The following is a 123,301-nucleotide window of genomic DNA, read 5'->3' on the forward strand; positions in this document are numbered from 1 at the left end:
CCTAAGGCCTGTAATCCATCCCACATTCACTTTCAGTAATATTTAAGGAAAACTAACTGTACAGTTCAAGTGTGCGCCTTGAATTTCTTTCGTAGGAAGGAAAGGATTCCCCTCCTTGCCCTCCAACCCATGTGAAAATTGCAATGTGCGATGAAGGCATGAGAAATGTGGAGACAGAGCCCCATCACATTCACAATCTCGGCCATTCAAATGGAGTGATGTTCAAGACACCTTTTCGATATTGGGAATATCGTGTATGTAGCCCCCATCAATGATAAAAATTAAGAGTGAACAACTTTACGAGGGTATGCTAATAGAGAATCAGTGTGTTATTTCCACACAATTTCTTTATTGTTGGGTCCAGTGTGCTTGGTAACTGCGTAATAGTTGGAAGTTAATGAAGTCTTACCCCCCCCCCCCCACACACACACACACACCTACTTCAGGTGGCATAAATATTGGGACTTTCCAATTCTTCTGACCCTCTGCAACAGTGTGAAATACATGAAATATTAAGGCGAGGATGGACAATTATGCACTAGTTGTGAATTTATTTCAATATCGTCAGATTAGGTACTGCTATTTAAAAAAGGGTTTAGTATGCAAGAGAGTATGAATTTCTCTCCACGTTGCAAGTGGAAACTGTTTTTCAAGTTGATTAGTAAGCTAGCACGATGTTTGAAAAATATGATTAATAAGTATTTACAGAATCCCATGTATTCCTTATGGGAAATCAACTTCAAGTTACGGCTAATCAAATGGGAGTTTCGACTTTTTCTACTACTAATTATGACATAGTTCAACGTGTCCTTTTTCCATCTACGTACTTTTCTATGTCATTGGATGTGTGATATTCCCGAGAGAACGAATAAAAAATATGGTCCCATAAGCCTAATGCATTTCTCCTTGCCTCATACGGCCATCCTGGCAATGTTGTCAAACCTGATGTGCATAAAAGAGCTACATTTCACCATTACTAGAGCTAAAGCTGACTTTCAAGGAGCTAGGTAAACGAAGGCTGCATAAAGTGCCTCCTAGGGTAACTTTAGGTGTCAGAGAGGTGGGGGCACTGCTATTACCGTTAGCTTTAAAGTGAAGGCAATTTATTCTTAGTTTTCACAGCCTAGATTTGGTGGCAACACCCATCTCAATAATCCAATGATGTTCATATGAAATCGAAAATAAAGGATTCCCAGATAATAATTTTGTCATCTTCACCTCAGCCACAACGCTATATATAAAAATACCTGCGGAGGAAAGAGGGGGAGGATGACACAGCCTATACATTAACATCACGTCATGTGCAAAATGTACACTCATGGCAAAGGTTGGTCTTTATGGGCCGGAGCCAGTGGTGGCATCATGGTGGAGCAGAGGGCAGGTGCCAGTTTACAGTCAAACAAGTGCACAAAAGAGCCAGATCTGGCTCCAAAAGAGCAAAGTTGACAACAGTGATTGGCAGTTGCCCTAGCAAGAAAGACCTAGGGTAAATTGTCCCTCCTCGCCTTAACACTGTCTCTCCAGTACCTTCTTAAAATTTGTCTAACATTCTGCATAATTATAATGTAAATAAAATCACTAGATAACTGTATAAAATCAGTTACTTCTCTCAAACAACACAAACAGAAAAATCACTGCCACTTATGACCGTATGTAAACCTGTGAGAATATTAAAAAAAGAAGAAAAAAGGAATTTTTTTCTCTTTATGAAGACTGCCACAATAAAAAAAATATTTTCCCCTGGAGGCATGAGCTTTTATTATGAGAATATAATAAAAACATTGAAAGCAATAGTTTCTTGATGATTAGATGAAAAATTGTTATTTTTAATTATTTTATTTTACGTGCATCGGTCATATGCAACTCATGTGACACTAGAATAATTTATTACACTGCATGCGACATGAGTTATATATGGCTCACAGCATATTTTTCTTTTCTTTCAAGCACTGATATCAGTTATTGTTCTTTCTGAGTATTGTTTCTGAGGATTGAGTATTTTGTAACATGACTCTGCCGTATACCATTGTATCGATATAATTCGAGGAGCAGGTCTGCAATAATTCAAGGCCAAATGCACAATTGGAAAAACTTGAAGACTTATTAATTCTGACATCTCTATCTCTATCTCTCTCACTCTCTCATTTTTAATATTTTTTCCCTACAAATTGCAGAGTTCATGATTGAAAATGCTTTTAGGTTTACTTGTCACATTTAAGTTAAATTTAAAGGCAAAAATAAATATAAAAGAAGTAAATGTATTCATTTGATCCATGCTTATTTGTATTAAATGTAACAATAAGATTTTCACGAACCATCTGCACACTTTCCTCCATGGAACCACTCTTGATGTAACATGTATGTTATAGCATGGTACTAACAGTTGCCTGTACACTACGAGGCTTCCAAGATAAGAAGAGACGTGGAAGTTAAATACACTTCACAGGCCCCAGGTGTAAAACTAGACAAACCGAAAGAGTCGGGACCTGAAAAATTCAGTTCTGATCCAGACTTCGAAAAATCTAAATAATAAGAGTTTAAAGTAATTTATTCCCTACATAATTTTTTTCTACTATTTTTCCGAAATTTATTGAAATTAGCAGTTTTTATTCCAGAAATGCAAAATGAATCTTCACCCAAGGGTGAAATTGCATCTAATTATTTTTTTTTTAGTATTGGGTAATTTTGAATATTATCCGCCCCTATAATGTCCCCATTTAGTCGGGAAATTACTTATTTTTCCAGTTTTGAACGTCAGTACTTTAAAAATACCCTGTCCTGATTGTCCTGGTGTGGGAGAAATCGGGACAAATGGATCAAATTTCAGAGGTGTCGGGCTCCGGTGCGTACACCTTCATTATGTAGTATGTGTGGTTTGGGATCAAGAAGGAACCATCGATAACTGACGGAGCCCGACACCTCTGAAATTTGATCCATTTGTCCCGATTTCTCCCACACCACTTGAGAGATCTGATTAATAGGGTCATTCAACAAAACGCATTCTTCGCCCATCCTGAAAATCTCCTGCTGGCTTTAATAACCGACCAAAACCCAGAAATAAGAAGTCTTGGTTAGCAAAGAATTAAGAAAGCAAGAGGATTGGAAAAAGGCAAAAGAATTCGCACTTTTGTTTTACCAACCATCAATTTTAATGCAGACCAATACTATGACATGGTTGATTGGGCTAATGCTCCCTCCATGAGCCTCCGTTGACCAATAATATTACAAATGAAGAAGTCGATGACTACATTAAAAACAAAAAATAGCGGAAATTCAAGACTTCCCCTGCCACACACAAGGAGTGGAGTGACTTGTGAAAATTATCACAGAGGCTGCTTCTTCCGTTTTCCGCGCCAGCGCACGTGATGGCTGCATCAAATCGAAATTGGAATCTAGAGAACATATGCCGACATTTCGAACAAAAAGTGACTATAAAGTTCAAGGAGAAAACTAGAAGAAAATCCTGGCCTGCCTCTTAGTAAAATTATGTTTGCCAACACAATTTGGGTGGGTGGAGCTCGCAGTCCAGCCACCTCCTCGTGGTGAGCTCTGGATTATTTTCAAAGCATAATAAGCTATGAAAATAAGCGAAGCGCTGGACAGTAATTGAAGAACTGTTAGCAATTAGAAAGCCAAAATATTTTATTTAGTCTTTTATATCAAAAAAACTTTCGAATAAAACAAAGTCGAAACCAAGATCAATAGAAAAAAATTGAATTTTTAGCCTCAAATTGACAATTTTTTACCAAAAGCATACGTAAACAGCATAGGAAACTACCCCTAAGGACCGAATGTAACATATTTGCCATAAACAAAACAATAAATGACCATAATGCAGAAAAAAAGGACATGAAATAGCCAAATAATGACATTTTTGTGAAATTGTTGTGCATGTTGCATAACCAAATCACTATAAAAACTTCAAGGTCAATGCACGCCACCTAAACGATCTCCAAAAAATTTGAAAAAAATCAGACGTGTTTTTGGTCACAAATGGCCACTTTTCCGCACTAGCCACCTTAACATTTTGAAAAAAAGTTTTTCGATACACCCTATTGTGGGTACATGTATTACCAAAAATAATATGCATGAATGTGAGCTGACAAAAAATATACAAAATTAGAAAATGTTGTAGGCATTATTTGTTCAATTTTACACAGTAATTCCATGTCATATACAGATAATGTACGGCACAAATCTTGGTGTGTACAGTGAACGCACAGTCCTGGACAAATTTTAGATAAATGAGTAGAAATAGCAACTGTCATATGAAAGTTGAAATTCTGTAATGTTGCAATTGCATCATATAGTAATTATCGCTAACTTAAAACTTCAAAACGTGTCAACAATGAAAGTCATAACAAAAGCAATCACATTAACACTTGTTTCAAGAAAGAGGCATTCCCCGAACTGCAATACAATTGGAGGTTTGACCGTATCAAGAGTAAATACAAACATCGACAATCGACAGAATAAGAGTGCATCAAAAGTGCTCAATGCGTGAACTTTAAACCAACGAAGGAAATGCTTAGGTCAATGTGAAAGACTGTAACGGTTCCGATTGTTTTAGGATTTCTCCTAGCACAAAGACTAATTATCGTAGAATTTTGGAAATCATTGTCACACAAAATTTGAACCTTCCTTAAAATAATGAGCACTGTTTGGACTCGAAAAAAAAAATTATGTTGAAAAAAAAACAACTTGAAAATTACCTTACGCACTTCTCATGGACAACATATTCCCTATGAACAAGAGACAGTAAATATCGTAGAAGCGTGGGAATGAACGTAGGAGTAAATCGGAACCTTAGTAGACTTAGGGACTTTATTTTAATGCTAATAGAACCAAACCTAACCTGCCTAACCTAACCACGAAAGCATATATTGAACAAAACCTTAAGTAATCGCTAAAAATTCCGCAGTAGGTGTTATCAAGACGTACATCGAAATCGAACCATGTAAAAATTGCATTCGTAGCATGATGAAATCGCAATAAAATAAAAGGAACTTGGGCCCTAAAATGTATAATCAACCTTGGAAAACAGTTGCGTGTGCGTATGGGTCTCTCTGATTTAGTTTATTTCCCTTTTCTGCCACACTTGGCTAATCAAAAAAATGAGGATAATTGGCGAAAGATTAGATGGATGAAGGGACAATCACAAATATACAGGGACAACACAACACTGGTCCCACAGATAGGGCGACCATACATCCTATTTCAGAGGTGTGTCCCAGTCGTCCCGTCAATAATATTAAAAAAAAAACACTACTTGTCGCACTTTATAAAACTCTAGGAGTTGGCTTGAAAACCAATTCTAAATTTGAAAAAAAAAATATATTAATGAAATTTTTTAACTAATTTTTAAACTAGTCATAGTAAACACTGTGGCAAAACAGCTCAACAGATTTTCAATCACTTCATAACAACCAAAAATTGTCATCGAGAACGTTCGAGTAGTCGGCAGTTTACAGTATAAGTTAGATTGTGTCATGGGTTGTATTGTTTTGTGAGTGTTCAGTCATTTTTAGAGCAGTGAAGAAACTCAAATCCCTCTCCTACCTCCCACCCACTCACCCCTCTGCCTAGCAGTGCCTCAGGCATTATGCCAGACGTGAGCCAGCCCTGTGGTAAGGAGGGTACAAACGTTGAACGTCTTGCTTTTGTATGTTATGTTGTGCAATGTACGCTAATTTTACTTAGCTCTAGTAAAACGAGAAAAATCTTTCACGTAATTAGTAAATTAGATTTTGAAAAACCAAAGTTTAGAAGCATGCACTATTTCTTGTAAGACTTTATCATTACATTCATTCCTTATTTACAGTATCATAAATATTATTATTGTTTGTATTTCATTGTTTGAACTTTTCGCCTTCATTCTTAATGTACATACAAGCTTGTCAATCAAGACATTCTCTTAAAATATTCTATGTTTAATAAGACCATGTTTACACAATTTTAAATGAAGAATACAACCCCAATATAAAGAAAATAGACAAAATAATGTTAAAAAAGAATAGTTATTTTGCTTTCATGATGTAGAGATTCTGTTGAAAATAAATTCCTTCATGTACATAAAATTTACGTAGCGCTAGTTACAATGAAATAAGGACACACGCTTTGACAATGGGAGATTATATCTCATTTATTGTTTGGGAGCGATTTTACAATACCGGACACTTCCCCAATTTCTTTCATATTTCGCATACTCAATAATTTAGGCCTCCTAATCACGAATGTGCCGTTAAAATTTTGCGGTCACGTGAAGAAATTGCAAAATAAGGGAGTCCGTGATCAAAACAGACACCCTCGATTTTGAGTTTCAAATACCTAAATAACGAAATATATATTCCTGATATTACTACGACCCCAAATTTTAACTGTTAGCCTAACCTAACCTTACCATACATGGTTCGTGGAGCTATCGAAATATATAATCCAGGAAGGTTAGGTTAGGCAAAAAAATTTTGGGGTTGTAGAACCATACACACACAGGTCACGCACCATTCACAGGAAGGTTAGGGGTATGACTTGAGATGACCGGACCCCTCTCCGATTTTCTTCATATTTGACATACTCACTAATTGAGGCCTCCTAATCACGAATCTGAAGTTAAAATTTGTCAGTCACGTCTAGAAATTGCGAACCATTGGCGCTTGGTTAGGTTAGTTCGGTTAGGTTAGGCAAACATAGTTATCGCTTATTTTGCAATTTCTAGACGTTTCCGACAAATTTTAACTTCAGATTCGTGATTAGGAGGCCTCAATTAGTGAGTATGTCAAATATGAAGAAAATCGGAGAGGGGTCCGGTCATCTCAAGTCGTTCCAGGTTAGGTTAGGCAAACATAGTTAAAATTTGGGGTTGTATAACCATGCATGCATAGGTCACACACCATTGGCAAATAGCCCCACACACCATTCACAGTAAGGTTAGGTTAGTTGCAGTTGGGTTAGGCAAACATACTTAACATTTGTGGTTGCAGTATATCAGGAGTATGTATATTTCGTTGTGAAACGAGAGATCTTGCGATAAATAAATAATGAGCAATTCTACATTGTTGGTTGAGATCATGGACCCCTTATTTTCCGATTTTTAGACGTCACCCCCCCCCAAAAATAAGTTCAGATCCGTGGTTGTGAGGCCTAAATTAGCGAGTATGCGAAATATTAATAAAATTGGAGTCCGCTGTACTACCTGTAACAGGAAGGGAGGATGGCATTTGGGTGTCTTTTGCCATTCGAGAAAGGGTCACCCCGATCTGTCTCTCTCTCTATACATGTAAAATTGGTGTGGGTTTGGTGTTTTTTTAAGTCCACTTTATGCACAGTAAGGCTAATCGGGACTGAACCTACAGTTTAAAGTGGGGTCCGAACCACTATGTGCCTCCACCGGGTATCGAACCCGGGACCCCTTGGTAACAAGGCGACGACGATACCACTGCGCCATCCATCGGGGAGGCCCAAAATTGGTGTGGGGGAACTAAGTTTTAAATGTACGCAATTGTACTTATCCAAACCAACATTAGAAAGACAAAGAATATCTGATAACGCAAACAAAAGACAGAATACCCTAAATAAGGTCAAATGATATTAATCTTCACTATTAGCCAAGAAACTGGCAGAAAAGCGAAGTAAACTAAACTAAATCAATCATAAAGGAAACAAAGTAGTTGCGTACAGTTCATACATGCATGAAATAGTAAAGAATTACAGTTAGTAAAAGCTTTACAGTTATATTACCTTCTGCGATTCACTACGCGGTCCAAATGCATCAAGCAAGGGATGGAAATGACAAGCCAAGCAAAACGAACGGATGGGGAGGGGATGACAATTGAAACGTCCAACCATTTGCGTCCAACAGCTGCACCCGCAATGTTGCCAATTCCAGTTCTTAATGACCAATAAAGAACGCAAGCCCAAAATTTCCCTCGCCAGATGGTTGGATCCGAACCACCAGGTCCGCCGTTAGGAAAGGCGTAGAAGCCCCGTGCGTGCGACCTACGTATACTCGCGAGGCCCTAGTATTTTGAAAATTAAAAATAAGTACACGTTCCTCGTGAAATTCTACTCTACAACATAATTATTACCTTCCGCCTTTCGTGGCTTCCGATGGCGCAGTGGTAACGTCGTTGTCTTGTAATCAAAGGATCCAGTTCGATACCAGAAGGAGGCAAATAATGGTTCTATTACGCTACCAAACTATGGCGAGAGAGTAAGGTTCAGGGAAAGTTTCAGTCCACTGCTCCTGAAGCATTTGGATATTTACATAAATTGCCTGTGTACTCCCGAGCCAAAAATTATCAGCCAGAAAGAGAATGCAGAAACCAGAGGGGGCATTTCGCTTCAGCCCTCGTTTTAAAACAACTCGGGAGGGAGCATTTTACTTTTTAAAAAATACGTTAGTTCTCAAATACTTCTTGATTCATTTCGAACGAGAGATGCACATTTCGGCACTCGGCTATTACGTATTAATAGCTGAGACAGAGACGGCGACTCTCAAATTTGGTGTATCTCGTTCCCCACACAAAGGGTCACGGCGGTGCTGTACCCTCTCGAACAATAAAGTTTATGATAGGAAATCTGTAGAAATTTCGGGTGGATCACAAGCAAGAAATTGAAGTGTGTTACGGCCGGTGGAAATTTTCCTTTCGCAATGTCCACCATATGTGCGGTTCCCGTTTGAAATTTCAGTTTCCTTTTTCTATTGTACGTAAGCTGATTACAAACAGAATTGTATCATTCATGTACGCGCCTTTTCTTTTCTTTCTTTAGTTCAAATGTGATTGTATTTGCACAAAAAATGAATGTGAATAAAAGATTCAATAATATTATGTAAACATTTCGGAATCGCGATGTCCCTTCAAAGCGCGAGACCCTGTGCGGTGGCATTCGTCGCACACCCCTAACGGAGGCCCTGAAAACTACAGGGTAATGAAACCGGGACCCCTTGGTTACAAGGAGACGGAGTTACCACTACGCCATCGGGGAGACTCGTGTGTGTGTGTGTGTGTGTGTGTGTGTGTGTGTGTGTGTGTGTGTGCATATAATAATAATAATTCGCCGGACCCTGTGGGCGAGTGGTTAGCACATCGCGTGCGACGCCAAGAGTCCCCGGTTCGAATCCCGCTCGGGCTTGGTTGTTTGTGAATGTCCATACATCAATTTCATCACTCATCACCATCTTCGCAAATTAGCCAAGGGCACAAAACGCGAAGTAAAATAAACTAAATAAATCAATCAATCAAGTCGGGATTTGAACCTGGGACCAACATTATTATTATTAGTAGTAGTAGTATTAATATGTCAAATTCATAAATTAATTTGTTTAATATGGAATAAAGAAGAAATCCCCCAAGAGTGGAAAGAATCCATAATTGTTCCTGTGTTTAAAAAAGGTGATAAAATGAACTGCAATAATTACCGTGGAATTTCTCTACTCTCAACAACATATAAAATATTATCTAACATTCTTTTAACAAGACTAACACCATATGCTAATGAAATTATAGGTGATTATCAATGTGGATTTAAACGTAACAGATCAACTACAGATCAAATTTTTCACATCAGACAGAAACTTGAAAAAAAGTGGGAATATAATCAAAATGTCCATCAGCTATTCATTGATTTCAAAAAAGCACATGATTCGGTCAAAAGAGATAAATTATATAATATATTAGTAGAGTTTGGAATACCTAAGAAGCTTGTTAGTATGATAAAAATATGCACCAGTGAAACGGAAAGTAAAATTCGTGTGGTATTAATATGTCTGACAAATTTACAATTCATGATGGGTTAAAACAAGGAGATGCATTATCTCCATTGCTCTTTAATTTTGCCTTAGAATGTGCTGTTAGGAAGGTAAAAGAAACTAAAGAAGGACTAAAATTAAATGTTGTGACTCAGTTGTTAGCATATGCAGATGATGTAGACTTACTGGGGGATGATGTGAATACAATTAAGAATAATGCTAAAATATTTTTCAAAACTGCTAAAGAGATAGGTTTGGAAGTTAACAAAAAGAAAACTAAATATATGCTTACAGGCCGAAACCAAGTGTTAGGTAATAATCAAAATCTAATTATTGATAATAACTCGTTTGAACCAGTTTCCAAATTCAAATACTTGGAGTAATATTAACAAATGAAAATTATATTAAAGAGGAAATAAATAAAAAGTAGGCTTAATTCAGGAAATGCATGTTACTTCTCTCTTCATAAACTTTTGTCTTCTCGTTTAATATCTAAGAAACTAAAAGTTAAAATATACAAAACAGTAATTTTGCCTGTAGTATTATATGGATGTGAAACTTGGTCCCTTACATTGAAAGAGGAACATAAATTGAGAGTATTTGAAAATAAGATCCTTAGGAAAATCTTTGGACCTAAAAGGGATGAGGAGACAGGTGAGTGGAGAAGGTTACATAATTTAGAACTACATAATTTGTATTCATGTCCAGATATTATTAGAATAATTAAATCAAGAAGACTTAGGTGGGCAGGCCATGTGGCACGAATGGGAGAGGAAAGAGGAGTTTACAGGATTCTTGTTGGGAAACCTGATGGTAAGAGACCTGTAGGAAGACCAAGACGAAGATGGAGGGATAACGTTGAGATGGACCTAAAGGAAATCGGTAGGGATGGAAAAGAGTATATAGAACTTGCTCAAGATAGGGACAGATGGAAGGCCTGTGTTGCTGCAGCCATGAACCTTCGGGTTTAAGAAGGCTAGGGAGTTAGTTAGTTATTTAGTTAGTAGTAGTATTAGCTAAATACGTTATTACCCTCGTAAATTATGCAAAAGGGGGTAGATGTTCGTGCTAAAACATTTGTGTTCGAACAAACGGATTTGAATATTTTTTTCGACACTTTCAATTCCATATTAATAATGGAAAAGAAGCACACAAGCTTTTGAAAGACAGAAAATGCTTGATAAATGCATTCCAATATAATTCTTTTTTACATTAACATGTATAACGTTCATGCACGATATTATGTTCACATTATGCAACATGGAGTGAAATGGACACTAAATTGTGTACGTATTCAAAGTTTCTTTAATACATGTATATACAACATATATTATTTAAATACATTACACAGCCAATTCATCCATCTCACAATAAACGAACAGCAAAAATTACATAAATTGTCTGTGAAATGTGCACATTCCCTTTCCTCAAAACAATTGTTCATGCATTTAAAACAAAATGAGTTAAGACAAGTGTTATTTCTCTGTCTGGTAATTTAGAATGCATTACAGAAAGCAATGAATGATAGATTGCGAGCGAAGCAAGCAAGAAAATTTTTGGATCCAATTTATTTGCAGGCTGATATTAATATTGATTTAATAGGGCGCAAATAATTTCAAGGGACACCAATGCATTCTCTCTTTTACAACTTTTGTGCCTCCCACATGGTGGTAACATCGTCGCCTTGTGAACAATGGGTCCCTGGTTCGATGCACATGGCACAGTGGTTCGGATTCCACTTTATACTGTAGGTCCAGTCACGATTAGCCTTTCTGTGCGTAAATCAATCAATCAATTTTACAACTTATTTTCATTTAGATCGTTCGGCACCTTGGGCCGACTCCCGCTACCCCCTATCTAAAGTTCTGAACTTCATAAGACCAAGAAAAGCCGGTATTACGAGCGAAGCGAGAAAGAAAATTTTACGAAAAGTGTCTTTATTTGCATAAAATTTGAAGTGGTGGGAGGTAATTACCCCCTTGCAGGCACACTTAGTCATCCATGTTTTCCCCCCTTGCCCCAATCCTAGAACTCATTTCCGTCCAAGGTTGGGGGGGGGGCAATGCCCCTCCTCCCATGGTTGCGCCACTGTATATGTCCATAAGTAAACATACAGTTCACTTTATTTCGTATGCGGAACAAGTTGCAACTAAAACCAGTCCAAAGGATGTTTTCTAATCTCTTCTCATTATGAATAGATGATTTTTTGTCAGATTTCTCACATCGGAATATACTGAAGGGGCAAATAAGCAACAGTAAAGTGGATAAAATGATTATTATTCCGAAGTGGGATTTTTTAAGGGATTTTTTCCCACTCAGGTCAGATGCGGTATACAAGATTGGCAGCACTGGTGGGGAACACGCAATAGCCAATGAGGGCTAAGGAGTAAGGACGCTCCTTACTGACGCCAAAACTGACGCCAAATGAAGGTAAGCAGGGTTGCTCATGAACTACATAAAAAAATGAACTACATAAAAAAATCTTACAATTCTAACTTGAATTTTGACAACGCTGATATTTATTTCCACAAATTATGCAAGGCGAATGAAATGAAATGGAACGAAGATGTATTCTGAGAAAACAAAAAAGATAAAACTGTGACGGTGGCAGAGTAATCGTCGCAACGTGCTACAAATGCAGCTGGTATAGCAGCCATTGGCGTGCGCACAGGGGTGCAAGAGGGACACTTAGAAATTTAGTATAGAGGAATCTTATCGCCGTTATTTAAAAATATTATACTCTATAAAAAAGTAAGTAGCTATTTCCAAGCCGACGAAAGTTCCAAGCAGCTACGGAGGGAAGCAGAGGCGCAACCACGATTTTTTGTCTCGGCGGGGCAAGTTAGAGGATAAAAGTACCAATAATAATAATAATGATGATAATGTTAATATACCTAATAATAATGTCATTATTATAACATTATTATTATTATTATTATTGATTTGCTTTATTTTACTTCGCTTCTTGTGCCACTTTTGGCTAATTTGTGAAGATGGGGATGAGTGTTACGTGATGAAATTGATATTATCTATCATGTTCTGACATAATTTCCGAGGTTAAGATGACATTAAACTTGCAATTTAATGTAATAGCAGTATGTTTCGCATCAAATTTCCTATGTATTTAAATGGGAGAACAATTGCCCATCAAAAGCGTGGGGACACAACAGGAGTCCTGCCACCTACAATAGTTTGCTTTGACCAGGCCAGTGTGTGAAATCCTTTGAGGACGGGGGGATTTCCCCCCCCCCCACCAACAATCTTGGTCTCAAAAATCCTCCCCAGGAAAAATTTCCGGCGGGGAGAGTTTTTGTTACAACAAAAAATCAGGAATTACTTTTAATTTCAAATATACTTTACTAAGAATAATTTCGAAAACACACACAAAATAGTAAGGTTGTGAGTGTCCAATCCTTCTCTCTCTCAAGAGATCTAATCAATATCTATATCAATATACACAATATAAGTAAAACAAGAATGCAAGACAGTAATAATTATGAAATCTAATTGATTTGCATTAACGTAAAGCAAAAACTAGTTAAAAACTTACATATAATAAAACCACTTCAACTATTTCATAATTTATTAACATCTTCAACCAGGTAGTAAAGGAATTAGTTTGTCAGTTTATAATATCTGATATATATAAAGGTAACAAATTGCTTTCTTTATTTAAAATTAATAATAATAACAAAATATATTTAATTTAGTATTTTTTTTATTTTTAATAAAATTATAAATATGTATATCGTATAATTTATACATATGTTTGTGTAGAGAGGGGGTTGTAGATTAAGTTCTTTCTCCCCCCACCAGTCTTCAATGATTTCCCACCCTGGACCAGGCCCATTTAGAGACGGTTTCTAATCCTGTCGAGAACTCAATAAGAAAAGGCTCTCACACGATCGTTAAGTAACGAAGCTAGAAGTCGATGGCCAAGTGAGAACGTACCTAACTGCTTTCACTTTAAAAATCAGGGGAACGAGAGTGTATGAAGTCAAAATGGAGACAACACTAGTCGCAAGCAAATCGTAACAGTAGCGACCAACCTAGCTACTATGTCATTACAACCCCCTATCTCTCTCATCGACCGTGTAACGGTATACTTTGTGCTTTTAAGCTGATTCTCAGCAACATACACAATATACACAACCATACATTTTTGAATCCTTGTCCCGAGGTTCAAAACTTGCAGTACCTGAAGTTCTGTGGATGCTAGTTTAGGCAATAGACACGTACCTCTTCAAATTACAACTTAACGCCCATTTCCTTTATATAGGTTTGTTCATATTATATTTACAGAAGTTAATTCTTGGCCGTTATTCGCAAAATTACATTCCGGTGTACCCTGTACCCCCTTCCCGAAGAGAGTGTGTAGACTCGCGTAGCCACTGGCTCCACGAGTAAAAAAAAAATATATATAACCCTCAGTACCAAAAAAGGTGGCTGAAGGTATGTGTGTTGTGTACCCGGTTTCCCACATGAAATAAACTATTGGAATAATATGAAAAGAGCAAGTGTGTGTATTAAAAGAAAGAAAGAAAGTTAAAGTATCCGCCTATTCATATTATCAAGAAAGATTCTTCGTTTCGCCCCATAGAGAAACGACACCTCTTTACCTCGCCGAATTGCACCGAAACATCTGAGGCCGACTGCTCCCTTCCCTTCCTTTTATAGGCCCCGCTAATCACCTAAACCGTTACTGGAAACTTACCGCTCCCCAACGGCCAAGAACTCAAACGTACAGGACATAGAGATAGACATACACAATTAATAACATAAAAAAGGATCCAGTAATGATCGCATCATTACAACCGATATCATACTAAACACACCTCCCTCCCCCTCTTTTCCTTTACTGCACGAAACGAGATGAAACGCCTCGTATACGAAACACCTGTCGTGTCGGCCGAGGACGATAACAGACACCGCGGGGTTGTTTGCTCGCACTAGACAATCGTTGATTCGGCGTTGTCATCTCTGCGTGGAAGTTAATGGCAGACACTTTGACCATCGTCTGTGATGTGGTTCCCTCGGCACCTCCACTCTGCCCAGTGAACATGTCGACACATATGCAACCTAGCGCAGCACCACCACCATCTTTGTTTTTCTACGTAATGGTGATGTCCACTACGGATATTCGCTTTCTTCTTAGTTGTCAGTCTCCACATATCAATTTCCGTGTATAACACATCTCGCTAAACCCTTCCCTACCCCCATGACTTCAACAGACCCATTCGCTTCCTTTGGGGAATCCCTTGCGCATCAACTTCACACATCTGCCATGTGCTTTTTTTTTAATAGAGCATGCCGCATTTCTTTGTGGAACGCCCTTCGCCGCGGTCTTACACTTTTTCCCACTTCAATAACTCTGAATGAGTGCCGTTTTCGGCATTTCGTCACATGAACTTTTGTGTTTATTTTCACTTGTAGAATCGCCTCCTAAACGTTGGAAACGAACTTTAGTAACACCCTGTATATATTAAATATTTACAGGGCACCTGTACTTCAGACTATGGAACCAAAATCTCCTATTTTACAGACCTCTCAAAACTTTGATTACATGTGCCCCAGCACCTGTACCCACACAGGGCCGACTTTATTTCATTTCATTTCATTCATTTCATCGTCGCGAATAGCGACTAACCCACAGAGGTAGAAAAGTAACGTAAAATGATCAAAAGATTCAATGTACAAGTACAATCACAGAAAAAAATGAATACAGATCTGAAATTTGCGAATCGCGCTTATAATAAATACGCAAAGCATCTCCCCATCTGTGCCGTTGCCCCATGACAAAACAGAACCCTTTCCCCCTTGCTAACCCCAAGGCTCAAGGAAGGAAGCATCGCCCATTTCGAACACTGGTTACGAGGGGAGGGGGGGGGTATCACCAGAAAATTTTGTAGGGGGGATCAGGCAATTGTTAAAACTTGATTAGTAAAAATAATAATAACAATAATTATTATTACAACCGTCCAAGATTGTTATTTTACAATAATAACTGTTTTTGTTATTAAATTTACATACATCGTTCAAGGAAAGGTTTTAAAAGTTGTTGAGAAATTTTACTCATAAAGTTTATGTTGTGTCACCTCTCACCTAATATTTTCTTCTATTTTGGAAGGAAACAATAGAAATTGTATTTTTTTATTAAATTTTAGAATATGAAAATTAACATTCTTTCTGTATTGTACACTATTTTTTCGATATAATGCAGTTTTTACTTTGGTTATTTAAATCTTGTTCGAATGCTAATCAAATTAACTTTATTGTTGTTAACAAAAAAAATAGCATGCTTTCTGCTTTATTTGTAACTTGAAATGAACAAAGACAATTTCCAAGGGGATGTAGACGGACCCGTCCGACACCCCCCCCCCTCCACCCACCCAACAGCCAATGTGGAGTTTGAAGATTAGGTCGAACATGTAAAACATTAGTAACTTAGTTTTTTCCGTTTTCTATAGTTAGGGTGACCAGATATTTGTTGACCAAAAAGAGTAGCTATAGGTAGAAGGTGCGCATGCACAAAACATAAAAAGAAAACGAGAATAAGAGTGGCTATTTGTTATTGCTTCTATTATAGCCCCTATAAAATAGGCCTACACTCTAAAGATTCAAATTACTTATGGGTCTAATGTAATTAGCTAATTACAAATACTTACTCACCAATAGGCACCATCATTCATACTTCTGGGATGATTTTGCTTTCTTGACTATATTTAAGTCGTCCTTTATTGCCAGTCCAAACTCTACAAAGGTCATGTCCACATTGGATTTCACTTTCATTACTTGTTCGAGTGTTGACACCAGGAGTGTACTTTTTTCCTCTCGCCAATAAGTTTTAATAACAAAATCAAATCAAAATCAACATTTGTACCAGACAGAGTAAACAAAAATTTTATAAGAGGCACAATCACTTTTAAATTTGACCCAGCCTGTACTAAATCTCTGAACACTGACCTCCACTTACCCATCACTGATTCTTTTCTTTCTGTGGATTTTAACGCATTTTTACGCGTAAAATAATGAATGAAATTAAATAGCAAGGAGAAGAGTATATTTGGGGATTTTTGCAAATTGAAAAGAGTGTAGAGTATATGGACCTCTAAAAAAGTATGTCTGGTCACCCTACACTACCATGGTGATTGCTAAACTCCAACAGTTTACCGTTAAAATATGTGCACTGGCAACCTCGTGTGGCAGCTGAAACATGCTGGAACATGTTCTGCCGAAATGCAAGCCGATCCTGAAAACTCTCCCTTCCGACGCATGACGTCATCATCGTTGCGGGAGAGGACTACGGGGAGTCCGTTCGCTCTACAGTGAACCTTTCTTCGTGAAACAAATTTCAACTACAGACTCAATATAACTTCAAAACAGGCGCAATAACCATATATAGTGTACCGAGCGGAGGGCGTGATGGGGTTGCAGCCCCCAAATGCACCACCCAAAAAAATGAGAAAGAATTAAGGGAATAGTTAAGAATGTGGGTATCTTGCAAATATGAAATACAATGTTGTGAAAAAATGTCGTTCAGTAATAAATCTCTTTTCAGCCTTACTGGTCAGCATGACCTTAGTGCATAGCTTTCCTCTGTGTTTTCTATTAGTCTTACACACACAGGAACCTTCGTGTCCAAACATGTTGAGTGTCAGACTTGGGCACTCCTTTCAGAGTGTTCTCTCATGGATTTCATGTATCATAATTAATTCTCGTCATCATGATAGTCTTGCCTTTATTTCTTCTTCTTTGTTTTTGGAAAATGCAAATTCAAGTTTTAAGCATACACTGTCACAATTCTGACTCTCTTACATTTGAAAAGTAGTTTTAATTCTTTCATATTAGCGTATTGAATCCCATTACAGTTGTTATCTGATTTTCTAAGGGCTAGAAAAAACACAGAAAGGGGAAGAGAGAGAGAGAGGATGGGGAAATTCATTCGTACTTGATAATTTTACAAGCATTCCTACAGGTACAGATTTAGCTTCCACTAAAATATTCGGTACGCTATTGCAATCACATGAGTAGAATCGAAGGAGAAAGTACGTATTAGAAATTACAATGGAAAAGCAATATGTAAATGGAAAATTAAGCTTTTAAATTTATTTTCCTGAAGAATTTGTTATTGTTGCGTATGTTGCTTGTTCGATCAAATGAAGTGCAGGAATTTTATGGAAAATTGAGAAGCTTTTACAAATCTTTAACAGTAAAAAACAACATTAAAGTCCTCTAACATTATTTACATAGCAAGAAAATATGTACGGTATCATACAAGTTTTTTTTCAATTTCTTCATAAATTTGCACCTACTGACTTCCGTGGCGGAGTGATTAGCACAGCGCGCTGTGGCGACGAAGGTCACGGGTTCGAATTCCGGCCTGGGCATGGATGTTCTTTGTGAGTTATCCTTCATAAACTTCATCCAATTATCACTCATCCATGTCGTCGCTATTAGCCAAAAGTAAGAGATAAGCGACGCTAAATAACAACAATAAAGAATCACATTCCTATCTAAACAGAAATCAAGCACTGTAAACCTATTTTCCTGTAGTGTTACTCTATTTACAGCTGCACAGGCTGTTTGTAGACAGTAAAAGTAAACAAAGTAAAGGCGAAAAAAAATATTATAGTCTTCACTTCACAGCCAAGAAGCAGCCATAATTCGGATGGTCAAGTTGGTAGTTTCCATACGGAACGTGGGTTGGATCCTCTTGGTACAGTGATATATTCTCTGAACCTATCGTGGTGATCCGGTCACTGCACCAAGATATGAAATAGTGGAGTCCACCTCCTGAGCATTTCTACGTATGTGTATAATGTGCAGAACCAGTTTTTTCATTTGGGGTAGTGGAACTTGATGCGTATCTTCGTGTACCTGATTTTCTCCAAGGAGAACATAGAGTATACAATATATTTTAATAGTCGGGAGGGGCTCTGACAGGTACGCGGGAGACCCGGGTTCGATTCCCGGGGTGAGTGATCTAAGTTCAGAATATTTCCGGTCTTGTACCCGCATAAAGCGGTTCTAGAGCTCACCCAGCCTTAAATATATGGGTACTTGGGGGCAACCAATGGGGGGTAAAGGCGGCTGTAGCGTGGTGCTGATTACATCACCTCCAAAATGGCCGAGATCGAGAATGTGTGGGCAAGGGTGCCCATCCCCCCAAGGTCAATGGCGCACCCCCCCCCCCCCAATCATGTCATGCGTTCCCCCTCCAAATTATATTATTCGCGCACTCAAACCATATAGTAATCCCCTCAAAGTAAAACTCAGGGAGATAATATAATACGGTTCCCCTTTCAAAGAACTCACCCCACCCACCCCCGTTTTCTTGGGGTAAATATATTTATATTAGTAACCCATAACAATAATTACGTGGATTTTATCTTCAGTGCAAATTTAACTTGTTAAAGTACATTTTTCCTGTGACAAGAATTAGAAATGCGGATTCGATATATTTTTGTTCCAAATGATGCACCTGCTTTAAATTAAGCAGTATACCAACCCTAAGCATTGAGAGATGTTATTAAAGAATATCAAGAATATCTTATGTCTTGTAATGCACCTATAGTATAAAACTTTATAATCACCTCAGTAAAGCACCAAACAAACACGCGTCCTTGCAACACATCATTGCGAGCAATGCGAGCAAGAAAATTTTTACATCCATTTCTTTGCAGGCTTTCAAGAATTAATTTAATGGGGGTGTAAATACTTTCTTATGATCCCGAGATAATTAGTCTTTTCCAGCTTCTCTTTTGGCACGTTCGGGGTCTAAACGTTGCTAAATACAGTCTCCAAAATTTAATGTTCGACCTCTCTCTCACTACAGAAATCCCTTGACAACCTAAGATTTAACACATTATCAAAAGCTTCCTCTCGTCCCCTTTAAATTTAATACTCAATCCTACCACCATAATTTCCATGCCAATTTTAGACTTACTGTTGATATGAAGAGTGGATATTGCCTCCTCCAAAAAATTAATTCTCAGTCACCACACCAGAATTTCCGGAACAGTCTAAGACAATAGCAATACACAAGAATTGGATACCCCCTCAATTTAATGCTCAATCGCCCTCTAACTAAAGTACTCGCCATAATCTAAGACATAGAGTTGGATACTGTCCCCCCAACGTTTAATTCACAAACCCCCTTCCCCAGAACCCACGTGTAAAATAAGGCTTCATATTTTGGAGCTGGATATTTCTCCCACCCCCCTCCCTTCGTTAATACCCTTAAACACTTTCTTTTCTTCATCTAATAGGATTAAATATGGTGCATTTAAGGTGTAAAATTTTTACATATATTTTGGAAAAATATATAAATGTTGAATTTTATATTATTTGAAGGGAAAAAATCCCCCCCAAAAATCTCGATGGCGCAGGCTGGATGTGGGTTCCTACCCCCACATCCTCTAAAATGTGCCTGCATGGTAGGGCACTATATGGACGGAGAACTTAAAAATAAATTTGAGGCATGAAAGAACATATAACATAGGCTGCATTAATAACCCTATATTGCACACATATGTGTAATACGTATACATACATATACATAAATATACACACACATTAGACTGCATATATACATATACGTGAGTCGCTTCGGTGACTGACGGCGCCGGGTTCTTGACTCGCGATATTGCCACGGAAGTTACCGGGTTCGAATCCTGAACTGTGTAAGAGTATTTGTGTTTGTCCCTTTATCTAATTTCATATGACCATCAAGTCTTATCGCCGGACTTAGTCCAAGTAGGCAGAAAAGCAACGTAAAATGTGATACGTTAAAGCACATAATACATACATACACATATATATATATATATATATATATATATATATATATATATATATATATATATATATATATATTGTGTGTGTGTGTGTGTGTGTGTGTAGATAGATAGATAGATAAACACTACAGTTTCTGAAGTTTATTTTGTTCTTCCGCCTGCAAGCCAATACCCATTTGTGACAAAATTCTTCTTTTTTAATAGGAAATCCAAAATACTTGATATTCGTTCCTTGGTCTTTTTGTAATGATTGCTACACTCGTAAATAGCACAGTTAGGCATATTTTCTTTCGCAATGCACTTAGATTCTTCTCACTAGAAGTAAAACGAAGACAACAAAAAAAGAAAGAAACATTCAGTTCAATGGTCTACAGAAAAGAACAAAACCGTAAACTCCACTTGCCACCCTCTGAAAAGCACCCCGTCTCCTGTCTGTGGCCACTATGTTGACGTCAGAGCTCTGACGTAATGGCTGAGAGCCATGCGCGTGAATCCACTTGCCGAAGCGAGTCACGAGGAATTAGCGCCCTGCTAGAGGCTAGAAGTGCCATACGTACCAGATTAGGAATCCAACTCAACAAGTAGAAATATGCTTCAGTTATCTTTGGCAGTGGCGCCAACTTGTGTGGGCCTGTGGGGATCGAACCAACCCAATAATTTGCCCGTTATTTTATTTTAGGAATATAGTCCCCCAGGCCTAGGGGGAAAATAACATAATGGCAGCAATATCACCATTCGCAAAATTCTACGTACTATAGCTTTTGAACTTCTGAGAAGTTTCCCTCCTTGCTATTCTGACCCCTTTCCTGATTTTGAAGGGGATACAGTACCCCTTTAAATCCATATATTAAAGCTGTACCCCTTGTACCCCTCTCATGTAATTTGACAGGAGCAAGGTTCAAAGAAATTATCTTTTTATGTTTGTTCGTTATTAGGAAATTAAGGGAGGATAAGAGCTTGTTACTAGGATAAGGATTGATATCCATTAAAAATTCTCAAAACAGGGAGGCAAAAAACACCGAAAAATACAAAAATACAAAACGTGCGCTAAAATTGATAAACATCTACAGATTTCTCATTTTTCCAGCTTATGCACTCACAAAGCAGAAATCTTATGATTAAAATAGGCAAACACAGCCGACGTTTCACAATAAATTTTAATGTTTTATTCACATGGAAACAAGGCTTAACAGTGTTACAAAGAAAAAAGCATTTTAGAGATATCTTCAGCCTATACTCTATCCCGGGTATCTCTAGAGCAAGCGAACGAAAACAAGTATCTGCGCAAGTGGTGACGTGAGACGGCTCCACCAATGAACACGTGAGAGGGAACGGGATTGCGTGGAGGGGAGGAAAGCGAATGCAGTTACCAGCCTTCTCAGCAGCGTGTACTGCTCCAGAGATAAGCAGGACAGAGTATGTTTGCATCATATATTACTGCAAGCAATCCCCGCGTTCCCAAGCCACCCAATATTTTGCAACAGTGGCGGCGGCGCCACAGATCTTTGGCGCTATCACGTTTGCTCAAGGTTTCACTATGGGTAGATATCAGCTAGTCGACATCTTCCCAAATCGTGGAGAGCAAGACATCATTAACTTCACAGTTTGTAATTTTTCCATTTTTTTGCGTTCTCTCCGACACAAGATCGATTCACACGTGGGAATATTCTGAATTTATAATTAGTTTGATTCCAAATTATTTTGTTATTTGCTTTTCTGTCTCGTTAGTCTAATCGCGACGAGGATTTCAGATGAAATTGAACATATTCACAAAGAACACTCATGCTACAGGTCAGTGGCGGCAATTAGTGGTGGTATGAGGGCAGTTCCCTTACTTTTTTCCACTTTTGCCCCCGCATTATGGTAAACCTTACGTACGAAGGCAAAGTAAACTGTTCTTGCCCCCCTTCCCCCCGTTTTGGTACCTTGCCCCCTCAATTTTGGAACCCAATCGTCTCCACTGCTACGGGTCGATGAAACGTATATTTGCTTACAAGTAATGTTTCCATACATGGGTGTCCGCTGCAGGCGTCACCCACTCCGAAAATGAATGTCAGCCTAAAATTGGATATTCCGTATACATAAATTCACTTCAGTCCCAGTAATTTGCGTTAATTATTATAAATGGCTAATTTACAGGTTAAACTGGTACAGATCTTTCCAGGAACGCAGCAACTTCGCGCTGAAGCAATGCCTTGCTTATCTTCCCGCCAGTGTTCTAGCAGAAAAAATTTCAAAGCGTATACGTTTTAGTGAAATGGCCAAGCTAACAGTTGGGCTGAAAAGTTCGTAGGCTAACATAGTAAAAAATATTTTTTTGACAAAATTCGATTTTATTATTCAATATAGTTGCCTTCGAGGGCGATACAACGATTATAGCGGTCATACAATTTTTCGATGCCATTTTTATAGTACGATTTCTCTTTAGCCTCAAAATAGGCCTCAGTTTCGGCGATTACCTCTTCATCAGTGCTAAATTTCTTTCCAGCGAGCATTCTTTTAAGGTCTGCAAACAGGAAAAAGTCACTGGGGGCCAGATCTGGAGAATATGGTGGATGGGGAAGCAATTCGTAGTCTAATTCATATAATTTTGCCATCGTTTTCATTGATTTGTGACACGGTGCATTGTCTTGATGAAACAGCACTTTTTTCTTCTTCAAATGGGGCCGTTTTTTCGTGATTTCATCCTTTAAACGCTCCAACAACGCTATGTAATAATCGCTGTTGATGGTCTGGCCCTTTTTGAGGTAATCGATGAATATAATACCATGCGCATCCCAGAATACTGATGCCATAACCTTGCCAGCCGACTGTTGCGTCTTTCCACGCTTTGGATTCGGTTCATCACGTGCAGTCCACTCGGCTGACTGTCGATTGGACTCTGGAGTGTAGTTATGGAGCCATGTTTCATCCATTGTAATATATCGGCGGAAAAATTCGTGTTTATTACGGTTGAATATCGCTAAACATTGCTCCGAATCATCAAAACGTAGTTGCTTTTGATCGATTGTGAGCACGCGCGGCACCCATTTTGCACACAGCTTTCGCACGTTCAAATATTCATGCACAATATGTCCAACACGTTCCTTTGATATTTTTAAAGTCTCAGCTATCTCGATCAACTTCACTTTACGATCATTTAAAATTATTTTGTGGACTTTTTTGATGTTTTCGTCGGTAACAGCCTCTTTGGGGCGTCCACTGCGTGCATCGTCTTCGATGCTCATTTCGCCTCGTTTAAATTTAGCAAACCACTTCTCAACGGTTGATTTTCCTGGTGAAGAGTCCGAATAATGTTTATCAAGCCAAGCCTTGGCTTGAACAGTATTTTTTCGCCAAAAAGCAATGCTTTATTAACACACGAAATTCTTTTTTATCCTTTTTTTCACAATAACAAAAGCTGCTTCACTCACAATGCTATATCTCACGAACTAATTATCCGGCAGCTGTGATATTTATACACGTATCTTTTGAAGGTTACTACTAAGTAAAAATCACATGGATTTAATTCTAGTAACGCCATCTATGAGTCAGCCTACGAACTTTTCAGCCCACCCGATACACGAATAGACTCGCGCACTTGCGACTAGCCACGTCTTGTGCGCTCGCTGACGTGACTTTCGGCAATGTTTTGTGTGATTGAGTTGGTGTATTAAGTCCACTTTATGCACAGTGAGGCTAATCGGGACTGAACCTACAGTTTGAAGTAGGATCCGTGCCAATACGTGCCTCCCCCGGGTATAAAACCCGGGACCCCTTGATTACAAGGCGACTACGCTACCACTGCGCCATCGGGGAGGCCCTTCTCATGTTAAGGGATGTGGTTCCTCAATACTCTTAATGTATTTGAAAATTTCGGCTTGTAGTATTTGGAAGGATAGCAAGTGATCACGTTCGCCTATTTGAAAAGTTTAGAACGCAACGCAATGTGTGTATGTGCTCTAATATTTCATAAATACTCAAACTATTTTTGTCTGTTTCTTAATAATAAACTGGGTATGTATTGTCCGTTTTGAAAGTAGTTAGTTACCGTATTCTTCGGAGTTAAACTAACCAACTCTCTAGCCTTGTTAAACCCGAAGATTTATGGCTGCAGCAACACAAGCCTTCCATCTGTTCCTATCCTGGGCAAGATCAATCCAATCTTTTTCCATCCTTACCGATTATGCCTTCAGGCCCATCTCAACGTTAGCCCTCCATCTTCGTCTTGGCCTTCCTAGTGGTCTCTTACCACCAGGTTTCCCAACAAGAATCCTGTAAACTCTTCTTCCTCTCCCATTCGTGCCACATGACCTGGCCACCTAAGTCTTTTTGATTTAATTATTCTAATAATACCTGGACATGAATACAAATTATGCGGTTCTAGATTATGTAACCTTCTCCACTCACCTGTCTCCCTTTCCATAAGTTCCCTAGCAACGTCCGTCTCCATGATCAACAAAAAACATGGGATGTATTGTTTGTTGCATCTCTAAGCATTTCATTTGAACAGCAATGTAGCTATTTTCGTATTTTGAGTACTAAGTTGTACATTTAAATGTTTTTGTAATCTTATAATGCTGACTTATGCAAGCGTGGTCTGGCAGCATAGCGCACCTTCATACCAAAGAACACTACAAAATGTACAAAATAAAGAATAATATCTGGTGCCGATCGATTTGCTCCCAAAACGCAAATTCGCGAAATACTGGACCAAGAAACGTTGTACGACTACATCATATCAACCCAACCATCAACAACATCAGTCAAATATCCTAGAAGGCGGATTTATAAAATGCCGAGACTAGATTAACTTAAAATTAACGAATATACAAAGCAGAAAGTCACATAAGATAATACAACCGGCTAAATGTAACATAACTGTCTTAGCGTAACAGTATTCGGAGGGGTGGCCGTCCCAATATCAAGTTCAATATACAACAAATAAATTAGTAAACCATTTAGGACAAGAAGAAATACAAAAGCAAATATATGTAATAGAAAGAAATGATTAGGTATAGCTACTTATCCTAATTCTAGTATAACTCCTGTATTGTAATACAATGTTAAATACCCTGGTAAATGTTCGACACGGTCCCAACACCTCTCACTCGTTCATTTCGTCACTTTTAACATTCGTACTTACTTATTCTGCATTGCGAAATATTCTTCTAGGTGGTATTTTGCTTTTTTCATGAAAATAATTTCAATTTGTGACATGAGGAGTAATTATTGTTCTTCCTTTTTTCGCTTCCACAATAAGGCGAGACAGCTTGACTAGCGTGGTAGATCATCAGTGGCAGTGTTGCAATCTTGTCAACCGAAATATACCCATGAACCATTCACGGATAGACCCGAATTCATGAATAGCTCCAAGAACCATGCACGGATAGCCCCAATTCATGAATAGTCCCACGAAACCATGCACGGATAGCCCCACAAACCGAAAAATCCCTACGTACCATGCACGCGTAACCCCACAAACCATTCACGAATAGCCCCAATTCATGTATAGCCCCACGAACCATGCACGGCAAGGTTAGGTTAGGTTCGGTGAGGTTAGGCAAACATAGTTAAAATTGTCATCTTCTTGCGAAAAAACGGCGTGTTTGGAAACACTGACAGGGAGTTACGTCATCAAACATTTGGTTCACGTAGTGCAAGCAAATGGAAGCAACAGCAATTGTGCTTCGGAGAGATATTTCTGTTGAAAAATACATGATTTCCCGGTGAAATAGATTCCACGATGAAAGAAAATACCTGCACGAACTTCTAAATGCTACAGAAACTCATTTCCGTAAGTAGTTTCTTCTGTAAAAATGAAGAAATTCGTTGGGACCGTGTCGAATTTTTACCAATACCCTATTAGCACGACAGTATCGCGATAGGGGAAAATACCAAAAACAAAGAAACCAATATAGGGATAAAAATGCCATACATAATAAAATTAGAAAACAGGGCAACTAATGTTGCCGAAACTTCAACAAAAATGCAAACCGCCGTCATTACTCCTGTCCCGTCCTGTCTGGGCTGAATCTTCTTATGTAGATGTCACTTTAGTTGCTTTAGTTGATGCACGTTTTCTAAGTAGGAATTGAATCATCTGCGTTACTGTTAATCTCGAGGATAAAGTATGAGAAAAAAAAGGCAGACTTCACCGCTGGAAACAGGTGTTTTTTAATGGTTTTTTTAGAACAAATTTTCGGTGTTTTGAGACAATTTCATGGGGTTCAAAATGGAGCGTTTTTTGGCTCCGGGGCTTCTAATGTCAGTGCGTCAGTGAGGGGTGGGATTGGTGCTTTATAGATATTGGATATAAGCGAAACTAAAGTTGGAGGTATACGTATATTGTAGCAGAAGGCATACCTTATCGAGTAAGGTTAACCAGAGGGTATATGACCGCAGTATACCCTCGACTACAGCCATGCTCCCGGCAGGGAAATGTCCTTGCTTGCTCTCCCCTCATCCAATAGAAAAAAAAAGTTATTTGAACACCCTTGCATCTAAAACCTATGTTCATGAGAGATGGAATGATTTATTTTCCGAAAGGACCAGAGATTTGTGAGATTAGTCTTAAGCAATGCGTTCGAGGGCATCCGAGTTCGAAGCCCGGCGGTGGCACATAGTGGTACGGATCTTACTTTAAACTGTAGGACCATTCCCGAGAAGCCTTTCTGTACATAAAAGTGGACTTGAAAGAAAAACTCAAAACTACATTTTACCATCATTTTCCAGCGCTTGACGTTCTTTTTTTTTTCGGAATGACCTGTTTTTATGAAGTTTGAATATTCATAATTTAGCTCTGTAAGGAAACTTTCGGACCGAAGCGACAAGGGTCACTTGTAAGCGAATCTTCAGTAATATATGCAATCTTTCGATCATAGGCGTAACTTGGCGGGGGAAGGGGGGCAACCGCAAAGTTGAATCTCAAGTTCGATTCTGCCCCCAAAGTTAACTTCCAAGGAGGTAGATTTTGCTACACCCCCTCCTCCAATGTTACGCCCATGCTTTCGAACGTTCAGCTTGTCATGTCACTTCAGTTCGGAAGGTTGCATTTATTTGTGAGGGTTTGGTTTCCAAGAAACACGAGTCGCTTGCCTCTTCGATCTGAAAGCTCCCTAAAGGAGAATTCACACAGAAACGACAGGCGACACGTGTCGCTTGGGAGCAAGCCAACGTCACACACCGTAGAGGCATGGCAATCTGCGTTCGATTGGTGAAATCCTCAAGCAACACGTGTCGCTTGTCGCTTCGGTGTGAATTCTCCCTAAGGCATTGGCGTTGCATGGAGTAAATCGTTGGGTGTTCACAGCCAGCCTAAAATCAGAGAAAATTTACACACCCTTCCCCAGACCGAGGAGGCTACAAATACACAGAGAAATCAATTATTGATCACCATCGCAGAGAAGAGAACAGTGAGTCTACTATCGGATTAGAAATTATACATACTCGAGTATGGACTCCAATTAAAAATTAATCAGTAGACCTAAATCAAAACGAGTTACACCAAAATTTAGCTTATTCAATTCTGCGTTAATCTATTCTAGCCAATTTTTCTTTCGAGTATGACTTCTATTTTTAATCGTCGTGAGAACAGAAAAGGGCTTTTTTTTTAGTTTTGCGAACGATCACTATCTTCGAAATTCTGTAAATCAAATACAGGTTTTCCGATCCTTACCAAAATTTAGTAGGGTGCAGGCAGAAAAGTTTTAAACACAATCATTGTTTTTCATGTTTTCAAAATTTATCAAAAAACCGTTATTTTCAAATTTGGTAAACAACTTTTTCTTGGTATTGGATAGTCGTACAAATGCAATATTCGGGGTGTAAGGGGTAACATTTCACGTAGTACACCCAATTGTCAACCTCACTTCCACGTAGTACACCCTGGACTGCATTTGAAGACGAACGAGGCTCTGGCGTCTGGCCCTATGTGTGTTGTCCTGTTTTCTGTCCTTATGTGTCCTGAGTGTCACTTTACAGCCTCAGCTTTTAACCGGTCAATTTTTTTTTTTTAATATTTTAGTTACGACCCAACATTACAGTTATGTTATTTTATTTCTGGTAAGGGTGACGGCTGCAAAGTAGCCTACGTGCTGACGCACCCAAAATTTTATACAGATGTTTATTCAGAGGACCAAAGATGTGCGCGGAACGTGGCAACACTGTACACAGCGATGTCCGTTGAAAAGCGATAAGAAAACTAACGGAGGGCGCTGCGATTCAGTGTTTGCGGTGTTGCCATGTTCCGCGTACAGATTTACTCCCCTGAATAAAAATCTGTATAAAATCGGTTTCGTAATGTGGATTGACAATGATAATGCATTTTAAAAACAGGTGCAAACAGTTTCAAAACAAGACTGCTTGCCAATACTAAGAAAAGGTTGTTTGGCAAAATTAAAGACAACGGTTCTTTCACAAATTTTGAAAACCTGAAAATTAATAATTGTGTTTAAAACCTTGCTGCCTGTACCCTACTAAAATTTTATAACCATCGGACAACCCGTTTTTTTCAAAGATAGCGATCGTTTGCAAAACTAAAAAAAAAAATTTAAAAAACTGCACTTTCTTGTTCTCACGACCATTAAAAATAGAAGGCATACTCGAAAAAAGAATTGGCTAGCATAGATTAACGTAGAAATGATTAAGCTAAATTTTGATGTAACTCGTTTTAATGTAGGTCTACTGGTTAATGTTTAATTGGAGTCCAAACTCGAGTATCTATAATTTCTAATCCGATAGTAATAAGTGACATTGGTTAATCCAGCATACAAAAGGCGAAATTTTAGCCAAGAATCGAAGCTGAGATTTTTTTTCATTATTATTTATTTATTTACGTGGGTGACACTAAAAGTTTTTAGATGCGGCAACACTGATTGCAGTAATGCATTGTCTCTAGGATATGTTGAAATTAGTAGTCTGTGAAGTGTGATAATGCTGCAGAATTTATAGTTGTTAATTGTTGTGTGCCAGAAATTAGTCAATTATTGTCGTGTGTGTACAGTAAAATGGATTTAACACGGGAGCACTTCAGAGCAATGATTTTTTACGATTTTCGAGTAGGTTTAACGCAGCAGCAATGTTATGAAAGGCTCCGAAATGCATTTCAGGAGGAAGCCCCATGCCGTGCGACTGTGTTTAATTGGTTTTTAGAATTTCGACGTGGACGTCAGAAACTCAGTGATGAATTACGTGATGGTCGTCCTGTGACAGCAACTTCTCAAGAAAACGTCGACAGAGTGCGTCGCATGATAGAGGAGGATAACCGGGTGACATATGCAGTTATTAGTGCAACACTGGGTATTGGTATGAGTCAGGTTCAAACGATCCTGCATGACTGCCTTGGTGTCAGGAAGCTCTGTGCCAGATGGATCCCACACCATCTTACTCAGGAGCAAAAGCAGGCACGGGTCACATGGTGCATGAAAATGCTGGACAAATTTAACCAAGGACAATCAAATGCAGTGTATGACATCGTAACAGGTGACGAAACTTGGGTGTACTGTTATGAACCCGAGAGCAAACGACAGTCGACGCAGTGGATCTTCCCGGATGAAGACCCACCAACAAAAGTCAGGAAGGGACGAAGTGTTGGCAAACAAATGGTTGCCACTTTCTTCAGTCGGACGGGCCATATTGCAACAGTGCCGCTACAGGGACGTCGCACCGTTAATGCTGAATGGTACACTACTGTTTGTTTACCGGAGATCGTACGGAAAGTTCGTGAAAAACGCCCACGAAGTCGCATTATTGTGCATCAAGACAATGCGCGCAGCCATACAGCAGTACGAACAATTGAATTCTTCAAAGCCTCCAACATCGAAGAAATGACTCATCCTCCTTACAGTCCCGACCTTGCCCCTTGTGATTTCTTCCCGTTCCCTAAAATCAAGGATACATTACGAGGTTCTTCATTTCCTACTCCCGAGGAGGCAGTCACCGCCTTCGTTCAGTGCATTCAAGAGGTGCCTGCAGATGTGTGGTCCCAGTGCTTTCACACTTGGTTTGAGCTGATGAACAAGTGTATCAACTGTCATGGAGAATACTTTGAAAAATTATAGCATTCATACTTTTGGTCTCCAGTGTTTTACTTGCGCGTGTCTAAAAACTTTTAGTGTGACCTATCGTATTTTAGTGCCTTTGCAAATGTCGAAGAGAAAGCGACATAAAAGTACGAATATAACAGCATGTTTTATCGAGGACACGAACCTGGGACCTTGTATAGCACATTATGTTAGACACACCGCCATAATGATGAGCGAAAATACATTTACAAAATACAGGCCAATTTTCATTCCTTGCGAATTATCGTGTCCGCTTAACACCCGCCAGAAGAGGTTCCCACCGCTAGATGTGCGCCGGGTTCTCGCTGTCTAATCTGGTTAGCTTTTCCTGCCAACATTCGCAGGAAATTAGGAAATTTGAAGCATTCTGAAGACTTTATGAACGGAAACAGCTGCTTTGTAAAGTAAGTATATTGAAATGTAATGTTTTATTGTGCAGAAAAGAAAACAAATTGATAAAACGCTTCATGCCAGCCGTCATCAGTTGAAGACTAAAATTGGTAAACGCTGTAAGTGCCACAATAATTCAAACACAGTTTTCCACTTTAAACTGTGAAATGTAACATGCTTTATAATGTGGTAAACGTGAAATGTGGCTGGTAGCCCTCTAAATAGTTCAAAGGGCGTGTAAAGAGGTCACTAGTGTGCACGTTCTTACGGGCTGATGTGCGGAACGATGCGATTTCCCAACACTTTCGTTTTTGGCGCTTACAACGTTTACCACTTTTAGTTCTTTAATATACGGTAGCGCTTGGATAGTTGTAGTACGGCAACGTGTAATTAATACTACAGGCAAATTACTATTATATTATGTACATATGTAAGTGTCTAATGAAGAGATTTAAAAATCAACAGTTTTATTGAAGTGTTCATTTCGCATTTTCCTATCCAAACTCATGTAAAAACATAGTACCAATTACCGTAATCAAATAATTATTTCTTGATTGTGCAACACTGCAACTTAGTCTCACTCACTTTTTACTTGCCTCATTCCATGCCAAATCAATCAAAAGGACGTTCTCTAACACATAGGCTATTTTTTAATGGTGTTTTTTGAGATTTTCAAAAATTAAAATTTTGCAAAAAAGCTATAACTTTGTTTTCTTCTAAATATTGCTGTGTCGCATAGCTGTCATAAGTACGGCCTATTTGCATTAATGTGAACCAGGATTGTGGAAATATTTCAGTTCTTTTAATTTTCAAAAATCAATTCCAGGAAAATGTAATATCCAAAAATTCTGGAAAACTGATGTTTTCATAGTATCTATGGGTACATTTCATAAACCAAAAACCATTTAAATCTGAGACAACAAGGTAAAACCCTTGGTTGATTTGGCATGGAATAACCCACTCATCTCTTTCTTATTTTTTTGCGTTTATTTGACAACTTGGTAACAGCGCTCCGTCTGCAACGCACAAAGTCCTCGAAGTAACACAATCGCGATAGTTTTAACATTGATATCCTGCACATGCTTGTATTTCAATTGACTTTTAGATTGTGAATCATGTACTGGCAAATGTCTGTAGCTAGGAACCTGAGTTACTGGAATAATATTGTTTCATGTCGAAGCCGGAAATAATGACGTTCACTGTTACAACCAGGATCATCAAACCGAATGCAACGTTGTTCCAGGTATCCGCTCCTCTCTGTTGATCTTCCTTGTTTATGTTATACGCCGAGCCGAGAAAAGCGCATATGATAGCTTGCAAGACCTACAACGAAAAGAAAAAGAAAGAAAATAAAGAATAAAATCAAAACTTACATTATGGAGCGAGAGAAAAAAATAGTAAATGAGAGAAATTTAACGAAAATAACTCAATTATAAGGTCAAATAAAAATTAATGAAACAAAAATATAGAAGCCGAAGAACGAAAGTGAACATTAGGAACGGCACATCATAAGACATGAATGAGACATGTGTTTGTAAAATCGAGAATGCCCGAATTATCGTTTGAGAGTCCCATGTTCTTCCAGGGACTTCTTTTTTCCTGCAATAAAATTATTTGACGAAGCGACTTATTCAGACTATGTATATACGTGGATGGATCAGAAAAAAAGGTTGCAACAAATAATGAAAAGAACAACAGTATGGCCTGGTATGAATTGATGATGTACGTATTCTAAGAAGGCTACACAGACACATCACTTTCCTCGTAATTGCCAAGGGCATTGAGTCATTTATCAGACCGCTGGAGCAACTTGTTGATGTTGTCTTGGTAGAAATCATGTCCCTGCTCATTGAACCACTTCGCGGCAGCTGCCTGGACGTCACCGTCGGAAGAGAACAGTGTTTCAGACAAGTGTGCTTTCAACTGGGGAAAAAGGACAAAGTCAGTAGGGGCCAAGTCCGGGTTGTATAGGGGGTGGTTCTACTCTTCCCACATGAAACGTTGTAGCAACTGTTGAATCTGGCGGGCCGTGTGGGCTCATTCATTGTCATGGATGAAGATGACACCCTCACGTAACAGCGTTAACGTGGTACAATATCCGCTGCATTCCTCGCCCACAAGAAGCGTAGGACACTTCACACTTCCACGGCAGACCAATTCTGCAAGCGTCTCGTCATTGCACATTACCTTCTCAATCTGAAAGCCTCATGGCTTGCTCCGGTCACGTGACTAATCGTCATCAACTGGAGGCGAGATAGCCGCCATGTCTGATTTGCTTCTTCGGAATCAATGATGGACCTTTTTAGTGAATATGGAATTGTAATGCAAATTTAGGAACTGTAATCGAGTTTACATGACTTGTAAATATGCTTAAATGTGCAAGAGGTATGGTGTATAAGTGTTGTGTGCTCAATTACAGAGGCAATTATGATGAAAAAGTAACGTTCACATTTTTTCAACATGTTGCTGAAAATGAGAAATGTTTAGGGCAATTCCATGTGATTCGGTCCCTACGAAAAGATACAAGTTAAGTAAGAAAGGTTTTATACTCATAAATAAATAAGAGTTATAGTTCATGATGTAAACATTTCATGTGTACGGAATAGGCATCTAATATACTTTTAAATGTAGTCATGTCAACATTTGTTGTTATTAGAAATAGCAAATAATTTACCCTGAATTACAAACGTTTAAAATATTACGTTCGTATCTACTAAAGCAATATGTTAGTGAACATTTTATGCAAGCATTCGATAAAATTTTCACATTATTTACACAAATTTTCAGTTTCAAAATGTTTTTAATGAAAGAAAGCTATACAACGGTGTAAAGTTGATACATGTGTACATTTACATTCTTATTTTATCCCGCTTTATGGTTCTTTATGCCAATCGGAAGATATGTTGTATATTCAAATACAAGGGTGCGATGTGTAACAAGAACTTCGATGAGATATTCGTGTGAAAAACTATCCAAGAATATATTACTTATGTTTCAAATACAAATGTTTTCACACAGAAAGCATTTTGTTACCTAGCTATGTTAATATGAACTACAAATGTATTAAATTTTATAATACGGTTTCATATGAACTGCTTTTTATTTTTTGTCTTTGTGAAGCTTCAATGTTCGTAACTTTGATTATTAAATCAGTGATAATGTTTATTGTTTCATAATTTATTAACATTCTTCACGATGTTATTAACAGAATGTAAAAACAGTGTAAGGAAATATTCCAAATGTTTATATCCCAAGTGAACGCTAAGATCGAAATATTAATCTGCTTTTTTTCAATGAAACTCTTAAGTTATTGTCACAGATTTTACTAACGACAATGAAAAGATTCAATTTGTATATTATCTCTCGTTCAATAAAGTCAATAGGATCGAAATTACAATATGACAAATGATTTAGGTTTAGTTTTTACAGAAATGTAACATTGCCCTTGTACCAATTTGTTTCGCTTTTGCTGCAAGGATATAGAAATTAAGCTTTTGTATTGAGATTGTATGGCTAAGCAGAATATCTGCTTTATCTGGATGATTAATTTTGGGGAGAGTTAAAGACAATTTAATTAATTAGGTAACTTGGAAAGTTTACGGTCAACCTAACACGGCTTTTTTTATTTAATCAATTGATTTTACATACAAAAGTTCATACAAAAGCAGTTACGAGTTTTACTGTAGCTGACAAATATTCCCGATAATATTTTTCAAAGATATACAATGTTTAAATTTTTCCGCAAGGAAGTTTCTAACGGTTATCAACTCTTTCTTTGTGCTATGGTAGGAATTTTTGTGGTGGCCTGAATGAAAATTTTGGTGTAAATATTCAATATTATACATTTTTCTTCTATATTCGTCGGGAGGGTAAATGTCAAAATTTAACTTCATAAAAGAAATAAATATACCTTAATTATCTACGGTAAAATTACGACAAGGGGTTTACAGCGTTAAGACGATCGCCTCCAGATGATGACGTCTTGACTGAGCGCTGTGGCCTGAAACTCAAGATGGTCTTGCATTGCATCGGCTACTACGCCACTGGCGGTAAACGTAAAGTTGTCGAAACTCATGACGCGTATATGGCGCAATCTGTTGCACTTTCAGGTAAACCAAGTACTTACCTCCTATTACGTGCATTCACCATAGGCGCCGACTCCATGGGGCTTAGGGGGGCTCGAGCCCCCCCCACCCCCAATGTTAATGATGTGGGGCAGAGTCCCCCAAATAATTTTGCTTAAGAGGATCTAATGTATTATTTTTCTTCTCTTGTAAAGTTTACTCTGAAATGTGCCACATGAACTTAACTTTAAACACACATTAGAGATGTTCTAGACCATCAACTTTGGGGGGCTGAGACCGCTAAACCATCAACTTTGGGGGGGGGGGGCTATGACCAAAGACAGCAAAACACATGACTTATTACTATATACTAAGTATACAATTATTATTTACTATTATACATATATTAATCAGAGACATAATGAATTTAGCCAACGACTTCTTAAAGACTGTTTGGGAATCCCCTAAAAGAATGCAAATATTTTGAATATTATTGATGTGAATGAGAAGGCTGGCCACACTGGACTGTGACCACTTTGCCCTCTTCGGTGGATGTTGAGAACCTCCGGTACGCAACAGATCTTAAAGAACTATGAAAACCTTCTAAATTTTCTTGAGTAATTTTCTGAAGAAGATTCTACTGACGCAGCATCAAAATGTGCTGGATACCTGGAGACAATGCTTCACTTCAAGACTTTTTTTTTCTCTCCCTCTACTGCCATGTGATGGGTCAAATAGAAGAGGTAAACTGTAAGATTAAGTTTCCACGCATTGGTGCTACTGAAGTGGAATCAAAACTAAAATACTTGACTGACATCTTTCAAGAAAAGCGAATGGGTTTTGAGCAGTTCTGGCAGAAATGCACAGAGGTCAAACCCAGCCTCGTTGATGAGCCAGAATTGCCCCGGCAACGTCACGTCCCTAAGAGACTTGAAAAACCTAGTGCTGCCAAACCTCACAAGTTCTACACTCCAAAATAGTATTATAAATCGATATACACTGACGTGTGTAACACAGCAAAATCATGTGTTAAACAAGGACATGAATCTACAGGACTACAAAAAATAACAGCCGTAGAGAAAGAATGCATCTCAACTGTGAACAGTTGCACAACAAACTTTCAGCAAACGCGAGAATTCTTTCGCCAAGATTTGGATGTCGATAGACTCTCCTTGCACATGTCCATGGTTGGTGATATCGCCAAACAGAAGAAAGTGCTTCTAACTGCCATGCGTCACATAAGGAAGTTTCTTTTGGAAGACAGCACCCTCCAGGAGCTTCTGCCTGAAGTTGCCAAATTCATAATGGTCCTCCGCACTGTGCCAATGACGACAGCCACAGCCGAAAGTCCATTCAGTGCTATTCGCCGACTAAAGACATATTTAAGATCTACAATGAGGCAGAAGAGACTAAGCAGCTTAGCGGTACTCCACATACATCAAACTGTGCTTGAAAATTTGGACCTGAGACCGCTCGTTAATGAGTTCATAAAAAAGTAACCCACTGCGTAGAGCAACTTTTGCTTATTTTTAAATCATGTTCATATGTTTTTGTTGTGTATGTCACTTTATATCTTAGTGTACATGCTATTTTTTTTATTATTGAAAAATTAAATTTAAAAAGTTAAATATTGTAGCAAGAACAAAAAAGTAAAACTATTTTCCTGCGATTTGTGTTAACATTTATCTAAATAATTAAATAAAACTGTTAAATATTGTAAATATTCGTTATTTTATGGGTACGTCAACACTAAGGTTATTTGCAACCCATCACATGTCTGTTGCAGACATTAAAACACACCCATCCCTCGCCGGGATTCGAACCCGAGACCTCTGGATCAAAGCGAGTTGAGTCGACAACCCAACACGCTCGGCTACCGAGGCCGGCATAAAACTGTTAGGTTGGTCTCTTAATGTCAATACATACTTCTCAATAAAAATGTTAATTGTTATCTAAAAAACAAATGAACAGACACAAAAGACATAAAGAGACTTAGAAACATTTACTAAACGTTTTTCATGTTACATTTCATTTTGAGGAATATAATAGCTGCTTAAAAACTGCTATACTAAGACGTAATTTTTATTTTTAAAAAAGGGAGGGAGTGAGTCATTCATTCATTTATTTCAGTGATCAGAGCCCCCCCAATAATTTTGACAAGTCGGCGCCCCTGGCATTCACAGAATGCTTGTTGTAACCTTTCTTTCTGATCCATCCACGTATGTCTATGTGTGTATGTGCGTGTATGATAATGAATAAAATTGGTTTATTTTTATCAGTTTACGATAGTTATTATATTGTATCAAAATCATAAGCATAATAATTATTATTAATAATATTGTTATTATTTCTACTATTCAAGTTTTACCAATGACCTGACCCCCCAGCCCCTACAAACGTTTCTGGCGGCGCACATGTACACGGACACTTCTGGTTTGTAACAACTCGATTGACTTCCAATGGGATCATTACTAGGGAACGGATTTTAAGGTACAGCACCTTTCCAAAAATAGAGCTGTTTTCACACCGATCGTTTGAGACATGTATTTTAGGACATGAAATCAAATGAACACACTTTGTTGTACCTTTTCGTGAGATTAGCACATTTATCCCCTTTTTACCCCCTCTTTGATGCTTCTGCACCTTTTTACTTTCTTTTCTTTCATGTTTTGTTAAAAAAAAATGACATAAAAATGAATGATTTTCCCTCTTTTTGAGCAGCTACATAAAATCTTATAGTTTCATTTTGTAGAGCAGAATGAGAGCTATAAAATGGTGTAATATAAAGTATACCATGTTTACCATAAATTATGTTATTTTCTAGTGTTGAGTAAATAATGTTAATGTAACTGATTTGTAGAACCTTTTTTCCCCCTTTCCAGACCATAACAATACGCAATTGAAATTTGGATGCAATGTATGTAGCTATTACAATGTATGTATTGGATGCATATGTAAGCAAATATAAGAAAAGTTACAGACAGCAACATGAAAACCATGTTACAACAAACTAGTTGCACATAAATGTTAGAAAATCTTGCTACTTCAACAGTTCTTTTGTTATTGTTACTAGAATGTTCAAGGACATATTTCAGTAAAATTTGCTTCGGTAAATAAAGTTTATTTAAGTATCAAATTTTATAAACATATAGAAAGATATATTACATTACATTTACTAACTTTTACGCCATTACTGTATATAAGTTTACTACATACATTAAATGTAACGAAAAATGTACATCATTTATACAAATGCCTCTTCAGTGCTTTCTTTTATGCTTGCAATGGCCTTATACAGTTGTTCAAGTGATGACGTACTTACCTTCTAAGAAACAAGTGATTAATTTCAGTTACACTAAGAACAATTTTGTTTAATTACATTTACAAATAACTTTTGTTTCATCATTCCTTGATTGAACATCGAAAATGTTCTTTCTTGAAAGAATGATATACAAGTGTAATAACAAAAAGAGTATGTGTTCACATGTATTGGTGTTCACAATGGGATGCCCAACTTTCTCTTATGAAAGCGCCAATACATGACTAGCTACTAGAAAATGAACTCACTCTTAAAAAAATGCGGGGGTCATCACGGTGTAGTATTTTATAACCATACTCTAATACTAGAATACTATTAGTTTCCAACTGAAGGAACTGTCTTAGTGCTGAGACGTTCAGAACCTACTCTCACTGCAGAACTTGAAAAGTATGCTGCTGTAGTGTAGCCGTAATTCAACATATCCATATATTTGGTTGCGGCTTTACACTCGAATGTTTTCTATCCAGAACACATCCATCAAAATATTGAACGGGTGCGCAACCCTTCGTAGTAGAAGAAATTTGTTTGTATTCGATTGATCGCAAACGTTTCCGTTGAGTATAAATGCCATATACCCAGGATTGAATCCATACAGGCAGTGGCGACGATTGGGGTGGCAGTTCGCCCCAGTTTTTGCCACTTTTGCCCCTGCACTATGACCTTTTAAAGCTAAACCTTGTCTACCAAGAGAAAGCAAACTGTTCTTGCCCCCCCCCCCCTTTTCAGTTATGACATCCAATCGCCGCTACTGTATACTCCTGCTCATATGCTCATTTTTTTTCCTCATTATGGAAATTTTCATTTTGGAGACCCTCATAAATCAGTGCGTGCCCAAAGGGGGGGGGGGGGTATTATTATTTTCAAATTTGTGGTGCACCGAATCTAATTGATCACACGAGAATTCAGCAGCATACAAGAAATTTTACGAGTCTACCTGTATTCATTCCACCTTGGAAAATATTTTTCATATCTGCAAACCTAGAAATTATGTAATATTGATATTTTCTGTATTTAATATTGATGATTCAATATAGGTTCAATTCCCGAGCACAGATTATTTGATTCGAATCTCAATACAACTCTAGGTCCATTCTTCTAGCAATTTTATGTATAAAATGGGGACCAAAAATACCGTAGTGAAGCAACAATAAAATAAACACCATTCCATGGCACATTTAAAAGATATGTCTTAAAATTTAAAGAAATAGTACTAATTGACAATTATCAAAAGACCCATACGTTATCCTGCGTTGATTGAAGGTAACAATAAGATTTTAAACGGGACATAATTGCCGCACTTACGCATGGCGGGAAGAAGAAATCGTCACAAATCCCATAACGATTAAACTGTGCTAGTACTTAAATATATTAACACACGCTTGTTCGTTTCTTAAAAATATATTATACATGAAACTTATGTCCACTTGCTCTTCTATATTATGCAAACAAGTCTCTTCACTGCTTACACCTCATCGGGTTCATAATCTTTAGGCACAGCCGGGTCCAGTCCAAAGCTCATCTTGATGACGTCGGAGATCATAACTCCCATGATGCACCCGAGCGCTGTGTGATTCAAGATGGCGGCGTTTCTCTGTTTGCTGACAATGTTTATATTGAGGAACGGAAGAACGCTGATTATGATAGTAGACACGGCCTGTTCAGAGAACAAACACTGTAATGTTTAACATGGCACTTAGTGGCATGCATACGTGATATGGTGCACGAAAAAAAACGGTGCCGAAGGTCCAGTGTTTTTGAATGAACTTTGGTGTTGAGGAATACCAAATACAGATTGCTGCAGATATATATATGACTGACATAAACATGCACCATAAAACACAATCTTTGTAGCTAAAATATACCAAAAAGGAAGTTTGTTCAACTGTTGAAAGAACCTTTTGAATGCACATATGAATAGGAAATCGTAGGCCTCCCCGATGGCGCAGTGGTAAGGCGTCCCGGGTTCAATACCCGGTGGAGGCACATAGTGGTTCGGATCCCACTTCAAACTGTAGGTCCAGGTCCGATTAGCCTGTCTGTGCATAAAGTGGACTTAAAACAACAAATCAATAAATAGGAAATAGGAAATCGTGGGAGGAGGTCGGAAATTGGTAGAGTATTATTAATTATAAATTACAACGAAGCAATAAACTTATTATGTTGACAGTAAGTGGAACAGTGGTAACGTCGTCGCCTTATAATTAAGGGATCCTGGGACTGGGTTCAAGTCCAAATTGTTCGGAATCCACCATAACTATGGGTCCAGTCCAGCATAGCCTGTCTGTGCATAAAAAAAGTGAACTTAAACAAAATTCAGGCAAACTCAAACTCAATCATAGAAATAAAGTTTGGTTTTAAAAAAAAGCGTTCTAGTGGTGTAATTAAAACAACACAAAAAATTGAGTTAGCTCAAAGAACTGAGTACAAAATGCAGGAAACAGGTCAGAATTCCATGTTTTCGTACTCTATAACTTAATTCAAAGGATAAGTGGTTCCAAGAATTTTCAAAATTACAGAGATTTTTTTGTGAGAAGTGGCAGAATGTAAATACAGAGCATGGCATACATCCAGAGTGAATAATAATTCTCCCATAAGTAGGAAATCGAAAATAACCTTCTTGAAATGACACCCGGGGTGCCAAAAGGAAAGGGTTTGGCGCGAGTCGCGCCATCAAAATTTGGGAAGAGGGATTTTTTTCCTAAAAATAATATAAAATTAAACATGTGTATATTTTTCAAAAATAAATTAGACAGGGGAGGGGGAATCAGAATATATTTCCTTTGTAACTCATTTACTTTAGCTGGCTGGTTCCAAGTCACCTTTACTTCTAGGTGCACCATATTTAATCCATTAGATGAGAAAATGGTAGAATTTTTGGGGCAGATCAAGTAAAGTGTTCAGTAAATCTCAAAAAAGGGATTTCAGTGATAGAATAGTAGCAGACACGCTGTCATGATTAAATGCTGTATGGGATTATGACATAATATAGGGAGACACGCCATGCCCTTGGTGCTATGTACCATGACACAATAGTAAAAGGAAATGGAAAGGTCATCAACAATTCAATAAATTCTATGCGAGTATATTGCATAATCACCTCTCCTTTGTGATCCAGCAACTGAAGGTCTGCTGCGCTCAATGCAATAATGGAATTTTCCATAGGCTCGTCATGCATGATATACATATATCGTGTGTCGGTGTGGGTGTGCGTGTGTGTATTGTGCACATACGAAACCGGACACAGGATGAGAACAACCTTTCTTACTTTCATAGAAAACGTATCAGTTCTTATCAGTAGGAGCCAGGGGCGGCGCCAGGGTCGCGCGAGGGTGTGCTTGCGCACCCCTCCATTTTCTTCCTCACCCCCTTCAGCACCCCCTACGTTCAACTGAAAACACTAACCCTTAGAGTGTCATATTATGTCATGTCGTCATATTGAGCGCCGAATGTTAAATACTGAAGTAAGACCGTTATTATTGTTTGCAACAGCCTACAGCTTAATGTTAGTTTTTTTCCTTTTTCTTTTTTGCTTTATTGATAAACTGTTTATTTTCTGCCTACAACACACCGCTTACGAGAAGATCTCCAAACGAGGGGCGACGGGGAGCGGGGGTGAAGGGAAGGACCGGTCCATTTGCAGATTTTAGGGGTAGCGGAAATTATTCCGCTGCGGTCTAGTATCCTTTTCTAAGTGCGTGGGAGTTGATTTGCGTGAATTACGCAGAGCGTGTGTCCGCAGCAACAGTTTGCTGCTTTTCTTTCAGTGGCCAGAATACTTTTGTATTGCTTATCCTGTGCATTATTTATACTGTATTTCAAAGAATTTTAAAAAGAATATACGGCAACTACTTTAGGTACCAGATGACAAACTTTAAAAAAGATGGCATTTTTAGACTGCAAAAAGTTAACAACTTTCGACGAAGATGCAGCACTTCGAACACACGTTTTGTACTTACCGGTGCTTTGGTGAGCATATAGATCACACACCCCTGTAAAACAATTTCACACCGTTTCCGTATAGCTAATAATAGGCTTCATTATAGGCATATGTCTGAATATTCTAATAATTCACTGGGCCCGTAATATTATACGGTTGTGAAACTCGGTCTCTTACTTTAAAATAATAACATAAATTGACATTCTGCAAGACATTCTTCCCTGGAGTTGTTTCTTCCAGGCCTAAAGTCAGAAAACCGTTTTTGTAAGGGAAGTCGTTACGAAAATCATATTTGCGTTTCGGCATGGTTCAGATCGCTCCACAGAAGTTCACTTCTCCACTGCCATGTAACAACTAAGAGTACAGCAGTTAAAAACTATTGTATATTTCTGAATTCTGATGTCGTGAAACTAAAGCCGCGGCATATCGCATATTCTTACCTATTGTTAGAAACTTGCTGATCACCATGAGTAGTGTTGCCCACGGGACGAGACGGGACAGGCTTTTAAAAATTCGAGACGAGACGAGATTGATCATGTGTCCCGAGACAAACGAATATTTTCGAGACGAGACAGCATTTCAAAGCATTTCCACGAGACGAGACAGGCCAAAGTCTCGTCTCGTGGGCAACACTAACCATGAGCCGCGGTAGATGTCACAAATGCTTTGAAATCAAAACGAGCGGCGACAACAGAAGAGACAGAAAAGTCCAACAATTTTTCTTTGTTGGAAGAAAAATTTCTTGGCTTTGCGCTTGCAACTGACGGACAGAAATAATATTAACAATTATTATTAAATAACATTGTGTTACTAATCTTGAAGTTAAGCAGTTGTCTTTATCCCAGAAAAGAGAACATTTCCAAATTTTGATAAAAATATGCCCGGACCATTTTTAGGACCCGAAAAAGAGGATTGGTCCAGGTGAAAGAGGACGTCTGCTAACCCTAAACGACTTGTATCGCTGCACCGGTTACAGCGAGCCCACATATGTTTCTCACTCAGGGTGCACTCCCCCAACCCTAATAGTGGAGTCGCCTATCACTACGTCACTGGACTTCCGTTGGGCATCATCTCCTGAGCGATGAGCTGTACTTGTTCTTCCTCACACTGGAGCACAAATTTTAGCTGTTTTCAAGGTATCACCAAGTCGTGCTCGGGAAAATATTTATTGTGAGTTGTAACGTGAAGGGTAGTTTCTTGTTAATACGTTCTGTGTATTTGTTCCAAGTAACATTTCTAGTAAACTTTCAGGCTTTTTCAAAACCCGTTAGGAAGAGGCCCCCGATGTTCACGAAGAAATTTTACAGTTCATTGTTGGGATAGTGGGCAGAAGGGATATTAGCGAAGTTGCTGTGCACTTTGCGTTTTTGTCCTGAAGTGTCTATATATTGTTTTTTATACCTCCATGATGGGTTACTTTCAAAAGTTTCAAAAATTGTGTTTTTAAAGACAAGGATAATTTCATTTTGTATTTCACTACATAGTTCAATAAGACTGCAACGTGTATCTGAATATTTATACTGTACGACCACTTTCTTTGAGTATAAGACTTAATACATATCATCATAGACGTCCAGGGGGAGGGCAATGGGTGCACAGCCTCCCTGGAAAATGAATGTCAATCTAAAGTTATTATATTTCGCACATACAATTTCATTTCAGTCAGTCAGTAATTTATGTTAATCAGTGGCGGTGATTAGGGTGCAGTTGACCCCACTTTTTGCTATTTTTCCCCTCCCAAGGGAAAATAAACTGTCCTTGTGACCCCCTCGTTTTGGCACCTTACTCCCCCAGTTTTGAAGGGTTGCATGCGTGTTTCTTGTTTTCCTTATTTTCAGCATCGCACCCCCTATTTCTTTTCCGCACTCCCTCAGCACCCCTAGATGATTAATCCTGGCGCCGTCGCTGGTGGGAGCGCATCCTGTTATCATCAGTTATGCCTTCAGTGTTACCAATTGGAAACTAAGTAACTACTCGTACGTCTAGTATTGACGGACATAAGCAGGGGGTTTAATAATAATATTGTGTATGAAATATATCTAACTTCGACAGGACTTTCTTCTCCCGCCTTTCCCTCCTTAAAACGGGATGGATAAAGCCTTTCTTTTCTCTTCCTTCCTCGATAAACCGCCCGAAAAAACAGAAAAAGCGTATAATTTTCGTTCTCCAATGAGAGGGTGAAACGAGACAAGGGAAGAAAAAGGGAGAAAGACAAAAATCAACTTTTAAAAGAGGGCTAAAAATACAATTTTGTTACTTTTTCGCTTTCTTTGAGGATTGTTAAAAAGGGGAAGACCGTGGAAAGAAATAAGATTTAACTTTACAATTCCATCCCCCCCTGAAAAGAAATCGTATCTTTCTCCTTCCCTTCCTGTAAATCCAAATTTTCAAAAAAAATTACCCTCATATGGTCTTTGCTGAAGATGGTTAAGATCTCACTGCCTTTGTTACTTCCTTCGGCCAAGAAATTGTAGTTCCCTTTCCAATTGAGGCGAGTCGTTTTCCCCTTTTCTTTGAGTAGGGTGACCAGACATACTCTTTTTAAGAGTATTATACTCTTTTAGAGGTTCATATACTCTATACTCTTTTCAATTTCCAAAAATCCCCAAATATACTCTTGTCCTTGCTATTTAATTTCATAACGGAAAACGTCAAGATGTCAACAAACTGAAGTATTTACTCCTTGGCTCAAGAATTTCCTATGAACAATTTCAAGTGTCATTTTCATATTCCATCAACAAGCAAAACATATTTCAAATCATTGGAATTTAATGATAATGATTAGGACTGAGCCGATACCACTTTGAACCGATACCGATACTCTTACCGATTCCCACCTATACCTATACTTGAAAATTGCAATAATTAAAATTTGTTCAAAATATTATCAATATTGGTGTGTAAATATTCTCCTCCAATTATATGCAAAACATATCAAGAAATTTGCCTTAGAATATTCAAGAATTGCATCAGAATATTAAAATAGATATTATGTATTTATTTATTTATTTACTTCTTTTGGATGACGAAGTTAAGGCACAAGCCTTTTCTTACACTTAACCATCTCTACTTCACATTTTACAAATTTAGTTGAAATATCAAACAGTTTGCGAAATATAAAACATCAAAATACCAAAGAAAATAAAAAACACAAAAAGAGAAAAAACACAAAAGAAAGAAGAAAAAAAGAAAAAACACAAAAATACACATATATGCTGTAAGAAACGTAAAAAATGCACGTACAGCATGAACACATACGTAACAAAAATACTTAAAATGCAGAAAAGTCGGTCGGTGTTTGGCCTGCAAATTTAGATCAAGAAAGGTTTCATTCTATTTTCTTTCCTTGTTTTCAGTACTGGTAAGTTGCCTCCAGAAGATGCTTTCTTAATTTTGATTTGAAATTGCCGATTGAAGAAGAGTTTCTTATGCCATTGGGGAGGTCGTTCCACGCTCTGGTGGCGGTGACCGTGAAGGTTTTTTTTTGTGCAAAATTAGTGTAAAATAAAAAGGAAGTTTTAATTTTGCATAATTTCCAGGATAATTAGACTGTCAAGAAGTCCCGCGGGATTTTTGCGGACCCCGTGAAAGAGCAAAATGCACGCGCACCTTCAACCTATAGACTATACTCTTTTTGGTCAACAAATATCTGGTCACCCTATCTTTGAGACTGAAAGGAGGGGCCAAATAAAAAAATAGGTCGAAACATTTCAGAAGAGAGACGTTTTCTCTCTCCTTTCAAAGTATAATGTCTAGGAAGCTATAGTGAACGACCGTTTGAAAAATAATGGGCTCCATTCAACCTACCTTTCCTGATTTCATTATTTTTTTATTTGAATATTGTTGTAGCGAAAACTACCCATGTCTCAACTTCGGAAGAGGAAAACTATTAAAGGGGAGGGAAAGGAAGTAAGAGGGGAAATGATGTCTCTCTTCTCTCTCTCTCTCTCTCTCTCTCTCTCTCTCTCTCTCTCTCTCTCTCTCTCTCTCTCTCTCTCTCTCTCTCTTGCTGAAAGGAGGCCAAGAACGAGACAGGCAGCTACCTTCAAATCCCCTCCCCCGGTTTTGGAACTGTGGGTAAATCATTTTCACTTTTTTTTTTATTATTATAACCGAGGAAGACGAAACATCTTCACTTAAAAATCTTCCCTTTTGACTGCCGTATATGGCTGAAGGAAGTGAAAAGTCAAACACCTTCTCTCTCAAGCACGAGGCAGAGATCAAAGATAAAATAATTTTACAATTGGCGAGTTGAATTTGAAAGAGGTGGTTACAATGATTTTCAGAAAAATGTTATCCTTTCTGTCTGAAAATAAAAACATTAAAACCAAAATTAAACACATTTGTAATCTTGTAATTTCACCTTCCATCTTTGCCTTTGAAGCATGGGCGGTTGACTTTTTTTTCACAAGAAGAGAGGAGGAAAACGAGAGGAGAGGTAAGCCTCGCTGGCCTCCTGGAGAGCGAGAAGAAGACAAAAAGAATATACAAAACTTTTATTCCGCTTTTCTATTTCAGCCTATCTCTTTCTTTTAGAAGCATGCTTCATAAATAGAAGGCCCCTGGCACGGAGCAGCACCCCTTTTCGATCTGTCCAAAGCAAGCCCCCTGTCTAGAAATTGAATTTCTCATAAAAATAGATATTGCATGATTTTTGGTGGGCACACACACACAGACAGAGAGAGTGAGGCTATTGTGTAAATAATTCCGTTTTTTTGACAAAAAAGAGAGATAGAGAGAGAGAGAGAGAGAGAGAGAGAATTTCGGAGAGAGGTCGGTGTAATTTTTTTTAACTCGATGAAGAAAAGGAGAATTTAGGGAGTGTTGCGATATAGATCCGTAATTCTTCACCTTGAAAAGAAGAAAAATATTATCTTTAAAAAATAAAGGTATTTTTTTAAAAGAAAAAAAGGAGGGGATATTATAACCAATAATATCTCTGAGCCGTGAAGTCGGGAAGTCATTTCGAATTGTTTTTGAAAAAATACACATTACATCCACTACAGGCCCTTATTCTTTCTTCTTTTGCAATTAAAATAGTAGAAGACGGTTATCTTCCCAGGTCCCTCCCGCCGTAAGAAAAAAAGAGTACATTTTGTTTTTGTCAAATGCTCTGTAGGATGTTGTATGAGAAGCTGCACTCCGCCTAGTTTAATTCTTACTTTTCGGTATACTTTATCTTTTCCTCTGGTCTCTTAATTCTTGCGTCTCTCGTTTTTTTTTCTCTGTAGGGGAGAGAAGCTCCTCTCCTCCAGCTTCCTCTTGGTGGGGGGGATTTCCCTCCCTCAAGGGTATCGTATTTCTTTTCCCAGGGAGGGGGTTGTCATCCTCCACAGCAGGAGAGTTGGCAAAAAAAAGGTAGTGTCTGCTGCCACGTTCTTTCTCTGCTGGAACCTCAAAAGAGATGCGCGTGGAAGCAAACTCAGTCTTTGTTTTATCGTGATTTCATCATGCTATGTATGCGATTACGTCTGTAACACATACTGTGAAGTTGTAGCGATTACTTTCACATAAATGTGTTAAGATTAGGTCCCTTAGCATTCTTCTAATAATAAACCTAAATGGTCTCGTAGTTAGGTTAGGTTCCGTTAGCATTAAAATAATATCGCTAAATGCTTTCTAAAGAAAAAGGTTCTAAATTACCTGTACATTCATTCCCACTAGACATAAACTTGTATTTTTCTCGTCTTCATCTGTTCTTAAGATTTGTAACATCCTCTTAGCAGACGAATTACGTGGCAGGAGCAAATTTGACGCTTATTCTTACTGCTGACACGTGCGTGGCAGCAGACTCGGCCAAAAAAAAAAACGGTTTTAGGGGGCAAAACGTTGTAAAATTTATTGTGGAGGGAGAGGGGGGGAACTTTTACTTCATTACCACCTTTTTGAAAGAAAAATTAATAAAAGTCCACCGCTCCACTTCTCGATTGCAAGGGCCTTGTTTTAAGTATCTAGTCTGACTTTCAGGCACCCAATCAAGCATCTACAATCTGCGCAGAGAAATGAAAAAAAAAGTGTATGGACAACCCGCAGTACTCGAGCCCGAAAAGGAGATGAGATTGAGGAAAGACCCCAAAGAAATAAATCTATTCTATAAAATTTCAAGTCTCCATCATTTTCAAAATTAAGAAACTCATTTTCTATAAACATTTTTTACAATTTTTCATGACGCCTGTTCTTCCCTCTCTTGAAATGATCACTGCCCTTTCTTTTTGTGGGAGAGGAAAGAAAAAGGAGGACGAGAAGATAAGAACAGTACTGCTTCGTTATAACCACTTGATCCCCCCTTTCTCTGCTGCTATTAAAGGGCTTTCTTTGTGAGAGGTCACGTATTTATATTTATTTAAAAAAAAATCTTCTTCTTTTCTATCTCCTTTGATTTTTCAAGAAAAGAGGGAGAAGTCACTCGCACCTTTTTTTTAACCCTTACGTAAAAAGTATAAGGAGATTGCCCAAATTTTATGAAACACCTGCAAAAAAAATGAAAAATAAAAGACTTAAGAGAGAGAGAAGTGTGTGAGAGAGAGAAAGGGAAAGAGAGGGGAGGGAGAGATGGGGGAAATTTATTTTAAGCAAAAGAAAGGGGTGGCCAATAAAATGTACGCTGTATTGAAAATATCAAACTGTTAAAGGTTGCCACAGGTACAGTGGGATGCATAAGTATTACCAAGAACATTGTTCATAACTATGTATCGTCCTTGTTTTATGCAATGAGAGCTTCAAGAATTGAAACAAAATGCCAAACAAGCTGATGACAGCCTGTGCATCAACATACGTAAAACCCATTCCTTAAAGACACATAGGGTACAGTGGGATCCATGAGTATTCCCATGCAAATTGTCCATGACTATTTTCATTATTTTTTTCTCTTACATCCTGTGTTTTTAAGCTATGGATTTTTATGTATGCTGGTTCAGAAGTTGCCAACAGCTTCTTTTGAGTTTTCTTTTAATTCTTGAAGCTCTTATTGCGTCAAATAAAGTGCATGAACATGGTGATGGACAATTTGCACGGTAATACTCATGGATAACACTGTACCAGAGAATAAATAATGAAAATAGGCATGGATATTTGCAGAGCAATACTTCTACATCCCACTGTACATTGGTATGAATAAATAAAATAATATCAGGCAAATTGTCTATCACTATGTTCTTTCACTTAGTTTTTCGGAGAACGAAATTCAGAATTGAAGCAAAATGTGAAGAAGATATTAACAATAATTGACAGAGCCATTTTATCCCTTAAATACACGTATAAAGCAACGGAAAAACGAATTAAACTAGCGATGGACAATTTGTCTGATACTATTAATTCGTCAGATTACCATTTCTCCTTGCGCTTATATTTCCGTTTACGAAATTTCATTTCTACGTGTGCTACTGTCTAAAACTATCAGTTTCTTAATGTTTCTTATTTGAAAATAATAATATTATTATAATAGCATAATAATACTTGTCGTCAGTAATGATCAAACAATATTCCAACCAGGTTAAAGGTTAATTGAAAACATATATATTTCTCATAAAATGTCAGATCTACAATACATATAATTTTGTTACAAATCACACATCTAGAAAATTAGGTGACTCCACCTAAAGTGAAATTTTTAGATGTGGGTCCGTTGTGCTTCAACTACTTACACAAAAATTCTCGAATTAAAAAAAAGCTCTCGACAGGTCCTCATGTATGCATTCCAATAGTAAATGCACAGAGGAATGAAAATTGCACAAAATCCTCAACAATACTGTACCGTTGTATCTTGAAATTCAGTCTCGGGGAAATCCACTGTCTCCAATATTGTCTTTTGCCCATAGGTCTGTTAATTCTTTGAATGTATTTGATAAAAAATTTGAATATTTAGCATGAAGAAGATACATTGTGGATAAGTGCATGTAAGCAGGGCTCGAAATGGACCGGAACGACGTCACGGTTCGTGAAAATTTTGAAGAGTCCTGTTCCGTCTCGTCAGAAACGGCAACGGACCGTTCCGGTTCATTAGATTCTTTTATATATTTATATAAATATATATATATATCACCAAATTTTCATTTTTAGTATGAACTAAATTGTTAATACTCTTTCATAGTACTCGTATAACATTCACATAAACTTCCCTTCTACGTGGAGATGGGTTGTTGGCGCGAGGGAGTTTATTAGAGAATGAAAGTTTTTACTTTCTTATTTGTTAATTATTATTAATTGTCATGTCTGGAGGATTGGGCTGTTCTGACAAAGGTATCCTACTGCACAAGATCTTTACCACATTTTCGGGTACTCTTTTTACGATCATTCTTCTTTCTATCATGTTTTCTTCTCATATGCCTGATTAACGTAACTGTATAAAGTGGGCAAACATTTTTCCCCAGTTGGGCGAGCTGATTTCCATTCACGACTTCCGTCTGTTTGAATTTTAAAAGGGGAAGAGAATTCCAGTAGACTCGTGTCCATTGTAGTTTATAGTATTAAAATATTTTATTATTAACTGTAGCGAATCATTTAATTAATCTCGTCGCTGTAATAATCATACAAAAAATACATCATTCTAACGAAAGTAAAACGTCCCGTTTCGTGGAAATTTCCACTTCAAACCCTACATGTAAGGGTACCTCCCCCCCAAAAATAAACAAAGAAAGCATGTATATGTGGAGAGAATACATTGAAAGATCATTTGAAAAAGAGTTTGAATACAAAGAGGCGGAATTTTTACAAATGTCAGTTCTTCCCCCTTTTACAGTAAAAAAACAGTATTTATGCTGTTCAAAGTAAGATCACAAGTCTTTATACATTAGTTTTGAGATTTGTAAATTAGTGTAATATCGGTCTAAGTATGAAAGAGCATGAGATTCTACGGACAACACATATTAACAACAATAATCATGTTTCTCTTTTGTGGTTATCACAAAGTTCTCACTGGGTATACATTTGCAGTTTACTGAACTTTTTTGTTTTCTCATGGGAGTTGCTAATAGTCAATTCATTCATACCTATTCCGCTGAATACTTTTTATTATTATTATTATTATTATTATTATTATTATTATTATTATTATTTGGTTGGTTTTATAGCAATGTTTAGCCAGAGTCACTAATGTGGATCAACCAACTTGAGAGGTCTGTTTGCATGTTCGATGCCAAATCCTGAGATTATCACATTTATCACGGATATCACAAATATCAACACCAGAATCACATCGTTCAAAATCACAGCCGGTTTCTGTTCACCACCTTTGTTGATGTCCAATCCGCCAATCACGAGGAACAGAATTCCAACAATTACCTGGAAAGAAGTCAACATGTTCCTTTGAGTACAAGGACAAATTTATACATCATTTCTACTGTCCCTCAGTGCTCGTGTTGTGAGGCATGCCATCTAAATGAGTGTTGTTACACAATCCATTCAAGATTTTAACGGAAGAATATTCTTTATTTACATTTTAGAGTTTATTGTGGCATTTTTAGTGTTTGCTGTGAGACAGCATAGACTACTGAAAAAAATAGCGGAGTGGACATCTACAAAAGTGGGAAGCACTTATTACTTAAAAGCAGAGGAAGAGAAAAAGCTGTACACACCACCAGAAGGACACAATAGAACAATCTTCAAATAGTAAACTACCAACCTGATGTAACAGATCGCACTCAATTTTTCTATACTTGCTTATAGAGTAGGGGACTTCCTGGACATTTTCTTCTCGTATTTGTGATTCTACATTAGCGTATTCAGTCACGGACACTTCTGGTATGTAAGTAACACATTGAAACTCTATGTGACTTTTACAACTCACCGGTGTTGTTGTACTGTTACAACTTTAAATAATATCGGTAGTTAATACTATAAGCTTTCTCTCTTTTAAAGTGCAAAGAAAAGATGTGGCTGAATTTTGAAACTTGCCAAAATTAATATTTAAGTTCATATTACGTATCTTTGAATTCATGAAAATTTCTTACTTAATAGGCGTACATGCTGAAGAATAACGCTATTCGCTAAATTAAAATTTTGCCTTGAAATCCTTAGGTGCTAGATAAAAAACGAATCGGCCTACTCTCAAAAACTGTGGACGAAGCGAGGGGAGATGCTGAGGGATAGTATATCACCACTCCCAGATAATAAAATTTTCGTAAAGCATCTCCCCAGTTGTCTCATTGTCTTTGTCACCATGTTAAACAATAGGAACACTTCCCCAGTTAACCCCCCCCCCCAGCAAACATCCCCCCTGGGAAGAACAACAATACTGACCTGATTTGCAATTGATTTTATATGGTTTGAATTACGAATTTTCTAATGCCCAATTCAATACTGAAGATCTGCTTATTTCAATGCGCCAGTGCCAAAAGATTACACGATGAAACATTTCACAAACCCTCCACAGAGTACCGAGAAATCCAAAAATATTGAATTAAAACTCTTTGCATATCACAAGTGAATATTTATTATTGACCCTGAACACTATACAAAAACGCAATGCAACCAATTACACGTTCATGTTGATGACACCAAAATGTAGCAACAAACAGCTCTTGTCCAGAATGAACTCATGGTTGCGATTGTACTGGAATCGCTGGATCCATACCGAAAGCCATTCGAAACACCTCACATATCATTGAACCCATGGAAAGTCCTACACCAATCAGATTCAAGATATCAGCTCTCTGCTTGTTCGTCTGCTTGTTAATGTTGATGAATGTCAAAAGGTTGACGAATGCAACATTGAACACCTGTAGAAAGTATTTTTTTGATCCAATTAGTTGTGTGTTACTTTTGTTAAATATTCTAATGCAAGGACCCTATGGTGGAAAGTGTAGAAGAGCAGCTAAATATTCAGCATGCGACCAATAGCAAAACTACGAACTCCGTACAGACACATACTGTATGTACAACATATAGAGTTAAAAATTGTGTGATTGGAAGCTTAGATGAATAATATCATCAATAACCCAGCTAAGGTATGCTATACAACCATTATGTACAGAGACAAAGAGAACTGATTTGTCTGTGGTAGGAACGTGGAAGAACTATATAAATACGAGCTTGTGATTAATAGATCTGCCATAATCAGGCAACATACACTGTACAGCATGCCCATATACTACATCCATAGAATAGTATGTGATACGACATAAGACACAACAGCCAATATATTCTAAAGGACAGGGGAAAAAAATAAGAAAAAGCTTGAATCTTTACCAGATGCCCAAGCCATGGCAAGTTTGAAATTGAAGTAGAAGCGTGTAATTTAGGAAATTATCCCTTTCCTTGTGTTAACTGCCCAGGAAAGAAAACGAACTAACTTCTTGAAGGTCACATTAGTTCGATGTAAATAAGTTTCAATTACAAAGCAGAAGATTCTAGGGTCTGAATGCAGAATCTAACAAAGCTAAACATAAAAGTCTGGATAAATATCAACATAGTGTGATATCCTGGCACATTTTGACTGACCTCATTCTTAATCGAACCCATATAGCCTATACGAGTAAATTTGACTTTTTTCATAGTTTGGATTATACGTATACTACTTTTCCTGTTTACACACATGCAACTAAACTATTATATTTCTGTAAGTTGTAGATATATTCACATTACGTTCCTTCAAACCAATATCGTTTTGAATTACCCTAAATAGTTCTTTCTGTGCAGTTTTAGCAGGATTTTTATAACTTAAGCTGAAGCACAGAGTTTTCACTGATGCGTTGCGTTTGGAAGCTTCTAGATCATTGATGATACACGCTTTTTGTCTGACAAAGTAAAAAATAAAATAAATAAATATTCATTGAGTTTACAATATGTTTATTTGAATTTATTCGCAAATGAATATCATTCCAGTGGTCTCATTGACATCTAGGAACATGCGAAATTGACCACACATTTTGTAACAACTCAGGGCGGTATATATAAATTATTGAATAAAAATGCAATATTGTTCATTCAAGTTCCTTATTTAAGTTTAAGACTATGTTCAGCAGATCAAGTTCTAGTTTCATCCTGCAACTCTAATAATTGTACTTTTCAATCACAATGTTACTATTTGTAGTAAGACAAGGCACCAAGATATAATACTGTTCTTAGGCTAGGTCCTACTAGCTATACTGACATTTAATACTGAACTAACTAACGACTACCACAAGTGTACACTTCTTCACCAAATGTTTTCTAAATAAATTATCTTTGATTCACATATGTTCACGTTTTGGTCTACGCTGTCCACAAAAATATGGTACGATTACAAAATACCACAGATCATTTAGCTAGAAGCTGATTAGAGATTCACTTTTCTTGTAAGTGTAACATGTAATGCACGAAATTTGTTTAAGCCTTTACACGAATCAGATCTACATATTTGATGATGATGAATAAAGTCTTGATTGCCTCAAAACATGTGTCTAAAATGGTGAAGCCATTAGGTTAACTTCCTGCACAAGTACACACACATTTTTTCCTTCTTCTGTTAAGCTGTCCGTACATAATCCCATTGTCATTGAAACACAGAGATTCTTAATTTATTGAAACAGAGCATTCGTGACCTAACAAAATCAACAATTGACAGTCGTTGAACAACGTTCTTGTTGGAAACCTTGAAATGTCTGAGGTTGCACTCGTACACAATCAAAGAAACATTTGAAAACGATTTTGCATTTTACCCAAAACTGGCAGTGTGTACGGCTAATGAAGAAATACGTAGATCAGCCATAACAAATATATTAATTTTCTTTCCAAAGTAAAACGTAGAAACTCAAAAGACGTGTGACGTATTTTCTCGGTATTATAAATACTGCGACACCAGAGAAAGTATGTGATCATAATGACATAAGATAATTCACAAAATATAATTTCCACAAATATATACGTCGTGGTTTTTCATTATGTTCATCGCAACAAAAATATATTCACAGTTGGTTGTGGAAGTTAATTTAATGTCATATCATTGATTGCTGTAGAAATATACAATATTCTTTGTTGTGTAGCTGAAATTTTGAGATGTCCCATATCACTGAACCTATTGTAGTACTATGTATGATTTAGTGGATGGAATAAATCAATCAATCAAATGCGATTAAATACAGACAAGAATGTTCCAACCATTTCTTTACACATTCCACGTCGCATTCTCTTCACCACAGAATAGAAATAAATAGCTTCTTATTTTTCTTTTTTCTGACCCTATCAACTGTTAGTCGATTTTAGTCAATCTAAATAGCATTCTTTACCTCGATGCTTTTATTCGATAATCGATTTCAATAGCATGTGCTCTGATTGGTCGATAGTCTGTCATGAAAGATTTCATTTAGACCCGTTCCTAACTAGAAATTCTTGGACGATAAGTACAAATGCGAGATGAAACATGACGTACGCTCTGACGTTACCTCCTTCAAGTACGGAATTCAATGTGTTGTTATGTTTAATTTCATTGTGTACGGATAGCTTTAAAGAAAGGGGAGTGATGAGGTTGATACAGCATCGTGCAACGTTTTGCAGACATTACTTCTTGGGTGAAAAAGCTAGGCGTTAGATGTAAGTCGCAGGTAGATCAAGAGAGATGAGAAGAAATGTGGTTCAGCTGTCTTCCATGACAGTCTTACTGCCACCGTTCTTGTCCGGTGAATTAACACCTTGCTTAACATGTTATAGCGTGTGGGAAATACGCACTCTAGGATAGGTCTTCTCTGTTAGGGTTGTCCGTCGGGTCGAACGCGCTGATGAGGAGGTTGAGGGCCGTGACTACGAAGGAGCTGCCGAAGGTGAAGTAGTTGATGAAGAGTGCCGAGTTCCTGAACTCCTCTCTGTGCAGCCGGCAGTCTCGCATGAGGTTCAGCGACAGGAAGAGAACACCCATCACCACCTGCAACACAGAGAGGGTTCGTCACTTTCCTCAAGCACCTTCTATACATCAGGGGCAGGCGCGGATCCACGAGAAGGTTGAAGGGGGCGATTGCCCCTCCCAAATGCCTGACTACTTTGCATACATTATATTTAATCTATATTTTGTTTGTACTATGTAAGCTATCCCTTATTGCATTGGTGTAAAACATTTTGAATGGTCAATATGTATATTTTTTAACGATTGTAATACCAAATATGTCAATTATCATCATAATAATAATTATTTGTTTCTAATTCTGTATTGAATCAAGGATAGAATAATACATTTATCCAAATGCATGTTATTGTGGGTTCATCCCTTGCTGGGCGCCAGTTGATGTCTTCTGGTAATAATCTGCATTTCAAATCAAAATTAAGTAATAAATAACTACCCTAATGTTATATGTATATTTTTAAATATTCCTGGCTAAACAAAGCGACATGATTCTAGAGAAAAGGTCCTGGTTTCTTCGTTTACCCACTTTTCGTCGTATCTTTTTACGTCAAGTTTATCACGACAGTGGAAAGATTAATAATGATATAAGAAAATAACAAACATCCTTCATTACTTTTCCAGCATTCGAATCCGGCATTCCTAATTGCAAGTGTGCAAGTTAATCCCTACAGACCACGGAGTAGTGCTATAAATTGCAATTGAGCAATCGATCACGGGCCATATTAAATTAATTACATGATGTTTATACTAAATACATGCCTCACAAATAGAGTTACAGGTTTTATAAGGACTAAGACAGGCCACATAGAAATGTCGCTATTCTGTCACTTTTAGTTAATCCCGACGATGAAACTGCTGAAGGGACATTTGGATTTGAATTTTGTCATCTAGCGTTGCCTTTCTGCCACTCTTGGATAATCGCGACGATGAGGCTAAATAATGATACAATGAAATTAATGAACGGACAGTCACAAAGGACTGTGCATGTGTGTATGCAAACTATATTTAGCATGTCATTTTGTTAAGTTACAAGCAATTTCAGAGAATCATTATCGTCTTTCAGTGTGTACAGTCACGGTTACTTCTGGGTTGTAGCCAGTGGCGTACCCAAGGCAGGGTTGGTGGGGGTTATTATACCCCCCCCCCCTTTTGGCCCAGTATTCGTATTCTTAAAGAAAAGAACGTCAAAGGTACGAAAATACGACAAAATGAGAGCTGACTACCAAGAAAAAGTATACAAAACCCCTCCCTTTCGAAAATCCTGTGCACGCCACTGGTTGTAGCAATTCCATTGAAAGTATATGGAGTTGTTACAACCCAGAATTGTGCGTGACTGTATATTAAGGTATCTGTATATAGTATAGGCCAGAGGTTTATCCACAAATATCCAACTACTAAGAAGGGAAGGGGGAGTTAAGTTGTTCTCAACCTTTACAACACTGTTTGGAAGACCTTTCAAGATAAATCACGACTTCTCGTCTCCTCCTATTTCTGTGGTGGTCTATAATAATATAATCATCATAAGGATAGTTCACGTAGTTCATAACAGTGCCGTCAATGGCGCTGAAAACGAGCGCACAAGCATTCATAATAAGCTAGCGCCAACCACGGCATTTTCACGTACTACCAGCATAAGAACTCGAGTATTTGAAAAATCGAACGAAATCGAATTCTTACAACACAAATATGTTGTGTGAGGAATCGAAATTTTTGGTCAGGTTGGGAAATAAGAAAAATCCCGACGTTGGGGGACGGGAATTTTTTTTCCTATCCCCGCTATAATCGGGAAATTTTCGGGACAGGAAATGTTCAGAACTACCCGACACTTTGAATATCTCGAATGGAATATTCATACACTATTTCTCCTTGAAGCGATTTTATTCGTAGTATTTTTCAAGTAAAATCTCCTAAATGTGGGTTTTAGTTAAACTAGCAAGCTATGCTTATCAGTTATCATATCCAATATTCTGCCTTATTGGAAACAAAACAGCTAACATATCATTACTAATGGCATATGTTACAAAACTATTGTGTACTTTACGACTAACGGGAAGACATTATTTATATTTTGCATGTTGAATGTCGATTGAAGTAATTGTATGTTTTCTGAAGGGAATCGAAGTCAAAGTTGTCCAATGACATTTATAATCACTCGTTTTGCAGACGAGGTAATGCAAGTTCCCCCTTGCCCTCGCTGGATACGCCAATGTATTCTATTATTGTTTTTCTTATAATTCCAAATAATAAACCCAGTGGCATCTCAAATCTTTCTTGTAACCTAACCATAATACGTTTAATTCTAGAACTATATAGGGTGTGACCAAAATGTGAGGCAAAATTTCAGGAATGGATTTCTCATACGTAGAGAAGGGTGAAAAAGGTCAAGGTCAACGTGGGTTCGGAAATGCATAATTTCTTAGTAATAAGGCCTTCAAAGTGGAATCGTAGTGTACTCCAATACATATCAGCTGGAATTATCTCTTTGAACGTGCATTAAATATTTACGGACAGGATGTAGCATAGTATAGCCAATAAACATTCCTGCATCAATTCAAAGAAACAAACAAGCTACTTTTCTATCAGAAATGTTTGCAAATAAAAACCTAATACCATATCATTAGGATTCATTGCATATCATGCTTGTTAATCATTATATGCATGTTTGTCAACTAACCAGTACAATTCTATTTACAGAAAAGCTATGTAGAACGCCATAAGCAACTTCAGCCTAGCATGCAGGAATTCATGCACCAATCAAAGAGATGTCCGGATGCAAGTGCAGTGCGTGTGAAGGACAGATGAAATGAATACCTAAATCTGGTGTTCATGCAACATAGCACATATCTTGCTGAAACAAAACACACACGCAATATTGTCTTTTCGAAAACAACCAGATCACTACTTTCGCTTTCGTTGTTCTGTCCGGCCAAAGAGGTATAATTAGACACGGTATTAGTAAAAGAAGTGTGCTCCATGGGTAATTTTCAATAGCTTGTTTCCATTGAGCAGATTTGGAACACCTTGACTTCCATGTTGAGAAACTAATATTATATATTTTGATAGCGTCTAATTTTATTTATTTTTGAGATATCAAAACTCTTGCCATTTTTATTCTCTTCAAAATTTCCTTTTATGCTTATGCAATCTTCGCAATATGTAATGCACAAACCTAATATTTATTTCTTTAGTAAGTATTTTGCACTAATTATGTAATAAATAAGCAACAACACAAAAGTGGCCAGAACACTACCACATTGGTTGATAAGGATTGGAAAGCTATTTTAAGTCTAACTCTAACAACGTTAAATGTAAAAACAATATGTTTATGGTTAAAATAAGGAATGTTTATCAAGCTGATATTTACATCCGAATTGGTTACAGGAAATCATATTGGGTATAATTTAAAATTGTAGACTATATTAAAGATAAATATTTAGTAACAATTAAATTATAACTATTGAAATTCCATCATTTTTGGGCTGCAATAAGTTGACTCCCGCATATTATTCTGTATAAATACGGCCACGCTTATCAGTACTGCAAATCTTATCTTTATATGTCCAAGACATCAACAATTGATAAGGACAGATATGGATGTGCCTGTCTATGTGTCATTCTGGAGAAGAATTGGGAATAAGTATTCGCAATCCTTCTGCGATACCATTACTGAAACAATAGAATGCGTAACATTTTGAGTCATTCGGTATTTCCAGTGTTTCTCATTCCATTGTTAATCTGTTATTGTTTTATTATGAAAGCGAAATATAGTGATCTGGTAATTATTGCATATGAAAGTGATGTATACATGTACAGTGGGATCCATGAGTATTACCGTGCAAATTGTCCATGACTATTTTTATTATTTTTTCTCTCACATCCTATGTGTTTTAAAGCGATGAATTTTTATGTATGATGGTGTAGAAGTTGCCAACAGCTTGTCTTGAGTTTTATTTTAATTCTTGAAGGTCTTATTGGGTCAAATAAAGTGCACGAACATGGTGATGGACAATTTGCACGATAATACTCATGGATCCCACTGTACGAGGAGCGTTCTATAATTAAGTCTCGCTGGCCTGACAAAGTGGGACATAACTCATGTTTGTAGCAGAGAGACAGCGAATTGTTTTACGCCTCTTGTGCTTACACAGTTCTTGCTTGTCAGGTAGACAGGGCAGGTATTGTGTATCCCATTTTTTTCCCATGTAAAAGGTTAATATCTGAACAACAACATGAGTCCGTATAAAAAAAATAGTTAAGTCCAACACTACTTTCAGGTAGTTCACGTTTAGTTCTAGGTAGGGCTGAGCCGATATCCATACCGATGCCGATAATCTTACCGATTCTCACCGATACCGATACTTGAAGATTGTAATAATAAAATTGGTTAATATTAGTGTGCAAACAACTATTTCCAATTATAAGCATCAATTTATCAGAGTTTTCCTCAAAATATTCATGAATTGCATAAGAATATTAAAATAGCTCTTATGTAGTCACAAAATACAGTTTTTATAAAATTCAACCGATACATCGGCATCGGTATCGGCTATAGATCTGAGTTAGAATCTCCGATGGTGCATGGATGGCTGTGTCACTCACAGTCACTGACCCACCGAGAGTTGAAATAAGCCAAATAGCAAGACAAACAACTTCAACGCGTAACAGATTCTTTAAAAAATTTGGTCACTCTTTGCATTTACTCAACCTTCTTCCTCCAGTTTGTCGACGAAGTTCTGTCCCTCATCTGCCCGGGTAGTGAGTCTTACTTATCAAACGCACCTCGTACATCTGTACCCTTACCTGCAGGATGATGGATATGGATATGAGGGCGAGCATTAGGCTGTAGAATTCGTGACTTTCTCCGACTTGCAGTATGTACTTCAGCTGACTGGCATTGGCTGTGAGGAGGGCGATGTCCAGCATGCCTTGCGCGATCGTTTTCTTCGTCGCATATCGGTTGGCGTCCAAATTCTTCCCCTGCGATAAACAAACATATAAAATTAGATAGATAGATAGTTTTATTCACCTTTAGAATGTGTACATTCATGATTTCGTCATACGTTTCATTGGATTATATATCACTATATCTCATTAGAGATTTTTTCCTATGGATTTAAATCACGTACAAAGTATACTAGTTCATGGAATTAATCGCAATACAGTACTTAATACAATTAATTGGGCTGGACCTCCAGCGTAACATGGAAACAGAACCGAACAACTGTGCAGTGTGCTTTGGCAGGGAATGGAACCCGGAAACTATTTACTACGAAGAGACAATTTTAGGTAATATAGTACCTTTCTTCTACTATCGTGAGAGTCTATAGGTATATACTTTTTCATCTTTTGAATTTCCACCATGGAGCAAAAGATTTACTTTGAATAGAGCCACAAAATGAACAAAAGGAGATATTTGTTTGAAATGTTGCATAGATAGGCTTATCGGGACTGGACCTACAGTTTAAAGTGGGATCCGAATCACTGTGCAATATCCCTCCACCCGGTAAAAATTAGATATTTGAAAAGTGTTAAAAATATAAAATGAATAACTAAACTATCTAATATAACTTGGTCTAAAAATTATGACTGAAATTTTATATTGAGAGGTTTTCGATTATGTTAGACCAGGCACTCCACATATATAAATTCGGACCTGTCTTCTTGTGTATATTTTCTGTGTTTCTTATGACTCTTCATCTACATTATTTTAGTTTCCTTACAGTGTCTTACTTTTAGTGCTTCCAATCAATACCGTCATTGTCTATAGTTCAATTGCGTGCAACCATGTCTAATTCGACATAGATACAAACCTTACCACCAACTCTATTCAAAGGCACTACTGATATTTGTATCAAGTAATTATTTTGAATCATTTAACCGATCGATCTGCCATCTGACGAAGAATTTCAAATGAGTCTACACCTTTTTGTTCGGATATTCTATAAGCAGTAATGATCATTCAACTAATTTCTTTCACGTTTCAACTGTTCTGTTTTGCAGCAGAATCTTGGGAAGGCGAGAGGAAGTTCACATCCTGCATTTGTCCTTGGGGTAACCCAACAACCGAATTCACGGTGTCTGGGAAAGCGTGTCATAAGCAGCGGCGTGCGACGATAAACGGGCCAGGTTGTGGCGACAATCTAATGTTATTTCTGACTGACATATGTGATTCATTGAGAAGAGAAAGCAACTGCAATAAATGTTGCCATTGAGATGACGGCATCCAAGGTGCACCGAGGTGGGTCCGTCCAGGATATTCTATTGAGTGACGTCATCACAAGTAGGCAAAGGTAGAGCAAGGTAATGGCAGACAAGAAAGAAAGAGAATGTAAGTGGAAAGGAATTAGAAAGAAAAATAATCTAAATGAAAGAGTAAGAATGCAAGAAAAATATACTGAAAGACGGAAAGAACTGAGTGAGGAAAATAGAGAAAGTTTGAGAATCTACGGACCACCTGAAAATATTTTGTCCGTCTCTGAGTGACCCAAAACGAAACTCTTTGGCAACGCCACTGTTGCCATGTAATGACTTTGTTCGACATTCAAATCTCATTACCAGTGATGTGCGTCTACGCGTAAACAACGATAGTCTACATTTTACACGTAGACTATTTAATACAATTAGATTACATAATCTATGTAAACAACATGGCGAAAGGTGATAACTTAGCAAAGGGCGCCATGGAATTAAAATAAAATTTTACTTTGTATCAGTTGCTGATGTGTGAAGAGAACTTTTCATACTCTTTCTTCCAAATTCGAACAATTTCTCACCTAGGAAGAAACCTAATATAGGAAATATTCTAGTATTTTATGGGGAAAAGACCACTCTTGCCTCACGACTGCCATCTGCTGTCTTTTTTGCATACTATTTATCTTCTTCCTTAGTTGATGATAGAAGAGAAGAGATATTTTGTTGTAAATAGAATTCTTTTCATTTCGTTAGGAACCAATATAGTTGAAAATGTCACTTTCCTTTCATGAAACCCTTGAAAATTAAATTTCAATGCACTTTAAATTGTCTACGTAGTCTATGTAAACTACAACCCAATGTAATCTACGCGTAGATTACGTGTAGACAACGCACGTAGACGTAAACTTAAAGTCTACGGCACATCACTGCTCATTACACAGCTTTAGTCTGCAACACAAACTTGCAGAATAGTTCCCCCACTTTGCGCCTCTTCAAAGATCGAATTCCTGAGGACAAGCACCTTTCTTCACACTGAACTTCCGCATAAACACTTCCTCGTAAGGAAATTTATTCTAGCAGCTTCTTCTGCTACACGCACTTATCTTGGTCAAGTACAATGTTATTGCGTGACTGCAGCTTGGAGTGGTTTATAGGAACAGTCCATGCGAGTTAAGGGAAAGATACGGGTAACCTCAGACCCTTAGGTCTCTCACATATATCAGATGCTTAAGTATTCATATTGCTTCAATATACGTTAAATGTACGTTAAAATTTAATATTTCATTGAAAATCACCCACACACAAACAACAGACACATGTAACACATATGTCATCATTTGATTTTCAAAATGTAAACTTCTTCATGAAGTCGCAACACATGTGACTGACATAAACTGACAATTTATAATTTATTACATAGAAATGCGTATCAAAACTGTGTAATTATTGGCTAATAAAGAATAATATATTAAGGAATTATTGCAAGAAAGTACAACTTAAAGAACTGCCCATTTCGTCACATTTAATCCTTGCACAAGAAGAGATGAATATTTTCATTTGAAAGTTTGTATGTATTAAACAAACTTTTATTTATTTTGAATATTGGTACTTTTGAAAATGTAAATTAGTTACAGAACAAGAAAGCGACTTCTGCGTGAAAAGAAAGGGAATTCAGTACAGCCAGTGCTGAAACAGCGAACAGTTGGGAAATATACCTATAACCCAATATGTAATATTTATATTATTTTCATATTATCTATTCTAACTTATGTTAATAACGTTGTGTAATTATATTTTTCGTGAAAGTTATTGGGTTTCCTTACAAATTTCCCGCCACCTTAAATACAAATTTTGAATCGGGTTTTAAAAAAGCCCGCAAACCACTGGTGCCGAACATTTGCACCATACCATTGAAGGTTTAAAGCAAAATGTCCAAGTTGCGCACTGACTGCAAACAGTTACCTTGCGTTCTTCTTCTTCAGTGTGTGGTGTGTGTTCATCTTCCAATCTGGAATAAGCAACATCTGCAGAAGGTGGCTCGGTTGCATTACTGCTGGACATTATCAATGCATTAAACTTCGACAAAAACAATTCTGCAAACTTACTCACAGGGACGGCGACAGGGGTGGGCACGGGTGGGCAAGCGCCCACCCAAAAATTCCTGTGCCCACCCGATTGCCCACCCAATCAAATTCAATAAGTACATATACTTGGGGATATAGAAATGATTCAATAAATAAGTCTATTCTGGTGTTCATAACATGTACATTTTACTTGTGAATATTATCTATGCTAGAAATGTTCACATATTATCATCCTATATAAAGCCAAATTTCTCATTAGAAAGTGAAAGTAATTACTAGAGCTATTGAAACAAAAACTGTGCTCAAATTAGTACTTCCATGATTAAAAGCAGCTAGTAGGATTAGGAGGCTCAAAATTATGCAGGGTATGATCAAGATTAGATGAGAATTTAGGGTAAACTTCAGGATTGCAGCTCCGGGTTTCACTGGGAAAGACTGCTTTGAAAAGTACCACATAATGAAAAAATTAGGTACTTCGGATGTGGTAAAAAATATAATAACAAACCACACCATGTAACTTGGCAAGAAGTTGTAACTGAAACTGTGTAGAGAGGATTGGAATGAGGTCTTGGTGTTGTAAGCTCCGGGCTTCCACATACGTACGCAAATCCCAGTCTGGGTATCGTTAAAATAATCTCCAAATAAAGAAATAAAATCATCATCTTAGCGTTACTTCTCCAGCAACACAATAAATTATTTCAACTTTTAAATTATTATTATTATTATTACAATAATTTAATCAAGAAGACTTAGATGGACAGGCCATTTGACACGAATGGCAGAGGAAAGAAGAGTTTACAGGATTCTTGTTGGGAAACCTGATGGTAAGAGACCAGTAGGAAGGCCAAGACGAAGATGGAGGGATAACGTTGAGATGGACCTAATAGAAATCGGTAAGGATAGGAAAGATTGGATTGATCTTGCCCCGGATAGAAACAGATGGAAGGCTTGTGTTTCTGCAGCCATAAACCTTCGGGTTTAAGTACGCTAAAGAGTATAGTGTAGTTTTAATTAGCTCTGCATTGAAATTCCAGAAGTGTCCTTTTTTATTTCATTACAATTTTTATATAGGCTACCTGTTATCTTCAAATATCAATATGGTATGCGAAATATCAACTTCATATTCATTCTACTAATAAGAAGGAATCACAATAATCACTACAATACCGAAGTGAATACATTTTAATAAACCAGTTATGTATGGAGAAAGCTACAGAATTGTTCAATTGCTAATGACTGGCTTATCATATTTAGAAATCCTCTTTCGACACAAATTTTACCACACGAATCAGCCGAAAATATCGACAGAATCTGTAGATGCAGCTGAAGTAAAGAAAAAAGTTATGTCACGAAGTATTCAGAAGACTATTTTGTTAGTTTGTTTTTAAGCCCACTTTTATGCTCAAATGGTCTAATCGGGACTAAACCTACAGTTTAACGTGTAGTCCGAACCGGTGTGCATTGTGCTTCCACCAGAAGAGTGGGGAGTCTAACACATGACCTCTTCATTGCAATGCGTCAGCGTTATGCCATTGGGGAAAAATATACAGAAAGAACTCGCACCAAACGTATCATTTTATCACCACAGAAGATGCGTCCATTTTAAGAGGGTGATTACCTGAGACAAATTGAGACTTTCGGAAAACAACGTCATTGTTCACGGAATTAGGTGCCTTGATCCACTAATGAAACGCTGTGCAATTGAAACTACCACCTCAACTTTCCAAGAGGTACGACGTAATGAAACTCCATTTTTGGAAGAGTAAGTTGCGGTTGATTTGTTTTATTTTAAGTCATTTTTCTGCTAATTTTGATAATGTAGACGATAAGGTTCAATTGTGATTAGATGAAAGTAACGAAGGGACGAAAACAAATACATTCTGACACTCAAAATACAAACCCTCATAAATTATTACTTTGACAGTGGTTCCAGGCTCCAGGGACTCGTTGCCCCGAAAGAATTAACTTTCCAGGGTATGATGCACAGGTTGACACTCTAGTGTATTCGAAATGGTCATGCCATACAACCCAAGTCATCTATAAAAAAATAGTTGAATTATTACTGGCACGGTGATCAACTTCGATGAATTCCTTGTGTTCTAAATCGTTTTGTTACCTCAAAAAATATGTTCATGTAACCATACGTGTGTTGCTTCTCCCGCATTAGTAACATGAGAGTTCAGAAAACGAATAGCAACTTAGCTAATAATCTCTTCAATTCTGAACAGATTTTTCAGTCTTACTTGTTTATTACATATGAGTGATATTTTGTCAGAATAGCCTTTCATTAGCCTAGGAATACTTCATGGACAATGAACAAAGAATTGGTTTAAATCATTCATAATAAGACGTTCATTTTAATCCAAACATGCAGTGGCGGCGATTAGGAGGAGCGGGAAGTGAGGGATGCAATTCCCCCGTCACATTTTGCCACTTTTTGCACCCGCAGTATGGACTCTTTATGCTAAGCCTTTTCTACCAAGAAAACGTATATTGTCCTTGCCCCTCAAATGTTGGCACCCAATCGCCGCTACTACACAGAGGCCTGCACAAGACCTGGAGCAGACCCGTTCGCGAGACATCGCTCCTGAAATGCCATGCAACCTGCGCAACATCCTCGCTTGAGCAGTTTGTATGCCCACCTGTCCAGATCGTTCCTGGCAGGCATTGTAGACCCGCCGGGTACCCGCAGTCTTACGATACATATATAGTTCGTTCTTTCCATCAACTGCAGACCCCTCCCTCTGCATGACGTAGTTGCTTCGAGTAGAAACTGCACCGGGCCCACACCGTTCTGCAGTGTTGCCAACTGCAATAGATTTTCACTACTTAAAAAAGGGAACTCAAAGCTTCGTAAGCCACATCACCAATGAAATGAGATTTACGAATGTTGCTCCCCCCACACACACACACATTGAAATAGGTTTTCCGTGGCACAGGATCCATAAGTATATGTCGTAAATAACCAACATACGTATATATAGTGATATAGGGCAGGACTGAAACATGTCACGTTCGACGCTGAGGTCGCGAGTCAAACAACACACTGTTCTACTGCGAACACCAGGGCCGTAGCCAGCCAGGGGCATTGCCGTTACCCTCGTTTGGGGTGGGGGGGGGGGGCAAGTACTTGGATAAACGTAACAACAACAACAATCACAATAATAGTAATAAAGTAGCATGAAAGGCATTATTATCCTCATAAATCACGCAAAAAGGGGGTAGAAGTCGGTTCTCACGCATTTGTGTTGAAATAGAGGATTAGAAATATTTTTTTTCAACACGTAAATTTCACATTAGCTAATAATGGAAAACAAGCACACAAACTATTCTTGAAAGAAAGAAAGTGCATGATAAATGCATTCCGAATGTACATGCATATGGCATGTAAAATTTCCATCTACAATATTTTCTTTTCACATGGAGCGACGTATTACATAATTAATTCATCCAACTCGTAACAAACCAACATTAATAGCAAATAATATCACGGGCCGCCATAGCATTCTCTGTTTTAAAACTTTTCTCACTTAGATCGTTCGGCGCTCAGGGCCGACTCCCGCTACCCCTTTGCTACGGCATTGAACTTGATGAGACTTGTACTTTAATGTTTGACCCCCACCCTGACCCCTCCGCTAGACAATTTTCGTCCAAGGTTGTGAGCAATGCACCCTGCCCCCTCTGGTTGCGCCACTGCGTGCCTGGTTAAGGCACCATGCAATGAAAAACAATTAGTTTTCAGTGAGGAGATTTTTGTTTGCTCGATCATTCATTTAGATAAATGAAGCTGTAATATTGCGTGCATTTCCTGGCAATAAGATAAAAACTGCTTACGCTGAACTGAAATCGCTAAGTATATAAATTCTCCTTGGAGAAGAAGCTCCTCCTAGGACTTCGTAGGATTTAGTAGCTACGTAAGTAGGCAACACTGGCTGCAGCCGTCCACGTGGTGATGAAACACCTGGAGCGACACGCTGCCGGAGGGCTGTTTCCTTCCAGCAGGTTTTGCAGGCGCCCGGGTCTTGTTGAATGCCCAGGTACCTTGTAAGCGCAGAGCGCCTTGAAGACCAAGAACCCGGGTAAAGACGCAAGTCGACTCGTTGCCGTGGGCAGGCGAGCAGGTAAACCTGTTATCGCGTGCAAGCGGGCAGTGGGTAGGTAAAAGGCAGACTATGCTGGCCTCTAACTACAAACATTCAGATAGATTTGTCAGTTGTGCAAACCTTGTAAGCTAAGAAAAGTGATCGATCGCCAAAGGAGTAAGAAAACTCTTCGAGTCAAAAACTCGTACGATGAAAATACTATGCTCAGGAACATGTCTTCAATTACGAGAAACTTCACGATTGTCTACCATCGCACTTTCTATTACTGTCGCTCCGGCTCCCGTGGCGGAGTGGTTAGCACATCGCGCTACGACGCCAGGGGTCCTGGGTTCGAATCCCGGCCTGGGCATGGATGTTTGTGAGTGAGTGTCCATTCATCAATTTCATCACTCATCCCCATCTTCGCAAATTAGCCAAAAGTGGCACAAAAAGCGAAGTAAAATAAAGCAAATGAATCAAACAATCAAATCAATCTATCACTGTCGCCGAATACATAAAATCAAGTATGTGCCTTGTATTTGCAACACAAGCTTAAACCTAATTCACATTTATTTCCCTGTATTAACATGCATGAAATAGTGTGGTTACAATGTATGGCTACACATGCTAAACACTTCCTTGAAATAATTATGTCCATCAGAGACAAAGTGAAAGGAAATGGAACAAGATGGGAGGATAGATTAGAAAAGAATAAAGAAGAAAACAAGAAATAGGAAAGGGAAAAGAAGTAAGAGGAGAATCGGGAGTGTACGAGAGAGGGGGATACATACGTCTTACATACACATACATATATACTAGATATGGTCTTACATTTATACTGCCCACCCTAATCTATCAATATGGCGCTTCTGCCCACCCAGTCGAAAATTTCTGGCGCCGTCCCTGCTTACTCACTTTTTTATATAACACAATGCAGAGCGAAACTTGCAAGGTTGTTTCTCTAAGGATTTGTAAAGGAATTCTGCTAGAGTGCCTTCCTGTGTGATCCACGAAAACGTTATTTCCTGTTACCAATTCCACTTCCTCTTCCTGTGGGATTCCACTACACTTCAAGATGTATCACCCTCCTGATCATAGTGAAATTTATACAGGTGATCCCGTTCAACACCTTTTTGCGTTCGTGTGACGTAGTTTGTTGTAAGCCACCACAAAATGTCGTCTGTTTTGTTGTATTGCTTTTTTTTTTTTAGAATATTTCAAAGTAAGTTAGCACTTATGTAGGAAACAATTTCACCAGTCTGATAAAATTATGATACATGTAGTATTGTCTTCAGAAAGCCAAGAACCTACATGTGACGTCATATAATAAAGTCACGCTCGTGTAACTCGAGGACCTCCCCGATGGGTAGGGGTAACGTTTTCGCCGTGTAATTAAGGGATCCCAGGTTCGATGTCCGGTGGAGGCACATAGTGGATCGGATCCCACTTTAAATTGTATGTCCAGTCCCAATTAGCCTTCTTGTGCATAAAGTGGACTTAAAACTCAAATGAAACCAATATATTAGTTCAGTCTATTTCATTAATATGTTTTAAAATATCTTTGGTTTTCAGTACAAAATATGGTTTATGATCTATCATACAGTTGCATGGTCAGTACTTAGATATTGGTGACAAAATTCTGAACTGCTAGTGTTGCTAGTCAAAGATATAAATCAGGAAAATGTTACTGTTTCATTTGACTCACAAAACCTCTATTCCTGAATCCATTAAGTACTACACATAGCCCCTATTGGTCATAAAGTACAAAATAACGTACCACTAGTCACAAAACGTCGAATCGTTACTCTGAGTAATTTCTTATTCCTTTTACTTCCACGAAATTGGAATTCTGGGGAAAAATCACTCTGACTTGAGCCAATAATTAAGTTTTTAGAATTCCATGTATGGAGTAAACTGATAGGCAATTGTCTTTTCTAAAAATATATCTGTTGGACGAAGGCGAAGCATCTCTTGCAGTTTTTATGTAACGGATCAAAATTAGGATTCTGCGACTTTTAAAACACTCTGTGTTTTCATTCTAGATGTTTATCCCGAATATTACATCTGCAGGACGCCAGGGGTCCCGGGGTCCCGGGGTTCGAATCCCGACCTGGCCATGGATGTTTGTGAGTGTCCATTCATCAATTTCATCATAGCATCACTCATTCCCATCTTCGCAAATTATCCAAAAGTGGCACAAAAAGCGAAGTAAAATAAAGCTAAGCAAATCAACCAACCAACCAATCTGCAGGGTCAAAGTTCGTATTTTGTATTTAGTAAGTGTAACTTTAGAGCTAAAATGGCCATAAAATTGGTCCCTAGCGAAAAATTTTAGGGAGTGTGTGGATAAATCACTGATTCTACCTCTCTAAGTTAATCGCGACGATAAGGATGAATGGGGTTAATGAAATAGATGGTGAGTTATAACCGAAATGAAATGCTCATGTCTTTGGCCTTGAACCAAGGATCCCTGGCTTGGTCACGAATGCTAGTGGCTTTGCCAGTTTATCCAAGATGGGTGGATTACAGGTGAGTCCATAAGAGAAAATCTGCCTGCCATCAACTTCTTAAAATATTTTATTATTATTACTGTGGCACCTGTGTTATTTTATCATTATTACTGCGGCACCTGTGTTTGTTTAACACAGAAGGAAAAGGAGAAGTGAATTAATCATGTGTAAAATGATAACTGTTGACCTTGAGCGATATATTAATAGATAATACTTTCAGTCATTTGTCATGTCTATTCTTATCGTTTCAACTATCAATAAAAGCTCAGCATTGACGAGCGGGCTCTCAACTGATCTTAGAATCGTTATCACATAGAAGTGAATTCCATGTAAATTTATCATTACAAAAAACAAAAACATATTGTCTATATCAGTTGTTGTTATCTTTTCAAGGTTAACATGCACATTATTAATGTAATTAATAATAATTTATTGTAATTTAAATTAAATAACTTCAGAAGGTCCCAACAATGTATTTATCGCTTGGTTTATTATTACTTAGAAATGAAGTAAAGGATGAACACTTACAACTGGGAGTCGAACCGAAGACAGTTGAACTAGTACAAGTTCAGGCCAATCAGAACACCATAACATGATTACATGTTACGATTTAATAAGTAACGAATTAGTAGCGTGCCCAAAATTTCCGCTAGTTATATTATTAATGGCATTATTAGCTTGCAGTATATTATCCTCCTTTATGGACACCTAAAGAAGGTTGGGGCATAACCCAAATAAATGCCTTCATAGAATGTCACAGCAACGAATAAATCAGCTTGGTAATACTTATGCATCACACTCTACAACAAAGTGTATTTTGAGCTTTGTTGATGTGTCACAAAGGTATATATTTCATAGCTCCGAGAATGTGAGACAACTAGTATTTAGTCCAGGACCGTAGCGAGGGTTAGGCCGGGGGGGGGGGGCGTGAAGCCAAGGACGCCATTAACAAAGTCAGAATATGCGACGGAGAAATTTACACTTGGCAGAGGTATATTCTGTGGTACCACACAACTGGCTCTTGTTATTTTATTGGCCTGCTATTTAGCTCTAAAACAAATATAAAGAGAAAAAGAACAAAGAAGCTCTCGATTCCGTACTCTATCTAGCGTCGTCCATGTGAACTATTTGGCGCTAGAGCGAAATCCTCTTACTGCAGCACTCTACTAAGTACCAAAATATTTGGTAGCTTCCGTGGGGAGTATGAACACACACTGCGAACAAGTGCTCCTTTTCATCCATGAACCAGGAAAGTTTAAAAAGTTGATCTTACCGGACAACATTCACCCGTCCTAGTTTGCTGAGTTTGCTGTCGATTCATCTTCCACACAGTTGAAGAGTCTTACTAGATTGAGAACATAGCAAAGAACAAAACAAAAAACTTCAAACGTCCCAGAACGATCTTATCTGCTCCTTCAGATATGTCTGTTAAGGAAAGGCCAGATATACCACGTTGATAACAAATTGCAAGAGAAATGGTGCATCTGATTCATTGATATCGTTAATATGGATTGTTGTCAATTCGTGGTTAGCACATGTTCAGGTTAGTGATAAATCTTTCATATCTTCTCTCGTTCTTTTTCTGTTCACGGGAGACGGCAGTTTTTTTTTGTTGCTTTTTTTATTATTATTATCGAGATGTACGTTGTACCATCACTCAATGTACAGTCACGGGCAATGAAATGTAACACCTAGATCCTGCAATACTCGCTTCCCTGCAAGGCGATATGTGTGTTGCCTAACTACACGGCGTTGTTACAAGCACGTAGCCAGGGGGAGGGCTAAGGGGGCTGAAGCCACCTCCGAATTCATACAAATATTTAATTTAAGTAGTTTATAGTGGTAATTAATTTTACTTCCTTAGCAAGATTAAACATTAGATCGAAAAAAGTTTAGTGTATAATAGAACAACCATCATATATTTTTATATTCTACAATTTAATACAAAGAATAAATGGATCCACAGATCCAAAAACACTCGAGTTCGTATCCGGTACCACCAATCAAAGCACGCCTGACGTCATATTTATTTCTAATATCTAACCATAGAGTTCGCTTGTGACACACATACTCTAAGGCTACTTAACAAAAACATGGAGTGGTCTTAACTTATAATAGTTATTATTGTAAAATGGCAATTATAACCGTGGTAATAATTCTATTATTGTCATTATTATTTCTACTAATAAGTTTTATCAATGGCCTGTCCCCTCTACAAATATTTCTGGCGACGCTGGTAGAAGTTTCCATTGAAAATTTGTTATTAAAATCCACGTATCGCCATGGAGCTAGGCAACACACATGACGCATTGTAGGGAAGTGAGTATTTCATGACCTAGGTGTCTCATTTTTATTGCCGGTGAGTGTACCTGTCCCCTTCCGCAGATGAAAATAAAGTTTAGCTAGTTCGTATTCGAGCGGAATATCCAAAGTATGAAGAACTGTGTTGGATCGAGAAAATGAGCGGAAAAGACAGTAACCAGATTATGCTTTCATATTCCACCATTTAAACAAAATAATAAATGATTCCACAGCTTTCAAAATTCCAAAAATCAGAGTCTTAAGTGGGAAGACACACAATATGAACTTTATGAGTAAAATTTCCTCCTAACTTTAAAATCTTCTACTTGAACGAGCTGTGTGAAAATTAATAGCAAAACTACGTATTTCAACACACTAACTGTATGAAATATATATAAAAAACTTGATATAGAAAAATAGTTGTAATGGATATCCACTCATCTGATAAGTCGAGAAGAAAAGTCTCCCCAAGGATTTAGTAATAATAATAATAATAATCGTTTATTTTAAGTGTTGAGCACAGTATGAAACCTAATACAGCACTAAGTCAAATACAAAAGTACAAAGTTACACGAATAAAATACATAAGCTGTAGAATAACATAACATAACAAGTTAGCATATTTACACTTCAAGTTACAGTTTTCAACGAGATCTATTATATCTCTGATACTAATAATTGTTTATTGCTATATAATATTGTGCAATAAACTGTGTATTGTTCTAATAATAATAATAATAATCATATTTATTTAAGTGAGATAACGATTAAACAACCAGGTATATCATCACTATGTCAAAATTGGTTATACAAAATTAAAAAATTGAATTCATAATTATAAAATAATAATAATAATAAGTTTGGAATAAAATTGGTTTTTTATCAGCTTGCAAAAGTTAATGCTGTATAATAATAATAATCAAAACCTCAATACTAATAATTATTGTTATTATTTCTACTAGTCAAATTTTATCGACGATCTGCCCCCCGCCCTCTCTTCTAAACAGGAATTTCTGGCGATGCACATGCTTCCGCAAGAAGTTGTTTGCGGTTCCCCTGTTCAAAAACCTAACCTAAACAAACATCAAACACCATGTCGAATGCCCTTGACCTTCAGACAATTGCGGTTCGAGTTGGGTATGGCATTTCCATCTTTCAACGTACCTGACCTTTCTGCTTTTATAGCGAAATGTCGTGATGATTTGGCAAACGGTGCTGAATATCAAATATGGAATCTTTACTGGCAAAAAAAGGAAGTTAGTGGAATTCATACACAGTCTAGCCATGTGCTATCAACAATTTTGCTTTTTTATTTACAAACGGTAGAAGTTGTGTGCCAAATGACTCATTTGAAGGATAGAAAAACCGCGTCTCTCCAAAATATATTTTCAGAAGATTCACTAATCACGTTTACATTATGCCCTGGAATATTTTGGGACGGGCTGGCCTTCTTAGGCAGGCTAATCGAGACTGAACCTACAGTTTTTAAAATTGGATGTGTGCAGCGCCTCCACTGGAAATCAAAACTTGGACGCCTTGACAGGAAGTATATATATATTTAAGGCCCAATCCCAATGTGGGTTTGGGAGACTCACTAAACCGTCTGACACAAACGAGAAGAACGATAGAACAGCTACATTAATTTACTGAGTGATTTTAAGATTTCTGGGTGCGTCGGCATGACCGTTTTGCACCCTTCAGTATATACGGAGAAAAATCTCCTTATATAAAACGCTTACCTTATAATTTAAAAAAAGGCGTGTAATGAGCCTATTTAGAAACTTTAAAAATTCAACTTCTAAAAGGACCTGCAGGAGACTAAAAAAAAGTATGGATGGTTAAAAACTACCTCAGAAACAGTGGAAAAGGAGATGAACGCTTGTAATTTGGTATTTTACCCGGGAAGGAAAAATGTAGTAATAGAATGAATATGGAAAATATGTCATAAAATGTTTTAAAAAATGTTTTAAAATATGGAAATTATATGTAAATATAACTAAAATATAGAAATAGCATTTTTCGAGCTTACGTGCTACAATTCGCGAAGATAATACCAAAAAATATTGATTTTAGCATAATATGAAGTTCCCTGGTAATTGGTAATAAAGAATGCCGAACCCGCAACTATTGAACGGGAAGTTTCATTTAAGCTTCGATTATGCGGGTGGCACTCTGCTGCAGGTGTTTCGCCAGTCTCAATTTCACCGACGAGGAAAGTTGTAAATATTGCAAACAAGCTGTCACGGAAGTATGCAGGATTTTTCTTTTTTTAAAAATGGAGCAAGCAAGGAATTGTTTTTCAAAGCACCTGTCCCTAAAACTGAGCTTATAATAGTCTTGGGACAAGCCTATTGCTTGTAATTACCGATGCTGGTGCGAAATCTCGGGGGAGTATAGGGAGGAGTCCCCCCGGAACAATCTTGTCCTAAAAATACCCCCACTGAAGATTTCCGGGAGTAAAGTTTCTGTTTTTACAACAAAGATAAGCAATTAGTTTTGACTTCGACAGTGGCGGCGATTGGGTTCCAAGGGGGGGGGGGCAAGGACAGTTTAGTTTCCCTTGATACGTAAGGTTTGGTTACTAGACGTCCTCTTTTACCCAGACATGTCCTCTTTTTCGGGCCCTAAAAATTGCCCGAGCGGGTTTTTAGGAAAATGGGGAAATGTCCTCTTTTTGGGGGTATAGACAAGTGCTTCAACTTCAATATTCGTAACAAAATTTCATATTTGTAAATAACTGTTAATTGTTTCAGTGTTCAATTTCAAAGAATGGAAATACAACACTCTTAGTTGCAAGCGCAAAGAGAAGAAAATTTTCTTCCAACAAGGAATGAATATAGTTTTTGCAATCCATTATTATGTAATATTCTCCATTCCCGTGTTTCTTCATCTCTCTTAGGTTCAAATATTCTCCTAAGTTCTTTATTTTCAAAAACTTTTAATTTAAGTTCATTTAAACTTAGAGACCAAGTTGTACAACCCTATAGTACTACCGGCACAATAAATAAATATTAGAATATTCAAACATTTGCCTCTAATGAGGCCTATTATTAGTTATACTGAAACGATGTAAAAATATTTTACAGGGGTGTGTGATCTACAAGCTCATCAAAACGCTAGTAAACACAAGACTTGTGTTCGAAGTGCTGCATCTAAAAATGTCCTCTTGTTTAGATTATGAAATCTAAAAATGTCCTCTATTTTAAAGTTAGTAATTTGGTAACTAGTATATAAGCTTAATGCATTTTATTTTATAAGTCCATATTTAATTCCATAATTTGATTAAAATAAGTTAATCTATATTTACATATCTGGTACGTATAAATCCCTTTCCTGTTCATCCTGCTTCTCGCAATCGCTTTCCGCTTGGAGGTATTTCTGTGCCTGGCGAAGGCATTACTCAAGCGGCAAAGGAAAGTGTTGTCGTGTTGCGATCTTTTCAAGCAGAGAGAGAAAATGATGACGTAATCTCTTTTCCGATGCAGAAATGCAAGACCGTGAACGTGTGGATGATGAATCGAATACATTGTTTTCTTCTGAGTCAGCTCAAGAATTCAAGCTGTTGCGGAGCGGAACTAGGTACCGCCGTCATAATAAGGTGACAAAGCTAAATAGCGCAGCCTAATCTCTCTCTCTCTCTTTCTCTGACAAAGACCTTATTTCAACTTAAGCAAATTACTTTTATATCTAAAGTACACTCTCAAACATTAGGCCTCCCATATGACGTAGTGGTAACATCGTCGCCTTGCAAGACCCTGACAGTGATTCAGATCCAAATTTAAACTGTAGGTCCAGGGATACAGAATCAAGGATTTCTCACCCCATTCAAATAGCACCCAGTACTAGTTTGCTACATTTTCCATGTCCCCAAGAGCTTAACAAAACAAACTTAACTTGTAAATGTTAATAAGCCTGAATATTGGCGGGACAAGTGTCTCCTTTGCCCTCCGCCAAGTTACGCCTATGCTTTCAAATTGGTGACAAGAGGGGGGTGTTACTTTTGTTCTTATTTTTAGCCTCGTTCGTGTTTTATTTCTCTTCAATCATTCCTCTATCCGTTTCCATTTTGTGGGGTTCTTCTGAATTCTTTCTCTCTCTCTCTCTCTCTCTATCAATCTTCAGTCATTCTTCTTTTATCTTTCTCTTTCTATCTGTCCTGCAGAGGCGTCCGGTCATCGGGAGATGCGGCGATGACAAACCAAAATAATAAAAATATTGCTTTACAAATATTTTAGAGAAGAACTAAAAATTTTGTATTTTCGATAGGATTTGCTCTCCCGGAAAATAAACCCAGAATATTTTGTTTTATTGAGATAGTGTGGACACGCCCTTACAGCACCTTGGCATTTACCGTGAAGAAATATTGCCCCCCCCCCCCCCCCGCCTCAGTTGAAAGATTGACTCTAACCTGACGTTTAGCAAGTTTTGTGATCACTACGTAAAAATGCCACGCTACGCCACTGCTGTCCTCCTTCTGTAGTTCTCTTTCTTTTTCTCCTTTTCTATCTCTCTCTCTCTCTTTCTCTCTCTCGCTCTCTCTTACACCCCCCCCCCACACTTCTCCCCTCTCTCTCTGTTTTCCTTTATTTCTTCTCTATTTTCTTCTCTTTCGAATTTCTCTTTCTTTCTGTCTCTCGCTACTTTTCGATTGCTACTGCAATCTTCTTGTTATGTATGAATGTAAATAGAGGAAGAGTCAGTTCTCAGGTGTGGGCCGATTTATGGAGAAGCTCTTTACTAGGTCATTACTGATTATTATAATAGACACCATCACATTGTTTTGGGAAGAGAGAGAGAGAGAGATGCGTCTCAAAATAAAACTAAATTCCTAATTTTTTTTAAATACAGGTATTATTTTAATTATTTTATTTTTTTAGGACATATTAGGGGGTGCCCGGGTACCTCTGGCAGCCCTCGTGCGCACACCTATGCTATATCTAATTTAGGGATAAAACATTTCGATGTTAATGCATCCCCCTCCCCTTTTGGGAAATTTTCTGCAGGTGCCCACGCCCAGTGGAATTAGAGGCGCCCCCTTTCGGTTCAACTTTCGGGGGGAAACACCAAATTCATGAAAACCTAGCGAAATACAGCACTGGCTACTCAGAAAGTAACCCATATCGCTCTTTACGGCTTCTTACAAAATTACTCTGTGCGGAACTTGCCTATTGGCTCAGATGGTAAAGAAAGGATCGAAAGTAATAAATTTTAACACCAAATTGTCCATCACCGTGTGAAATGGATATGTCGTCGAGGACAATTTGGAATACATAATACACGAGCAACAAATGTGAACGTAGACGCCCGGCAAAGCAGAAAAGCTATTATTCATTTTCTTATGAAAAATGCCAAAAGCGTGGGACGCTCCCAAAGGACTTATCGATTCAGGGGTGTACGCACATACATGGTACACACGCGAAGGTCATAAAATAAACAGGGGTGAACAAATGTTGAAGGTGAGAATAGTCAGATTTATTTCTTTGCTAATGTTTTACCTCCTCAACGAACTTGTGACGAAAATTTACATCCAGTTGGTGATAAGCTGAAGTAGCTACAGCATTGCGTTCTCCCGGCTGTCCCTGGTGGTGGTTGAGCAATGGGATTTGCTCCGGCCACTGGCGTACGCACGGAAGCTGATGAGGCTACAGCCCCCTCCGAAACTTTGAGAAAATTAATATTTTAAAGTGAAAGTAGTAAAGAAGTCGGGTAAAACCGAAGTGGTAAATTCAAATCCCTTTAAAATGACCGCCGATAAGCATTTTTGTTTTTGAGCAAATAGTAATATACACAGGCCCCTCCGAAAATATCCTGCGTACGCTAGTGGCTCCGGCCTGCTCATTAAGAAAAGGATCCGTTAAAGGTGGCGAGAATAACATACTCTATACATAGTGACGTTCAGAAATGTCACAATCTTGCGCAGAATTGGATTTACATATTCAAAGGCCTGGGACTACCAATATGACGTGGCCCAATGGCGAACACTCATATCCTGAGAAGAGCGTGCTAGTACTACCCCTATCTAGGGGGTGGTTCGTCAGCTGGTATTGAACATTTTTGTCAACATAGTAAGTGCGGAAAGATTGAATAAATTGTTGTTGTTTCAGGTCCACTTTATGCACAGCTAATCGGGACTGGACCTACAGTTTAAAGTGGGATGCGAACCACTGTGTAATGTGCCTCCACAGGGTATCGAATCTGGGATTCCTTGATTACAAGTGCGGAAAGATAGTGTCATACATACATAAAAAGCAAGAAATTAAAGATACCCCTCGCACATTGCAACAAGTCATGAACATATACGGTGGGGTTTGGAGGTAGAGCTCCACAAATATTCACAATCACCAGCCTTCTAAGTATACGAGAAAAATCTTCTTATTTTAAAAGCCTTACCTTAATGTTAAAAAAGGGGTGTAAAGAGCCTGTTGAAAGTTTAAAAGTGTAAGGTTATAAAGGGGCCTGCACAGGACATACCCAACACATTAAAAAAAAGTAAGGATAGTCGAGAGTGAGTGAACCCCAGAGCAACTCCACATAGGGACGTAGCTTGAAATATTACCGCCTGAAATCATCCATCCCGAGAATCGAACCCGGGTTTTCCGCGTGGCAGTCAGCCGTGACTTATCCATACACACCTAACACCGCCCACCCAAATATTCTCAACACTCCTAAAATATAAAGTAGAAAGTTCCAAAGTGAAAGTCCAGCCAAACTGCCTCTTCAGTTACTCAATTGTGTCTTAATTAACATTATAAATTACAAGAACACAAGTAATCAAATAAAGCCCCGTTCAACTGCTTGGAAAGTCATGGTTGACTCGGTGTTCAAATAATTGCTATTCCTTACAATAATATTTGTTTAGTCACGACGATATTTTACTTTTCTTTGTTTGTCGTTAAACATGAAGTGCTCTTTGCTGAAGCATACTTTGATATCTAATTATGTACTCAAATATTCATGGAGTAGTGTTAATTCTGGTGTTTTACTTTCCAGCGACTGCGTATGTTAAACTCTTTCTTCGTGTTACTTATTTCCATTAGTCATCTTTGTAGCTTCACTAAAAAACAAAAACTTCAACATAACACATCAATACACGATGAATCAATGTTGTATTTTCAACCATTTCATACGAAGTCTACATTTGAGATTTCTCTTCCTTCACAAGTATGTAATAAACCTCGAAGTAAATGTGTGAGGATGCGTTATCCCGTCGACAATTTGATAACAAATATACGTGTGTGTGTTGTCCAACGTAGAACACGTAGCAAATTTTATATTTTTATCTCACGAGAAGTCCAATACACTAAATATTGAAATCTGAAATGATTTTTAGGTTTATACATAACTTTTGACAGTTTGGTACAAAATAAACTACACAAGAATTGCCAATATTGGAGAATGTATTTGCTTGTCAAGAAGACTTGAGTGGGCAGGCCATGAGGCACGAATGGGAGAGGAAAGAAGAGTTTACAGGATTCTTGTTGGGAAACCTGGTGGTAAGAGACCTGTAGGAAGACGAAGATGGAGGGAAAACGTTGAGATAGTTCAATGGATTGACCTAAATGCAATTGGTAAGGATGGAAAAGATTTGATTGATCTTTCCCAGGTGAGGAACAGATGGAAGGCTTGTGATGCTGCAGCCATAAACCTTCGGGATTAAGAAGGCTTGAGAGTTAGGTGTTAGTTATTTGCTTGTAAAGTAAGAATTTGACTCAGCTGACAAAACTGATGACGCTTCTCGTGTACAATTCAACGCTAATTCTTTTCAGTATTTGTGAGTAAAACATGAAGACAGCATTTAAATACATGTAACTAATCAACTGAATGTATAGCATCTAACACGATTTCGTGTCTAAGTACCGACAGAAATCTGCTTCCAAAAATAGACAACCTGGATCGCCTATTAACGATCTCTCTCTATATATAAAGTTCTGGTTTCAATTCCAGTTAAACATTGATGTTCCTTCATTAACCCCGTCGCCATTCAATCAGCATTGACCAAAACAGATAAAAGACCTGTACACAAAAATTCAAACACTAAGATCAGTACGGAGTGAAAGACTTGGCCTTTTCTGAAGACACGTAGTACATTGTGGACTGCATTTTGCAGACTAACGAGACTCTGGCGTCTGGGCTCACGACCTGTATAATGCTCCGTGGGGCTGCTGTACTACATCTGTGTTTGTGATTGTCCTCTCACCCTCATCTTCACGATTAGCCAGAAGTGGCAGAAAAGCGAAGTAAAATAAAATAAATCAACAATATGTAAAACATATCTACTTGTAGAAACGGAATAATCAAATATTAGAATCAGTTTCCAGTTATTTACTATGAAAATATTTCCAAAATTGTACAAAACAAACCACCAGAAAATTAATAACTGAACTTCCTAGAGTTCACGTTCATTGCTGTATACGGAAGCTTCAATCGGCTTTCACTATATAGACATCCTTCCAACAATTGTTTATTGAAGGTTAGGTTCAATGTTTCCCTTCCTTCCCGTGAGAAACCAGTGGCGTAACTGACACATGCGTCACGCAGGAACTGATCCAAAGGCAGAAAAAGGAAAAAGAGGAAGGACAAATGTAGTTTCACCAAGATACTCTATTTCTGAATTCTGCTTGGGCAATATCTGCTTGTAGATTTATATTACCTACATAAGTAATAATTTGTGATTGTGTACGGGAAAATACGAACTTGAAAAACTCATCATGAATTCAAGATCATGTCTCTTTATGTATTTGTGATTGTTTCATTTAAAAATACCTCGTAGTTGTACAGTGTCTCTCAAAAGTTTTAGGGCAACGACATTTTAAACTAGGCAACCCGAATTACGTAAGGCGCTGGTGGGTTGCGTGTAGAGTTAGGCTCAATTCCAGAGTTGCCATATGCACAATAGACATTTATGAAATACGCAAAATGAATAAAACCAAGTATTATTGTATAAAAATCTGAAGAAGAAAAATCAGTATTACATTTGTCGCAAATAAGAAATACTTTCTGAAAGAAAGAAAATCGATTTTCTAGTATTTCATCGCTGATGAGTCTACACAAAGGAAAACAGGAGAGAGGAAACGAAAGGGGGCAACAAATGAGAGGAGAAAAGAAAGAGCGAAAGGGGAAGAGGAAAAGTGAAGGAGGGAAGAAAAGATAGGACAGATGTGGATAGGAGAAGTAATGAGAAGAAATGGAAAAGATGCGAGGAGAGATGAGGAAAATGGAGCAAAGAGGAGAAAAGAGAAGGGAAAGAGATGAGAGAAGAGGAGAAGAGCTGGTTTTAGAGGAGAGGAGGAGACAAGAAGAGGGGAGTTGATAGTAGATTAGAAGAGAGAACATGAGAAGAACGAAAAGAAGAGGAGAAGAGTGCAGTGGAGTGGGAAATCTAAGACAGGTGAGGAGATAGAGGAGTGGAGAAGAATGGGATGGAGACAAGATGCGAGAACAGGAGGGAAGGCGATATGACATAGGAGAAGAAGGGAAGGGAAGAAGGAGAGGAGAAGGAGAGAAGAGAAAGAGAAAGGAGACGAGAGGAGAGATGAGGGAAAATATCGTCTCAGCGTCAAGAATTGATCCATTGTTCAAAATATCGACATGAAACATTCAATAATATTTTAAAATGAATTGGAGAATGTATTAGATTGGTGAGAAATGCCTTTCGGCTGAGTTCAGAGCGAGATAAAATCTGCTATATAAGATTGAGATTATACGGCTTTGGATGACAGTACCAAAGAAGATTTATGCACACTACTACTAAAATTTGCATAAACTGTTGATCAAGAACTTTACTTTCGTCAACTAGATCTAATATCCTTTGTTTTTGTTATTCATTTATAATTTTGATATTAATTCCCTTGCCATGACAGTTATTTTTTACATAGTTTTTGGCGATCTTAGCTACATGTAAGCTACATAATGAATGTGTGCTGTTATTTCTCTATTCTACATCTACACCGCAAGGTAGAGGAGGGCGGATTAAGTAAGTGATTTCTCTATTCTTCCACAGTCTATTTACATATTCATGGAATAATAACAATACAATATTAATTCATTTACATACTATTATGAATAAATTGTATAAAACGTATTAATTTAAACATTTTTTTATTATTATTATTTATTTATTATTAACTCAAACAGTTAGTTCGGACCCCTCGAAATAATATTTCTAGATACGTGCCTGATTATACCAGAAGCTGTAGGTATAAAGTCAGGTAAGGTGAAGACAAAACTGCCCTAAACTGATGTGCAAAATTCAAGTCATCATTTTAGTTTTCTTCTTGATGAGAAAGGGGGAATTCATTTACTTCGTTCTCGTATTCATAATAGCATTCAGGATATTTTTCAATAGTAGAAATCCTGAAGAATTAAAAGTCTAGTAAAATAGCGGAATATTTTGCGTTTCCGTTTCATGCCTTTGGGTTTGTTACGATCTTGAGAACATGACATCTGCAACACCTGAGGAAATTGAAGCGAACCACTTCCACGTAAAGTGATGTGGGTTGGGCAAAAATTTGAATCCATTTGCCGTGAAGAAATCTGCATTACGTCACAACCAAGTTGATCGATTATTTCAGCGTAGCTTGGGCAATAAGGGAGAGGCGTAATGCTTGGCTTGGCATGGAGCTAGTTCAGTTTTTCTTTCTTAGAACAACAATTTGAATTTTACCTTTTGAAAAATATTACAAATTCTTCCCAAGGGCATTTGGCATATGTATGGTGTCAAAATGTACATTGAATAAAGTGTCGGTCCATCTTAACCAAGGAGTGTAAGAGGTTACTTTTTCTAAAAACATCCAAAGGTTAACCTCCAGTTGCATTTTGCAGACTGACGAGGCTCTGGCGTCTGGACTCACAGCCAGTATAATCTTCTATGGGACCTGCGTTGTGTCCTGTCCATGTGTGTTGTGACTGTCCTTTCATCAATTTAATCTTATCACCTTCATCTTCTCGATTAGCCAAAGTGGCAGAGAAGCGAATGAAAATATAACGAATCAATCAATCAATCATCCTAACCAAGACTCGTCTCGCTCTTAGTGTCGTCTCTACATCCAATTTCTATTTCACGTTACTTTTCTACCTCTGCGTTAATCGTGACGTTGAAGATGAATTGCACTTCCAAACCTTGATCCCGATTCGAATTTAAACCCCAGTATTTTTTCTGTTTCTTGTCTCGAGTACCGAAATAATACATATGAAAATATAGAAAATATTAATTTAAAACAAATTTTAAAAATATAAAATTTCGTTTATTATGGTACAGACCCATCTTCATATTCCAAATATGGTGTAACTTTGGAATTTTCAAATCAGAATTAGATTTGCCTCTTCTCGGTGCCATCACTACAGAACGGGTAAATACATTTCGTATATAGAAAATTGATATTAAGAATAGCGCATTAGGACTTTCTTTTTAAAGTTTCTAGACGCATATTAATCCATATTGTCATGTTCATCACGCTAATTTGAATGAACGATGATTTGATGATGCACAAGTTGAACGAAATGACAATCCTAATCCGAGATGTCCTTAAGTTAAGTGGATTTTGATATGTTTTAATTTGCTGAAGGCTCGACCGAGAAGATGTTTGTTGCATGTTGTGCGGATCATTTTCTGGCTTTTTTTAAACACAAAATATTGATATTGACACTATAGCTAATATATGGCACAAAAAAGAAGAAAAGACAACGAAATAAATGTTAATTCGTGCAAGGGCCGTGCGTCAAATGAAACCTGATTTCGTGCATTTGGAAACTGAAGTACACGGTTGCCACAACAAAGGCGCAGAAAAAGTGCAATAAAAATTAAACATACGATACGAACCCCTCCCATAGATTCAGGAATGATGGTCGTCATTTTGTTTCAATGATTCCAGCCACGGCGTTGATAATATCACCTGAGCAGACTAAAAACCTTCGATGTTACGAACTACCCGCAAGTTTTCTTCTTGGTTGTCTGGTAAAATTCTTTCCCTCCCTAGCAATCGATTTATTCGTGACCTAGCGTCACTGACACTACGTCACGTAAGAAGCGACCAATGGCTGTGCTGCAACGGTGGATGGTTCGCTGTGAAAGTTAACAACTTCCTCCCTCCACTGGAAAATTTCACCTGCTTGCAATGTAAACACGGTTTTTAGTTCTGACAATGTGTTTTAGGCATGAACGTTCTTGACCGCAAAAATATATGTTTTTACGAGATATGTTTAAATGTGAAACGAGGATATAAAATAATATTCAACTATAATTATTTCCTCAGATTCAATTATGTTTCTAATATTGATCGACTTTTCAGAGCTATTTCGTAGTCGTATCTAAGTGAGTTTTAAAGTAAATGTTATGCACTGATAGGCTAATCGAAACTGGACCTACAGTTTAAAGGGAGATCCGAATTACTATGTGGCTACATTACAACTATGCCACCACTGGGGTAATCTCCCTGAGAGAGATTTCACACCGAAGCGACAGGCGACATGTGTCGCTTGTAAGCGAACCCTCAGTAATCAATTAAACCTTTCGAACAGAAGCGACACGAAAAACTGCATGTGTCGCTCTGACTGGTCGTTTTCTCAATACCATGCATCGTGCTCTTGTTTGCGCATGCGCGGTGAATGTTTTGCTTTAGATTGAATGGGCTATAGTGGAACCACAAGGAAAGAAACCTGCGCAGAACCTCATCGCGCTGGCGGGTGAGGGAATGATCCTTCAGCGCGGCGCACGTCAGTGTTGCCAGACCTATTGATTTCTCGGGAGAATTCATTAATAAACTATTGCTGTGGAACCTCCAACGGCCTGCTCAAAAACACGTTTACTGCTCATCTTACTTGAACATGGAGGGTAGAGATAGAGTGGAACTCCAATCAGCCATGAAAAGTGCTGTTTGAACTGTAAAATTATGCCAAACGATACTCAATTGTGCTAGGACAATATTATTATTTTATTACTATTACTACATTACTATTTCCCCTTCTGGAAAATGAATGTTGACATAAAAGTACCTATAATTTCAGACGTATGAGTTGATTTCAGTTCCAGTAATTTACATCCATTATTATAATAGGAATGTAGGAACGTGATAATTTCAAACTCAAGTGGTGTTTTCTGAGAGGGCAACATTATTACGGGGTAATATGACTCGTTTACCCGCCTGATAAAAATACATTGTTTCCCCCTCATCGGATTTTGTAGCAGATCTTCTGGTTTCCTAAGGAACAATCTCTGACCTGGCAACACTGCCCCGAGCACCGATAACGGCAGGGAAGATGCGCGAACGCTTTTGACGGAATGTTTTTTTCTTCCTTGTGGTCGAGCTATAGTGTCGCTTGTCCCTTCCAGATTTGGTGTGAATTCTCCGTGTCGATTGTCGCTTTGATGTGAATTCTCACTTACACTGAAGGGGCCGTGTCGCTTGCCGCTTCGATGTGAAATCCCCGTATCGCTTATTGCGCGCTTGTCGCTTCGGTCTGAAAGCTCTCCTACAGAAATGGCTGTATTGCGAGCTTAGAAATATTTCTTTGCAAACTGAAAACAATATTAATTTAATATGCTTTCAATACTGTCAACGTTTACTCTTTTCTAAGTGACAGTCCGTACCTTTGAAGGTTCCGAGTTCCCTTTGAGAGTCTCTTCATCAGTTTTATGCAATCATCTACATAGTCGCGATTAGACAAAAGTGCCAAAAAAAACCAACTAAAAATGTTAAGAAAGATATCAAAGACTGATTCTCCACAAACGTGTGGTAGACTGTGTCACTGTTCTCCGTAGTAACTCGTTGCGACATCAGAGGTCCCAGATTCGAACATTGGGTTAGACAAGGGCGGTTCAAAATAAAATTTTCACACGGGCGAGGTGAATTCTGCTTTCCAGCCCCCCCCCCCCCTCATACTTCTGCTCTGCTTCCCTACTTTTCACCTTTCTCTAATAACAAACATGACCATGTTATAAATTTACGATTTTAATTACCAAAAATAAAAAAAACGTAGCCTTATTTTAAAATACTGTAAGTGATACTGTGTAATTATTTAATACCTACATAATGACTTCAAAATAGCAGTAATCTCTTAGTTTAAATTACAACATGATTTTGCAAAATACTTATTATTAGGTCTCGGAAGTTGAGGAAAAAATCTTTTCTTTTTCCTAGTGTCTGAAGACGAGGCCCAACATAATATATGTTCATTTTGGGTCATTGTAGGCCAGAAACAGGTGGGTTTTATTTGTCCTTTTTCGGCGTTTTTTGGTCCTTTTTTAGCCTTTTTTAGGTCTTGACTGCTTTTTTTTTTTGCAACTTCACCTTCTTTCGACTACGTTTTTACTGCTCATTCTCAATTCGAATCATCATCAGATCATCACCATCACCTCTTAAACATACTTTCTGTAGTATATATATATATATATATATATATATATATATATATACATATTTGAACCATGCCTGAAACGAGAGAAAAACATTTTTGGACGACTGAAGCAGGTACGGTACAAGGTTCTTTTAACCGTAACTTGTCTGGAAGGTCGCGCTGTAAGTGGCAACTTTCTCTTGTTTTGAAGCTTTCAGCACGGTGTATACGACCATATACATTAAATATGTAATTAAAACTGAAGTTATTAATTAATTTGGATCACATTTATACGTCCTTTTTTTATATTTTTAGGTCTTTTTATGTCTTTTTTTGGCAATTTATAGGTCTTCAACTTCCGAGCCATAGTTATTATGCTATGCAACAGTAACTGCCATTAATTCTTGCCAACAATAAATACAACAAATAGCCACGCCCCCGGTGGAGGCACATAGTAATTCGAATCCCACTTTAAACTGTAGGTCCAGTTCTAATTAGTATAGTCATTCTCTGCATTAAGTGGAACAAACTCAAACAATGAAATAAATAGCCACGTTTATGTAATTAGAAATAAGGTTTTGGCGCTAATCACGGGGGACACACTGGTTTGCCCCCACCCACCCATGGGGTAGGGCGTGGATGCACCATTGTGTTTGTCCCATGTCCACCATTTATCCTCATCGTCGCGACGTAAAATGACTGCAATAAAATGAGAGAGTTTTTTAACGACAGCCGCTGTAAAAACCGTTGCCGATCAATTCGTGCCTTAGCTTCACCAGCGACAGTCACAAGGTCATAATCAACTGGCATCTCTCTATGCTCGCCCAATAATGTTCGTAGCGTAGTGTATATTTTTCGTTTCCTTGGAGACTATGACACATTCGTGACAACTAGGTGCGATAGTCATCTCGCATGAGTTCCTAAAGTTCGAACTGATCGAGGACGTCACTCTTGTAGCGATGAGCAGTGCAGATACGTCAGTGACCAAACCTTAGCGAAGAACTAGGTTGCGCTGTCAAAGCCAATGGTCTGAGTTTATGTTTTAAGTCCACTTTATGCACATATTGGCTAACCGCGACTGGGCTTACAGTTTGGAGTGAGATCTGAACCACTATGCGCCCCCGCCGGGTTTCGATCCCGGGACCCAATGATTACAAGTACCCGTACGTACTTACCTGTTGCCTAATGGCGGACATTTTCATGTTCCGAATTCGAGCTTGACGAAATGCCTTTCGAATTGGTTCAATCTGAAAAAGAATATACAATTTTACAGTTAATGTAAGGCCATATCATTGCAACATAAAAATACTGGTATTTTTTGTATGTGATTTTTCATGGATTTTCCCGGGACAGTGCCGGAGTCCAGATATTTTTCGGGCCGGAAAAATGTCCCTGAAAAGAAAGTGTACAAATATGAAGAAAAGTATGTATATCAAATTTAGTTAAAGATGCAAATTGAGAACGTAATGAAGTTCAAATATTCCGAGTGAAATTTTCTTACACAATCTTCTACGCAGAGAATTACACATTGTCGAGTAAAGAATGCCAGTTGTTCGGTTATTGACACTCATTCCCTCTTCTTCACTTGCTTTGTATCCTTATCTCTTTCTTTCTTGTCTTTATAATTCTTCCTTTTCCTTGTATTTATATATCCTTTCCTCTTTTTCTTTCCTCTCTCTCTCTCTGTCTCTCTCTCTCTGTCTCTCTCTCTCTCTCTCTCTCTCTTTTTCCTCTCTTTCTTCTGTCTTCATCTCTCTTTACCTTCAATTACTCTTTATTTCTTTATTTCGCTATAATTTCTTTCTCTTCTCAAGTTCTCTTATTTTCGTATTCCTATCGTTATTTTCTTTCATTTTTGTTGAATTATTTATTAAAGAATTAACGAAAATTCCATACAGTAGAACAAAAATGGTTATATGCATGAAGAACGAAAAGAGATTTGGCAGTACTTGCCCCGACATATACATCTGTATGTGTGTCACAGAATCTTGCAGTATCAAGAAAACAGACTACTGCCTGGTCATAGTTGCCAGATCATAGTAAATCTTTACAAAGTTACTAAAACAAAATATCTCCTACATCTTTCTTGGAAGCAAGTCGTTAATTGAGTCTAAACTAAACCCAATGAGGGTTGACGAAAGAGTATCGGAACTGATTCCCGCTGACAGGAAATTCCCAGTCCATTCCAGATTTGTCGATACGTGTATAAAAGAGGTTGTAGATCAAGTATTATACACGCACATATACCTACATTGTATGTACGTATGTACTATACATGTGTGTGAGTGTGTGTTGGTGAGTGTTTTCTATTGCGGTTATTTTATGTCGTTTATAACCTTTTTGGATAATCTCTCCAATGAAAAACTAAACTACATATATTTTTTTTACGATAAACTTCAACCGTTTTCTTTCATCTAGGTATTGTGATTGAATAACATAGCCAGATGTCGGGTACACTTAGTACTGCCCTCTGAAACGAACAATGTTGCCAGTACATCTCCTAACTAAAAAAACGTAATTTTTATGAATATGTCAGAATTAACCACATAAATTGTCTGTAACGTATAAGATGCGTACAAAAAATGTAGTTCTTTATTCAATTCGATAAATACCCACAGACAAAATCGATACACATCGAAAAATTTGTAAGCGACAACACGGCTGTCTTTTACCCATGTTCGTTTTTACTTCGTACAAAAACTGATTTACACCTTAGTAAATTTTTCCGCATGCTGAACGTTCATGTAGAGCGTGATTTTCTTGTTTAATGTTTAAAAAATATCCACATAGACAAAGTGAATACCTAGCGTCAGTTAAGTTCCATGTCTCTATCGCTTTTTTATTTTATTTTATACAAGAGTTACGTACGTTTAAAGTCTCGGTTGCGTGACTTTTTGGACACCCTGTATAATGGGTGCGGGGAGCTCATGATTATGATAACTTGTATTTTTGCTACTTAGCGTCGCTTTTCTTCTCATTTTGACTGACCGCCACTCTGAGGATGAGTGATGAGTAGATGGCATTGACGAAAGGACACTCACAAAGAGCCAATTCTCAGGCCGGAACTCGAAACAGGGGACTTTGGTGATGAGTCTGAAAGTCGAGCACTTAGGCGAGCCCTGTGCCTCCACATACATATAAATCCGTGCTAAAATTCAAAACAATCATTCATTCCCAAGAAAAAAGCCAAAGAGCAGTCTCCTCTACAGCATAAAACAGCGTAGGATAATGTAAAGAGCCCAAAAAGTTTGTCAAAGTATGTATTTTTGCATGTATGTAGCATTTTATACTAAGATAGAGCAATCATGGCTTCATTGAACCCAGGACTCTTATTACAAGGCGACAGGCCAGACAGGTACGTATATAGAAATATATTTCGGGGGCGGGTCCAAACCAAGAGTCTCAGGAATAATAATAATATTGTTTAATTTAAATTAATTATATTATAATTATATTAAATTAATTAAATTCTCATTAAATTACATATTTTTCAAATATTATATTGTAATTATTACAGGAATAGGTAAAAAGACCATAACAGCGTGTTAAGATCGGCACAATTTGCCTAAAAGCAAGTGCTCTGGTAAAGAAATTGGCAAATAGATGAATTGAATATTTATTGAAAGGATCCATTTGGCGAAAAGTAAAGTTCCTGATTAATAAATTATCATAAATAGTAGTCTGCAAGCATAAATATTTGGTACTATCCTTTAAAACCGTATGATCACAATATATTTGCCTTTCTAAAAGATCAGAGGAAATTAATAACCATCGATTATTATACAATTAGTAATTTTTTAGTCTTTCGGGGGGTCTGGGCCCCTGCTAAATACGCCCTTGAAGTCAGAGACTATGAAAAGAGACCGCCCCTTAACTAACAGAGGCGATTATAAACTGGAACCTTGAAAAGGCAGTGAACGCTTTCTTTCCGACAACAAACAGTAAACATCTTTGTTTCTTTAAACAATGCTTTCGATGAAACTATCACAGACAACGAAAGCTGGCGGAAGAGCTTTCATGCAGGATAGTGGACACGTGCACTGTTCATTGACTTTGGAAAAGCAATATGGTGGAGTTTTATTACCCAATTGCCCATACATTTCCTGTAGTTATTTCCTAGTTAATGCTCTCTAAACACACAGGAAGAATTACAGTTTGTTCATAGGCGTGCGCAGACCCTTTGATTAGAGGGGGCAAAAATCTTGAAATCCCCGTAGTGTAATTTTAGGAGTATTATATATGTACGTGTCATAACATATATATATATATAAATATTAAATGCAGAAACATAGAGGCAGCATATGTGAGAGTGTTAATAACAAGAAATTTGCTAGAGAATGAGCTGGAGAGTTGGATTACATAGGAAATAATGTACGTACACTCCTTCCCCGTAGTTGCCTGAAAACTTCATCGGTTGAAATTTATCGTACAAAAATTTAACGTACCTAACCTACTACCCATCTTTCTTTAGCGTTTTCATGATGTAAAAGTGTCAAAACTCCACACTTCCAAACTGGCCTGCGCCGCTTTCATGCCCCATTCATCCCACATTGGAAAAATTAGTTTCGCCCCTTCCAATAAGCAAGAAAGCATTGTCCTCATTACCTACTTCGACCTCACACACACGCAGACAAACAAACCGCATTTGACTCTTATCTCTGACCTATCAGAATGCGACTCCAATCATCCATATTATATCCACCCGATTCTCCTTAACTCCTTAACTCACCAGACTATAAGTAGGTCATTGGATATCACCCAAGGACGTATTTAGGGGGAGTCCGGATCCCTCCAGAAAGAAATACCAAGTACTAAAATCAAATAATGAAAATACACTTGTTTAGTATTTGTCGTAATCGAGGGTTATTTATGTCCGCCGAATTTACACCAAGGCAAGGGTTAGTTAGATCGGGATCACACGGCTTTGGATGACAGTACCATGTAACATTTATACACACTACTAATTATAATAATTAATAATATGCATAAAATATTAATCAGGAACTTTACGTTTCGATAATATCCTTTGTGTTCTTTATTTTTGTGACATTCATTTTCTTGCCGGGACAGTTGTTTTATACAAATTTTGACGATCTTAACTCACGTAAGCTAATAATGAATACATGCTGCTCGTATTTCCGTTTTTATGCCGTATTTTTACCTATTCATATGCGTAATAATAACAATACAATATTAATTAATTTACATATAACATATTATGAATAGGTATTAATTTAAACATTTATATTATTATAATTTCTGAGACACTTGGTTTGGACTCAACCCCCAAATATATTTCTAGATACGTCCCTGACAAGAAGTAATTAAATAAAATTTCCTTTGAAACAGACAGACAGACGGAGAAATTATAAAATATATGGCAGTGTCTGCTGCCACGTTCTTTTTCTGCTGGAACCTCAAAAAAGATGCGCGTGGCAGTAGACCCGGTCTTTGTTTTATCGTGATTTCATCATGCTATGTATGCAAATACGTCTGTAACACATACTGTGAAGTTGTAGCGATTACTTTCACAAAAATGTTTTAAGATTAGGTCCCTCAGCATTCTTCTAATAATAAACCTAAATGCTCTCGTAGTTAGGTTAAGTTCTGTTAGCATTAAAATAATATCGCTAAATGTTTTCTAAAGATAAAGGTTCTAAATTACCTGTACATTCATTCCCAGTAATCATAAACTTGCATTTCTCTCGTTTTAATCTGTTCTTAAGATTTGTAACATCATCTTAGCAGACGAATTACGTGGCAGCAGCAAATTTGACGCTTATTCTTACTGCTGACACGTGCGTGGCAGCAGACTCGGCCAAAATATATAGGCTATATCGTATTAAACTTATACTTGCAAGAACATTTCAGACTGCATTTACTCGTATATCCACAAATCACTTCAAATTGATTGTTGCCTTTCAAGGCCAGAGTCAATCGAGTTAAGGACTTAATATGTGATTGACCACCCTGTTCCTCGCCTATGGTGGAGTCATGGCCGTATATAAGGGACATATAAACGGTCCAAACTCCATCCATTACTTTAATAAACCTTTTGCATTAATTGAATAATCGCATTAACCTTTGATCAAAACACTATAATATTTTAAATCGTTTTTAGAAATAAATAAATAAATAAAGAGCCGCCCCGCAAAAAAAAAAAAAAATGCCTCCGTGGCGGAGTGGTCAGCGCAGCGCGCTACGAAGCCAGGGGTCGCGGGTTTGTGTTTGTCCGAAATGAGAAAAACCGAAAATATAGTGAAAATTGATATGTGTGAAAGTTGAGAAAATGGTGAATGACGGGGGATACTACCGCATAGGGGTATTCCTCTAAAATAAAAAGTTCTTATATCGTCTGACTACCATGCGATAGACCCGGGTTCGATCCCGGTGAGGGAGAAACGGGATTTTTTTCCACCTGTTCAAGCGCCTCCGGCGCCCACCCAGCGTCGTATAAAGTGGGTACCAGGCGGCCAAGGGCGTGTTCTGGTCACATCACTCCCACCTTCGGCCGTGATCAAGAAATTGTGGAGCCCTAACTCCACACGCCCTATACGTCTTAATGGCGCGGTGCACAGCACAGGGGAACACTTTACTTTTATTTATTTATTATTATTATTTATAAATAAAGAGATGGTCCAGAGGCATGATGCATGAGTCTTACATTCTGCACGTATTCATAACTTCAGAATAACTATATCGGCGTTCATTATGCTAAAAATGAACTGTAAAATGAAATGCACAGATATAATTTGAAATATTTGAAAATCAAAATCTAAATGTACATAATTATAAACATAATTAGTACACGTTGATACATATAAACACATATGTAGTGAAATATTAAAAATATTAATTCGGAGCTGCTTAAGGTGGAAAATGTTAGCTTGGAGATGTTTGGTCTAGTCTTGGAGTTAGTTGGGTTGATGTTCCTTTGGTTTAATATAGCGCCAATGAGACAGCTGGGGGTGTTTTGTGAAAATTTTGCTGGCTGGCGGGGATACCATCCCTCGCACCCCCTCACTTCGAGCACTGCCTTAATCAATAGTCATAATTAATATTACAGGTATTTAAATTTTACTATCTTCGCTCTACTAAAATTTGAACCCTATTTTAGACCTATTGAATATACTCAAGCCTTAACCAAAAGGCTGTTGTTGCTTGAACTTCATGACACTCTGTGTATATATGCAATTTACTGTGTGTAGCATTGAGTGAGAGAGATTTTAGGGTCGTGCAATTTGTAATGCATATATCTACAATCTACTGGGTTAACAACATAAAGGTCCTAGGCTCCAATCCCTCTTCGACTTCGCAGAGCAAATAGAAAAAGGTTGGAAAAATATATGGTTCATACTATTAGATGTGCAAGTAATAATAAAACAAAATACAGTGCATAATATTAAACTACGTTTGCTTCTAAAATGTAGGTTCTTTGCAAGTAAAACTGTATGTTATGTAAGATAATTATTCTTCGGGCTGAACTACCATGTTTAGTTTATTCGATCGAATGTTCGAAACCAACTACTACAATACAACTATCGGTCCTTATCTCTCTAGAATGTTGTTTCTCAATTTCCTTAGCGTTGTACAGTGGGATCCATGAGTATTACCGTGCAAATTATCCATCACCATGTTCGTGCACTTTATTTGACCCAATAAGAGCTTCAAGAATTATAAGAAAACTCAAAACAAGCTGTTGACAACTTCTGCACCAGCATACATAAAAATTCATCGCTTAAAAACACACAAGATGTAAGAGAAAATTAATGAAAATGGTCATGGACAATTTGCACGTTAATACTCATGGATCCCACTGTATATATATCCTGAATAAAGTATACTGGTGATGACATACGAGTGTGGGACTATTTGAACTCACTTTTATTTTCTGAATTTGAGTGTTAACTAACCAATGACTTTGATTTTTACACCATCGACGAATAAGTTCAACCTGCGAATATTCAAACTTGTTGCACTGAACATTCAAGTTGATTAGCATATTATCTTTCTGTAATATGCATGCAAAGCAACGCATACGCTGTTATTAAGAAGACAATGACACGTGAAGTTTGCCCACACAGTTATTGACCTTAATCTTTAAAAAGACAACACTCGTTCTTTTCAAAATTAAAAGAAAGGAAGCTCCTGTTCTGTTAATATAACGGAAATTTAAGCAAGCCACTCACTTGTGCTTCTCTCTTTCTTCGTTTTAACTCTTTCCTTGACGGATGAACATCTTCAGAAGATTCCACCTCAATGGGTGCCACCCGTGCCATGTGCTGCCACCTACGAGCGGAATCGAAAACCTGTCGCTTCAATCGGCTTGATGTTATACATATGCTGGTTGCGAATGAAATAAGCTACAATTGCATGTTGGGCAACGACGAAAAGTTGACGGAAAAACGGATCGATGTTGCCAATTGTATTGTGCGTGGGATTATTGCGCTTCTTTTCTACACCCCTCCTGCATAGCAACGTGTAATATTGACAGGTTTGTTGCGCTATTTATTTCAAAAGTGATGGAATCATATTTTTGGCCTATATACTTTCATTACTAGCACAAGGCCATGTTACATTTAAGAATTATTGGTTAAGTCCACGAGCGGCCGACTAGTATCTTGCATGGTGTCCAACAGTGACGTGCGGTGACGTCGACACTTGGGGTAGCAGTCAGTGGCGTGCTTAAGGGGGGGGGGGTTGGCGTGGGTCACACCCCTCCCCCCTTTAGGGCCCAGTATTCCTAAAAAAGAAGAATGTCAATAACAGGAAAAGGTTGCAAAATTATGAATGAGTACTACAAAAAAGTACACGTAACCCCCACCCACATTCGAAAATAAAAAACGATTTGATTTGACTCTAAGCCAGAGATCCTGGGTTCGAATCACGGCTTGGCCATGGGTATTCTTTGTGTGTGTCCCTTCATCAATTTTATCGTACCAAAAGTGGCGGAAAAGCGAAGTAAAATAAACCAAATCGAGCAATCAATCTGATTTCATTTCATTTTTGTTACTTAGCGTCGCTTTTTTGTCACAGTTGGTTAATTGCGAAGATGATGCGATAAAATTAATGAAAGGACAAACACAAAGAACACCCATGCCCAGGTCGAGGTTCGAACCCGGAACTCCTGGTGTCGTAGCACGCTGTGATAACCACTCGCCCACGGTTGGTTGATTTGGTGTTTTAAGTACACTTTGTTCACAGAAACAAAACAGGTAACAAAACACAACACTCTTTTTTGTAGTTTCTTCAATGATATTCATTTGACTTTTTGAGTTCTGAGATACAATTTTCATTCCAAATTATATCATTACTCACTGCTACACATAGGACAAGAATGCGCACTCATCACGGGTTCGAATCCTGGCCTGGATTGTTCATATGAGGTCCCTTCATCAATTTCATCATATCATCACTCATCCTTATTTTCGCGATAACCAAATGTGGCAGAAAAGCGAAGTAAAGTAAACCAAACCAACAACAATATGAACACGCGTTCTCTTGCCCAAATAAATACATTCGTATTTATGACTGTTAGAGGACAAGAGATTAGTATATTTAAATAAAACACTACTAAAACCAAAGTGAGAGAGAGCCTGAGCACATATTTGTAATTTATTCATTATATATTCCATATTTGAAAAAGAAAAAAGAAAGAAAGCATAACATTATTGTCTGCACATTACACGTTCCCATTTCATAAACAATAAAACTACATCCTATATTATACATACGTACATATTGTACAACGTGTAAAAGGTTGTGTAAATACAGAGAACATAAGTACTGCAGAAAATTTTACCCTGAGTTCTTTAGAGGATTTACAAAGAAATCTATGAGAAACCAATCCCCTATCTGTCCTATAGGAGATAGACTGGGGGACCCGAAAGCCTGGGCTATCAACCATTGCAGTGGGGGGGGGGGCAAGGGAGGTAGAGGTATAAATCTTCCTTTTTCCTTCTGGCGGCCGTTTCTACCTGCAAACTGGTCAGGCGGAGGAAGAGCGAGCTAGGGTATCCAGCCAGCTTTGCCCGCGGATCGCGCGTGGAAAAGAGAGTGTTGCATATGAACTGTGGCTTTAACAAGACAATAAATATTGTGATTTGAATATAATTCGAGATGTGAGATTGATTGATCTATCTCTGCTAGACTAGCTACTCCTCAGTACACGTCACTGGTGTTCAATAACACACTATTGAAAGGTAGCTCGAAGAAATAACTGCATTTAAGCCCAGATGTGTGATGTCCGGGGCCAACAACTTCATCACGCCCTTTTATGCAGTGTGCGAATTAACGGAAGAGAGGGTGGTAATGCCGGGGATTTCCCCACAAAATAATTTATTCCCGGAAAAAAATCTTTTTAACCATGCCAGGGATGTTTTTATACCCCTCAAAGAAAATGGAACTGAAAGCATATAGTATACCTCTTAACTATGTAACAAATTCAATTGAAAAATAATTCGTGTCCATTAACGGTCCAGTCATCTCAGATGTCCCTGCCGAAAAGTATGCAACCTTGTGGATTAAAGGACTCCATTCTGCAACTGACAACCTCACCGAGCTCAGACAACAGCAACCTGTTTTCTTCATTTGTTTTCATGGTATAATGCTGATATTTTACACATATCAAAGTGTTCAGAAGAAACTTGTATGTATGTAAAGCCCCCTGCACACGGGGACAGTACTGGCCGCCAGTACTGCCGGCTAGAAGTGTCAGCCAGTGAAATGGCCGGACAGTAGGCTTACACACGAGGACAGTAATGGCTTCCATTAGTGGCAGCCAGTAGCCAGTTTTTTTGTGTGGACGTGGTGAGTGCAACAGTCAGAGGATGTGTGAGAACATGGAGGAGGTTGAGGAAGAGTTCGAGGAAGCTGTTGATGAGACTGTAAGTGATTGATTGATTTAAAATTTGTTTGGGTGCGTCGGCACTAAAGGCCATTTTGCACCCTTAAGGGGCTGTAAGTGATATTGTACATTGTTTAAGTGAAGAGCTTCAAGAAATAGTAACCAAAAAGAGGGCGTGCTGGGTTAAAGACTGGGTGTGTCGTAGAGATCAGCTGGGAGCTTTGGCTACAATACTGCGGGAACTTGCCGAGGAGGATCCTCTGGAATACAAGAGAATTATGAGAATGAGTGTGGGGCAATTTAACGAACTGTGTAATTTAATTGAACATAAAATATCAAAAACAGATACGCTAATGAGAAACGCAGTTCCTGCCCGTCCAAAACTAGAGGTTGCCTTACGATTTTTAGCTACTGGTGACAGTTACCAAACTCTAGCAATCATGTTTCGAATACCAGCCAACACCATTTCTAGCAGTGGCGTGGCGTGGATTTTTAAAAGTGTTACCGGTTATCAGTAGGACATTTAAGGGAGACTTGGGCGCCTCCCCACCTCATGCCCCCCCCCCCAATGCCTTCCAAGTAGTTCATATAATATTAATCTGGTACGTATGCAATTCAATACTAGATTTTGGTAAAGTTATTAATCAGGGGAAAAAATGTTGACATAAGGACTAAAGTGAAATCGCAAACATTGGTTGTTGACACAATAATACGTAATTTGATACTTACAGAAACATCGAAGGCTACTTATAGAGCAGATCAATCCGACTTTGAAAATAGTTATATGATGCTGGGATCCCGGGTTCGAAACCTAGCTTGGGCATGGGCGTTTGTGATGTCTATTCATCAATTTAATCATATCATCACTCATTCCCATCTTCGCAAATTAGCCAAAAGTGGCACAAGCGAAGCAAAATCAATCAAATCAAATCAAAAAAACTTCTATGATGCTGTCATAAAGAGAAGTTTTTCATTTGAATTTGAATTTTTGGGTGCGTCATGGTCATGGTCCACGTTATCCACATCTGAATTCGACACGTTTTTTTTTTTCACCCGAAAATAGAGTACATGCCTAACAAAAGAGTTTCGACAACTGCACACAACCACAAAACCACGGATAGTCGTTATACCACGAAACATTGAAATGTCGGTCATATCCTGCAGACGACTTGGTTTTAAATCGTTCAAAATAGGCTTTGGCCTCCCTTTCGCCACAATTTCGATTTTTTCTGCAAAATAACGAACCGAAAGATTGCTTCAAAATATCTTCTATCGCACGATTACACACACTGTCCAGATAGGATGAACCCGCCACTCGGAACTCGGAGCAAGCTTCATTAATTAATTGACAATGCCCGAAAACAACATAAAGACGAAAGACACCAGTCACAAAACTCCCACTGCACAGTCCCTCCCACAAACCGTTGTTTACTTTTGTAACACGTGAAGCACCCTCCTTGCCCCCTCCCCTCTCAGCATCGGCCCTTCCCCAATATTTCCTTCAGAACCTGCAAGAAGTCCAGTTCTACTAATGTTGCCATCTTAGTTCTTTTGAAACCAGATTTGCCCAAATCGCGAAACTTTTCGTTTCAAATAAGACGTATGTAGAGTAGATGTAGTCTTCATCTGTTTCCTAACTACCACCACTCCCATGTTTCGCTAAATCCACTGAAATCTCATTTCTGACACCACTACTATTTCGTATATTTTACGTCCTTTGCTACCTTTAAGGCTTTCGCTTTACAGGATAATCGTGACGATGAGGATGCATGGTGAATTATTGAAATAAAATTATTATTTCTTTGTGTATGTAATTATTAATTTTTATAATTATGTAAGTAAAATAATAACAACGAACATTGAAATAACCATTTCTTGCTGAGGATTCGAACCTGCGACACCTGACACTTCAGAGCGTGCTAAGATAACAATCGGGAAATTATGCTTGTAAGTATTGTTTTCACCCAAAAACAGTTCTACCACCTCAAAAACATTGCTTCAATCCGAAATTATTGCATTCCTGCGACAACGTATGTCAATCTCAATCAGTATTATCAAAAATTATCACAAATTCCTGTAACCGAAATAATATTATATGTGTGAAATATAGAATTTTAGGTTGACATTTTTAGAAGGACAGCGGACCCCTTGACCATACCCATCCCTCTCCTCTCCTTCTCGCCCATGATGTCGAAGAAGGACAAAGAGGACTTTCATAATCGCTGATATTTAGTGTAAATACAAAATATCACTTGGTAGTTTTTTTTTTGCCCCAGTGTGATTTGATTTTTTAAAATTTTGATTTGGCGATTTAAGTCCACTTCATGAACAGTAATGCTAATCGGGACAGTTTAAAGTTGGATCCGAACCACTTGTGCCTCCACCGGGTATCGAACCCGGAATCCCTTGATTATAAGGCGGCGACGCTACCACTGCGCCATCGTTCCCCAGTGTGACTGGACACCTTCAGAGTAAGATAGACCCGATTAGGCGACTTAGCTCTTTTCTGTCAATTGAATATGGCAACACTGGTATGTTTCCGGTAAGGGTCACCGGCAACTGCGCCGGCTAAACAGGCATACCATAAACCCTCCTCCTTCGCCCGCGGTCAGTCTTTGCCGCAACGCGAAGTCTTCCTTGGGTGTGCTCAGGGCCCTTTCCTCATGTTGCCTGAGGAGGGTACCGGATCAGTCCTCCTCTTCGCTTTTGCCGGTGTCAGAAAAAATGTCAGTCTGCAATGTTTACTTTACGACAATATTATCAGTTTATGTACGTAATAATATTTTAAGACGGGTTCTTCAATTCTTTATATTTTGGTGTTACCTGCGGTAACAGCGGCTACATGCACGCCACGCCTCTGATTTCTAGTTTTATGCCACAAGTACTTACAGCAATAACGACAGCATTACAAGAATATATGATCTAACAATGATTGCTTGCTAACTTGTTAATTTATAGTATAGGGTAGTAGAAAAATCAAGACTGGGCCTGTCTTTTGTATCATTTAATAAACATTTGTAAAAAGCGTAGCAAATTCTTAGTAAGACTGGTGAGTTGAAAGTAAATAAGTGCAGAAATGTGCATATCTTTTAGGGGTTGTCACTCCCAACAACTATGCTAACCATAAAAGAGGTGATTCAAAAAAAATATCAATTTTCGTTAGTACAATTTATTATGAAATGTAATATTAATTGTAATGATTTGTAAAGTACACAGAACAAAATTTGTTTGTCAGGTAATGTCATTTCAATGTGAATGTCTGTAAACAAAATCTCCTTCAGCTATAAATTCGTTTTGAATACTATCGTCGTCATCAGAAGGTGAAGGTCGTGGGGATTCCAATAATTGCAATCTCTCTTTTGTTAGCATAGATTGAATTTTGTCTTGGCAAGTAAGTCGGTTCCTCATGGGAAGGTCCCTCAACTGAGCTGCAACATATTTTCCAAATACGTCAACCTCGTCGGGCTGGACTTTGTTTGAAGTTGACGGGCGACTCTCAGTTATTTTTTGTAATTTTGCAATAGCACCCTCAACTTTAGATAAGTTGCTTACACGCCGTTTTTTGGTATTATGTGTGTGAAAAGTAGGCACAACTGGGGGTTGTGATGAGTCCTCTTCAATCGATTTGTCGACATTCTGTTCACTGTCAACAGTTTGATTTTCAGATTCGCCAATTTCTTCATCCTTCCCATCATCTTTAGCGCTGGTAGCTGGTGTAACCTGAAATTAAAAGATAACCAATAATTTACCGAACTCACAACTCTCTATGTTTGTGTAAATGTGTTTGTACGCACTTGCAAATTTTAGTTTGTAACTAATATTTCTTTTTTAGGTTCCGCAAACATCGGAGGAATGGGTGGAAATACAACAAAATTTTGAAACAAAATGGCATTTTCCTCTTTGTTGTGGTGCTATTGACGGAAAGCATGTGGCCATAAAACGTCCGCCTGGGAGTTGCTCTGAGTTTTACAACTACAAAGGAGGTTACAGCGTTATACTTTTGGCATTGGTAGTTGCTGATTGTAAATTTATATACATAGATGTGGGAACCAATGGAAGAGCCAATGACGCAAGTGTATTCCGGTTGTCCTCGCTTAAATCAGCTATAGACAATAGTAAGCTAAATTTTCCTAATGACTACTTTATTTTGGGGGATGACGCGTTCCCTTTGTCACCGAACTTAATGAAGCCCTTTTCGAAAAGAAATTTGACATTATTGGAACGAATATTCAACTATCGTTTATCGCGTGCACGCAGAGTGGTGGAAAACGCGTTTGGTATAATGGCAGCAAGATTTAGAATCTTTGGAAAAGATATCGACGTTGATTTAGAAACTGTAGATCTGATTGTACAATGTACATGTACTCTCCACAACTGGTTGCGAACAACGTCACCAGCAACGTACTTTGAAAGAGGATGGGTTGACCATGAAGACATTGGCACAGAAGTTTTTCACCCCGGCCAGTGGCGTTCCACTGGGACAGAACTACCGTCATTGAGAGGAGCTCGCTCGACAAACACATATTCGAAAAGAGCTTCGGAAACAAGGAAGAAACTGGCTGAGTACTTCAGCGGAGAAGGACGAGTGTCTTGGCAGATGAAGGCTATTGGCATGTAATCAGTGGCACAGCAAACGTACTTAGGCCCTGCATTGTTATTGACGAACTCTGTAAAAATCGAATGTTCTTAATATCTTACTAGTGTTATTGGTCAGTATATCACAAAATTAGTTTAAAATGTTAATAGTTGATAACACTAACAAGATTGCAAAATGTTTTAAAACACAATGGGTCCGTAATCTTTTGATATAGTCTAGTATCTTATTAAATTACATATTCAGCTGATTGTTTGTTTTTAAATAGTTGTTATTATCCTTTTTCTCCTTATGTTTACAAATATGCTTGTTGATTCTCTTTCTATTTTGGCAACTAAGAAATTATATGACGTAACCTCTAAACAGGTGACAATTAATTGAATACCTATTTACCTTGGCACACAGTTTTGACCTAACATACTCTTACTTAAGGATTAAAAAATCAAACTTACCAAATTCGATGTTGACTTCCTCGTGATGACTACATCTCTCAAGAAACTGTCGGCTGCAGTGAACCATGGTAGTTTCGGTACGTAGACGTCGTCAGTGCCCGCTCCACTTGCTTTTGATTCATTCACTTTCAGGAGTTCACCTCTGTACGTGGCCTTTATAGCCTTTATACGGGCTCTCAAGAAACCCAAGTCGGGAACTGCGACCCCTACTCCTATTAATTCACCCTTTAACTTTATCATTGAACTCTCCCGCTTTGCCTTGTTGGCATAATCAGAATGACGAACGTTCCATAGTAGTTCATAGTTTATGTAAGTTTCTAAAAATGTACCGATATTGTCCGCACTACATTTTACACTAGCAGTTGGTTTTGTCTTCGCTTCTTCAGATTTTGAACACATTTCCGGTGCGAAATTTCGCAACGAAACTTAATACGTAAAGTAAATACGAAAGTAATCACAAAAGTAGTTCTTCCCTCAACAGAGTCTAGCGCTCTACTGGCGGCCAGTACCTTTAAAGACACGTCCAATAATGGCTGCCACTAAGTCACGTGACCCTGTTACTGGCCCTCTGGCATCCACTAAACTCAAACATGTTTGAGTTTGGTGGCCGCCAGTAGCCTACTGGACGTTGAAGCGGAAGTACCCCTGCACACGGGGACAGTAGAGGGACAATTAGTAGCGGCCATTACTGGCTAGTACTACTGGCCGCCACTACTGTCCCCGTGTGCAGGGGGCTTAAGTTTGAACTTGACAATAGAAATTTGGCCAAGTTTTCAGTGTTACTAATTCATTAGCTCTTTTTATGTATGATTTTATTTGGGTGTTCTTAGAATGCAAATATACCATATGTCCTTAAATTACGAGTAAATGATACAAGATTTAATGATCCAGGTTAGAACCAAAAGTACTTGGAACCGCAAGGCTAATCGGGACTGGACCTACAGTTTAAAGTGCAATCCGAACCACTATTTGCCTCCGCTGGTAACATACAAAATTGCATACCCAAAAAACCTACGTACCTCCAAAAATGAAATCACGTATAACCCATTGAGTGAGCATCTCCCTTACAGCAAAAAGCTTAAATCGCACTGTGACTTAATGTATACCTACAATTTCAGTTATTGTTTCTCAACCGAGTTATGCCAGATAGTTAGTTTTACCACAGAAAAATGAAGAGAATACTCTCAAGTTTTAATTACTTCATTTCAAATATCCAGTGGCGCAACCACAGGGGGGCAGGAAATGAGTTATAGGGGGAGGCAAGGGGGCAAACATTTACGGCCAAGTGTGCCTGCAGGAGGCAATTACCGCTCACAACTTCAAATTTATGCAAATAAAAATACTTTTTCGTAAAATTTTATTCCTTGCATCGCTCGCAATACCTGCTTTTCTTAATCTTATCAAGTTCAGAACCGTAGCTAGGGGGAGGTGGGAGTCGGTCCTGGGCGTCGAACGATCTAAATGAAAATAAGTTAAGTTGTAAAATTCCTTGATTGATTTGGGTTATAAGTCCACTTTACGCACAGAAAGGCTAATCGAGACTGGACCTACAGTTTAAAGTGGGATCCGAACTACTGTGCCATGTACCTCCACCGGGTATCGAACCCGGAACCCCTTGATCATAAGGCGACGATGTTACCACTACAGCATCTGGGAGCACAAAGTTGTAAAAGAGAGAATGCATTGACGTCCCGTGAAATTATTCAGGAGGGGAGGGCAATGGTAAGGGGGGTCCCTCTTGCCCTCCCCCCCCCCCCCGCTCCAGAACTTGTCTGGGAAGGGGAGGACATGCGCCGTACGTTCATCAATATTCATTTCAGCCTACAAAAGAATTGGATCCAAAAATGTTCTTGCTCGCTTCGCTCGCGATCTATCGTTCATTGTTTTCTGTAATGCATTATAAATTTACCATTCAGAGAAATAAGACTTGTCTTTAGTGGCGGCCCGCACCTGCTATGATGGGTAGTGCCAAAATGATCGAGAAATCGAAAAAATCTCCGTTAGCATATCAATGACAGATAGTAATTTTAAATGGAATTTTGTTTAATAGAATTTATATGCAGACAAAATATCAATTTTCTAAACAATAGTCACAATCTGAAATGCTTTACTCACCGAGATCCAGAGAGGAAAAGGCCTGCCTGCATTCCTCGCGAGACAGTCAGCAAGAGCGATAGATGAAGTCCATCCTGCGTTCCTTTTTGTTTGCGAATAAATCTATCACTTTCTTGTTAAAATTGTCAATGTTGTTCACAAAACTTTTCTCGCAAGAGAGCATGCCCAACGACGCGAGTCTTTCTTCTTTCATTGTGTTGCGTAGAAATGTTTTTATTCTCTTCATCATCTGGCACCTTTCTGCTTCTGATGATGACATTGGCATTGTTATTAGTAATTTGAGCACTTTACTGGTTTCTTGAAATGTATCGCATAATTCTTCGTTCATGATGAGAGAAAGGAACGGAACGGCGCCAGACACCGCTCTCAATTCTGGTCGGGAGTAGCATACTTGGAGTTCACTTTTTAGTCTTTTGTCTTCTAAGAACGGGTACGCTTTGGTCAATTCTTTTAGGTACCCATCGGGGAAGTGTTTTAAATGGTGTTCAAATTCCTGCACATCGAACAAATTTGCCGCCGCAAGGTGTGTCGTGAACTGAAATCTTGTTTTCATTTCGGACAAAATGGTATCGCATACTTCCAGTGCTTCTCTCTCTTCTCTTGTTGTCAGAATGTACTGTCCTCTGTCTTTTGGGTGCACTTTCTTCACCGCCAGTTTCCAGTTTAACAGAATAAATTACATTATCAATCTGCTGCCGCAATACCTGTATGCATGTTTCGAAGTTTTGTAAACACTGGCGAGCTTTTAATGAATCGACGTTCCTCCTTTGCAGTTGGTTGAAGATTATTTCTACGTGCGGCATAATGTGATGGAAGAAAGTCAACCAAAGCACGAAGTTCGCTTCGCGCAGCAGCAGCTTGTAGGATGAGGCTTGGGTGAGGGTGGCTTGCAGAGTTATGTCATCGCGGTTCTGAATTGTGTCTATGAAGGTAATGAGCAGAGTTAGGATTTTTAGGGGAACATTTCATTGGGAAAAAGGAAGGGAAAAGGTGCTAAAATAAGACCCAAAAAGGGGCAAAAAAGGTGCTGATAATTATACTACTTATTAAAACTTTCCCTCCTATTTTATTAGTCTAAGCTATTCACTCGAAGCTGTGTTCGCATCACACACATAGGTTGTGTTACAGTTATTCACCAGAGTCGGGGGAAAACACAAAGCTGTTGTACCTTACAACATTGAGCATTTCTAAATTTTTAAAAGTGAGTTTGTTTCTTTTCGGAGATAAAATATCTTTATATAAGCTGAAGCTTCTCTCTACATCCACAGAAACAAGTGGGGCAAACTTAGTATTCACTCGGAATGCAACTCTCTGGAAGTGGCAAATTCCACAACATCCAGATTCTTGTCAAGACTAACCTCAAGTTTGTCTCTGGCAAAACCATCTAACTGCCCCCTCACAGTAGTAAAGATATCCCATTGGTTTTCCTTTTCGACGCCTTGTTCTTCTAAGATTTTGATGGCTGTCGACAGGTACTTGTAGGAATGTACACAAAATAGTTCTTTTTGCAAATCATCTATCTTGTCTGGGAGGAGAAGTTGCTTTCCCTTGGATATTGCACCTGCGTCGGTTGAATCCAGGGAAAGCACAAACTCCTTAATTTTTCAAAATTTTCACACAGAAATGGAGCACACTCAATCCATGATCCCCGGCGAGTAATGATGGGATGGGGAAATGTGGCAGGGGCAGGCAGTTAGTTTCTCTGTAGGCAAGAATGCAACTCGGGGCCTTAAGGAGTATTTTCTTCAGATCAGATATGAACTCATTTACAATGTTGTATTCGTTCCTAATAGATTCAGAAACCCTGTGAAGGGCATGAGCCAAACAGGTTACATGCTTTAACTTAGGGAACAACGGCTTCAATTGGTTAAATGCCGAAAGCATGTAGGGAGCCTGGTCAGTAACTACAACAACAACTTTTTCGAACTCAATTCCACCGAGCCACAGTTTTTGACAGAAATCCATAAATGACTGCATCACTGTACTGGCATTGGTTTTCTGCAACTCATACATGTTTAGTAACATGGGCTTAACTTCCTCACCTGTCAGAGGAAAAACCAAAATGTTCAAAACATATCGTTGCTTTGAGTCTGTCGTCTCATCCAGAATGACACCTATATCGCAATGTGACACTTTCACCTTAATTTTACGAACAGTTTCTTCATACACAGGTTCAATATAGTTTTTCCTTAACGTACTCTCATCGGACACTGACGACCGTGTGTACTTTTCAAGGAACCCTTTCAAGGCCGGATGGTTCACCTTGTTGAGTGGAATCCCCGCCTGTGTAAAAGAAGCACACAAGTCAACATTAAATTCCTTTAAATTTTGGTTCTTGGAAGAACACTGCTCAAATGCATTGCGTAAGAGAGGCTACCGAGATTTACTTCCTTGCAAATTCTTGTTCTTTTGATGCTTAGAGCTGGAAATATGTTGCTGGATGCGATCTCTCTGGTGTTTTTCATCTAATGTGATTCCCGTATCACAAACCGTGCATCGAATAACAGTTCCATCACTTTCTATGAACTCGTGCTTAAATTCTTGAGCCAGACTGAGAAATCGGGATCTGGGCACTTTCGGCATGGTAAAGTACATGCACTAACAGGATCTAACAGAGTGAAAAAGCAGGTAAGGAACAATATCTGTCCACTGCGCACACATGAAACGTGAAACCCACCACTTCAGAAACACATTGTTGCTTCACTGCTTCCAAGACCAAACTGCGTTTCCTTCTTCCTTCTATCTTAAAAAAAATAACGGCGATCTGGTGCATATCAGTAGCGGTCTTTCCATTGTTGATTTCAAATAGGCAACAATCAAGCACAGTTTAAATACATTCAATTTCAGTTAACAACGTGAAAACATCTTAAAGATAAAAGTGTCGCGAAAAAAGAAAATAAAAATTCAATGATTTGCTGAGGAAATATATTTAACAACACCAGTAAAAGGACACAAAAAGGGGGAAAAAGGTGCTGGAAAATTAGCTCCATTCTCACGTTGAGGCAACATTTCACACACTGAGTCCTTCCAGAGAGGTATCACTTTCACTACGAAAAAAAGGTGCGCACCTAAAAATCCTAACTCTGGTAATGAGTCTTCTCTGTACTCGTGCACCGTGTTCACTCCGCGAGAATGAAAGTTCCATCGCGTCTGACATGCCCGAGGCAACCTCCTGTGAACGATCTCGTCCAGAATTGCCGTTCTCTGCGAAGAACTGGAGAAAAACGAACAAATCGAAGACAGATTAGCGAAAAAGATTCGCACGTCCCTATTGATGGAAGCTGCCTTTGACATCACTAAATTCATTTGGTGTGCATAGCAATGGATGTAATTTGCAAAGGGATACTCATCTTTTATTTGCTTTTGCACTCCATTGATGCGCCCGCTCATTACCGATGCTCCGTCGTAACTTTGTGCGATCAATAAAGGTAAATTATTTCTTATAATTGACTCAAGTTCTTGAAGGATGCATTTCGAAATAGCATTTGCATCGTGTCCACCTGGATTCATGAATTTCCAAAATCTTTCGACAGGCTTTCCTCCAACTATGTAACGCGGTACAATAACAAATTGAAATTGGTTAGACACATCGGTGGTTTCGTCAGCAATAATCGCTATGTATTTGGTTTGAGTTGGTGTTTTAAGTCCACTTTATGCACAGTAAGGCTAATCGGGACTGGACCTACAGTTTAAAGTGGGATCCGAACCACTTGTGCCTCCACCGGGTATCGAACCCGGGACCCCTTGATTACAAGGCAATGACGCTACCACTTAATCGCTATGTAATCTGCACCTTTAATCTCTTCACGAACTTCGTTATGATACACTTCCAGCATGCACTGAAGCAGTTCGTTCTGTATTGTTTTCGAAGTGTATTTAGCAGCGTAGGAACTATACTGAGCTCTATCAAGGTGATCTTTCAAATCTTTATCTAATTCGGAACTGAAGTGAATTAACTCCCGAAAAATGCCTTTATTTTCCGATTGCTCTCTCTCATCATGACCCCTCAAAGCCAATTCAAGAGCGCCACAGAAACGAATACGATTTATTATCAAATTCAACACATACCTGTTTCTGTCCACGTGTTCATTGTGCTTCGCAATGGATTCTCTGTAATACGAACTCAGTTGAGCTTCGATATTAACTTTCCCCAACATGGATAAACTCACTACATTGTTCATGTGTTCTGTTGATTTTTCATGAGCTTTCATTTTCTTCCACACATGCACAATATCTGTAACACACCCTTTAGTCCAGTGGAATTCCCCGCCGAAGAGTACACACGGAAAACAGAACAAGGCCATTTTCTCTTCACAACCACATAACCACTTGTTCTTAGAATATATGCCACTATTGAACTTTCGACGCCTCTCGCCTTTACCACTCTTTTGTGTACAAGTGATGTTTAAATCTGGCGTGGGCCGGCCAAGATGCTTAACTTTTAATTTATCCTCATATGGTAACGTGGAAAACGAGGTATGTAATAACGCACTAATCCGATTCATCTTCACTCACTACCCTACCGTTTGTACACTATCGGACACCTTCCACTCCACTAAAAGAACAACAATTAGAGCCGCAAAGTCGAACACGGAAATAACGCTTTGCTTTGTTTCCAATTCCTCCACTCCAGCAAGACACATCAACAACCAGTGTTACTAACAACTACAATATATTTAGCGCTAAAACTCCAGTAGCATCTGCTGAATAAAATGTGGATCTAAAAATTGCAAAATCCAATGTAAAAAATTGAATTCTATCACCAAGTAAAGTTCATATACTAAGTTTCCTGCGTGTTTTTAATAAAAATATAGAAGTGAAAGATTCTATGGTGATGCGAATTTCGTTTGATATTTCGACTTATTTTTTCTTTACAACAGATATGTAGTATATTTTTGACGTCCAAGTTTGATTTTTTTCCAAAATAGGCAGAGAAGTAGATATTACTTTTCTCACGAATTACTTCCCCAGCGGGTCCTACAAATCAGTCAGATTTAGCGACTTATCTCTGAAGAGCAACACTGCGAAAGTTCTCTCCTTCGTGCCACGCAAAATCGGGCAAGACGGCTTGATCTTATGACTAGAAAGGCTAATCGGGACTGGACCTACAGTTTAAAGTGGGATCCGATCCACTTGTGCCTCCACCGTGTATCGAACCCGGGAACCCTTGATTACAAGGCGGCGACGCTACCACTGCGCCATCAGGGAGGCCAATTCATTTTGTTTTAAATGTATGAACAATTGTCTTGAGGAATGGGAGCGTGCACATTTAGGAGACATTTTATGTAATTTTTGCTGTTGGTTTATTGTGAGATGGATGAATTAGTTGTGTAATGTATTTGAATAATATATGTTGTATATACATGCATTAAAGAAACTTTGAATGCGTACACAATTTAGTGTCCACGTCGCTCCATGTTGAATAATGTGAAACATATATCGTGCATGAAAGTTATACATGTTAATGTAAAAAAAAATTATATTTGGAATGCATTTATCAAGCATTTTCTCTTTCAAAAATAGTTTCTGTGCTTGTTTTCTATTATTAATGTCATATTGAACGTGTTGAAAAAATAATTCAAATCGTTTGTTCGAACACCAATTCTTTAGCACCAACTTCTACCCCCTTTTGCATAATTTACGAGGGTAATAACGTATTTGGTACTACCACTAATAATAATAATAATGATGATGATGTTGGTCTCAGGTTCGAATCCCGGCTTGGGCATGGATGTTTGTGAGTGTCCATTCATCGATTTCATCATATCATCACTCATCCCCATCTTCGCAAATTAGCCAAAAGTGGCGCAATAAGCGAAGTAAAATAAAGGAAATCAATAATAACAATAATAATAATGTTATCATAATAACATTATTATTACTGATACATTTATCCTTGTACTTGTCCCCCAGACAAAAATTCGTGGTTGCGCCTCTGCTGAAATATCATACTTGGTGGAGGCCAAGATGCCTACATGCATTCACAATCACACAAGCAGGCGATATATATTTCGTAAGTCGAATTTCACCATATAAGCGACATTATCTGTTAAATATATATCTGCGATTTACAAAAGCATAGAAAAGTTCGTGGAATGCATAGAGAGCCTTGCACCAGGTTTGCGGGGTGAAGGCGCTACGCCACTGATTCACAATACTACTCGTTGAAATAGTCGAATGGATCAAACTGTCCAGTAAATACATATTTGTAATCTGCATTCATCACGTTCGTTGTATTGCACCAAAATTAGAAATTTTCCTCCATCAAGAAGAAGAAGATTACAGGGCTGACATTCTTTGCAAAGCAGTGCAAAACTTCCAGAGAGTTAGTAGCAACACTGCAAGTTGGACACGTGTTCTTTTGTTTTTGTGTTCCTCCTGCTGGTTTTCGTCAAGGATCCATGTGAATGTGAAGGCTGTACGAATTGCCGGCTTGGATTTGTCTTTTTTTCTCAAAAGGAGATATGTCTGCGATTAATAGTGCTGTTAATGAAATGTTTGGAAATGCCACACTTCATAATGAAATGAATCAAGAGCTAGACAACTTTGTTAAACAAGGAGCATTACATGAGATCCATATTCAAGATTATGTAATTGACTCTCACACACCTAGGAATTCCAATGGATCTGATAATGATCATGATGATGATGATGATGTCCAAATGTTATACGAAGTCCAATACTTTTCACCCACCCACGCGTCAGAAGGCTCGTCAGTGGAACGGTATGTTGATTTATTGTTGCATACTGCTATGAAAAGTGGTGATATTTCTTCCACATGTTTTCTGCTAGCTACCGTTTGTTTTATGTTTGGTAAATATGCGACAACGCCCGGACACCTTTCACTCATTTATTTCCTTAATTTTACCACTGGTACTTACCTATTTTACCTTGCGGAACATTCGGTACTATTATCGTATGGGTGAAACACCTACGAATCATATATTTCGGACTTCTTTACATTGCTAACGTGTTGCGGAACATTTCTTAAGGCGAAATAATGCATTTCTAACTAAGATAATGTTTATTTTCTCTATTTACGAGTACTTACTGTTACTTGTTGTTTCGAATCTGTAACACATTATGGCCGTGATAGCATACTGGTTTAGGGGGCGTTCTGAGAGTGTTTTGTCGATTTATACAGTGGTGCAACCTCGTTCACCGGAAAATATCTACTTTCGTGCCCCTATTTGAAATTATGCTAATACGTCGCATTTACATGTAGAACTTGTAAAATAACCTTGCGATTTACCACGTTCATTGTCCATACACAGCAATTCGGAACCATCTTTCTTTCGCAATTCGGAACCATCTTTCTTTCGCAATTCGTTAATGCTCTTCCTTTACGCACAACACTCTTGCAACCTTGAATATTGACGTCAGACGAGGAATGCCTACGTGGTTAGGTTAGGCCTGTTAGGTTAGGTTCCATTAGCATAAATACAAAGAAAAAATAATATTTTCGCTAAGAGACGCGTTACCTTTGTATTGCCTAACATGAAAAAGGTCTCTCCTGTGACGTCAGAACACAGTGTTGTGCGATAAGTGACACCCATTCGGGTCGGAACCATCTTTCTTTCGTAATTCGTTAATTCTCTTCCTTTACGCACAACAATCTTGCAACCTTGAATATTGACGTCAGACGAGGAATGCCTACGTGGTTAGGTTAGGCCTGTTAGGTTAGGTTCCATTAGCATAAATACAAAGAAAAATTGTAAAAACAGCTCTCTCCTGTGACGTCGGAACACAATGTTGCTACAATGTTGTGCGATAAGTGACACCCACTCGGGAAAAATGGCTTGTTCCGAACTCGACAGGTGGTTCTAGTGAAAACACGGCGAGGCTGAAACACTGGCTACGGGGTTGCACCGTCTTAACACACGGAACATTGCACTCTCATGCAAAAAGCAAATGGCGGGAGCAGAAACAGCGTGTCGGACAGAGATTTTCGCAGAAAACAACACGCATTCACATTAAAATGGATCAAATCTACATTCAGGAACTTCCAAAACGCTCAAGAAAATGATTTCCGTAAGTACTTTCTCCTGTAAATTTGAAGGAATCCGTTTCACCCATACGATAATGTTACCGAACATTCTTTAAGGTGAAGTTATGCCTTTTTCCATAAAATACTGTCTAACTTTTCATATTACGATTGATTATTTGTCTTACTTGTTCCGCTTCTGTAATAGACAATATGGCGTGCACTCGTAATGGATCATCGCGCATCATGACGCGCCAGCTTGTGTTTGTCGATTTTCAGTGCGCAAGCAGTGTTTCAAACCTTCATGATGGAAAACTACGTACTATTTCGATTTTTTTTCATGTTTACCTCCACAAACCATGCATGTTAGCCCCAAAAACCATCCACAGGTAGCCCCACAAACCATTGACGTTAGCCCCAAAAACCATCCACAGATAGCCCCACAAACCATTCACACAAGGTTAGGTTAGGCCTGTTAGGTTAGATTCCATTAGCACTCATTTCACCCCTAAATACATCGCAAAAAGAAAGCACGGCGAACATAGTTAAAAATAGAAATTTTTGTAAAAAGAAGGCACGTTTGGAAACACTGCAGAGATTGTGTGCCTTTCAACGCTCTCGCCAACTGCATGCACACAATGGAAACTACGGCATAATGTGGCAGGCAATGCCAATTTCTTACGTAAAAAGTGATTAATTCTTGTTCGGCAGCATTAAACTACGAAGTTTTTACTTTCCGTGAAAGAAAATACCTCCAAAAACGTCCAGAATGCTAAAGAAACTCATTGCAGTAAGTACTTTCTCCTGTAAATTTGAAGAAATCCGTCCGGGCGATATCGCATATTTATGTTTAGCAAGTAGATGCATGATAAATTAGAAAATAAGGTAAATTTCTCGTATTGGAAAAACAGCTGAAATTTGCTAGTTCATTTAATTTGAATATTCGTACTTACGTATTCTGCATTGGGAAGGTGGCATTTCGATTATTTCATGGAATAAGCTCTATTTGCGACATATCAAGTAAGTTTTCTTAGTTTCTTTTTGCCTTCGGTAACACACAAAATGGAGGTCACAGTTTCACTATCGTACTCGGCTTGCAGTGTTTCCACCCCACTGCATCCAAAAATACCTACGTAGCCCCACAAACCATTGACGCATAGCCCTACGAACCATTCCCGGTAAGGTTAGGTTAGGTAGGGTCACGTATAGGTTACAATAGTGAAAAATTGGTTTCGAAAAAAATATGCGTAGCCCCACACACCATTCTCGCATAGCCCCACGAACCATTGACACATAGCCCCACAAACCATTTGCGGAAACGTACCTTCTTCAGTTTGGAAACACTGACCGGGATTACATCATCACACACAGGCTACATCCACCTGGAAGTAAATGGATGCAAGAGCTTTCGTACATCGGTCACACATTTATATCGAAAAATAGATGATTTACCGGCCAAATTCAATGAATGATGCGAGAAAACACTTCCCCGAACTTCCACAATTATAAAGAAACTGCATTCGGTAAGTAATTTCTCCTGTAAATTTGAAGAAATCCGTTTGTCCGATATGAGAAATTTACTGAGCTTATTATGTTATGACATGATGGTGGTTATAAAATGTTCATCATTTTATTTCATTCTTGGTGCTTGTTATTAGGTCCGTCAGTTAAATTCATTTCCTAGGTTAGGCAGATGTGTCCAGTCTTCTGTAAAAGCAATCCGATGGCAATGTATGTTTCAACTTATTGAAATATGTTTGTGCAGTTCCACTATAATTTGCTTCACAGAGGAACCCATGAAATTGATTTGAGTTACCGTAAAGTAACAGGTAGTGAAATTTTGAAGAAAAAAACCCATTAAGAAACATATTTTGCACATATGTGCATTCTAACACTACTTCAAGAAATGTTTCTGTATTATAAACGTTTCCTATATATGACTTCAAAAACTATTAATTTGGTAACAGTTCGTTATATCGGAGACACATTTCTTCATTTTTACAGAAGAAACTACTTACGGAAATGAGTTTCTCCAAGCTTTCCAACGTTCGTCGAGGTATTTTCTTTCATCATGGGATATATTTGACCGGGAAATCGTGTATTTTTCAAGAGAAATATCTCAAATTGTCAGTGTTTCCAACCCCCCTTTTTTTCACTATGCTTGTCTAACCTAACCTTATCGGAAATGGTTCGTGGGGCTATCCATGAATGGTTTGTGGCCCTATCCATCAGCTACCTGTGCATAATGTACAATTTTCACACGTGATGAACACGATAGTAGGTATTTTTTGGTGAAGAAGGTTGGAAACACTGCAAACCCACAACGTGAGTCAAAATGTGCCCCCCATTTTGTGTGTTACAGAAGCGGGCAAAAATTTACTATCCTTCGGACACCTATAGCTTCTTAGTTTTGTCAATTTTTGACATTTGTACTTACCTATCTCCTTCGCGGAACATTCCTTAAGGTGTATTGACATTTTTTTCATCAAAGTAATTGCAATTTTTCACATTACGAGTACTTCTTTCTCGGAGTCTTTTCACTTGCCTGAGACACAATATGGCACGTACACCTTCCCACATAATCGCGCGTCATGCTTCTATTTTGTCGATTTTCATTTGTTATGCAGTGTTTCAACCTTCGGATCCCAAGAAATACCTGTGAACAAAGCTCATCTGATCCAATTTTTTTATTTGTATATATATATATATGACTTTAGATGATTGGACCCCTCTCCGATTTTCTTCATATTTGACATACTCACTAATTGAGGCCTCCTAATCACTAATCTGAAGTTAAAATTTGTCGGTCACGTCTAGAAATTCCGAACCATTGGCGTGTGGTTAGGTTAGTTGCGGTTAGGTTAGGTAAACATAGTTAAAATTTGGTGTCATGGTAGTATCAGGATCTAGAAATTTGAAATAATTGTGAACCATTGACGCTAGCCCCACGAACCATTGATGCTAGCCCAACGAACCATTGGCACTAGCCCAACGAACCATTGGCACTTGCCCCATGAACCATTGGTGCGTGGTTAGGTTAGTTCGGTTAGGTTAGGCAAACATAGTTAAAATTTGGTGTCGTGGTAGTATCAGGAATATATATATATATTAAAATGTCAGTAACCACCAAATGTCTCTAATTCCCTTATTTTCCTATTTTTCACATTGATTATTACGTATTCTGCATTCTTCAAGTTCGCGTTTCGTTTTTTGCACGCAAATAATCTCAATTTTCGAAATATCGAGTATTTTCATAAATAGCCCCACGAACCATTCATAAATAGCCCCACGAACCATTCACGGATAGCCCCACAAACCATTCATAAATAGCCTTAGAGATACTGGGTGAAAGGGGGGGGGTTATAACCCCCATCAACCTCACATTAAGCACCCCACTGATCCTGTGCACGTCATGTTGTCGCAAGTTCGTAATCAGAAATGATGAACAGTAACTCACGTTTATTTACGTTCTAGAACTGTTACACAGTTACAAAACTGCGTATTTTGAAACACTGACCGGTTGTTATGTCATTAAATGCATGCAAAAATTTGGTTCACGTAGTAGACGGACATCAAGGGAACAGCTTTCGTGCATCGGAGTGACATTAATGTCGAAAATTACATGATTTACCGGCAAAAAAATTTAAGCGAGGGGGAAAGTACACTTCCAAGACCATCCTCAAGTATAAATAACCTCATTTTGGTAAGTACTTTCTCCTGTAAAAGTGAAGAAATACGTTTTGGGGAAACGAAAATTTTACCATATATATTTGGTTGTGAAACAAAAAATTTCGCTAAAATCAAGTTTCCATTCCGAAAACTAATGCTTTATTTTAGCTTATTTTGCAATTTCTAGACATTTCTGACAAATTTTAATTTCAGATTCGTGATTAGGAGGCCTCAATTATAGCTCTTATCAGTTGTTACGGCGTGCACTCTAGAAGCTGGCAGGGTAGTGGGAAGCGGGGAAACGACCTATCCAGCGCAATGAAACAGGCCGGTTAGAGAGAGAGAGACTGCAGCGTTGCCAGAGTAGCGGGAAAGGCGAGTTGAAATCGAAAGAACCATGAAATACAGACGTCCTATTGTTCACGTATGGCCTGAGAATGCGTATTATCCCCATCTTGTGGTCAGTAGAATACCGATAAGTGTATGATATCAAGTGTGTACGTTGTAGGAATTCTTTCCAACTGTACCGAATGGTAGCTAGCATTGTCCATTACAATCACTACATCTTTGATGTTCCTTTCGTAAAGCGTATCTAAAAACTGCAAAAACCATTGAAAACTAATTTACATTCCTGTAGAAAACCAGTGTGACTGGAACCTACGTGACAAACAATAATGCGCCCACCTTTACCCACGGGCACTTTTAAACCCCCTGCACCCTCTTTATTTTGCCAGATTTTCGTTGGAGCGTAATTTAGAAGATGCATTTTTCGCAAAAACGTTACTCTGGCTGTAACTATATCGGCTCTCTCCATCAGAAATCGTCTACCGTCGTTGCTCTTTTTGTACTTGAACCCCGTATACTTCAGTATCCTCCACAACGACGAAACTCCCCACTGAAAGCTTATTTGTGTATGCAAATCAATGAAAACTTGTTCAGTGTTGGATATTCACCATTTACATAATACCCAAGGATAATTCTTCTTCTTATATCTTTATCGCAACCATCGATTGCCTTTGTGATACTGTTCCTTTTGATTCGTTTGCTTCTATTATCGTGTACTTGCAACTGTGTCAGTTTGCGCTATTACTTATGATAAGCCCTGTATATTTTGATTAATGTAGAAAACACATACAGCTTGATGATTCTGGAATTACTTAATCAGAACTTGAGTGCTTATCAAGTCATCACATCCTCATTATCACCTTAGCCAAAAATGTCAGAAATGTGGTGTAGAAAAATACAAATACCTGGAAAAGTATGAACATGACCTGCGGCAGCACCATAATTAATCATCTAGGGGTGCAATATTGAAAATAAAGAAAACATGAAACGTTCATGCATGCATTACATCAACTTTTTAAGCGTAATATGACATTACAAGTTTTGGAAAATTAAGGTCTGCGCAAGCACCCCCTTGGTGCCACCCTTGAATGTGAGAGAACTTTGTCATTATGTAATTATTGCAATTTGTTTCTAAAGTGTTTACAGTTAACATAAACTGAGTGTGTTTGTTTGAAAGTTAAAAACTGGAAACATGTGTTCTTTTAATCTTTTTTTGTTATTTCTCCAGGTCTGGTTTTAATGACGACCTCACTGGCAGTCTTCAGAAGAGGGACATTTTGAAGGAGGCATTGTCTAATGTTCTTGATGACATCACTGCAACGGAAAACAGTGAAGATGACTCAGTTGTCTTGATTGATGATGACGATGGTGGAAATGAAGGAGGTGCAGGTACCAAACACTTATTCAAAGAAGAACAGGGCAGTGAGGAATGTGTGAACAATGGTGAAATGGTAGTAAAATGGTTGAATAATGTCACTTGTGACACCATTGATGATGGTTTGATGTGTGAAAACCCAGATCAGAAAACCCAAGTGCAGAACATGGCATGTGGCATAGTTGATCAGGATGTAGCATTCAGTAATGTAGCTTACGGCATGAGTAATGGACGCACAGATTTGAACAGTGACACTGTTGAGGAAAACGAATGGTCGAGCGACAACAAAACTGACAGTGATGAGAATGTAGTTTTGAACAGTGGAAAAAGTGACAGCAGATTGGAGAATGTATTGTTACAAAATGTGAATACAGAAAACAGTTTATTGTTGAGTAATGCTGACGTTGAAGGGTTTACGCGTGTAATGAGTATAGAAGTGATAGAAATGTTGAACGAGGAAGATGATGACGTTGTGAGTATTGAAGAATCCATAGAAGTTCCACCAGAAGTGTTGAACGAGGAAGATGATGACGTTGTGAGTATTGAAGAATCCATAGAAGTTCCACCAGAAGTGTTGAACGAAGAAGATGATGACGTTGTGAGTATTGAAGAATCCATAGAAGGTCCACCACAAAATAAAAAAGTGAAAATAAGGGAAAAGAGAGGAAGAAAACCACGAAAAAATTTTGACGAAGGGTCTCAGTTATACGGTAAATATGAGTTAAAGCCGAACATTATTTGCAAAGTGTGTGGAATGTCATTTACAAGCGGAGATTTCTTGAGCATTCACAGAAAAACACATTTGGAGCATGGTAGTGCACAAATAAAACCATCCGTTTGCAGAATATGTGGTATGTCATTTGCAAACCAGACATTCCTCAACATTCACAGGCGAACGCATGTCACATTTGAGGAATTTACATGCGAAATTTGCAACAAAACCTTCGAGAGAGCCTCTTCTTTGAAACAACACAAGCAAGTGCATGAAGTTGGGTCTAGTGTTTACAAGTGCATTGTGTGTTTTGCTGCTTTCGCAAGTAAAGCCGACTTGGAAGTACACCAGCAAGTGCACGAAGTTAGTTCTAGTATTCACAAATGTGTTGTATGTTGTGATGCTTTCACAAGCAAAGCGGCCTTGGAAAACCACAAGAAAGTTCACGAAGAACTTTTCCCATTTGCATGTGAACTCTGCAGTTCAGTTTTCAGTACACACGGGAAGTTGGAATCCCACAAACGTAATTACTGCGCAGCCACGGAGAAAGTGTGTCATACTTGTAATAAAGTCTACACCGGTTCATTAGCCATGCATTCGAAGGAGCACGAAAGATCTGTGAAGTGTGACACGTGTGGCAAAAAATTCGTTAGCAGGAAATCTATGTTGTGTCATCAGAAACAACATGTAAAGTGTGACGTGTGTCAAGTAAAGTTTGCGAAGGAATCTGAGTTGTTACATCACAAAGAAACCCACGTGGATATTTACAGTAAGTGTAGTATTTGCAGTGAATTGTTGAAATGTGATACAATGGACTACCATATGAGATTGCATGCATCTCAAAACAATTAACATTTTAGATGAAAAGTGTCCGACTCTTAGTGCCATAATGATTATTGTGTGAATTTAAATTGTGTTAAATTCCAGTGATATCATTGTAACATTGTGAACTTGTTCATGTTTCTGTGGAATTTGAAAGTAGCGTTAATTCTTTCTAGTCTCATGTTGCTCAGCAGATACTGAAATTTGATTACAGGCCACTAGTCTGTGCTTTTTTCCCAATGATTTAGTTAACTTGTTACAAATTTTAACTTGGTTGATCTCTTAAACATTTTGAAAGTTACTTTTTAAGTTTGTAATTAAAAGTTTATAGTGTGTACAGAGATATATTTCATAGACAATATCTCTGATGAAACAAATAAGTACAGAAATAATAAAAATGCATAAAATGCAACTGTACGGAAATACAAACCAACATGGCAATATACAATTCTGTGCCTCTTTCCTAATTTCAACATACAGCAATTTTTCAATACATGACTGACAAGACTGACAAATATGGTATATTGTGATTTATCCACGTACAGTTAAGTGTAAGGTGGAATAATGTTTGGATTTTGTTGTATTCTCATTTTATTTTATGAACTCGTCCATTTGATATCAATTTGAGGGTGTAGTCAAACAAAAATGGGGCGTTGCAATTAAGTCTATATAAAAATACCGGTTTGTTGTTAACTGCACAAAAATATTTATTTTCATGCTGTGAATTGTTGTATATGATACAGTAATATTGGAAGTCCTGTTAAAAGAAATGTAAGTTTTTCTAAATAGTGCCTTTGTATTCTATATTTTTAAACAAAAATAAACTTTGTTCATGTTATCTTTGTCGTCTGTTATTGAGAATTTCAAAACTGGATCTTTGTAAGGTGGGGAGGGGGGGTGAAGAGGGTTTCCGGTTGCCATGTGTGTTTTCAGTATCACGTGTATCATTAAAACAGAGTAATAAACATTCCATTATAAATTTTTGCACTCTTGCTAGAGCTGAATTTTAAAATCTGCAACGATATGATAAGAGTCGACCATACATTTGTATGTATTCATGCCGATACCAGTAGTCTCTCCTTTAGGATGGCCTCTGCGGAGCAAGAATTAATTACTTTTAATTCAATTTTGTATTAATTAATAAATTAATTGTTTTTCCACATTTCAAAATGTGTAGTTTTGTCTTGGTTGGATTCATACCTTTCTTAGGCCGTACTTGCAAAGAAACAAACTGAAAGTATTGCTGGCTCTTCATAAAAAAGGGGTTGGTCCTGGAATTACTTTAATTTTTGTCTACCCTTGGTTATGACCCCTCCTAGCCATGCTACTGACAATAATACAAGTACAATGTTGTTCGTACAGGGCAAATGTCATAATCACAATTGTAATTTACCACATGGTATGGAGCATGTTGACATCATGGTTGGTAAGTAATAAGAGTACTGCATGGGACCACTATCGCTCGTTCATACTCAATCGAATCTCCCACTTGAGCGTTAACGCTCGAATATATAGAATATCAAATATTTCAATGTGACAATCGTACAAATATACATGTAAAAATGGGAGTTTCAGCCCATAATCATCTAGATTCATTTTCATGGATTAGTAACAGACTAAATTACATTTTAACATTGAGATGATGACTCTGTTCACTTTAGTTTCAATTTCACTGCACCTTTGACTTCACGGTCCATATTTGGAGGCCCACCACAGATAATTTATGGTTATTGGGCTTTGAGCGTATACCTATCATTTGCCTGTTCGAGCGTTATTCGCTCTAGCGAAGAAACTGTCAATTCTGCAAGACATCTAGCGTCATCCGTTCGAACCATTAGACGGTCTAGCAAAAAGGCCTCGATGCAGAACACTAGGAAGTACAGTAGCGTACGCAGGATTTCATCAAGGGGGGTGTTATTTCGAAAACTTTCTACAAATTCACATTACCATTGTTTTATTATACTTTAATAATAATAATAATAAATTAATTAATAATTCTTATAATTAATTAATTAGTTAAATTACTACTATAATTACTACTAATGCAGCTGCTATTTATGAAAGAAATAGAACAAAATTACATTTCTTTTGTTTCTTTGTTACAAAATAATTGTCTAGTCAACGGTTATTTGTATATGATAAGTGAGACATTTTAAGTGTGAAGAAAATCCATAAAAACAAGCAAATATATTAAATTTATTGAAATAATCGAAATATGAAACTCATTCAAGGAGCCGTGCTGGTCTAGTCTGACAACTTCGTGGGATATCCGGGTTCAATTCCCGACATTGGTTGGAATTTATCCAGCCTTGTCTCCGCACCCAGCCTCATAGCAATGGGTACCTGAGAGCAACCCTGGGGGATGAAGGCTGCCAGAGAATGGTGCTGATCACATCACCTGCAAAAATAGTTCGAGATCGAGAATCTTTGGGGCCCACCACACCACTACGTGTGCCTTCATGGCACGGTGCTATATGCACGGGGAATCTACATTACCTTTACGTATGGAACTCGCCCAGGATGATGATGAAGCGCGAGAATACATGTTGCTAAATTCCATTGAGTATGTTTTCATTGAAAAGTAAGTTTATAGACATTCCAACACATTTATCACTTCTAGGTGATTCACAAAGCACTTCTTCAACATTATTTAATGATGTGGATATAGACTCAGCATCACTTGAGATGTGAAAGGGGATGTGAAGTCAGTACCGGGAAGAATGTTTGCAATAAGGTCGGCACACTGCGACGAAGGAAGGAATTTTCACAATTCTCGCGAG

General features: G+C 38.1%; 2 protein-coding genes across 11 annotated transcripts; one reads left to right on the plus strand and one right to left on the minus strand.

The window, feature by feature from the left end:
* Positions 1-30,987: 30,987 nt before the first annotated feature.
* On the minus strand, positions 30,988-95,948 carry NijC (Ninjurin C). Of its 10 annotated transcripts, none has more exons than XM_083132107.1 (4): positions 95,797-95,948; positions 88,783-88,854; positions 60,908-61,084; positions 30,988-32,300 (listed from the first exon to the last, which is right to left on the minus strand). In XM_083132107.1, the coding sequence occupies exons 1-4, from the start codon at positions 95,884-95,886 to the stop codon at positions 32,115-32,117; spliced, it is 525 nt and encodes a 174-aa protein (XP_082988233.1). In that variant the 5' UTR covers positions 95,887-95,948; the 3' UTR covers positions 30,988-32,114. The 10 variants fall into 10 exon arrangements, with proteins under 10 accessions (XP_082988233.1, XP_082988232.1, XP_082988230.1 ...); XM_083132106.1 differs by lacking the exon at positions 30,988-32,300 and adding an exon at positions 39,181-40,014; XM_083132104.1 differs by lacking the exon at positions 30,988-32,300 and adding an exon at positions 49,790-51,576.
* Positions 95,949-111,995: 16,047 nt separating this feature from the next.
* Positions 111,996-121,310, plus strand: LOC145995988 (uncharacterized). The gene is made up of 2 exons (XM_083132114.1): positions 111,996-112,338; positions 118,841-121,310. Exons 1-2 carry the CDS (start codon positions 112,079-112,081, stop codon positions 120,549-120,551), a joined length of 1,971 nt encoding a protein of 656 aa, XP_082988240.1. The 5' UTR covers positions 111,996-112,078; the 3' UTR covers positions 120,552-121,310.
* Positions 121,311-123,301: the final 1,991 nt, after the last annotated feature.

Source organism: Lepisma saccharinum, chromosome 12, assembly GCF_977018435.1.
Source record: "Lepisma saccharinum chromosome 12, izLepSacc3.1, whole genome shotgun sequence".
NCBI lineage: Eukaryota > Metazoa > Arthropoda > Insecta > Zygentoma > Lepismatidae > Lepisma > Lepisma saccharinum.

Coding starts and splice junctions, on each gene's coding strand:
- NijC (XM_083132106.1), bottom strand. CDS start 95,886: ATGGCACGGGTGGCACCCATTGAGGTGGAATCTTCTGAAGATGTTCAT. Junction 88,855..95,796: donor GAAGAAAGAGAGAAGCACAA/GTGAGTGGCTTG, acceptor ATTCTTTTTCAG/ATTGAACCAATTCGAAAGGC. Junction 61,085..88,782: donor TGTCCGCCATTAGGCAACAG/GTAAGTACGTAC, acceptor TGTTTATCGCAG/GGGAAGAATTTGGACGCCAA.
- LOC145995988 (XM_083132114.1), top strand. CDS start 112,079: ATGTCTGCGATTAATAGTGCTGTTAATGAAATGTTTGGAAATGCCACA. Junction 112,339..118,840: donor GAAGGCTCGTCAGTGGAACG/GTATGTTGATTT, acceptor TTATTTCTCCAG/GTCTGGTTTTAATGACGACC.